Here is a 144,179-nt window from a genome sequence, read left to right as displayed (position 1 = left end):
ACATAGTACTGGAGGTCCTAGCCACGGCAATCAGACAAAACAAAGAAATACAAGGAATCCAGATTGGTAAAGAAGAAGTTAAACTGTCACTATTTGCAGATGATATGATACTGTACATAAAAAACCCTAAAGACTCCACTCCAAAACTACTAGAACTGATATTGGAATACAGCAAAGTTGCAGGATACAAAATTAACACACAGAAATCTGTAGCTTTCCTATACACTAACAATGAACCAATAGAAAGAGAAATCAGGAAAACAATTCCATTCACAATTGCATCAAAAAGAATAAAATACCTAGGAATAAACCTAACCAAAGAAGTGAAAGACCTATACCCTGAAAACTACAAGTCACTCTTAAGAGAAATTAAAGGGGACACTAACAAATGGAAACTCATCCCATGCTCATGGCTAGGAAGAATTAATATCGTCAAAATGGCCATCCTGCCCAAAGCAATATACAGATTTGATGCAATCCCTATCAAATTACCAGCAACATTCTTCAACAAACTGGAAGAAATAATTCAAAAATTCATATGGAAACACCAAAGACCCGGAATAGCCAAAGTAATCCTGAAAAAGAAGAATAAAGTAGGGGGATCTCACTCCCCAACTTCAAGCTCTACTACAAAGCCATAGTAATCAAGACAATTTGGTACTGGCACAAGACCAGTGGAACAGATTAGAGACTCCAGAAATTAACCCAAACACATATGGTCAATTAATATTTGATAAAGGAGCCATGGACATACAATGGCAAAATAACAGTCTCTTCAACAGATGGTGCTGGCAAAACTGGACAGCTACATGTAGGAGAATGAAACTGGACCATTGTCTAACCCCATATACAAAGGTAAACTCAAAATGGATCAAAGACCTGAATGTAAGTCATGAAACCATTAAACTCTTGGAAAAAAACATAGGCAAAAACCTCTTAGACATAAACATGAGTGACCTCTTCTTGAACATATCTCCCCGGGCAAGGAAAACAACAGCAAAAATGAGCAAGTGGGACTACATTAAGCTGAAAAGCTTCTGTACAGCAAAAGACACCATCAATAGAACAAAAAGGAACCCTACAGTATGGGAGAATATATTTGAAAATGACAGATCCGATAAAGGCTTGACGTCCAGAATACATAAAGAGCTCATACGCCTCAACAAACAAAAAACAAATAACCCAATTAAAAAATGGGCAGAGGAACTGAACAGACAGTTCTCTAAAAAAGAAATACAGATGGCCAAGAGACACATGAAAAGATGTTCCACATTGCTAATTATCAGAGAAATGCAAATTAAAACTACAATGAGGTATCACCTCACACCTGAAGGATAGCTACCATCCAAAAGACAAACAACAACAAATGTTGGCGAGGCTGTGGAGAAAGGGGAACCCTCCTACACTGCTGGTGGGAATGTAAATTAGTTCAAACCATTGTGGAAAGCAGTATGGAGGTTCATCAAAATGCTCAAAACAGACCTACCATTTGACCCAGGAATTCCACTCCTAGGAATTTACCCTAAGAACGCAGCAATCAAGTTTGAGAAAGACAGATGCACCCCTATGTTTATCGCAGCACTATTTACAATAGCCAAAAATTGGAAGCAACCTAAATGTCCATCAATAGATGAATGGATAAAGAAGATGTGGTACATATACACAATGGAATACTACTCAGCCATAAGAACAGGGAAAATCCTACCATTTGCAGCAACATGGATGGAGCTGGAGAGTATTATGCTCAGCGAAATAAGCCAAGCGGAGAAAGAGAAATACCAAATGATTTCACTCATCTGAGGAGTACAGGAACAAAGGAAAAACTGAAGGAACAAAACAGCAGCAGAATTACAGAATCCAAAAATGGACTAACAGGTACCAAAGGGAAAGGAACTGGGGAGGGTGGGTGGGCAGGGAGGGATAAGGGGGGGGAACAAGAAAGAGGGTATTAAGATTAGCATGCATAGGTGGGGGAGGGAGAAAGGGGAGGGAGGGCTGTACAACACAGAGAGGACAAGTAGTGATTCTACAACATTTTGCTATGCTGATGGACAGTGACTGTAATGTGGGTTTTAGGGGGGACTTGGTATAGGGGAGAGCATAGTAAACATAGTATTCTTCATGTAAGTGTAGATTAAAGATTTAAAAAAAAAAGGCGAAAAAAAGAAAGAAAGAAGGAAAAGGGGGATTACTCCTTGATAGGATAAAACTATTGTTAAATCAAAGATTAACGCATGCTTTAAATATCCTTAATTTTGATCACTTAATGGGTGTCAGATGATCGGCTATGGAGGTACTCTTTTCTGATAATATTCCTTTCTCTTAATTAAAAAAAAAAAACGCAGTTCCTGTGTGCTGACCTCCAATGAGTTCTACACAGTGGCATAGAGGGCATGTCAAAGTGTGGGCAAAGGGTCTGTTTGTTTCTATGCAGAAGATCAAGACCTAGCTTGGCTACCCAGAAAATGAACTAAGATACGATATGAGGAGGAGCTTCCGGCATCAGCACTCTAGGCATGACTCGTGCCGGGGGATGATCATCAAAAAGCCTCCACAGGGATCTGGGCGATGCTGCGGTTGTGGCTGCATCCATCCCACCATTTCCTGGACTTGGCACTGGAATGAGGAGGGAGATGTCTAGGCTGGCATGTGCATACAGTGAGACAACGAATTTGAGTGGATCTGTACTGTTGGAACTCAACCAGGAGTTGGGAGGGGTGCAAGTTGTAGCGCTCCAAAATCTTACTACTATAAACTATCTACAGTTAAAAGAACATATGGGAGGTGAACAGATCCCAGAAATGGGTTGCTTTAATTTGTCTGATTTCTCTCAGACTGTTCAAGTACAGTTGGAGAATATCCATCATATCATAGACTAATTTGCACAAATGCCTAGGGTGCCTAACTGGTTTTCTTGGCTTCACTGGAGATGGCTGGTAATTACAGATTTGCTTAGTTTATGTCACCGTATTCCTATTATGTTAATATGTGTGCACAAGTTAGTTAGTAGTTTAAAACCTATACATGCTTAAGGTACTCTACAAGAAGATATGTCAAAGAAATAATCAATCCTCCCATGTTTTCTTCCATATGCTACCTCTATAGCTTTTCTTCTTCCTTCCTAATTACAACCCTTAAATAGAATTTGTGCCTCATATCGAATTTACCAAGCATCATAATTCCTCCAGGTGGTAAAGATACCTCGAGACAAGTGCTGGGCATTGAAGCCACGGGGCATAAATCTGCAAAGAAGTAAAAAGCTAACCTTTTCAAACAATATGGCTTCTCTCTCACTTACCAACTTTACATTTCCCTGTATGGCCCCGGAAGATGACTGGTTAGCCAGAGACGGGTAAGATTCCTCAAGGGAGGAACAACCTAAGACAGGCACAGTCGCAGGGGGGCCATCAGGTGAGAAATTGGGGATCAACAGAGGTGAGGCTTAGAATCTCATCCCCCTGTTTTGAGAGAAAGCTTCTGCATCCGTGGATGTTTTAGTGCCCTTGTCTAGCTCAGATTAGCCCATAGTCTACAGGCACACACATGATCATCTACAATTGCTCTCTTACAACACTAAACTATGTTTTCTACCTTTATCTTGCATCTACCTACCACTTCAGCATTTTATTAAAAATAAAAATAATAATAATAATAAAGGGAGAAATGTGGGATCCACATATAACTCAAGTATAAAAATCAAATGAATATTCATATTTGACCTGATTGTTTATAGTTCATAATGTGTGATCAAAACCAAAAGTTTCTGTGATGAATGCCCTTGTACTGTTCACCATGTAAGAACTTATTCACTATGTAAGAATTTGTTCACCATGTAAGAGCTTGTTCGTTATGCTACAGAAGATTGGAGACTGACAAGAATTACGCTTGAGATGGATTAATGATTGTGCATTGAGCATTGACTCCCCTATATAGAATTTTATTGTTGTTAACAACCATTTGATCAATAAATATGAGAGATGCCCTCTCAAAAAAAAAAAAAAACCATAATGAGATATCACCTCACACCAGTTAGGATGGCCAGTATAGAAAAGACTAAGAACAACAAATGCTGGCGAGGATGTGGAGAAAGGGGAATCCCCCTACACTGCTGGTGGGAATGTAAGCTAGTTCAACCACTGTGGAAAGCAATATGGAGGTTCCTCAAAAAACTAAAAATAGAAATACCATTTGACTCAGGAATCCCTCTCCTTGGAATTTACTCAAAGAATATCAGTTCTCAGATTCAAAAAGACATATGCACCTCTATGTTTATCGCAGCACTATTTACAATAGCCAAGATATGGAAGCAACCTAAGTGTCCATCAGTAGTAGATGAATGGATAAAGATGTGGTACATATACACAATGGAATACTATTTAGCCATAAGAAAGAAACAAATCCTACCATTTGCAATAACATGGATGGAGCTGGAGGATATTATGCTCAGTGAAATAAGCCAGGCAGAGAAAGACAAGTGCCATATGATTTCCCTCATTTGTGAAATATAACAATGAAGCATAACTGAAGGAACAAAAGAGCAACAGACTCACAGACTCCAAGAAGGGACTAGTGGTTACCAAAGGGGAGGGGTGGGGGAGGCCGGGTAGAGAGGAAGGGAGAAGGAGATTGAGGGGTATTATGTTTAGTACACATGGTGTGGGGGGTCACCGGGAGGGCAGTGCAGCACAGAGAAGGCAAATAGTGAATTTGTGGCATGTTATTACACTGATGGACAGTGTCTGCAATGGGGTATGGGTGGGGACTTGATAATATGGGTAAATGTAGTAACCATAGTGTTTTTTTATGTGAAACCTTCACAAGAGTGAATATCAATAATACCTTAATAAACAAATTGTTTTTAAAAAGGGAATGAGAAAAAAGAAAAGAAATATGCAGGTAGTATGTTACTTGGCTCAGCAGTGACCAAGGTTGTTATAACCATAATAATGTAAATACTGACTGCAAGTTTAATAAAAAGTAATAATTAAAAAAAATAAAAATAAAAATAAAACAGCACGGGAGTAACAAGCCGAGGTCAGGGGAACAAGAGAGAAGTGGATGAAACGTTTAAAGCCTTGAAACCCAGCCCTCTGAGGAAGGGGCACAGCCGGGGCCGCGCAGGCCGCAGGTGGGGCCTGACGAGGCTGGTTCCGCCACGTGGGGGAACCTGCCCACTGCATTCAGCCGATGCTCCACAAACCCACTGCCCCTGCCGGGGTGAAGAGAGGCCCGGAGGAGGAGGGGGTCCGGAAGCTCGCAGGGAGCGCCCAAGAAGACGCAGGCCCCACCGCCTCCGCCTCCGCCTCCGCCTCCGCTCCCGGGGCACCGCCTCCTCGCGGAGTCCCGCAGGCAGCGGCGGCGCGCGCAGGCCTAGGCCTGCAGGAGCCTCACCGTCGGCCCGAGGCGTGCCAGGCGGGAGGGCCGAAGAGCTTGGCCGCTGGCCGCTGGCCACCCGTGGGCCGCTCAGCCTCCGCACACACCCTTCTGCGGGTACTGGAAGTCGGGCAACAAAAACGCAACTGACTGTGTCTACAGCGACGCGACTGTACTTTGTACAAAGGAAGCTGTTCTCGCCCTTACCTGCAAACGAGGAGATGCGCAGCCCCAGCTCTCCTCGCAGGCAGCTCCCTGCGCCCGCGGCCTGGGAACCAGGTGTGTCCCGCCGCCGCCGCGAGGCCGCCCCGCTCCCCGCACGCCGGTGCCAGAGGTGCCCAGCCGGTGCGCGAGCGGCGGCGCGCGCAGCTCTGGCGTCCCTTCACCGTGCACAGTCCCGCGCACAGCCACAGCCACCCACTCCAGGGGTTCCAGGGGTGGGGAGGCGACGCGGCCCTCGAGGTGTGCGGCGCACCGCGCCCGCAATGAGCCGCGGTCGCCGCCTGAGGGGCCTAGGTTGCCGCAGCCGCCCCCCGCGGGGAGAGGGGCCGAAGAGCTTGGGGTGCCGGCAGCCCCCAGGCCTCCCAGCCCTCGCCCGGGGGGCCCTGCATCTACCCTTAACTGTGGGAGCACAGAGGAGCCCCCTCACGGAGGCCGAGCTTGCCCTCGTCGACCCCTTCTCCAAGAAGGTGCAGGCCCCAGGCCTGCCCACATGGGTGAGCCGGCCGCAGGCAAGCAGGGAGCCTTGGGCGACAGACTGGGCAAGAGGAGGCAGAGGCAGGAGGGCCGCCCCAGCCCGTCTGAGCCGAGGTGCAGAGCTCCCCACCCAGGCCCTGCGGATGAGGAGGCCGGCGCCCACCCGCGGACGTGTGGGCCACCAAGTCCGGTGCACATGGCTGCTTCAGGGCCTCAGGGGTCCATCCCCTGCCTGCCGGGACGCGTGAAGGCAGCCGAGTACCCGAGGCGGGTAGAGGAAATCCTGCGCCTGCAGCTGTCCCAGCTCCCACTCCGAGAGGGGATGACCCTTCCCCGGGATCCAGCTCCTGCACTGCGGCCACCCGCGTCTCCTCTCCCTGACCTGGCCCTGTCCGCAAATCTTGAAACTCCAGGGCCATTTCTGTATGTAACCAGACCAAGAATGGGAAAAATAATCAATTCCAAGCTACCTTTCAAAACTCACTAATTAAAAATAAAATAATGAAAAATAGATTGATGAAACTATTTTAATTAGTGATTCTTCAAATTTGGTCACAGTGCCATCTGTATATTCTGTTCCCTACTGACTAAATTGTAAAATTAGTTTAGCCTCCAACAAAACGTGCATAAAATATTAAAGGAAAAGAAAACTGTTAATATATACACATTCATAATATATATATCACACAAATGTGTGCACAAAGGAAATATGCATAGCTGCCATAGTCTTCATTTCTGTAACTAACTGCAAAGATATATTTATAATATTCCTTCTTCCACTACCCATTTCATCTTTTCTTTGCCTTCAGAAAGAACCTCAACTTGTCACAATTCTTTACCTGGTAAGGAGACCCAAGTCCCCATACCTGTTACAGTTGTTATTGCCATAGTTTTTGGCTCCCTGCTTGTTCGATGACATTAGTGGACCAAATGGGTATTGGCACTCTCAGCTTCCAGTTCAATGAAAACAGGTGTCTGTTGGTAATTAAAACCTCCAAATCAGCAGAGCTCAAAAGAGTAAGGTGGAAAGCAAGAATTCCACAAGTAGGTATTAGTCGTAATAGTGAAAGGAGCCACTCCTGCCTGCAACTTTGGCTCTTGGACCCACACAGGTATTTCTGGTGCATAGCAGCTACGGCATCTTTAAGACAGAACCTTGTTCTGGGGGAGTCTCTTCCAACCGGCAGCCTAACGGTCTCCAGTAGGCCATGCCACTGTCTTACTAAACCAGCAGATTCTGATGATGAACTATGTGGTAAAAAACAGTGTATTCCAAGGGCACTAGCCCTCTGCTGTGAAGTGAGCTGCTTTATCAGAAGTAATATGGTAAGGAGTGAAATCACTATGGGGGTGAGTAAGGCAGAAAACATAATGTGCAAGGAAGGCAGGTCGATACTGAGGACACATACCTATTTCAAAGATGACTAATCTCTTTCCCTTCCACGCTGGAGGAGGTACAAAGTAATAGTCTTGCCACCAAGTAGCTGGCTGGCCAGCAGAGGAATAATGCACTATCGAAGGCTCTTGCCAGGTTAGGCATTCAGCTGGGTCAGCCATGGTGAGGGGAAGTCCAAATAGTTAAATCCCGAACAAAACTTCCTGATAATTGATATTTATTCTCTATTGAAAGATTAAAAATTAAATGGGTTATTTTAGATTGAACACAGAGCAAGGACTTATAGTGCTCTTCCAAAAGTAATGAGATGTTCACAGGTTCCCGTCTGCCTCCCCAGTAGCACTGGACTTGTTAAAATGCAGTTTATTAAGTGAATGCTCAGTTAGGAAATGACTCAGAGGCAGTCAGCTGTCAGGGGCATGTGAAGAAATTGCCTAGATTGCTTGGCATTAAACAGTTCTGCTGGCTACTTCAGGAAAACACAGTGGTGAATGAATGGGCAACCTGCACTTCTTCCCCTACCCATTTTCCTCATTTTTAAGGCCATGGCAAATTTTCATTTGAGGGTTAAACCTGCTCACAGGAAATTAAGCCATTCCTTGCTAAACTAAGAAATAAGAACAACAGTCACATGGTAACACCGGGACTCTGACACGGCTGATCTGTGTTACGTTGCGTGGAGGATGTGATGTGTGGTTGGCTTTACAGATAAGCATATCGTGACCCAATTTGTTTGCCAGGCAGTTGTTCCAGAGAGGTCATTTACTGACAGAAGAAAATTGAAGGCAGAGTACTGATTTCACAATCAAAGCCGAGTAGCTGCTGAACTGAATAAAATGCTGTGTAAATCCAAAAGTCACCCTGGAGGAAAGAAAATTAAATAACAAGGAGGAAGAGGGATTAACTCACAATGAAACACTAGGTGATTTATACCTGCATCTCCCGGTCCAGCAGTGACCTATTGCACTAAGCCCAGTAAATGGGTCTCCATCCGGCTCAAATCCTACTGGCAATTTTGTGAATAAGCTTTGGGTCAGCGTACATATCCTTGTCTCTTGGGAAACCTTAAGGGAGATTTTCAATTGTATTTTACATCCTTTTGTATGATCAGTGAGTAGTACATGATATTGATGTTTTCCTCTAGCACTGTTTTCTCTAATGCTGCAACATGAAATTCAGTTTAAGGCAGGTCTGTCTTGCAGGCTTGTGACTGTATTGATCCTACTGCCTGAAGAGATTTTTGAAGTTTTATAAGAACATAACACTATATATAGACTCTTTGAGTGGCCTGAGCCCTCTCAAGGTCCTGATCTTTGTCACTGCACTTTCAATGTCAGGAATAATCATTGATTTTACAGAACAAATGACAAGAAAATGGATGCCTGAAAGTGAAATGAATTTGGTCATTTGGAGCAAGTGTAAACCTTCCTGAGGAATTGAGTCATTTCTCCTTTTGAGGGGCAGAGTATTAAAATGAGTGGGAATTGCGAACTCTATGCCATGCAGTAACGTCCAGAAGATCCTTGGGAATATACCTTCCCCTGATGTAGCCAAGGAAAGAAAAGAACATGACGGTGTCCAATCAGAACTAGAGTCTTCCATTTTCACATGGCGTCTTAAAGAAGGTTAAAAGTTTGCTACATGTCTAGGGAAGCGGTGATGAATATGAAATAAAGACATCTGTAAAGCCCTTGAAGCTATAAAACGGCATAAAACTGTAATATGATGACAGCACTAAGAGAGCTGCATTCTGTCTGAGTAACCACAATGGCTTGTACAGATCTATGTGAAAGGCTGCCAGCTTTCTAGCTGGTCCTACTCCAGTATTCCCACATGACCACACCTGCTACCGAGGTGGATTCATAGGACCAGGAACACGGTCTTCCTGGAAAAACAGGAGGTGTAGCTATTTCTAAATCAATATTTTTATAGTCTTTTGTTCGGGTACCATCCGGCTTTTTACATACGAAAGACTTCCTGACGTTTGGGTAAATATTAATACATCAATCCATGATGCATATAAAGGCAACAATACGTCACCACCACCCTCTGCTTTGCACATCACAAACAGTACCTGAGACAGAGATGTTAAATAATTATCCGGAGGCCAACCAACCAGAGCTAACCAAAGGGGACTTGCTGTAGATGATTCTGCTTCCTTTAAAATCCGGGAGCTCATCACATGTATGTTTTCATTCATACACATCTGTACAGTCTACACCCTGGTTTTCAGGAAATGAATGAGTAGGGAACTTATTTTTCCTCCTAGGAATCTGGTTTTCATTAAGTATTTAGGATCCTGTTATACTTTTTATTGCATGTTGAATAATATTCTTTATCTTTTGGTACTTGGCACCAATCATGACTAGGCACCAAGCAGTATAATGAGGCATATGGTTACCCAATACCCCGGTTATGCCTATACTAGATTTATTCATGTCAAAAGTAGGTGTAAACCATCTTCAATACCGAAGACCCCCAACAAGACCCTAGAAAAAGAAGCTAGGACACAAATACTGTCCACAGCAAAACACTTGAAGCTTTGGTTAATCCTACTTCCTAGGTATTTGGCTAATCCTTTTACCTACCATCCAAGCTGTCACAGGTGCACTGCCCTGGCTCTGGCCCTGGAGAAAACACAGACCTGCTGTAATAAAATTGCTATCCTCTGCCCCTCTTTCCGAATCTGGTGATCCTGGGCCCTGCCCTGTCTAAAGAGGAATTCCTCGAATGGGCTGTTCCAGTCAGCAACTCTGTGCTTCCCCAGGGATTAACTTGCAATGGGATTAAAGGCATTGGCCCTCCCATCAAAACAGTGTGGTCCAAGGAATGCCTACCCCGGAACCCCAGGAAGGCGGCTGTTTGCTGAAATAGATTCTGAGACCCCCATTAGGTCTCCTGAATTAAAATCTCTGGTGGTGGGTTTGGGACTCTAGTGCCACTCACTTATAACAGTAAAATGGTTAAATCTAAACTGGCCGGGGTTTGAAACCACGAGGTCCTTTGAAACATAAAGGAACATTCACTGCAAGCAAAATCCAAGTCCATGTGCTGTAAGACAGCAAGAAGCTAACGGGGCACTCAGCTCAGGTCAGGCCCTGAATGCCTTTCGGCCAACCCAGATTTCTTTTTAGCCCTGAGGATTTGACGTAGGACTTGTCTTTACGGTTACACAGTACCCTGGTTATGCCTATACAGATCTATTCATATCAAAAGGAGGTGTAAACATCTTTAATACAGAACATTCATAGAACTGTTCATTGAGGGATGCCAGAGTACATTTCAAACCAGACATTGACACTGACGTCCACTCAGGAGTGCACGTCTAATGTAGATCATCACCGAGAACATCTCCGGAGACAAGGCAATGCTTGTGTTCCCAGACCAGAGGCAGGAGTCCTTAAGCCACCACACCGTTGGCTCCTGGGACAGGCGCTCATGTCTCAGATGATGAATCAGGTCAATTTGTTCTGCTTTGTAGTCCTCACTGCCCTTCTGCACCTGCGGTGTAATCGGAATAGACCGCATCCTGCATCTGCACTCAAGAAAATTAACTTCTTGGTGGAATTGAAATGTTAAGGGTCCTGAGATGTGTTCTCTTCTGGCTCAGAAAATGAGAATTGCACTGAAATGGGAGGTCAGCCTCACAACAGGAAGGCGACTCAGAAAAATATGACTCTGAGTGTTTTGAACATGCACTACTTTGGGAGGACAAAGTTCCCTATAGCTTGCCTACCTCATCTATTCCAGCTTTCCCATGGGAAAAAACAGCTTGATAACAAAGAATTGAAAGAGAGGAACAAATTAGTTTAAAAGGTAACAATGGAGCAATTACACAAGAACAAGTCAATTACCAAAAGAAAACTGTAATGATTTTATAAATACATAATTTAACACAAAAATATCACTAACTCCAAATCATGGCCAGTTTAAGTGATGACTGATCATTAGGGTGATGGCAAAATCTGTCATCCATACCGTGACAATTCTGAGGGTAAAAGGTAGTGCTGTTCATAATTTCACCAGGAGTAGACTGGAACTATCCCAGGCAAGCCAGGATTTATGGTCACCTGAGTGGTAATTCACAAACAACAGAGCCTTCAAGAAAAGTGTGGGTATTCCAAGCATCTCAATGTTGCCAAGTAAAGACTTTGCAACATTATTGGCGAAAAAATACTGAAAGCAAGGCCTTGGAACTTTCTAGCAACAGGCTGATTCTGGTGCCCAAACACTGAGTTTTGGCCGCCTTGCACCTCAGAGATTTAGGTCAACCTGACTTGGGTCCATGAGGGTCCGTATCAGCAACTGCCTCACCTCTCACATCATTTGGTTCCACTTATTTCTTAATTTGGGCTTCTAAATGTATGCCTTCTTTTAAAAATCTAAGATTTCTTTACTAATGTAATTTGGTTCCCAACATAAGGGGTGTTTAAGTTAGTCTTCTGTTCCTGATTTCTAATTTTATTGACAATTATGGTCAGAAAACACAGTCTGGATGATACTTTTGCTTTGGGAATTTATTAAGGTGTCCTACACCTCACGTACTGTATTAGTCAGTTTTCCAGAGAAACAGTACTGATAAGATGTACATAGATATTTTATTATGGGAATCGACTCACACAGTTGTGGAGGTTGAGAAGCCCGGTAATATGCTGTCTGCAATTGGAGCAACAGAAAAGCCAGTGGTATAATTCAGTGTGAGTCCAAAGGCCTGAAAACAAGGAGCTGTGATGTCCAAGGACAGGAGAAGATGGATATCACAGCAGAAAGAGCAAATTCACATTTCCTGGGCCTTTTTGTGCTATTCAGCCTCAAAGGATTAGATGCTCACATTGGAGAGGGTGATCTTCTTTACTCAGTCTACTGATTCAAATGCTAATCTCCTCCCAAGATACCTCATAGACACATCCAGAAATAATGTTTTACCAGGTGTCTGGGCATCCCTTAGCCCAGTCAAGTTGACATATAAAATTAACCTCACGTAGATGGTTTTATTATCTTTTTAATAAGTAGTTTTTACTTTAAAAGAATGTATTTTTATGTTTGGTGAGTTTACTGTCCCCATTTTTTACTTCCTCGTGGTGCCTACATTGCTACATCTGTGTCTGTGGGTGCTGGTGACCTTGGCCACCACTGTCTTTATCAGTTTCCTTAAGCCAGTATAGGTTTCCAAATGTGTAGATTTGCTGGCCCTGTGAGAGAGAGTGCTCGTGATGCGCTGTCCAGCCCTACGCTCCCGCCCCGCTTTCCCTCCTCCTCTTCCACCATCGCTCAGGGTCTGCCTTTTACCAAGGTCCTTGCTCACACAGGTGACCCTCCCTGAGCGTGCTCCCCAGGCAGCAGCCTCTCAGCCTCCAGCCAACCAGCTTCCCTAGCCTGGAAGCCTGATTTCTGTCCCTGAGGGGTCTTCTGCATACTTTGCCTCCACAAAGACGAACTCCTCCCTATAGGGGATTTGCAAAAGGAGTAAGATTGTCTTCCTAGACTACCCCAAGTGATAGTAATTCTAATACCACATTTATTAGGTAACTTTAGAACGTAGTAAATATGTCATTTGGGCATAAGAATCACTTTGAGCTGGAGGCACTTGAGTCCCTGAAATCACTTATCTGCCTAAAAAGCAGAGCCTCCCAAAAGAACTCTGTTGTCATAAGCCCCTCCCAGAGAAGGACTCTGACCTAATCACACTCAGACGCTGTCGCCAGACACACCTCCATCTAGGCTCCTACAGCCTGTTTCCCTTTCCGAAAGGTCATGTTTTCCTCTAAGTGCCTTTTCTCCCCCTTCCTTTCCCCTACTAAGGTAAATAGCCTCCAAATCTAACTTCTTTAGGGTTTTCACTTCTTTTCTGTGAGGTCTCTCATGCATATAAAATTGTTAACATCAGTAACATATGTATACTTTTTCTCCTGTTAATCTGCCTTTTGTCGATTTAATTCACAGCCCCTAGTCACTAAACTAAGAAGGTTTTCCTTCCTTACAATATCAAATCAAGTCCATAGAAATTTGTGCTATTCATCCATTAGAACATGAGAATTTTACATTTTTACATCATACCTGACCCAGCCAAAGGACTTTGAGATCCTCAATATTCCCAGGAGTTCCCGGGGAAGACATACCAATAAAGATAATAAACCTAGTGATTTTTTTAACTAAAGGCAAAGTTATCAAGTGTTGAGGACATGATTTTGAAACCCAGATCTCTTAGACTGAAATTTTTCTTCTGCAACTTACTAATGGTGAGGTTTGGCAAAGTTCCCTATTTTTGTAAGGATTAGTCATATCACCTGCAATGGAGGCAGTGACTCACAATTCTGCGGCTTTGGGGAGGATTCAGTTAGATCGTGAGCACAGTGATGCATCAACAGTGCCGCCAGCGCGCTCAGTGCTGATATGGATGGCGTCATGAAAGACAAGCTACACCTCCCCCACCAGGAGTGCTGCACACATTCTTCCCTTTTACGTTTGTTTTTTTTTTAACTTGGTTAAGGATCACTTGTGTTGGAGATGAGTGACTCATAATTAAACAGAATTAACAACAAACTTGAAGTTTTGAAGTTTTTCCTTATGAGTGATAAATGATACGAACATTGGCTTCATCATACAAATAGTAACAAGAACTTGTCACAGAGCCCTTTTTTACACAATCTGCCTCCAAGCCACAGAAAAATCGAGTGAAAAGAAGAAAAATAAGACCGACATATTAATATTAACAGTTTACACATGAGGACGCTAATTCTGAGATGCTGAATGACTTACGAAGAGATCTAAACTGCAGAAAAAGCACTTGAACCAGGTGTTCTGATTCAAAATCCCAGCCTCTTCCTACCACTCTATGCCTCATGAGTTTGTCTTAAATCCAGAGTGTAATGCTTTGAACAACCTCATAACTAGTAGGAAAAAAAAGAAAACAACTAATTCCAAAACACCCCCCAAATTGAAATCATTACAGACTATATGTTATATCGCATCTCATTAACTATCACACATCACAAACAAGCTATAACATGGACAATATTAATACAATCATTATTTAAATAACTCAGTTGGCATTTTTTGTGATATATGACAGTAGCTCAAGAATTCACATTTTGCTTCAGGTTATGCAAACCTTCTACACAAACTTTGAAATAGCTTTGATTTTGATCTTGTTGGGACAACTTGCCTTTGCTTAAGGGCAAAACGTTGGCCTCAAAAGCCTTTCAGGATGCATTCAGTGCCTATGATCAGCAAGGCATTATCCAAACCAATGGAAATTCCCCAAATGGCCAACCTGACAGCTACCTCTGCCTTTTGATTCCAACTAGTTTAGAGGCATGCAGGGGTCAAAGTTTTCATCTTAATCTCCCGTGACTCCAATTAGATTGATAAAGTTCCCAGTTTTGTGACTGTCTAAGCTTAGTGTGAATTCCTATTGAAGAAAAAGGTTATTATTCACTGAAAAATAAAGGAAAATACTTTTCTTAAAAAGTCATGGCTCACAAACTGGTCCACCTCAAAGGCAGAGTTTGTAGATCGCCTCCCCTGTCTGCACTTCTTTAAATAAGATGGTATTTCCTTGTTCCTTTACGATTAAGAAAGTAAGTGAAACATAGTTTAGACAGCCAATGTGTCTGGGAAAGAACTGGTTTAAGAAATAAAGGAACCTGCCACTGTCAAGGAAGTACTTGTTCATATGAGCTAAGTTCAACTAGGCTATAAAGAAATTCAAATCCTTTAAAGGGAACCAGGAAAAAAGAAACCAGCTCTCATAACAATAAATAAGCAAATAAATAAATGATAGGGGAAAATCTTTAAAAAAAAAAAAAAAAAGAGCAATTGATTGCCTTCTTCTTAGGCCTAAAAGTAAAAAATACTAAGGTGGGTACCAAACCTGCTTTGTTGCCAGCTACAGGTGCACAGATATTTACAGCCTAACAGGACACATTAAGTATATCAACATTTTAATGTACTAATTTGTTATTAACTTTTCTAAGGCAAAGGGCGAGACAAAAAGAGAACGTGCTCCACATTGGTGAGAGACAGATATGAAATTAATTAGCAAAGAAAAAATAACTACAGCTAAAGCTGTCATCAGATTCTGAACACCTCTAATCGGCATAGTTTCCTATGTTCATCCCAGCTAGATTTAGACTTAATCTCTCCCTGGTCTCAGAAATGCAGCTAAACCAACATACCTTAGGTTTGGCTCTAAGTAATAAACAGAACATCAAAATTACAACAGCATAAACAAGAGAGGTTATCTCTCCACCTTAGGAAGGCCTACGAATAGGCAGATGAGGGCTAGAACAAGGTGATGGGTGACCCGTGCTGTCCAGGCATTCAGCTTTTTCTGTGTTGTTCTACATAGTGAAAGGTGGCTTATTACCACCATACATTTCCGCTCCTGCGTAATTAGGGGAGGGCACGCCTCCATTTAAGGATATGACCCAGAAGTTGTACACATCATTTGCACTTATCATGTTGGCAGAACTTAATCACATAGCATCACAATCTAATGAGAGGTTGAAAAACAAATCTTAATTCTTGGGAGCCGTGTATCCACTCAAAACTTGGGTATTCTATTAAGTTGAGAGAGGGCAGAATGGATATGGGGTAAGGGAGTGGCCTAGCAGCTTCCAGGACAGTATTTGTTAAAATACTCCCCTCTGCTGTAATATCCTTTGTTGCATGTAATTTTACTTCTTACGCTGTCAGATAATCTGCCAATTAAGAATTCATTTAGGTCCTGTTACCATTCCCCAAGGCTCTCTGTCATTCATACCTTAAATGAAAAATAGAAGCAATCAGCTTCCAACAGTAGCCAACCAGGGAAATTTGAAGTTGGTTAGGAAAGAACAGGAGGTGGAAGAAACAAGTTTGGACAAATGGGACAGTTGGAGGCAGGGTTGGCAGACAGGTAGGAATTCCGGTGGGGAGCTAACAGGCTGTATGGAAAGAGTGGGTCCCTAGGAAAAGTGGTGCTGGTCAAAGAGAGCTGGGAATCTGGGAAGAGGCCAAGAACCAGCGCATGAGTATCCTTCACTGCCTCTTTGATACGTTTTCCACTCTGGCTCGGATTCTTCATCTTTTGCATAGGGGCGGTCAGAAGAGCTGGATTTGATTCCAAGTCTGGGCTGTTAACACTGCAAAAGCCACAACTCTCCCAGTGTCCAATATCCTCTGTAAAATGAGCATAGTCTTCCTATCACACTTCCCAGCACCACAGTGCAATACTAATGCAATGTGGAATGTGAAGACTTCATGGAAAGTGTAATAGTCATTTGGTATTGATGGAAGTGGCAGAGCTCCCGGCATTCTGTGTAGAGCTGACCTAGGTCTGGGCCATCCCGATGGCACTGATTTAGTTAAGAAAAACTCACAGGTCTGGACCCATGGGCATGGGGATCACCCCGATTCAAAGGTTGTGCCTTCAGCAAACAGGGTCTAGGGGAGACCACCTAGTCTGAGCAAGGGGGTTAGGCCTTTGACAGGCCCAGGACCTGGGCTTTCAGAGTAGTCACCTGCCTGGGGAGGTAGAGAAGATGGGCGTGTCTCAGGTGTAGTCAGGCACACCTGAGGCTGGGCCTCTGGCAGTGTGTGGGATCTCCAGAGCTGCCTCTGATGAGTGCAGTCCCTAAAAACGTCATAGCCCAGGTCTTTTTCCCAGGACACCCCCAAGGACTGGGATGGTCTTTGATGGCAGGAAGCTAAATAGCCATACAACTGAATCTCTCTGTGCCTTGATCTGGTTTGAGCTGGTGACTAATGTTCAAACTGTTTAGCTTTCAGCTGTGAAGATCCCCCGAGAAGACATTTTTCTCCTGTTTAGTGTGTCATTTGGGTGAGGACTCGTCCACTGTGAGAACATTACATTCACCTTTGAGCTACAAAAGGGAGATTAGCTCACAATCCCAAACAGTGCATGTGAGAGCTTGGCCTGTGTCCTTTCTGGGGGCCTAGATGACACCCCCCTTATCTTTCTGGGGAGGGTGTAGGGGACAGTGTCTCAGGATGCATTGTGTCCTTTTGTACCGCAACTCAGAGACTACATCCCTCAGTATTTACAGCTTTTATTTTAAAAGTTTGACAAACTATTATAAGAATAATCAAGATGATTCATTAATGATTTTGCCTTGGAGTAATGATCTGTTCCAAATTTGAAAAACTATGCATAATTGTTGCAATGTTCCCCTGGTGTTTTAAATCCAGACTCTAGATACCCAAAGCGAAGTGATCCAATGGTTTTAACCTCTTGTAATGGTAAAGAAACCTTTAGAGAAAAAGTACCAGGAAATTTTCTATAGCTTCTGGACTGTGGACCATGCAGCAGTGACTCAAATTTTTATTTTTGTAGTTTGACCTGTGCAAGGAGTCAGACAAAAAATAAGTCATTTGCTCCACCTCTGCTTTCCTCCGCCACCCACCTCAACTGCCACGTAAACGGCCAATCATTCTAGTGCTTCCAGTGAAGGCAGGTAATCTGAGGGAATTCCAGCCTCGTTCCCCACCTGTATTTTTTCATCTGTACTTATTTCATGATGACTTCCTCATGATCACACTGCCTCCTTTCCTCCTTGAAGGATTTCGTTTTATTTTTGTTCGCAGAGAGCACAACCACGGTGGTTGTGGCTGGTTTTTGGTCTTCCCAGGAACTCTTTCCCCTGTGGCCTTGCAGAACTTCCATAAGGGAGTATGTTCCATGCAGATTTCAAAACCCATATGCCTCCTAGGCTACGTGGCTGGAGCCATCACATTCTATCAGTCCTGCATGTTTATAAATAACCTAGTCCATGTGGTACCCTCTCTCCCCCAGCAGGTTGGTTCCCTGTAACATGCTTTCTCTGAAGTAGGTGGAAGCTTAATTGTTCTCTCAGAGTTACCTAGATGACTTGAAGGACTTGGATTTTTAGCAGCTTTCAGTAGCAACAGGGTTTTTTTTTTTTTTAAATGGGACAAATATTCCTTCCAACGAAGTCTCCCTGGCTGATGTTTGTTTACCATTAAGCAGCATATTGCTGGCCGTACTGAGGCTCATAGTCACATCATCCCAACAGGAAATTGACTCTAGAGTTGTTACTGAACTTACAAGGTTTACTTCTGGTCTGTTGTTATTTCTTTTTCCTGTGTGTGTGTCCCTCAGTGTCAATAAGGAAGGTTATAGGAAGTTTATGACCATTCTCACCCCAAAGTCAAGTTTATTTATTCCTGTTTTTGCCCCCAGCAGTTAAAATGCACCCTTATTTTCAAATGTCTGTTTCCCTCACTGTATGGATGCTCTGTGAGGTCAGGACCTTGTCTAGCTTATTCAAGCGCTCTGTCTCTCTCACAGCTAGTGAGGTGCCTGGCACATGGTATGGAATCAGCAAATGTTAAGTAAGCAAATAAGTGATTGCTTTCTGGAGGTTTTGGCTTCTTTTTGTATGTGTAGGGAAGGAAAATAATTTACTCTACCCTTTTATGTTCGGTCACTGAGAACCGTGAATTAAGTTGGAAAAAAAAAAGATTAACAGGGGAAAAAGAATGCAAATTTTATCTGATATTTCTATTTTTAGTTTTTAAGTGCACAAAGGCCTTCATAAAAATGAAGTAGAGACCCAAAAAGTAATTAAGCTTGGGGGCTTACATGCCATTTGAACAAAGCGTGATCAATTGTGGAGAAATGACAAGACAAAGGAGAAGGGGTTTGGGCTTTTAGGGCTGGTAAGTTGTGGGAAATATATGGGGAAACTACTGGAAGAGTAGGGCTATCTGGTAAGGTTGAGTTTACATAAATTCATTGTTGGATCCTCTCCATTTCTGCTGATAAAGGTTGGCCTCTTACAGGTACAAGAGAGGGTGGCACCAAGGGAAGTTTATACCCTGCTTTTAGGCAAATGGATAGAAGGGAGAGAGCTCCTTCTTGTCTGCTTTTTCTCAGTTATATTCAACTCAAAGCAATCCTTTTGCCAAAGTGGCATATTTTGGAGTGGCACGTTTTGATCCCTTCATGTGTTTGGTAGAATATGGTTGTGGTAGAGACAGCTCATTTCTCACTCCAGCATTCAGCCTGGTGGGTGGATGCCTGAAACGACATCTTCCAGTCTATTTGCTGCAAGGTGGGGCCAGGTGAAAAAATAGACTGGATTTCAAAGACTTTTGGTGCGGAACTACTAGCCCTCATCTGCCTATTCGTAGGCCTTCCTAAGGTGGAGAGATAACCTCTCTTGTTTATGCTGTTGTAATTTTGATGTTCTGTTTAGTACTTAGAGCCAAACCTAAGGTATGTTGGTTTAGCTGCATTTCTGAGACCAGGGAGAGATTAAGTCTAAATCTAGCTGGGATGTTAAATGGGAGAAACTGTTCGGTTCAGCCTCTACTTTTTATAGCCTTTGTTAGACCAGCTAATATCCTAAATAATGCCAGGGCTTTGATTGGAAGTCTGTAAACTGTTCCCCTTCTTGGAGAGAAACACTGTCCTCAGCCAACAAGAGGTAGTTTGAGACATGCCCAATTCCTCAGAGCCTACAGGTTAAAGCCAGAATTCTTGGGCTGGACAGAAATGTGTGAAGCTGTGAAAGATAATCTGAGCTGTGGAGCACCTCTGGCCAATCGGACTGCACAGCTTCCATCTGAAGAAGCTTAATTTGACATATTTAGAAGCTAACTCCAAAGTAAAACAGGCACATAAGCCAATTTTGGCCCACGGGGCACCAGGTTTTGACATCAGGTTTGGTCCAGGCCTTTTCTTGTACATAGGAGAGAGCCAGGACATAGGGAGGTCAATTAATTCTCCAAGAACCTCAGCCCATGAGAAACTGAGCTGTGCCTGAAGCACAGGTGTGCCCCTCCCAGACCTGTGCCACCCAGAGAGCCAGCTGAAGCCCCAGGACCTCTGCTCTGGCAGGCAGGTAAGGGGCTGGGCAATAAAGTACCATTTTGATTCAGATTCAAAGTTCTGTTTAAGGAAAAGCCAGTTTCTCTTTATCTCCTCTCTTCCTCAACAGCTCAGTCTGAAAGCCATGAGGTGGATGATGTCACCACAGCCATGCACGGGATATTAGAACCTGAGTTGGGTAAGGAAGACATCCATGTGGGAGGCAAGACCTGCACCCTCAGAACCAGAATGTGGTGAGCAGGATGTTCTCAGGATGGGAGGTTGGTTTACTAATAAGAAAAAGCATCAAAAGTAACAGAAAGCAGGTTTCTTACCACCGAAGACAAAAGCCACAATAACCATAAGGGAAAAAGGGTATATGAGCACTGTCATGTCGGACTCGGTGTGGAAGTTTTGATGTGAACTCATGGTTACCAACACAAGCAGACAGATTAAGAAGTAAATAAATGCAATTGTGTATATTTGTATTTCCCACCTGCCCACTGGGAGGACCTGGGAGTAGTGACATCTTCAATATCTACACCAGATTTTGGATTCTAAATATGATTCTTAGCGAAAGGAATCAGGGCTCCTTGAGAAATTGCTGATTTCAGGGCCAGGGCAGAGAAAGTACAAGAACTCTGGATGTCTTGTTCTAAAAACTAAGTCAGTATTCAAAGAAGAATGAGAACACATCAAAAGAACACAGAAACCAGCTTAAAGGGAGTCCTGCTGGCCCAATCAGGAACATCAAAATTTATTTTGAGCATCACAATAAGTACTATAATAAATGGATAACTTATGGGATAAAATAGGAAAATGTAAGAACATTCAAATATAAATAAGTGAATAAATGGAAAATTTGACGGACAAGTACCTCCCCACAAGAGATATTTAGAAAGGGGAAAAGAAATACTTTACAGCAGAGAAAGCTGGCAGACACCACCCTAGTCAGGAGATCAAAGCTCACATCCTGGGGAATGGGCACATCATGTACCGCCCGATAGGATGCAGAGAGGGTACCGCAGCATCACTGCTGTGATTGGTGTTTAAGGTGCACAACCCGATCTAATCATGGCACATCCCAAGTTGAGGGGCATTCCGTCAATCAAGTGGTCTATAATTCCAAAAGTGTCAAGGTCATAAAAGTCAAGAGAAGACTAAAGGAGACTAAGGAGGTGGGGACAACACAGCTCCTTTTGTTATAAAGGACATTACTGGGACACGCGGCCAAAGGTGGCTGGGATCTGAAAATTAGATGTTAGCAACTTACCCATAATTTCCTAATTTGGATGGCTAGATTATAGTTTGAAACGTCCTTGCTTGTGGGAAATAAACACTCAAGTAGTTGGGGTGATAAGGTGTACGGTGAACAACGTACTCTCAAATAATTAAGAAGGAAAAAGTTCTTTGTAGGGTACTTGCAATTTTTCTTTAAGTTTGTGATTATGTCAAAATAAAAAGTACACGTTTATAAAAGAGAAAATGAAGGGTCAGCAATCAGGAGAGGCAGGCAAGGAAGGAGGCATTGTAAGAACTCTGCAATTTCAGGTGATTAATGTCACTAGAGCAGTAAATCCAGAGCCAGACTGCGTGGGTTCAAATTTCAGCCCATCTTGTATCAGCTGTGTGACTTGGGGAAAGTTACTAAAACCTCTCTGTACCTCAATTTCCTCATTAATAAAATAAGGATCAAAACAGTACCTACTTCAGAGTTATTATGAGTATTAAATGGGTTTATATTCGTTAACTGCTTAGAAAAGTGCCTGGAACATAGTATCATAAAAGTGTAAGTTAAACAAATAAAATGTCCCCTGGGGTTGTTCAAAATACAGCTCACATGGTAAGCTCTGTGAGGGAAATGGATAGTGGATGGAAAATAAAACTTAATGACGTTTCCCCATTTAAAAGAAAAGACACTATTCTGCAACTACAGTCAAACATTGTTTTTTCTCTTTGACATTTTGGGTCTTATGTTTTTACCTGAGATTAATCAACTGAAGCTCAGGTGATTATGTGTAGTTATCAGATAGGAGGTAGGGAAGACACGTCATCAACGGTGCTGGGATGCAAAGCACCTCCTTAAAGTGGGGCATGGAGCTTAGCACATCTGTCTGCTGAACAGAAAACTTCCCACAGTGATCTGGGTAAGAGTCCACAACTCACTTCCCTGCCAAATTGTGGCCTATGCCCTGACCAGCAGTGCCACCTACAGGTCAACTCCATGAAGACAATTTGATAATCCCTGAATCCTGGCCTGATTTCTACAGCTCTGGAATTCCCAGGCTTGAAAAGACTTTCAATCAGCAAACGCTGAGCAGTTGTAGGATCCATGTTTCTATTTTCAGACCTCATCTACCTTGGAAAGTAAATGGCCTCTGCAATAATTTACACATAAGGAGAGGGAAATCCCATTTACGGTAACAAAATATATAGGAATAAATTAAAATATAGTTAAGAGACTACATGAATTAAACTACAGAACTTTGCCAGGAGTCATAAATATTTGAACAAATCAACATACCATATAACTAGGTCAAAAAAAAATCTGAGTACTATAAATTCTTCCCTAATTAATAAATTTAATGTGAGCCCAATAAAAATCTCAAAGAACTTCCCTTTTCAAAACCTGAAAAATGCATCTAAATTTCATTTAGGAAAATATGGAAAACATCCTAAAAATAGTCAATATTTATGGAGCTCTTATCATGTATCAGGCACTGTTACTTTTATCATTTTTCTCTTTACAATTGTGTGCAACAGACAATATCATCAGCCCATAGAAAAGAAATGTATTCTTTTAGCTGACCAGCATCGTATTTCTTTCTTATGGTAAACTCACTCTTGATTTCTCAGTCAAGAGAATTATCCTTCCTTGATTTTGGCATTAGGTCTATGAATCTTCCCAGGCGTCTTGCTCTTCCCAAGCCAATGGGCAGATAAATGACCTCACAGGCAAATGATCCATGCGAGGCCAATTTGCCTGCTGCTTCACATTTTCAAATTTAAGTGAAGAAACAAAAAAATCATTGAAGTTCCCTCATTCTAGCAGAGGTGTCTTGCCGAGATACTCAATTTTACCTACTGTCTAGTTAGACCTCCGGAAGGAAGGAGGCAAGGTGGGAAGGTGATGAGCCCAGAGAGCAACGAGACGACGCCATTCACACTTGTAGACTGAAGGGAACGGTGTTGGCAGAATCCCATGTAGCCGCAGCAGAGGAGACATTTGACAAGATCTGCGGCCATAGGAAAAAGAACAAAACCACCGACAGTCAATCAAGGGCAGGCCAGGAGTAGGGAAATGGGAACCCTGACCTCTCTGATTTTCTACTACTGGCCAAACACAATGAAAAGCCAGAACACGAGAGCCCAGGGGAAGCATCCAGAGATGTCAGCCCTGAAGGGCCAGGAGAGACCATGCTGGTGCACGAATACATGCAGAATGTCTGGCCAGAACACTTTCCAATTTTTTGCTTCAGACAATTGGTTTCTGCAGCTTGCAACAAAGCCGTCAAACTAACACACCTCACATTACAGATAAAAAGTGAAGTTCAAAGGGGTTTAGGTTATTTTCTGAAGGTCACAGAGGTCATATGTGTAGGACTCTAAAACAACTTAAATTTCATAAAAGAAGTTTTAAAAGCCACAAGACAAAAAAGGCCACAAGAGTTAAGTCAGCCCAATACATTTATATGTATACACCCATATAGGTATATACACACACCAGTCACTGATTCGGAATACACAACCTGAAAACAGACGCTGGTATCCATAAGAATTCCACATATTTTAGGAGGTTTCACTGGAGAAAGGGAAATTCATTTGTCAGATTTGGAGTGAGGGAAATCATTGAATATTTGAAGGAGAAATTAATTTAGATCAAATCATAAATATACCCAAATTCCAAATGATTTAAAGACCTAAATGTCAATACCACAAAGCATTTGTGGGCCCTTCTAATGCAAAAAAACAAAACAAAAACAGTCTCCTTACTTTAAACCCAGAACCCTTTATCCAGTCTTTCTTCAGTGGAGGGGAGAGGGGTGGAGGGTGACAAGGTTTTCCTTTAGAAGACTTTTCAAAAATGACCTCCAAAACAACCATTCTCAGGAAGTGTCTGCAGGATGAACTCCAGCAAAAGAAGAGAATTAAAGCAAACAAGAGGAATACACAGGATCTGGGAAACAAGAGCCTCTAATACAGAAGGGCTAGCGGCAAAGGGAAACCCATGGAGATACTTGTTCAATGGCCCTGGGAATAGCCAGTCAGAATGAAGCAGTAGGACAAAGGGCACTTGGAGAGTTGCCCCTAGGAAAATGAAACAAATAAAGGTAAGTTGATAACCTGAGTAACTGGCAAATATGAATAGGCATATTGACAGATAACTCAGGCATTTGGAAATAATCAGTAAGAGATTCTGTTATATGAAATGCCTAGAATAGGTAAATCCATCGAGACAGAAAGGAAATGGTGGTTGCCAGGGACTGGGGGTTAGGGAAGTGGAGAATGACTGCTTAATGCACAGAAAGGTTTCCTTTTGGGTGATAACAACGTTCAAGAACTAGATAGTGGGGATGGTTGCACAGCTTTGTGAATGTATGAAATGCCACTGAAATGTACACTTTAAAATGGTGAATTTTATGTCGTATTTTACAATAAAAAAGAAAAAAGATACAGAGCAAATTAAGCAGTAAGGGCAATTATTAACTCCAGGAAAAAATGAAAGATTAGACAAGAAAGTAGATGTGATTTTAAGGCAGGACTTGGCTTGTCTTAGCAGTCATAATTAAATGATGACTATAGATTTAATCAAAAGCTGAGATATTAACAGAATAGTTAAGGAACGGTAATAGAGGTGAGACAAAGTTTGTTTGGCGCAGCGGTAATATGAACATTAATCCTTACCTACATCAACAGACAGTATCTGAACTGATGAACTGAAAAATAACAGTATAAGCTTATAAACTATGGAGGCGAATAATAGAAATTGCAGTGAGGGTGGTTGCTCTGATGGGTGGTGCATGGGTGTTTTTCTACATACAACAATAGTAGTAGTACACACAGCAGTAATAGTAGTGTAATTTCATTCAGGTTCCCAGACTCCATTCCAGGCTGTGTGAGTATATGGGAGGGGGTCTTCCCACACATAACACCAAGGAATTCCTGAACACCAACAGGTGTCCAAGAACTCAACACAATTCCAATGTTATCTGCCTGGACACAGCACCAGATTTCCCAGGTTAAGGGCTTTGTTCTACAAGGCTGCCCCTCCACCCGACTCCACACGCAGGTCACAAGCCCCAGGCAATTACCTGTGCTTCTGACCCACCACCTACAGATTGGAGGTCCCAACAACCTCGCCCTTGGGTTCGATTAATTTGCTAGAGCGGCTCACAGAACTCAGGAAAACATTTACATTTACCAGTTTAATAAAGGTTTCCATAAAGGATACAACAGCCAGATGGAGAGATACAGAGGGCAAGGTCCCAGATAAAGGTGCTTCCACCCTTGTGGAGCTTGGGGCCTGGTTGGGTGGCATGTGGAGGTGTTGTAGTTGCCCACACATAGAAGCTCCCCTCAACAAAGAAGCAGGACACAAGAGAGAGGTATATTCTTCCCAGGGGGCTTTGCGAGGGCTTCATTGCATAGTCGATTGACTAAATTATCGACCATTGGCTGTTTCAGCCTCTAGTCCCTGCCCTTGGGTGGGTCCAAGTCTCATTAACAACACGACACCCATTTCACCTTTAAGACTGCAGTGTTTCCAGGAATGGTCAATGAAGACCAAACATACCTGGGAAATATACATATTTGGTCATATGAATCACCAAATATGTATTTCTTATGCCTCACTATATCATTGGAGGGAACCTGCAGTGGTGGAGGAGTGCACATCAGGAGGGAAAAGGAGCAGCTAGTGATATAAGCATTCTAGCCCCATTTGAATTTTTAACTGTGCACAAATACTCCTTCAAATATAACTTTAAAGAAAAAGCAGAGGCAACACTTGTAACTGAACTTCCTGAATGTAAACTGGAAAAATTGTAAAAGATTAAGTTTCGATACATGAAAAGTCCAAAACTTCAGCACACCAAAACCTATCAAATTTCTGGGATAATCTCTTCACACATCCTCTCAAAAACCTTAAAGATAAACAACATGAATAAAATCAAACATGAGCAGCTATGTGGAAGGGGTGATAAGGGAAGAGGCACAAATTGCAGAGATGGTCACCACTGCCAATATCCCCAGCAACCAGGCAGATAAAAGAAATCAGGGAAACAGATAAACAAGTGGTCAGGCAGGTGGACAGGCTGTTGAGGACCATAGGAAGCAAAGTACAGGGAGTACAGGGTACACATCTCTGCCTGGAAATACTAAGAATGGAAACACTTTACACCACTCCCAAAAAAGCAACCTTCTTCATGGGAAGGTAGGAGCAAGTCTGAAAGTGCCAGGGGAGGGCAGAAGAGCAGGGACACTGACTGCTCAGGCCCTTCAGCATTCCCAGGGACATAGAATGCCACTGAGAAGGTTCTGTGGCTACAGAGCAGATGAGGCGGCTTAGGGGAAGGACAGCGAAAGCATCCCAATTTCCTTTGAGAACGCTGCCGCATCCACGTGGTGCGCTGTCTTCCCAGGAGTGGCTGCCTCCCCAAAGGGACACTGGGAAGACCAAATCTTCCAGCCCCTCCCCATGGGACCACAAGGGTCAGGACCCTAGGATAAGCAGATGCAACACCCTCCCCAAAGACTGGCAAAGTACAGCGAGATCCTAAGAAACTCAGGGTTCACGGCAGTGGCAGATGTCAGCAGGCCCACCACAGCTCCTCATGTCCACAATGGGTGCTGCAAATGGGCAGGATGGCTACACCACCAATGCAGGCAGGGAGGCCAGCACAGGCAGGAGGGGCCCCACAAGCCTGGGAATCAGCAGTGCAGGATGCTCAGCACCTTCAAATAGACACGCCCAGTGGTAATACATACAAATGTACATTTTGACTTCTGCGGTTAAAAATAATAAGCACGGGGGCGGAGCCAAGATGGCGGCGTGAGTAGAGCAGTGGAAATCTCCTCCCAAAAACACATAGAGCTATGAAAATATAACAAAGAAAAATCTTCCTAAAATAGAGACCACAGGACACAGGACAACATCCAGACCACATCCACACCTGCAAGAACCCAGCGCCTTGTGAAGGGGGTAAGATAGAAGCCCCAGCCCGGCGGGACCCGAGCGCCCCTCCCCCCGGCTCCCGGCGGGTGGAGAGAAACCGGAGCGGTTTTTTTTTTTGGCGAGCGCTTTTTGGAAGCCTTAGAGGGACGGGCCCCCGTTGCTGGGGAGGCAGGGTGGCGGGACCGGTGAGGAGGTGCCTGGGAACGGCGCCGGAGGACAAAGAATATCCCGCGTTTCTCCCTGCGAGACCTGGGGGCGGGTGCCTGAGACCGGTGCCTGAGGACGGAGGAGGTCGCGCGTTTTTCCCCTTTTTTTTTTTTTTCTCTTTTGGGCGAGCGCTTTTTGGAAGCCTTGAAGGGACGGGGACCCCAGTGCTAGGGAGGCACGGTGGCGGGACTGGTGAGCGGGTGGCTGGGACCGGCGCCTGAGGACAAAGAATATCCCCCGTTTTTCCCTGCGGGACTGGTGGGCGGGTGCCTGAGACCGGCACTTGAGGACAGAGGAAATCGCGCGTTTCCCCCCCTTTTTTTTTCTCTTTTCTGCGAGTGCTTTTTGGAAGCCTAAAAGGGACAGGGACCCCGGTGCTAGGGAGGCAGGGTGGCGGGACTGGTGAGCGGGTGCCTGGGACCGGCACCTGAGGACAAAGAATATCCCGCATTTTTCCCTGTGGGACCAGTGGGTGGGTGCCTGAGACCAGCACCTGAGGACGGAAGAAATCGCGCGTTTTTCCCCTTTTTTTTCTCTCTTTTTGCCGAGTGCTTTTTGGAAGCCTTGAAGGGACAGGGACCCCGGTGCTAGGGAGGCAGGGCGGCGGGACTGGTGAGCGGGTGCGTGGGACCAGTGCCTGAGGACAAAGAATATTGAGCGTTCCTTCCCTGCGGGACCGGTGGGTGGGTGCTTTTTGGAAGCCTTGAAAGGACAGGGACCCTGGTGCTAGGGAGACAGGGCAGCAGGACCAGTGAGCGGGTGCCTGGGACCGGCACCTGAGGACAAAAAAAAAAAAAAAAAAAAAAAAAATCGCTTGTTTTTTCCTTTTTTTTCCTTTTTTTTGTTTCTCTTTCTTTCTGTTCCCTCTCTCATTGTTGCTGTTGTTGTTTTGGTTTGGAGAGTGCTTTTTGGAAATCTTAAAGGGGCAGGACAGGTCACTTAGACCAGAAGCAGGGAATCTGGGGATCTCTGGGCACTCTAACCCCCTGGGCAGCAGGGAGCACAGAGGCCCCTTACGGAGATAAATAGTCTCCTGGCTGCTCCCCCTCCAACGGGGCTCCACCATTTTGGAGGAACAGCCCCAGCCAGGCCAAGCCCACAGCAACAGCGGAGATAAACCCCAAAGCAACTGGGCAGGAAGCAGAAGCCCTGTCTGCGCACAGCTGCCCAGCACAAGCCACTAGAGGTCGCTATTCTCCCAGGAAAAGGCTACAAACCAACAAGAAGGGAAGCTCTTCCAGCGGTCAGTTGTACCAGCTCTGCAAACTATCTCTATCACCATGAAAAGGCAAAACTACAGGCAGACAAAGATCACAGAGACAACACCTGAGAAGGAGACAGACCTAACTAGTCCTCCTGAAAAAGAATTCAAAATAAAAATCATGAACATGCTGACAGAGATGCAGAAAAAAATGCAAGAGCAATGGGATGAGATGCAGAGAAAAATGCAAGAGCAGTGGGATGAGATGCAGAGAAAAATGCAAGAGCAGTGGGATGAAGTCCGGAAGGAGATCACAGATGTCAGGAAAGAGATCACAGAAGTGAAACAATCCCTGGAAGGATTTATAAGCAGAATGGATAAGATGCAAGAGGCCATTGAAGGAATAGAAGCCAGAGAACAGGAACGTATAGAAGCTGACAGAGAGAGAGATAAAAGGATCTCCAGGAATGAAACAACACTAAGAGAAATATGTGACCAATACAAAATGAAAAACATTCGTATTATAGGGATACCAGAAGAGGAAGAAAGAGGAAAAGGGATAGAAAGTGTCTTTGAAGAAATAATTGCTGAAAACTTCCCCAAACTGGGGGAGGAAATAATCGAACAGACCATGGAATTATACAGAACCCCCAACAGAAAGGATCCAAGGAGGACAACACCAAGACACATAATAATTAAAATGGCAAGGATCAAGGACAAGGAAAGAGTTTTAAAGGCAGCTAGAGAGAAAAAGGTCACCTATAAAGGAAAACCAATCAGGCTAACATCAGACTTCTCAACAGAAACCCTACAGGCCAGAAGAGAATGGCATGATATACTTAATGCAATGAAACAGAAGGGCCTTGAACCAAGGATACTGTATCCAGCACGACTATCATTTAAATATGATGGTGGGATCAAACAATTCCCAGACAAGCAAAAGCTGAGGGAATTTGCTTCCCACAAACCACCTCTACAGGGCATCCTACAGGGACTGCTCTAGATGGGAGCACCCCATCTAGAGCACAGAACAAAACACACAACATATGAAGAATGGAGGAGGAGGAATAAGAAGGGAGAGAAGAAAAGACTCTCCAGACAGTGTATATAACAGCTCAATAAGCGAGCTAAGTTAGGCAGTAAGATACTAAAGAAGCTAACCTTGAACCTTTGGTAACCACGAATCTAAAGCCTGCAATGGCAATAAGTACATATCTTTCAATAGTCACCCTAAATGTAAATGGACTTAATGCACCAATCAAAAGACATAGAGTAATAGAATGGATAAAAAAGCAAGACCCATCTATATGCTGCTTACAAGAAACTCACCTTAAACCCAAAGATAAGCATAGACTAAAAGTCAAGGGATGGAAAAACATATTTCAGGCAAACAACAGTGAGAAGAAAGCAGGGGTTGCAGTACTAATATCAGACAAAATAGACTTCAAAACAAAGAAAGTAACAAGAGATAAAGAAGGCCACTACATAATGATAAAGGGCTTAGTCCAACAAGAGGATATAACCATTCTAAATATATATGCACCCAATACAGGAGCACCAGCATATGTGAAGCAAATACTAACAGAACTAAAGAGGGAAATAGACTGCAATGCATTCATTGTAGGAGACTTCAACACACCACTCACCCCAAAGGATAGATCCACCGGGCAGAAAATAAGTAAAGACACACAGGCACTGAACAACACACTAGAACAGATGGACCTAATAGACATCTATAGAACTTTACATCCAAAAGCAACAGGATATACATTCTTCTCAAGTGCACATGGAACATTCTCCAGAATAGACCACATACTAGCTCACAAAAAGAGCCTCAGTAAATTCCAAAATATTGAAATTCTACCAACCAATTTTTCAGACCACAAAGGTATGAAAGTAGAAATAAATTCTACAAAGAAAACAAAAAGGCTCACAAACACATGGAGGCTTAACAACATGCTACTAAATAATCAATGGATCAATGAACAAATCAAAATAGAGATCAAGGAATATATAGAAACAAATGACAACAACAACACTAAGCCCCAACTTCTGTGGGATGCAGCGAAAGCAGTCTTAAGAGGAAAGTATATAGCAATCCAGGCACACTTGAAGAAGGAAGAACAATCCCAAATGAATAGTCTAACATCACAATTATTAAAACTGGAAAAAGAAGAACAAATGAGGCCTAAAGTCAGCAGAAGGAGGGACATAATAAAGATCAGAGAAGAAATAAACAAAATTGAGAAGAATAAAACAATAGCAAAAATCAACGAAACCAAGAGCTGGTTCTTTGAGAAAATAAACAAAATAGATAAGCCTCTAGCCCAACTTATTAAGAGAAAAAGAGAGTCAACACAAATCAACATAATCAGAAATGAGAATGGAAAAATCACGACAGACTCCACAGAAATACAAAGAATTATTAAAGACTACTATGAAAACCTATATGCCAACAAGCTGGAAAACCTAGAAGAAATGGACAACTTCCTAGAAAAATACAACCTCCCAAGACTGACCAAGGAAGAAACACAAAAGTTAAACAAACCAATTACAAGCAAAGAAATTGAAACAGTAATAAAAAAACTACCCAAGAACAAAACCCCGGGGCCGGACGGATTTACCTCGGAATTTTATCAGACACACAGAGAAGACATAATACCCATTCTCCTTAAAGTGTTCCACAAAATAGAAGAAGAGGGAATACTCCCAAACTCATTCTATGAAGCCAACATCACCCTAATACCAAAACCAGGAAAAGACCCCACCAAAAAAGAAAATTACAGACCAATATCCCTGATGAATGTAGATGCAAAAATACTCAATAAAATATTAGCAAACAGAATTCAACAGTATATCAAAAGGATCATACACCATGACCAAGTGGGGTTCATCCCAGGGATGCAAGGATGGTACAACATTCGAAAATCCATCAACATCATCCACCACATCAACAAAAAGAAAGACAAAAACCACATGATCATCTCCATAGATGCTGAAAAAGCATTTGACAAAATTCAACATCCATTCATGATAAAAACTCTCAGCAAAATGGGAATAGAGGGCAAGTACCTCAACATAATAAAGGCCATCTATGATAAACCCACAGCCAGCATTATACTGAACAGCGAGAAGCTGAAAGCATTTCCACTGAGATCGGGAACCAGACAGGGATGCCCACTCTCCCCACTGTTATTTAACATAGTACTGGAGGTCCTAGCCACGGCAATCAGACAAAACAAAGAAATACAAGGAATCCAGATTGGTAAAGAAGAAGTTAAACTGTCACTATTTGCAGATGATATGATACTGTACATAAAAAACCCTAAAGACTCCACTCCAAAACTACTAGAACTGATATCGGAATACAGCAAAGTTGCAGGATACAAAATCAACACACAGAAATCTGTAGCTTTCCTATACACTAACAACGAATCAATAGAAAGAGAAATCAGGAAAACAATTCCATTCACCATTGCATCAAAAAGAATAAAATACCTAGGAATAAACCTAACCAAGGAAGTGAAAGACTTATACTCTGAAAACTACAAGTCACTCTTAAGAGAAATTAAAGGGGACACTAATAAATGGAAACTCATCCCATGCTCATGGCTAGGAAGAATTAATGTCGTCAAAATGGCCATCCTGCCGAAAGCAATATACAAATTTGATGCAATCCCTCTCAAATTACCAGCAACATTCTTCAATGAATTGGAACAAATAATTCAAAAATTCATATGGAAACACCAAAGACCCCGAATAGCCAAAGCAATCCTGAAAAAGAAGAATAAAGTAGGGGGGATCTCACTCCCCAACTTCAAGCTCTACTACAAAGCCATAGTAATCAAGACAATTTGGTACTGGCACAAGAACAGAGCCACAGACCAGTGGAACAGATTAGAGACCCCAGAAATTAACCCAAACATATATGGTCAATTAATATTTGATAAAGGAGCCATGGACATACAATGGCAAAATGACAGTCTCTTCAACAGATGGTGCTGGCAAAACTGGACAGCTACATGTAGGAGAATGAAACTGGACCATTGTCTAACCCCATATACAAAGGTAAACTCAAAATGGATCAAAGACCTGAATGTAAGTCACGAAACCATTAAACTCTTGGAAAAAAACATAGGCAAAAACCTCTTAGACATAAACATGAGTGATCTCTTCTTGAACATATCTCCCCGGGCAAGGAAAACAACAGCAAAAATGAGCAAGTGGGACTACATTAAGCTGAAAAGCTTCTGTACAGCGAAAGACACCATCAATAGAACAAAAAGGAACCCTACAGTATGGGAGAATATATTTGAAAATGACAGATCTGATAAAGGCTTGACGTCCAGAATATATAAAGAGCTCACACGCCTCAACAAACAAAAAACAAATAACCCAATTAAAAAATGGGCAGAGGAACTGAACAGACAGTTCTCCAAAAAAGAAATACAGATGGCCAAGAGACACATGAAAAGATGCTCCACATCGCTAATTATCAGAGAAATGCAAATTAAAACTACAATGAGGTATCACCTCACACCAGTAAGGATAGCTGCCATCCAAAAGACAAACAACAACAAATGTTGGCGAGGCTGTGGAGGAAGGGGAACCCTCCTACACTGCTGGTGGGAATGTAAATTAGTTCAACCATTGTGGAAAGCAGTATGGAGGTGCATCAAAATGCTCAAAACAGACCTACCATTTGACCCAGGAATTCCACTCCTAGGAATTTACCCTAAGAACGCAGCAATCAAGTTTGAGAAAGACAGATGCACTCCTATGTTTATCGCAGCACTATTTACAATAGCCAAGAATTGGAAGCAACCTAAATGTCCATCTGTAGATGAATGGATAAAGAAGATGTGGTACATATACACAATGGAATACTACTCAGCCATAAGAAGTGGAAAAATCCAACCATTTGCAGCAACATGGATGGAGCTGGAGAGTATTATGCTCAGTGAAATAAGCCAAGCGGAGAAAGAGAAATACCAAATGATTTCACTCATCTGAGGAGTATAGGAACAAAGGAAAAACTGAAGGAACAAAACAGCAGCAGAATTACAGAACCCAAAAATGGACTAACAGGTACCAAAGGGAAGGGAAGGGGGGGGGATGGGGGGGGGGGGGGGGATAAGGGGGGAGAAGAAGAAGGGGGGTATTAAGATTAGCATGCATGGGGGGGAGGGAGAAAGGGGAGGGGGGGCTGCACAACACAGAGAGGACAAGTAGTGACTCTACCACATTTTGCTAAGCTGATGGACAGTAACCGTAATGGGGTTGTTAGGGGGGACCTGATATAGGGGAGAGCATAGTAAACATAGTATTCTTCATGTAAGGGTAGATTAAAAATTTAAAAAAAAAAAAAAAAAGAAAGAAAGAAAGAAAGAAAAGGGGATTACTCGTTAACAGGATAAAACTATTGGTAAATCAAAGATCAACGCATGCTTTAAATATCCTTAATGTTGATCACTTAAAGGGTGTCAGATGATCAGCTATGGAGGTACTCTTTTCTGATAATATTCCTTTCTCTTAATTAAAAAAAAAAAAAAAAAGCAGTTACTGTGTGCTGACCTCCAATGAGTTCTGCACAGTGGTATAGAGGGCATGTCAAAGTGTGGGCAAAGGGTCTGTTTGTTTCTACGCAGAAGATCAAGGCCTAGCTTGGATACCCAGAAAATGAAATAAGATACGATATGAGGAGGAGCTTCCGGCATCAGCACTCTCTGGAGGACTCGTGCCGGGGGATGATCATCAAAAAGCCTCCCCAGGGATCCGGACGATGCTGCGGTTGTGGCTGCATCCAGCCCACCGTCTCCTGGACTTGCCATAAGAAGGAGGAGGGAGATGTCTAGGCTGGCATGTGCATACAGTGAGACAACGAATTTGACTGGATCTGTACTGTTGGAACTCAACCAGGAGTTGGGAGGGGTGCAAGTTGTAGCACCCCAAAATCTCATGACTATAGACTATCTATGGTTAAAAGAACATATGGGATGTGAACAGATCCCAGAAATGGGCTGCTTTAATTTGTCTGATGGTTCAAGTACAGTTGGAAAATATCCATCATATTATAGATAAATTTTCAGAAATGCCTAGGGTGCCTAAATGGTTTTCTTGGCTTCACTGGAGACGGCTGGTAATTATAGATTTGCTTTGTTTATGTCACCGTATTCCTATTATGTTAATATGTGTGTGCAAATTAGTTAGTAGTTTAAAACCTATACATACTTAAGGTACTATACAAGAAGATATGTCAAAGAAATAATCAATCCTCCCATGTTTCCTTCATATGCTACATCTATAGCTTTTCTTCTTCCTTCCTAATTACAAACCTTAAATAGAATTCGTGCCTCATATCGAATTTACCGAGTATCATAATTCCTCCAGGTGGTAAAGATACCTCGAGACAAGTGCTGGGCATAGAAGCCACAGGGCATAAATCTGCAAAGAAGTAAAAAGCTAACCTTTGCAAACAATATGGCTTCTCTCTCACTTACCAACTTTACATTTCCCTGTATGGCCCCGGAAGATGACTGGTTAGCCAGAGACGGGTAAGATTCCTCAAGGGAGGAACAACCTAAGACAGGCACAGTCGCAGGGGGGCCATCAGGTGAGAATTTGGGGATCAACAGAGGTGAGGCTCAGAACCTCACCCCCCCTGCTTTGAGAGAAATCTTCTGCATCCGTGGATGTCTTGCTGCCCTTGTCTAGCCTGGATTAATACTTAGTCCATAGGCACACACCTGATCATCTGATCATCTACATTTGCCTTCTTACAGCACTAAACTATGTTTTCTACCTTTATCTTGCATCTACCTACCACTTCAGCATTTTATTAAAAATAAAAATAATAATAATAATAGGAGAAATGTGGGATCAACATATAAATCAAGTACAAAAATCAAATGAATATTCATATTTGACCTGATGGTTTATAGGTCATATTGCATGATCAAAACCGAAAGTTTCTGTGATGAATGCCCTTGTACTGTTCACCATGTAAGAATTTATTCACTCTGTAAGAATTCGTTCACCATGTAAGAACTTGTTCGTTATGCTTCAGAAGATTGGAGACTGACGAGAATTAGGCTTGAGATGGATTAATGATTGTACATTGAGCATTGACCCCCCTATACTGAATTTTATTGTTGTTAACAACCATTTGATCAATAAATATGAGAGATGCCCTCTCAAAAAAAAAAAAAAAAAAAAAAAAAAAAATAATAAGCACGTTTTATGTTACATCAGTAAAAAAGAACAAGAGGGCCAATTTAAAGGTAAAATTTTTTAATAAACATTATAACATGTCCTTGTTGCTAGAAATAAATGTAGAAAAATTAGTCGTTCCAAAGAAAGCTTTCAGAATCATTTTTAGACTTCTACACCGAGCTGCTGCCACCATAATCTAGTCTACTTTGAACTTTAAAACATGGAGGATATTTTGGCTTTCAGTGGGACCATCTCGTGACATATTTAAAGAGTCTCTGTTTCCATAATGAAGAGCATCCAAGTGCGCATGGACATGCAGGGGAACGCAGTGGAGGAAAAGGGGTCTGGAAATGCAGAATTCCAAGTACCTGATTCTCCAATATCATTTTCTCTTTTGTGGATTTTCATTTTTATTAAAGCTACACATTCTCTCAATTCACAGAGCCAAATAGTTCTCCAAGCCACACCCCTGGCCTCCCCTGGGGCAATGCTTCCTCCAGAACTTAGGTCTTCTGAAGCCTACATTATATTTCTTGATTTGAAAATTTAGATATTTCTGGTTTTCTACTGCAGAACATGAAGAACTGTCTACCTTTCTGACCTCTGACTTTCACCCCTGACTTCGTCCTGCCAACATGTTCTAGATCCTCAGCATCTGGGCTTAATATTTGGTTTGATTAATAATCCAGGGTGGCAATAGCATGTCCAGGTGAGCACTAGTCACAGCCGGGCCATGGAGCGGATGGTGAACACCTCTCCTTCCCTGTTGTAAGTGGGTAATTGCATTATTTTTCATTTGCTTGCTCCCTGGGTCATAACTCAACCCCAGACTTTCTGCCAATTGTCCAAGTCTCTCCACAGATGCTGATGAATCAGGTCATCTACAAACATCACCTCCTTCAAAGGCTTCTGTCCAGTCCACTCTAGCAGGAGCAGAGGGAGTGGAGGCTGCTACCCAGCAGGAAGTGCAGGTGGCCAGGAAGACAGGCGAACTGCCAGAGCCGAAGACAGGAAACCCCAGCAGAACAACTCCAGGGGCTCCTGGGCAGCTTCCCCCAGGAGGAAGCAGATTCTCAGCAAAGAGGAAGTGAACTTCCCCCAGTCTGCCACTAACACATGCTGAAATGCATGATTCTCCACAAACAAATCCAAGGGTGACCGCAGAAGCCTAACAGCTCAACAAAATGGTCTAAGGTTGCTTGAGAAATCTAGATGCACTTTCAACAGAATTCTCCAAGGGCAGAGTCCTCAGCAGGTACAGGTTCGAGAGCAGGAGCAAAATCTACATCCACCCTGCAAACCTCTTCTGCGGGGACACATGCCATCATGAGCACAAGAAGGCATAAGGGTGAAATACCCTCAGTCACTTTAAACAGACCAAGTCGTTCCACATGGACACTGTGCCGTGGTCCTCCACACATAAAGGATACAACTACCTTCCAACCTTTCCACTACAATCTCCAGGACGTAATGTAAATCGATACTCCCTACAGAAGTCTTTACTCACTCAGATGTTTCTGTCTCTATGCGAAGACTTCATTTTCTTCCCCATTCTGTTCTGTGGTTTTCCAAATTCCTACCATGCATGGCATGTACTATTTTGTCCAAATGATAGAAAAGTAATAAGCTTGTAAAAAATCACGAACTACTAGTACCAGAAAAATCTACCCAATCCATTGTTCACCAGATGCGCTATGTCACGACAATTTTTGTTGTTTAAAAAAATGCATCTCTCGATTTAGTCAGGCCTCCGGGGATAAGGGATTAGCTCCTTTCAGATTGAAAATGATGTATGTATTCAGGTCAAATCTTAATTTTGTCTTCTTCAGAAGAGCTGCAAGAAAGCCTAAAAGATTTGAAGTAATGTCAATTTACTATCACCTTTACTGAAACTTAATTCCTTGAGCCAGTGGAAGGTCCTTACTGTAGTTGATGGTACTGAGGGGAAAAAAAAGAACAAATTAAATGAAGGATAGTACATGCATAATATAGAATATTTTTATGCCATTCAGAAAACAAACAGATCTGTGCATATCAACAAGGTGAAAAATCCAAGTTACAAGTTGGTGAAGAAAAAAAAAATCAGGGTACAAAACAATAGTAGTATATAGATCCAGTTTTCTAAAAGAAAAAAAAAAAAGAGAAAGAAACACAAAACTCTGGAAAGACACATATCTATGTTATTCAGAGTTTCCAGGGCACAAGAATATGGGGACTATAAACTTACTTCTTTTGCTCTCTCAGAAACTTCTCCTGAGCTAGTAGGAAAACACAGATATTCTCATTTTGACAGAATATACTATAATTTAAAAATAAAAGCTTCCCTATTAATTAGTCACCTGGATTTTCCAAAGCGGAAAACTGTGCCCATTAAATGGGTTCTAAAAAGACTGTGGCAAAATGTTTGCCACCACGGTCTCAAGAGCACAAGAAAATAAAAAGTAATAACTGACTGCAAAGAATGGGAACCAGACAAGAGTTTGAGACTTAACAAGCCACAGTCACAGCCCGTCAGAAGCTCCTGCTGGGTTATCTAGGGAGCCAGTATTGGAAACCCCACGCAAGGTCAGAGTTCATGAGAACCAGTAAGCTGGCTAAGATAGGACCCTCACCCGTGTTCTTTCTACAACCTAACAACACATGGGCCTGACCCCACATACTGTTTTATTGCACTTGCATAAAACTGTTTCTACACAAGAGGGAGCAAAAACAGTAAAAGTAAAAGAAAGAACTTCTAGTGAACATACCCCAGAAGCAGGCTCCCTACCCAGCTACCCATGTGCTGGCTGAACAGTCCACATTCAAGGCTCACGCTCAATATTCTGAGAGGTGATGGTCCCAGCTTTAAGCCAAGCCCACAGGCCTCCAGCCTACTCCCTCCCCTACAGCTTCTGAGTCTGCAAGGGCGGTAAATGCATTCCAAAAGAAAACTAAACAGCTTCTTCCACTTTCTCCTGCTGGCTGACCCTGCACGTTCTGTCCCTATGCCGTCTCTAGATACGAGATGGTTTCACAGTCAAGTCCTGGGCACTGGCTGAAGCTGGACAAGAAGGGGAGAAAAATAATAGTACAAAACAGATGTTCTGGGCGGGGACACCTGGGGTACAGTAGAAAATAAAATTAAATGAAATTGCACAAAGATAGAGCAGAAAGAAGAGTGTAGGAGAACATTCCAACAGCTTTAGTCCAAACCTATCTTCCCAAAGCCTTTTCTTACCAAGTGGACCTTCTCATGTACTGTTTCCAGGCATCACTACCAGACTCCCGGCCTCCGCCAGTGTGCTTTTCTCCTCCTGGAGGAATACAAAAGAAAGCTCTCACCTCCTGAAAACTTTTTTGTTCTCTGTGGACTCCTACTCCACATCACTGCAATGATGATACCAAAGAAGCCAGAGCTACCGGACCCATTACTTCACATGGAGCCCAGAGTTATCTCCTCTGCAAACAAATAAATAAAAGGCAGAGACCAAAACAAACAGGAACAAGGAACTAAGAGGTAAAATAAAACAAAAGGAATTAAGAGGAAATAGTAATGTGTCAGGAAACAGAAGAAAACCCTAAAAATACTCTCACCATTAGACCAAGGTGTTAAGAGTGGAAACCTCTGGACTGTGGAAACATAATTGTATTTTCTCATTTATGCTTCTCTCTTTTACTACAATATACATAAACTGCTTTTATAATATTTTTAAGTATTACTAATGTCCTTACAGATTACACGAAGATAATGATTCCATAAAACAAGGAAAAGGTATGATTTAAAAGTGTGCCATCAAAGCAAAAGAAATCAGTTTCAGTGTTGTTTTTAGTAAGAGCAAAAGAAAAAAATTAATTAAAAAATTAGAGGAAAATTTGAGGAAATGTCCCATACACAAAACAAAAAGACTTAAAGAAATCAAAAATAGAGAAAAAATAACAAAATTAAACAATTCTTGAAGAGGTATCATTCAAGTAGGAGTGCTAGAAATTAAAACAGAGAAAAGTTAAGGGGAAAAACTGTCAAAGAAACACCACTAAATAAAAAAAGAAAAGTAGCAAAAATCTGCCAGCACTAGAACCTATGAGTCCTAACATTCCAAGGCCAATCACTGGCCCACTGACTGTCCAACCAAAACTTTTTATAAAGATGTCCACTGTGTTACTGTGAAATTTCAGGACAGTAGATATTTTTGGAAAGAGAAAAAAAAAGAAAGATCAGGAACCAAATTGAATTGGGCTTTTCAACCATAACCAGAAACCAGAAGACAAATTAGAAGAAAAATTATTACACATTGTGCAGAAAAGACCCTGCAGGTCTGCTAACAATGGTGCTGGCATCTGGGAACTTGGCTGCTAAACAGTTCCCAACACTGATATAAAACTTCCCCTGAATGGGAAGACAGTGTAGCACAAAGACAAGTAGTGACCCTGTGGCATCTTACTATGCTGATGGACAGTGACTGCAATGGGGTATGGAGGGGACTTGATAATATGGGTGAATGTAGTAACCACAATGTTTTTCATGTAAAACCTTCATAAGAGTGTGTATCAGTGACACCTGAATAAAAAAAAAAAGATAAAGACAAGTAGAAAAATAAATAAAAGTTCCCCTAAATAATAAAGGTATCTCACTGGGCCTGAACTGTTTTTATGCAAACAATGTGGCATATGTTAAACACCCATTTCCTTTGGGTAGTCTGGAATTTGGGTACGTGCTGGGCAAAAGGTGCCCATGTGAACAGCCCCCAGTAAAAGCCTCAAGTGCTGAGTCTCTAACAAGCTTTCCTCTTAGACAGCATTTCACATGGAAGCTGACACAATCCATTGCCAGAATAATTAAGCACATCTGTGGCTCTGCTGGAGGAGACCCTTGGCAGCTTGTACCTGATTTCTGGACCTTGCCCCCTGCAGTAACGCCATAAAGGGAAAGGAGGGAGTGTAAGGTTAATCCATTGTAACAGACGGCCAATACATCAAGCCCAAAGTTGCAGAAGAGAGAGCAGTAAAGCACACTACTTAGAAAACTATAGTAAATTAAAGGTAAATTTATGTTTTTGTCTTAGTTAGACTCTCAAAGTATTTGCCTCTGGGAAAGGAGGGGAAGAGAAAAATATGGGCAGAACAGCTTTTTCCCTTCTAAGACTTGTTTAAAAACTTTAAAGATTAACTGTGAAGGCTGAAATGAAGAACAGTCCGTTAGAGAGAAGGTGTGGCCTGGAAAAAGGGACTAAAGGTTGACAAGGAGCAGACAGCCACTCACGCATTCAGGAAATAAACAGCAGAGGGCAGGGGTGAAGGGCTGAACTGAGAGGGAGGGAACATGCCACAGTCTGGACAATGAATAGTGTAGTGTTTGGTCTAAAATATGTAAAAGAATGCCTCTAATGGTTTAAACTGTTACAGGTATTAATGCATATTGATTTTGCTTCTATTTATAACAAAAACAAGGCAATCTGTTTTTACTATACTTTGGAGCATTTTTAATAACTAAAACTTTTTATGTGATTGTTGGGAAGGGCTTTCTAAAAAAATCCATTAATACTACTGCTACTAAGTTTAAGCATTAAGAACTCAGGGCACCTGCCTCCTGAGTCCTCACATGGCCAAGAGAAAATAGAAGCAGGGCTCAGTGAAAAGAAACATCTTAGTATTTTATCTAAGATAAAGATAATATTTACTATTTACCATGCCCCTTTGCAAATAAAAAACAGAATTTTTCATGTGAGGCTTTCTGGCTATAAAGCAGGAATGTTTTATCTTTTTTGGGTCGTGGACTCTCTCCCCAGAAAACAGATGGCCTCATTTCACAGGGTCACATAACTCAGGTTAAGGGCCCCTGCTCTCATGCCATGTCACACCTGAGGATAAAGCGCAGGACCTTGGACAGTAACTCTGACTATGGAGCATAAACTCTCTCAGGCATGTTAGGCCAGATAAGATTATTATTTCAGCTTCTTGGTCACACTTTTCTAAAAGCTACTATTGCTTTTCTTTTGCCATTCGTTATGGACTGGATTGAGCTTTTCAACCACAACACTGGAAACCAGAAGACAATTGTGTCACTTCGTAAAATTCCTATGTCAAAGCCATACCTCCAAATCTTGGAATGTGCCTATATATGGCAATAGGGCCTTTAAGGAGCTAATTACAGCTAAATGAAGTCAAAAGGGTACGGCCCTAAACAAAGAGGGCTGGTGTCCTTATGAGAAGAGGAAGAGACACCAGGGATGGGAGTAGACAGAGAAAAGACCATATGAGGACTCAGGAGGCAGGTGGCAGTGTGCAGGGAAAGAGGCCTCAGGGGAAACCAAATGTGCCAACACCTTGACCTTGGACTTCTGGCCTCCAGAACTATGAGAAATGCATCTCTGCTCTTTCAGCCCCCTAGTCTGTGGTATTTTGTTATGGCAGCTCTAACAGATGAATACACTGCCTAACACAGAAAGAAGAAACAATTCTCTACATACCAAAGGCACCGCCAATCTCAGCCCCACTCGTTGGAATATTGACATTTACGATCCCACAGTCCGATCCTTTGGGTCTGTGTGTAAAAAGGGAAGCACGGTGAGTGCAATGTACAAGACAGTAAGAAACAAGAAGTTCAAACAAGACCTCGTAAGACTCTCAATGCTGAAAAAAATAGACTTTCAACTATGATGGTTTCACTTTCTTTGTTTAAAGTCCAGTCACAACACAAATCAGAGTCACGGAAGTTTGCAAAATAGACAAAAGTTATACCCAAGCCAGCGGAAGATTCTGCCCAAATCCTTTGTAAAGATGCTACTTGAAAGTCCCTGTTTTACTTCATTATTCCATGCAAAGACCTCCTCTTCATTCTAAAAGGACAGATGTTAGAAGCTATTAGATGACAGCGTGTTCAGGTCAAAGTTCACTGACAGGATATTTCATGAGATGTACCAGCACAATTTTTATGCACAAAGAAACTGAAGAGTCAACACCTTACTAATTTTATGTTTCTCTTGCAGATCTCTGTGGGGTTTTTCCCTTAACTGTACTTTGAGAAACACAGGTGAGTACATTTTCTTTTTAAGCTCCTGCATATAATAACTACTATTTATTGCGCTCTTATTATATCCAGACACTGTCCTAGGCATTTAACATGCATTTAGTTATTTAATCCTCACAGCAGGTTATATAATAGCCCCAATTTACAGATTAGGCAAAAGAGGCTAAATAATTTGCTCAAGAACTCATAGTGAAACACACACACACACACAACATGAAATTATACTCTCTTGTCACCATTACGTGAAACAATGATAAGACAATATAAAGAAAGATTCTAAAAGATGCTATTATATAAGTGCAACAGGTGCAATTCTCATTATCCCTTAACTGTTAATCATAGTGTATTCAAAGCTTGATCTGACCTCTAACTAGTCACTGGCACAGCCAGGGCATCTAGTTATCTTCTGTTAAAAGCACCACATAATTCAAGTATGAAAATCAAACGAATATTCATATTTGACCTGATTGTTTATAGTTCATAATGTGTGATCAAAACTGAAAGTTTCTGTGATGACTGCCCTTGTACTGTTCACCATGTAAGAACTTATTCACTATGTAAGAACTTGTTCACCATGTAAGAACTTGTTCGTTATGCTTCAGAAGATTGGAGACTAACGAGAATTAGGCTTGGGGTGGATTAATGATTGTACATTGAGCATTGAGTCCCCTATACAGAATTTTATTGTTGTTAACAACCATTTGATCAATAAATATGAGAGATGCCCTCTCAAAAAAAAAAAAAAAGGGCACCACAGCCTGATTTCTGATACAGGTTGCAACTGGAGGTCTTCAGATCACCCCTTGATTTGTTCACTGATACTGAGCATTCAGGCTATCAAACTATCTGGTCCCTTTATATAGAAGCTGACTTTGCGGACCATGCAGCTCGGAACCAGGTGATGACAGCTGAGGTCTGCATTCTCCATAAATTCCAACACTGGTCCTCAGCTAGATGCCTGGGCAGCTAGCTCAACATGTGAAATGAACATGAGGTTCATCTCATCATAGTTAATCCTTAAATTTTTTTCAAATTTCTACTAATCAGAGTGACTTCCCAAAACTTCCATAAAAGCTAATCCAGTCAAATTTAATATGCCTTCATTTTCTCCTAGTCTTCTCAAATGTTTCAACATTAAATGAGAAAAAAAAAGAATCTACGCATACCTTGAATTTAAAGACATAAAGAATCGGAGCAAAAGTCTCTGTGTGTGCAATGGAAGCATTGTGAGCGAGACCTGTCACAATTGTCGGTTCTACGTAATTCCCAGGGCGATCCATAACCTTCAGCAGAGAAATGAAATAAGAAGAATGAAAGCATTTTGTTTTTCTGATACTTGGGGTCAGAGGAAATGATCTTGGCCTATACTTAGAAGAAAAAAGTAAACACACAGGTGAATTATTTCCTGAAAATAACTTCCCACCATGAATAAACATTCTCTCTGCCTCCTATTAATTTTTAGTTGGTCAGAGAAAAACAGAAAAAAGGAGTCAAGGCTAGAGCACTGGGCCATGTGTGACAACCAAGTTACACTGAAACAATACAGGTGGTTATTTAAAAATGTATATAGTTTGAAAATAGGTCATCTATACCCACTGTATTACGGACTGTAGCATCCCCACCCTCAAATTCATATGCTAAAGCTTTCACTCCCCAATTGACTGAATTTGGAGACAGTACCTTTAAGGAAGTAATTTAAGTCAAATGAGGTCACGTGAGTGGGGCCCTAATGTGACAGCATGGATATTCCTGTAAGAGCAAGAGACCCTGGAGCCCTCTCTCGTGCACCCGGAAAGGCCACAGGATTCCGGGGGAAGGCAACCATACGCATTCCAGGAGCAGAGGCCTCAACAGAACCCAACCCTGCCAGCACCTTGATTTGGGGCTCAGCCTCCAGACTCTGAGGACAAGTAACTCCTGTTGTTTGAGGCACCCTGTGCTTTTGTGTTACAGCAGCCCTAGCAACTAATACGCATGGTACAAACATCAAAAGGGTACACCGGTACACTCTACTCACCAACCTCCACATAACAAAACTACTAGCTCATGTCCACTTAACTAATGCTTGCTTTTCCTTCTATGAAATATTTTGATCCCCACAAAGCTGCCCTGGTTGGTAGGCTGACTTTCCGGTGTGCCTAGGAGATTTGGCTCTCACACTGAGCTGTCGGTCACAAGGACGGTATTTACTCCCAATCCTGTGCATGGCGGCTGCATTTGTTACTGTAATGCCATATTGCATTACATAACTTAAATAAGTATTACACAAAGAAAAAAAAAGATCTGAAGTTGAATGTTTTAGAAAAAGTTATGAATGAGTAACAAAATTACAATACACATACACACCTCTGTCCAATTAGATGAGTGTCAATGGTAAGGGGTTTAAAGAGGAGTCTATTCTCAGATAGCTTTGCAAGAGACTCAGTTCTCAGAATTTTAAAGAAAGTAAAGTAAGTTATAGATAATAAATGATGTGCATAGCTTACGCAAGGATGAAGACAAATTCCTATCATACATGAAGAAAACACTTTGGCTCTCCATTGAAGGAATCAGTCAAATGTAATTGTATGTGTAAAGTTAAAATAAAATATCTTTCATAGGTTTCTCTTTTCATGTCAGTTATCTTTGCTGCAAGTATTTTTGCATCATTACCAATTGGTCACTAAGGCAATTCGGCCCTCAGAGATAAAATCACAGAAAATTAAAGAGGATATTCATTAAAAAGGGCAAAATGAAACATGAAAAATGAATAAAATTAAGAAGACTTTTTACCGTGAAATCCAAAATATCTGACTATATTCAAAATATAGAGTGTAGAGTCATGGAAATACTGAGCAAATAACGGATTTTATTTTGTGGATGCTACCTAAGCACCTGTCTTCAAACTCTTTCACTCACAGTGTGACCTATTTTTTTTTTGCTCAGCACTGCACTTTTTCTTTCTCACTAAAATTTCTTCCTTCGTTAAGGAGGTATCACTTTCTAAATATTAGGATGCATAATTATAACTGAGTTTTGTATTGTGTTGTGAAAACCTTTGACACTGTTGTTCGTTCTTAGCATATTGTCACATATCCATTGATACCCATTCCAAAGTTCTACGGGAAGTATATGGGTTCAAAACTGTGCCACTGTATAGACCATTATAAGGGCTAAGATTTATATAATTATATGATATAAATGTTATATGATTTATATAATATAAAAAGAGGAGTGCTGTACCTATGCAGTAATGAAACCAAACTATCAACCAGTTATTTCTTTATCTTCTAAACTGCCTTATGGCCAATTAGTTACACAATTAAAATGTTTTCGGTAAAAATGTTTGCAGCAAAGACGTTTACAGCAGAACTATCTAGAATCATTTTTTGATTTCCTGCCTTAACTTTCCAAAATAATCAGTAAATATGGAATCTTAAGTGCTCAGATTACAAAGTCCCCAACTGTACCATGAAAAGGTCTCCCTTCGTACAAATTCCCGGAGACTCAATTCAAAGGCAACCGTAGTTCGGAGTTTCTCGTGCGTCCTTCCAGAAATGTTTCCCGCATTTTACATTGTCACTCTTTAAAATATGTATTCCTCCCTTATAAAAGGGATGGAGAGAGAAAGATGGCAGCTGGGGACCCTTGACCAATTTGCCCAGGGCCTGCTTGTGCCTAAGGGAATGCCAGTAAAAATCTGCGATGAGCTCACCAAGTTTTCATTACCTTGCCACCATAAACCACCGTGCCACCTTCTTTCTTCGCTTCTTCCACTGCTCCAACGAACATGCTCACTGCTTGCTTGGTGTGGAGCGGCCCATAGAGAACATTAGCTGGAGAGAAAAAGGAATGCTCTTCATTTCACCCCAAGTGACATTGTTTTATTATCATAACAGCTTTCCCATCAACAGCCCAATCCCTTCTCATGTTCTTGTAGTTCAGAGCAGAAGTCAGCAACCTTTCTTTGGCAAGGGCCAGACAGTAAACATTTAACACTTTGCCTGACATCATGGTCTCACCGCATCCAGTGCTGTGTGAAGGCGGCCACAGAAGACACATAAACGGGTGTGCTGTGTCTGCACTCTATAGAAACAGGCGACAGGCCAAACCTGTCCACCGCTGGTTTAGAGGAATGGCTGTCAGCAAATCAGAGCGCAGCATTAAAAATACAGGATCCCGAGAAAGACAAATACCGTATGATTTCACTTATTTGTGGAGTATAAAAAGAAAGCAAAATGGAAGGTATAGAACAGCAGCAGACTCAGACAGTGAGAAGGGACCAGTGGCTACCAAGAGTGAGGGGTTAGAGCGGGTTGGCAGGGAGGGGGTAAGGGGCACAAGAATTCGCATCGCAACATAAGCAGGTCATGGGGACTGTAGCGCAGCACTGAGAACACAGTGATTCTGTAACATCTTTCTGCGTCGATAGACAGTGACCACACTAGAGGGGTTGAGGGTTTGATGACGTGGGTAACTGTTGAACCACTGTGTTGTACATTTGAAACCAAAATAAGACTGTATATCAATGATACTCAAATTAAAAAAAAGAAAAAAAAAAAGGATCCATTAAAGCATTGCAAGTGCTCATGCACCAAGAACTTCAGAGGCTCAGCAGTCAGTGTGCAACTTAAGGGGGAGAGACGATGCTGTGGATGGCTGCCGGAAACCAGAGCATTAACGGTGGCCCCAGGGGAGGAAGGAATATTCACATAGGCTTCGAGGAAAAGGTGGCATTTTAGCAGAGAGCCGGATGTGGGCAGAGTTGAGTGAAGAGCATCTCCAGCAGAGAGAGCAGCAGGATAGAGCCTGGACCGCTGGAAGAAGTTTGCAGAAGCTGGAGCTCAGGAAGCAGGGAGGCAGATGGTACGTGGGAGGGCAAAAGGTGGGCAGGGAAGGAGGCAGAGGTCAGGCCACGGAAGACTGTGAGGCTGCTAAAGAGGGGATCAGAAGGCATCAGGTTTTAGCTGAAGGGCAATGAGAAGCACTGGAGTGTATTAAGTAGAAGAGTAAGTTATGTAATTTGATTACCCCCCAAAAAGTCACTCCAGTTACTGTGGAAGAGGGAAAAATTAGCTGGTGATGTCTGCAGCCTTCCAGGAGAGAGGACGGTGGCGGTCTGGATGAGTGGAGGGACAAAGCTTCCTCACAAACTCACCCCGCCTGAACACTGCCTCCCGGGCTCACCCACCAGCCCACATCAGGCACTCGGGATCCCAATGCAGGAGCAGCAGCTCCACCCCAAATGCCCGATTATCTGCTTCACATGCCCATTGGACCTCACAGGGAAGGGGAAAAAACACTAGATCAGAAACACTTATCACACCAGCTTTCGAAAAGGAACATCTTTGAAATCAACCAGATACTCACAGTCCCACGGGTTCCCGACACGGACCTGTGCATAGGCCTTTTTAAGTCTAGTTACAACTTCATCGTGGATGCTTTCATGCAAAAACTAGGTGGAAAAAGAACCATGCAAGGGAATAGTCAAATAAATGTACAATTTGTTAACAATATACAAGTGTTCTCAATAGACTGACGTGTACTTAACAGTTGTTGCAATACTGTAATCTCTGAGAACAAAAGCAGACAGAAGTTATGTGTCTATTTTTTAATCATGTAATTTCTAATCTTAACTACACGGAGACAATCATTTCCTCTATTACTGGGGGTCGTGGGGGAGGGGGAGGCAGGAATGTTAGAATACTATCATAAGCCATGTCTTTATCAAGTTTCCAAGACCTACTTGGACCAGTTTCACAAATCAATTATGCCTGTTTCTAGTCCTTGGCGTTTGATGTTTTAATTAGCAGAGAACCCCAAGTACTATCTGTCCTGCGCTAACCATATGAGTCATGAGCACTTGTCACAGTGGTTTGCTCAGCCTACCTCTGCTGTGTAACCACAATGCCCTGAGTCTCAGGCCAAGTGGGTCCCCAGAGCAAGGCCTTCACCAGGTGAGGACAGCCCTTAGGCTCACTCTGGGTGGGATGTGGACTCCACGCTGTGTGCCCAGGGGTGGAAGTCAACTTGCCAGGCCATCTATTCTCTGGGTTGGCCTCCATGTGGCAAATGGACTGACATAATCTTGGAGAGGTACATTGTACTGGAAGGGATTTTTCTACATACGACTAACTGTCCCTATGGTTATCGATCTGGGCAATGACGAACAGTATCCTCTAATATTTAACATCAAATATAAATGTGTACTTGCTCCAATATACAAAGGAACAATCAAAGTTGGCTGAATAGGGCAATGCTTGACTTCTATATCATTTCATATTTTACCAGTTAATTCAATTACAGACATTGGGGAATGCTCCTATTTCCTTTTTAGCATTAATGTACTAAATGTTTAAGCCAAACAGATTTAATAAATGGCAAATACTCTATGAACGCATAAATCTTAAATTTTTTTGAGAATGTCAAGTATGGGAAAACAAAGGAAAGATTTCATTTATGGTAAAATAGAAGGGAAAAAATGACAAAGAAAAGCTATGGAAAAATGAAGACTTAATTTCACTTTATCTTTTATCTTATTCTAATGAATTTAGATTATGTCAAAGAATTTGTTCATACATGTTGTGGGTACAGAGTAGAAACCCAAAACCAATTCACCATAATTCAATTGTTAGATGGTTTTTAAATTACAGGAGGAAAATTCACCATTAGTAAAAAATGGCAAATGTAGCCGAATGCTGTACCTAATCAAAGCTGGTGGTTCTAGTACAGTTTTTCAGTACCATGAAAATCAAGGTTGTATCACACACAAAACTGAAATCCAGCTCAAATCTAAGTGTGGAGATTAAACTTCCCAAACCCACTCACATTGAAGCTAACCACATCTCTGTATGTATCTCACTTAATATTAATGCGTCCTATATATGTGTAAATACTATTCACTCAGAGAGAACATACCTACATAGTCCATTTGCTTTTCCATAAACCATGTCACATCAAGTCAAATCTAAGACTTGACTTATAGACCAAAAATTAAAATCCTTAAAATGTTTTATACGTAAAATGTTTTTATAAAAAAGCCAGGCCAATAGTTCTCAAATTTTTCAAATTTTCTGCTTGTTTTATTTCCTATGTGACACCGGACTTTATCTATAATGTTTAGGTGTAGGATTGAAAATAGGTCTCATCAACCAGTCCAGTTCCAACCAATGAGTGTGAGCCCACTTTCGGAGGGGAAAGCAGAGTCCCTGGTTGGGTAGCAACATCTGCCATGAGCACAGGACGCAATGGGAGGGCCATATATTTGCCAACCACCTCTAGAGAACACATTTCTAGCAGTACCTCTGACATTTCCCCAACAGTACGTGTTACCAAGTGGTGCTTCAAGAGCAGAACACTCTGCCCGCGCCGACTACTCACCAGGCGCCTCGCAGTGGTACACCTCTGGCCAGCTGTCCCCACAGCCGCAAAGAGAGCTGAAGGAGTGACTAAGCTGAGATCCGCATCCTCAAAAGCTTAGAGAAACACAAACACACCCGTCAGTGCTGCGAAGAGGCAGACAAGGTACCTGCTGACTGGCATAAATGTGCCCTTAGAAAATGCAGGAAGAACCTCCCAACTATCCTGTCATAAATGCAGAAGCACACTGCAGACGCGGCTTTTCTTCCAAGGATAGTTATATGAGAACAGAGTGGTGAGCTCTATGGTCCTTACCAGAGCACAGATCTCAGTGGAGCCTCCCTCTTTCATCTCTCGAAGCTTCTGATGCTAAGCCTCCTTGGCACCCTCCCTGTGATCTCTTCTCTAAGACCACCATCTGTTGTGTCAGCCTTACTGCCTCCGGTATCACCCCCAGGCCCATTTTGACGCCAGCTTCCCTGGGTCCACAGAGAGAGCGGTGGGACCCTCCTGATCATCACCATCATCAGGCCACGCTCTCTACCATCAGCACCCTCACCCGCATCGGTCCATCTCCTTAAATGCCTCCTGCCGCCCACCTACGGAAGCTTTTCCAAATCTCTGAAACCCCTCAGGTTTACTCCTGCACCACATGACCTCACCCCCTACTTTGCAGAAAATCCAAAGTGACCCTTTCCTGCTGCCTCTGTTCCTCTTTAGAGATCAAGGCAAAATCACTTTCAAATTCCTCTCTTTTGTCTATTCTTTCCCCCTCCTCTTCTGCCCACTGAAGAAAAAACTAGCAGAGTTTTTACAAGGCCAACCCTTCCACTGATATGATTTGTAATTCCTTCCTTCTTGCCTCTTCCAGAAACTCACAGTCACAATCCCCGCTTTCATCTACAGTGTTTCTCTGTCCGACTAAGAGGATTCTCAGATTAGCAGGACGGTGAGGGAGGTGTTCATGCAACCCAGCAGACCAGAGCTCGTGTGCACCTCCACCATTTTCTAGGAGTGTCAGTTTACCTTCGTAAGCCTCAGTTTTCTCATCCATAAAGTGAGATAACAATGTCTGGGTTATAACGAGTAACAGTCCAGGAGTGAAGGAAAGAGCTGTGTTTTGGGGTCTGAGCACTAGGATACAAAAGTTGGCTCTGTCACTTGCTAGCCTGTCACATCAGGCACATAATCATTTTAAGCCTCAGAGTGTCTCCCTCAAATGAGATTAATAATGACATCTACCTCCTGGATTATCACAGGGATTCAATGAAACAATGCACATGAAAAGCTGAGCACAGTACCCGGCAAATCCCAGTGCTCCCTAAATGCTAACATTTTTAAATGAACCCTCGCTTTAACCAGGTTAAAAGTACATCCAGAACAAACCATTCAGGCATTTAAACATGATGACAATGATGGTGGTATACAAGTCGGCAAAATTTTGCTTTATTATCACAAAACTCTACATTTCTATTGATTCTCAACCTACTGATGTTCACTATGTTATCAAGAAGTTATACTGGTTGACTATTTCCTTTTATGCCAAACAACAGAAAAAGAGAATGAAGCAATCTCCAAGCCTATATGGAAGTGATAAAATGCCTTAAGGAAGTGTTCCTTCCCAAAATAAACGCACTCAATATTCCACTAAAGGCAAACAGTTTTCAAAATCTAACAGAATAAACAAGTCATATAAGGATTACTTATTTATAGATAAACATGTGGCCTGTTTTCAGAAAACAAAAGAAGGAAAAATAAGAAACAATGCCACACTATAAAGTTTCATACCCAGGTGACATTTTACAGACATGAACACCATTCCTTCCTAGTTACCTCCATCTCTAAACCATTGTGTCCTGTCTCACAAGTAAAATTCCTACACATGGGAATTAGGACTTAGGTACCCATAATGTGGAAGGGATGAGTTCCTACACAAGTTCATATATGATATATATGGTTACTGAAGTTATTTTGAATGGAACACAAAGAAAGGGCAGCCTTACCAATAATGGCATTGTTTCCTCCGAGTTCTAACAAACTTCTCCCTTTAAAAATATAAACACAAATGAATGTCTTTTTCAGTATTAATGCACATTGCTAGAGGGCCTGAATCAGAGACTAACCCAGTTATGTTTTATTTTCTGATTTAAAATGTAGCATGAGCATTGCATCTGTGTCAGATTTTCTGATCTTAATAATTGCAGCAGTTGTATGACAGAATGTCTGTCCTGACGGCATGTTCTTAGGAAATACACCCAAATGCACCCATAGTGTGAGTGTGAGTGTGTGTGTGTGTGTGTGTGTGTGTGTCTTTGTGTTGCTTGAAAGGGAAAATGATCAAATAAATGGGGCAGAATGTAAGCCACTGGTGAATATCTTGTTAAAAGGTATATAGGAATACTTTGTACAGTCTGTTTTTCTTTAAGTTTGAAATTATGTCCCAAAAAACCCCACTTAGTGTAAAATGGTGCAGTCACTGTGGAAAACTATAGGACAATTCCCAAGAAATTAAACAGAGAATTGCCATAGGATCTAATGACTGTACTGTGGGGACTTTACCAAAAGCAGGGAAGACAGGGACTTGAACAGGTGTTTGTACAGCCAGGCTCATAGCAGCATTATTCACAACAGCTAAGAGGTGGAAGCAACCCAAGCATCGTCTATTGACAAATGAATGGATAAACAAAATGTGGTCTATATAAACAATGAACTATTATCCAGCCTTAAAAAGGAAGGAAATTCTGGCACATGCTGCACACGGATGAACCTAAAGGCATTATGCTAATTGAAATAAGCCAGTCACAGAATAACAAATAGTGTGTGAATTCTACTTATAGGGGCTTCTTGTAGTCAAATCCACACAGACAGAAAGTAGAATGGGGGTTGCCCAGCACCGGGAGAAGGCAGAAATGGGGAGCTAGTTTTTCATATGCATAGAGTTAAAACAAAAAAGTGCTGGAGATGGAAGACAGCAATGGTTGCAAAACAATGTAACATATTTAATGCCACAGAACTGTATACTTAACATTGTTTGAAACAGTAAAATTTGTTATGTTTAACCAAAAGAAGTCAAAAAATTCTGTGCTCATTATAGAAAACAATACAAAAAAACAAAGTATCAAGCAGGCAAAAAACTATGGTCCATGGGTTCACATGAACTCTCTCCTCCTACTTGGAATACCTTCTGACCTCTTTCCTGTGCATTTATATTTAGTTGAGATCATACTACCTAATTAACTTTGCTTTATTTTCTAAATTACATCTTATACCTTTCCCCTAAATTATTAAGAGCTGTTTAAAAAAATCACTGCAGAGTATCCTATCACAACCATACACCAAATTTTATTTAGATACTTCTCTAGTGTTGAATATATTTGTTATTATCTACCTCTTGATCATCGACTTAAATCAGGGCCAAACAGCGCCGATATTAGAGTTCCAGATATACATTGCCAACTTACAGTCCAGGAAAGCTATACAGCAAATTGCAAATGCCAATTCTTACCTTACATTCCCCAGCATAAAGATTTGAGAATTGTTTGCCTCAATTTTTAGAGCTGTGTTTACATGATCTTTTAAACACAAATTTAGTTTCCCTTAAATGCACTTTAACGTCAGCTCCTGTGCTCTCAGCTTGCACCTGGTTGGAGGCAACATGGCTAAACAGATTAAGGTCAGGATTGTCCATAAATACAGGTCCCATTATGGTGCCTCCCTCAGGAAACCGGTGAGGAAAATTGAAATAAGCCAGCATGCCAAGGACACTGGCTCCTTCTGTGACAAAACCAAGACGAAGAGATGAGCTGTGGGGGTCTGGCCCTGTGGTTCCTGCCTAAAAACAGCGGCTGGTGGTGCCTGGACTCACACCATGTCTACAGCCACAGTGAAGTCAGCCACCGGGAGACTGAAAGAACCAAAAGGCCAGGAGGAGTGCCACCGTGTAAAGCATTGCTAGACAGTAAGAAATAGGTTAACTGCATGTGACAAAAATAAATAAATAAAACTAGCGTCTATGTAAATAACAGTTTCTTATTTGTGGTACTATGAGATGGGACAAGTATGTTCTCACCTCTACTGCGCTGAAATGGTTAAACATCAAATGAACGTTAATTATATGGAGCTGGAGTCTGTTATTGTCAAAAGTCACCAAGTATCACATCTGTTCTTATCTTGGCTGCAACACTGGACTGAATGACAGCTTGCTGCCTACAGAACAGCACTCGACCGGATGCTAAGAAAAGGGAGGAACCGTAAGACTCTGAACCTAACTCCGCTCCTCCTGCCTGGCTTCAAGCGATGTGTGGCGGAGATGGGCCCTATAGCTTCTACCGCCTTCCGGTTCCCTGTGTGCTCCTAACCACACTCATCACCACCCACCCCCTCCAAGAAAAGCACCTGTGACTTAAGACAGGCACATACATTTTTAAAAATTGTATTCCCACTAATGGTGTTATTAAGAGAGAACATGAACTGCTGCTTTGAGGAAGAGAAGGGAGGAGGAAGTGAAGACAAAATCTTGTGGGTGGAGAGGAGTGAGATCAATGATCTTAAGCACCATGGCAGGTGCTTATTGGCCATTTGTACATCTTTGAAGAAACATCGATTCAAATGCTTTGCCTATTTTTTCAGTTGGGTTATTTATCTTTTATACTATTATAATATATGTATTTTATATATACTACAATTATATATATATAATGTATGTACTTTACATATATATTCTTTATACTACCTTATCAGATAAAGGATTTATAAATGTTCTCCCATTCTGTCGTTTCTTCTTTTCACGTGTTTTTTTTTTCTTTTCATATTTTTGATGGTGTCCTTTGAAACCAAAAGTTTTTAATTTTGGTGATGTCTATTTTTTTTGTTGTTGCTTATGCATTAGATATCATATCTAAGAAACCATTGTCTAATGCAAGGTCACAAAGACCTATATTTTCTCCTAAGGGGTTTTTATAGTTCTAGCTCTTGCATTTAGGTCTTAGATACATTTTGAGTTAATTTTTGTGTAAAAGATGAGGTAGGGAACAACTGTCTCTGTGTGTGTGTGTGTGTGTGTGTGTGTGTGTGTGTGTGTGTGTGTGTGTGCAGTGCCTCAGCATCATTTGTTGAAGACTATTGTTTCCATTGAAATGCCTTGGCACTCATGTCAAAAATCAATTAACCATAAGTACGTTTTATTTCTGGACTCTCAATTCTATTCCACTGATCTTTATGTCTATCATTATGCCAGTACACACAGGCTTAATTACTGTACTTTTCTAGTAAGTTTTGTAATCAGGAAGTGTGAGTCATCCAACTTTGTCCTTCTTCAGGATTTTCTCAGATATTTGGGGTCCTTAGCATTTCATGTGAATTTTATGACAAGCTTCTCAATTCCTACAAATTCTGAAGGGGCAGACATTTTGAAAGGGCCTGCAATGAATCTGTATATCCCTTGAGTATTGATCTTGAGCAGTAACATAACTAAATTTTCCAAAGAGTGAAAATGGGATGACTTTATATTTATTTAGGTCTCCTTTAAACTTGTATTTCTTTTGTTGATTTTATTTGTAAATACTTTATTCTTTTAATGCTACTACAAATGGCTTTGTTATCCAAATTTCATCTTCAAATTGTTCATTGTTAATGATTAGAAATATAATTGATTTTTTGGTATTGATCTTGTATCCTGCAACTTTGCCAACTTTATTAGCTCTGATGGATCTGTAAACCTGCTTTCTAAAAGTGACACCCTAACAGTAAAATGGTTGGCAAACTTACTAGTCAAGTCTCAACTCATGCTTCAGTTAGTCTAAATTCAGCATGGTAGCCAAAAATTGAGTTAGTATTACCCTTGAAAACCTCTTTAATGAGACATAAACTAGAACATACAAAGCTTTGTCTATACAACCTTTTTTAGTCAAATATATATGCAACATAAATAAGAGCAGATTTATATCTTTTATTCTACATTCACTCTTAGTCTTATACTCACTGGTCCTATTTAACTGTGCATTTTCTTTTCTTTAATTTGCCAAACAGGTCTGATAGAAATTCATAAATATATTTGATGATCCTACTGTAGTCATTGTAAAAATGAAATCCTTTGGGGCGGAGCCAAGATGGCGGCGTGAGTAGAGCAGTGGAAATCTCCTCCCAAAAACACATAGAGCTATGAAAATATAACAAAGAAAAATCTTCCTAAAATAGAGACCACAGGACACAGGACAACATCCAGACCACATCCACACCTGCAAGAACCCAGCGCCTTGTGAAGGGGGTAAGATACAAGCCCCGGCCCGGCGGGACCCGAGCGCCCCTCCCCCCGGCTCCCGGCGGGTGGAGAGAAACCGGAGCGGTTTTTTTTTTGGCGAGCGCTTTTTGGAAGCCTTAGAGGGACGGGCCCCCGTTGCTGGGGAGGCAGGGTGGCGGGACCGGTGAGGAGGTGCCTGGGAACGGCGCCGGAGGACAAAGAATATCCCGCGTTTCTCCCTGTGAGACCTGGGGGCGGGTGCCTGAGACCGGTGCCTGAGGACGGAGGAGGTCGCGCGTTTTTCCCCTTTTTTTTTTTTTTTTTCTCTTTTGGGCGAGCGCTTTTTGGAAGCCTTGAAGGGACGGGGACCCCAGTGCTAGGGAGGCACGGTGGCGGGACTGGTGAGCGGGTGGCTGGGACCGGCGCCTGAGGACAAAGAATATCCCCCGTTTTTCCCTGCGGGACCGGTGGGTGGGTGCCTGAGACCGGCACTTGAGGACAGAGGAAATCGCGCGTTTTTCCCCTTTTTTTTTTCTCTTTTCTGCGAGTGCTTTTTGGAAGCCTTGAAGGGACAGGGACCCTGGTGCTAGGGAGGCAGGGCGGCGGGACTGGTGAGCGGGTGCGTGGGACCAGTGCCTGAGGACAAAGAATATTGAGCATTCCTTCCCTGAGGGACCGGTGGGTGGGTGCTTTTTGGAAGCCTTGAAAGGACAGGGACCCTAGTGCTAGGGAGACAGGGCAGCAGGACCAGTGAGCGGGTGCCTGGGACCGGCACCTGAGGACAAAAAAAAAAAAAAAAAAAAAAATCGCTTGTTTTTTCCTTTTTTTTCCTTTTTTTTTTTTTCTCTTTCTTTCTGTTCCCTCTCTCATTGTTGCTGTTGTTGTTTTGGTTTGGAGAGTGCTTTTTGGAAATCTTAAAGGGGCAGGACAGGTCACTTAGACCAGAAGCAGGGAATCTGGGGATCTCTGGGCACTCTAACCCCCTGGGCAGCAGGGAGCACAGAGGCCCCTTACGGAGATAAATAGTCTCCTGGCTGCTCCCCCTCCAACGGGGCTCCACCATTTTGGAGGAACAGCCCCAGCCAGGCCAAGCCCACAGCAACAGCGGAGATAAACCCCAAAGCAACTGGGCAGGAAGCAGAAGCCCTGTCTGCACACAGCTGCAGAGCACAAGCCACTAGAGGTCGCTATTCTCCCAGGAAAAGGCTACAAACCAACAAGAAGGGAAGCTCTTCCAGCGGTCACTTGTACCAGCTCTGCAAACTATCTCTATCACCATGAAAAGGCAAAACTACAGGCAGACAAAGATCACAGAGACAACACCTGAGAAGGAGACAGACCTAACTAGTCCTCCTGAAAAAGAATTCAAAATAAAAATCATGAACATGCTGACAGAGATGCAGAAAAAAATGCAAGAGCAATGGGATGAGATGCAGAGAAAAATGCAAGAGCAGTGGGATGAGATGCAGAGAAAAATGCAAGAGCAGTGGGATGAAGTCCGGAAGGAGATCACAGATGTCAGGAAAGAGATCACAGAAGTGAAACAATCCCTGGAAGGATTTATAAGCAGAATGGATAAGATGCAAGAGGCCATTGAAGGAATAGAAGCCAGAGAACAGGAACGTATAGAAGCTGACAGAGAGAGAGATAAAAGGATCTCCAGGAATGAAACAACACTAAGAGAAATATGTGACCAATACAAAAGGAAAAACATTCGTATTATAGGGATACCAGAAGAGGAAGAAAGAGGAAAAGGGATAGAAAGTGTCTTTGAAGAAATAATTGCTGAAAACTTCCCCAAACTGGGGGAGGAAATAATCGAACAGACCATGGAATTATACAGAACCCCCAACAGAAAGGATCCAAGGAGGACAACACCAAGACACATAATAATTAAAATGGCAAGGATCAAGGACAAGGGAAGAGTTTTAAAGGCAGCTAGAGAGAAAAAGGTCACCTATAAAGGAAAACCAATCAGGCTAACATCAGACTTCTCAACAGAAACCCTACAGGCCAGAAGAGAATGGCATGATATACTTAATGCAATGAAACAGAAGGGCCTTGAACCAAGGATACTGTATCCAGCACGACTATCATTTAAATATGATGGTGGGATCAAACAATTCCCAGACAAGCAAAAGCTGAGGGAATTTGCTTCCCACAAACCACCTCTACAGGGCATCCTACAGGGACTGCTCTAGATGGGAGCACCCCTAAAAAGAGCACAGAACAAAACACACAACATATGAAGAATGGAGGAGGAGGAATAAGAAGGGAGAGAAGAAAAGACTCTCCAGACAGTGTATATAACAGCTCAATAAGCGAGCTAAGTTAGGCAGTAAGATACTAAAGAAGCTAACCTTGAACCTTTGGTAACCACGAATCTAAAGCCTGCAATGGCAATAAGTACATATCTTTCAATAGTCACCCTAAATGTAAATGGACTTAATGCACCAATCAAAAGACATAGAGTAATAGAATGGATAAAAAAGCAAGACCCATCTATATGCTGCTTACAAGAAACTCACCTTAAACCCAAAGATAAGCATAGACTAAAAGTCAAGGGATGGAAAAACATATTTCAGGCAAACAACAGTGAGAAGAAAGCAGGGGTTGCAGTACTAATATCAGACAAAATAGACTTCAAAACAAAGAAAGTAACAAGAGATAAAGAAGGCCACTACATAATGATAAAGGGCTTAGTCCAACAAGAGGATATAACCATTCTAAATATATATGCACCCAATACAGGAGCACCAGCATATGTGAAGCAAATACTAACAGAACTAAAGAGGGAAATAGACTGCAATGCATTCATTGTAGGAGACTTCAACACACCACTCACCCCAAAGGATAGATCCACCGGGCAGAAAATAAGTAAAGACACACAGGCACTGAACAACACACTAGAACAGATGGACCTAATAGACATCTATAGAACTTTACATCCAAAAGCAACAGGATATACATTCTTCTCAAGTGCACATGGAACATTCTCCAGAATAGACCACATACTAGCTCACAAAAAGAGCCTCAGTAAATTCCACAATATTGAAATTCTACCAACCAATTTTTCAGACCACAAAGGTATGAAAGTAGAAATAAATTCTACAAAGAAAACAAAAAGGCTCACAAACACATGGAGGCTTAACAACATGCTACTAAATAATCAATGGATCAATGAACAAATCAAAATAGAGATCAAGGAATATATAGAAACAAATGACAACAACAACACTAAGCCCCAACTTCTGTGGGATGCAGCGAAAGCAGTCTTAAGAGGAAAGTATATAGCAATCCAGGCACACTTGAAGAAGGAAGAACAATCCCAAATGAATAGTCTAACATCACAATTATTAAAACTGGAAAAAGAAGAACAAATGAGGCCTAAAGTCAGCAGAAGGAGGGACATAATAAAGATCAGAGAAGAAATAAACAAAATTGAGAAGAATAAAACAATAGCAAAAATCAACGAAACCAAGAGCTGGTTCTTTGAGAAAATAAACAAAATAGATAAGCCTCTAGCCCAACTTATTAAGAGAAAAAGAGAGTCAACACAAATCAACATAATCAGAAATGAGAATGGAAAAATCACGACAGACTCCACAGAAATACAAAGAATTATTAAAGACTACTATGAAAACCTATATGCCAACAAGCTGGAAAACCTAGAAGAAATGGACAACTTCCTAGAAAAATACAACCTCCCAAGACTGACCAAGGAAGAAACACAAAAGTTAAACAAACCAATTACAAGCAAAGAAATTGAAACAGTAATCAAAAAACTACCCAAGAACAAAACCCCGGGGCCGGACGGATTTACCTCGGAATTTTATCAGACACACAGAGAAGACATAATACCCATTCTCCTTAAAGTGTTCCACAAAATAGAAGAAGAGGGAATACTCCCAAACTCATTCTATGAAGCCAACATCACCCTAATACCAAAACCAGGAAAAGACCCCACCAAAAAAGAAACTTACAGACCAATATCCCTGATGAATGTAGATGCAAAAATACTCAATAAAATATTAGCAAACAGAATTCAACAGTATATCAAAAGGATCATACACCATGACCAAGTGGGGTTCATCCCAGGGATGCAAGGATGGTACAACATTCGAAAATCCATCAACATCATCCACCACATCAACAAAAAGAAAGACAAAAACCACATGATCATCTCCATAGATGCTGAAAAAGCATTTGACAAAATTCAACATCCATTCATGATAAAAACTCTCAGCAAAATGGGAATAGAGGGCAAGTACCTCAACATAATAAAGGCCATATATGATAAACCCACAGCCAGCATTATACTGAACAGCGAGAAGCTGAAAGCATTTCCACTGAGATCGGGAACCAGGCAGGGATGCCCACTCTCCCCACTGTTATTTAACATAGTACTGGAGGTCCTAGCCACGGCAATCAGACAAAACAAAGAAATACAAGGAATCCAGATTGGTAAAGAAGAAGTTAAACTGTCACTATTTGCAGATGATATGATACTGTACATAAAAAACCCTAAAGACTCCACTCCAAAACTACTAGAACTGATATCGGAATACAGCAAAGTTGCAGGATACAAAATCAACACACAGAAATCTGTAGCTTTCCTACACACTAACAACGAATCAATAGAAAGAGAAATCAGGAAAACAATTCCATTCACCATTGCATCAAAAAGAATAAAATACCTAGGAATAAACCTAACCAAGGAAGTGAAAGACTTATACTCTGAAAACTACAAGTCACTCTTAAGAGAAATTAAAGGGGACACTAATAAATGGAAACTCATCCCATGCTCATGGCTAGGAAGAATTAATGTCGTCAAAATGGCCATCCTGCCGAAAGCAATATACAAATTTGATGCAATCCCTCTCAAATTACCAGCAACATTCTTCAATGAATTGGAACAAATAATTCAAAAATTCATATGGAAACACCAAAGACCCCGAATAGCCAAAGCAATCCTGAAAAAGAAGAATAAAGTAGGGGGGATCTCACTCCCCAACTTCAAGCTCTACTACAAAGCCATAGTAATCAAGACAATTTGGTACTGGCACAAGAACAGAGCCACAGACCAGTGGAACAGATTAGAGACCCCAGAAATTAACCCAAACATATATGGTCAATTAATATTTGATAAAGGAGCCATGGACATACAATGGCAAAATGACAGTCTCTTCAACAGATGGTGCTGGCAAAACTGGACAGCTACATGTAGGAGAATGAAACTGGACCATTGTCTAACCCCATATACAAAGGTAAACTCAAAATGGATCAAAGACCTGAATGTAAGTCACGAAACCATTAAACTCTTGGAAAAAAACATAGGCAAAAACCTCTTAGACATAAACATGAGTGATCTCTTCTTGAACATATCTCCCCGGGCAAGGAAAACAACAGCAAAAATGAGCAAGTGGGACTACATTAAGCTGAAAAGCTTCTGTACAGCGAAAGACACCATCAATAGAACAAAAAGGAACCCTACAGTATGGGAGAATATATTTGAAAATGACAGATCTGATAAAGGCTTGACGTCCAGAATATATAAAGAGCTCACACGCCTCAACAAACAAAAAACAAATAACCCAATTAAAAAATGGGCAGAGGAACTGAACAGACAGTTCTCCAAAAAAGAAATACAGATGGCCAAGAGACACATGAAAAGATGCTCCACATCGCTAATTATCAGAGAAATGCAAATTAAAACTACAATGAGGTATCACCTCACACCAGTAAGGATAGCTGCCATCCAAAAGACAAACAACAACAAATGTTGGCGAGGCTGTGGAGAAAGGGGAACCCTCCTACACTGCTGGTGGGAATGTAAATTAGTTCAACCATTGTGGAAAGCAGTATGGAGGTGCATCAAAATGCTCAAAACAGACCTACCATTTGACCCAGGAATTCCACTCCTAGGAATTTACCCTAAGAACGCAGCAATCAAGTTTGAGAAAGACAGATGCACTCCTATGTTTATCGCAGCACTATTTACAATAGCCAAGAATTGGAAGCAACCTAAATGTCCATCTGTAGATGAATGGATAAAGAAGATGTGGTACATATACACAATGGAATACTACTCAGCCATAAGAAGTGGAAAAATCCAACCATTTGCAGCAACATGGATGGAGCTGGAGAGTATTATGCTCAGTGAAATAAGCCAAGCGGAGAAAGAGAAATACCAAATGATTTCACTCATCTGAGGAGTATAGGAACAAAGGAAAAACTGAAGGAACAAAGCAGCAGCAGAATTACAGAACCCAAAAATGGACTAACAGGTACCAAAGGGAAAGGAACTGGGGAGGATGGGTGGGCAGGGAGGGATAAGGGGGGGGAAGAAGAAGGGGGGTATTAAGATTAGCATGCATGGGGGGGAGGGAGCAAGGGGAGGGTGGGCTGCACAACACAGAGAGGACAAGTAGTGACTCTACCACATTTTGCTAAGCTGATGGACAGTAACCGTAATGGGGTTGTTAGGGGGGACCTGATATAGGGGAGAGCATAGTAAACATAGTATTCTTCATGTAAGGGTAGATTAAAAATTTAAAAAAAAAAGAAAAAGAAAGAAAGAAAGAAAGAAAAGGGGGATTACTCGTTAACAGGATAAAACTATTGGTAAATCAAAGATCAATGCATGCTTTAAATATCCTTAATGTTGATCACTTAAAGGGTGTCAGATGATCAGCTATGGAGGTACTCTTTTCTGATAATATTCCTTTCTCTTAATTAAAAAAAAAAAAAAAAAGCAGTTACTGTGTGCTGACCTCCAATGAGTTCTGCACAGTGGTATAGAGGGCATGTCAAAGTGTGGGCAAAGGGTCTGTTTGTTTCGATGCAGAAGATCAAGGCCTAGCTTGGATACCCAGAAAATGAAATAAGATACGATATGAGGAGGAGCTTCCGGCATCAGCACTCTCTGGAGGACTCGTGCCGGGGGATGATCATCAAAAAGCCTCCCCAGGGATCCGGACGATGCTGCGGTTGTGGCTGCATCCAGCCCACCGTCTCCTGGACTTGCCATAAGAAGGAGGAGGGAGATGTCTAGGCTGGCATGTGCATACAGTGAGACAACGAATTTGACTGGATCTGTACTGTTGGAACTCAACCAGGAGTTGGGAGGGGTGCAAGTTGTAGCACCCCAAAATCTCATGACTATAGACTATCTATGGTTAAAAGAACATATGGGATGTGAACAGATCCCAGAAATGGGCTGCTTTAATTTGTCTGATGGTTCAAGTACAGTTGGAAAATATCCATCATATCATAGATAAATTTTCACAAATGCCTAGGGTGCCTAAATGGTTTTCTTGGCTTCACTGGAGATGGCTGGTAATTATAGATTTGCTTTGTTTATGTCACCGTATTCCTATTATGTTAATATGTGTGTGCAAATTAGTTAGTAGTTTAAAACCTATACATACTTAAGGTACTATACAAGAAGATATGTCAAAGAAATAATCAATCCTCCCAAGTTTCCTTCATATGCTACATCTATAGCTTTTCTTCTTCCTTTCTAATTACAAACCTTAAATAGAATTCGTGCCTCATATCGAATTTACCGAGTATCATAATTCCTCCAGGTGGTAAAGATACCTCGAGACAAGTGCTGGGCATAGAAGCCACAGGGCATAAATCTGCAAAGAAGTAAAAAGCTAACCTTTGCAAACAATATGGCTTCTCTCTCACTTACCAACTTTACATTTCCCTGTATGGCCCCGGAAGATGACTGGTTAGCCAGAGACGGGTAAGATTCCTCAAGGGAGGAACAACCTAAGACAGGCACAGTCGCAGGGGGGCCATCAGGTGAGAATTTGGGGATCAACAGAGGTGAGGCTCAGAACCTCACCCCCCCTGCTTTGAGAGAAATCTTCTGCATCCGTGGATGTCTTGCTGCCCTTGTCTAGCCTGGATTAATACTTAGTCCATAGGCACACACCTGATCATCTGATCATCTACATTTGCCTTCTTACAGCACTAAACTATGTTTTCTACCTTTATCTTGCATCTACCTACCACTTCAGCATTTTATTAAAAATAAAAATAATAATAATAATAGGAGAAATGTGGGATCAACATATAAATCAAGTACAAAAATCAAATGAATATTCATATTTGACCTGATGGTTTATAGGTCATATTGCATGATCAAAACCGAAAGTTTCTGTGATGAATGCCCTTGTACTGTTCACCATGTAAGAATTTATTCACTCTGTAAGAATTCGTTCACCATGTAAGAACTTGTTCGTTATGCTTCAGAAGATTGGAGACTGACGAGAATTAGGCTTGAGATGGATTAATGATTGTACATTGAGCATTGACCCCCCTATACTGAATTTTATTGTTGTTAACAACCATTTGATCAATAAATATGAGAGATGCCCTCTCAAAAAAAAAAAAAAAAAAAAAAAAAAAAAATGAAATCCTTTGCCAAATTATGCTATTAAATTTGTGATCTCCCTAATATTAACCTACTAATAACTATACCTTTTCTTTTACTTGGACATTCAAATAAACACAGCTGGTGCCCCCATGGAAAGGGTCAAGGAAAAAAACCCCAGCTTTTAGCTTTCATATCCATATCTAAGGGAATTAATATCCTCAATAGAAAGCCAACACTTACCAAACCTTTCCTGTACCATAAGGGCCACCTGTTTTCCCACCTGAGTGCTCCCAGTGAAGGACAGCAGGTTCACCCGCTCGTCTTTGGCCATCGCTGTGCTGTGAGGGAACACACACAGTTACTCAAGCAGAGAAACCCAGCAATGGTGGCACCCGGCGGGACAAGGCCAGAAAGACCAACATGGGCCCTTGTTGTGGAAAGGCAGTCAGTCAAAGACACCAAGAAATCTATCCCAAGGGAACAAGGGAAGGTTGTCATGAAAATGAACCAGATTTTCACAAGCATAGCCATGCCACAGAACAAGCTAACCTGTTCTGTGAGCGCTCCATACAGAAAAATCACCTCAAGGACATTGTTAAGAAAGAAAGTCCTTCCTGTACTGAGGACTAAATGGACAATACAACCTTAGCATGTCCTTGATGAGCATCCCAGCTTTCTTGCAAACTCTTCAACTAATTCCTTAAGGATCTAAAGACTGTAGGGAACCTCAAGACTATAGAGAAACAGCTTAAGTATCCATATGAAAGCTGACTTAAAAAGGCTATGCCAGGATTTCTAGTTGCTTCTAAGGAATACAGACCAGACACTATTGCTTTGAACCTCTTTGCTCACAGTTTGGTGCTCTGAAGCACTAGGAGGGGTCCAAGCAGGGCAGCCACAGCATTAGACTAATGTAGGGCTGGAACAGCTTCACGAGACCATACATGTAGGATCCCCAGGTTCAGCCAGCAAACCCGAGGACTGATACTCAAGGCAGCTGGCGTTTAACACACTCCTGTCTACACTGCTGGAACTCTCGGAAGTTAACCTTCCAAGATTAACATGAAGGACTAGATGCCCAAAGCACAAGAACAGAGTAGGTCAAAGAGAGACTGTTTATGTTTTAAATGACATTTAGGTAGCACTTCACTTGTACTCTGTGGGAGTTGTATTTTCTTATTTACGGGAAAAAATAAAAAAGGAGTAACTTATTGCTCTTTGGCATGCCCAGTGAGGACAGCAGTATGGGAAAAGTGAAGGTCAGAGGCTAACATTTTAATCACCCCAGTGAGCTTGTAAGATCTGACTCCCCTGAAACCTCACTTAAAGTCTTAGCCAGTAATAACAGCCTGGCCTCAGCTTTCGTCATGGTTCAGAGCAATTATAGTCAGTTCCATCTTTAAAAAAGGCTGTGACATTAGACTAAAGTCAAAGAAGCCAGACACACAAAAGGCCACATCATATGGTTCCATTTATATGAAACGTCCCAAACAGGCCAGTCCACAAGGACAGGAAATAGATCAGTGGTAGTCAGGGGGAGGGGTGGGGTAGGAAGTGACTCCTAATGGATACAAGGTTCCTTTTGGGGGAAATGAAAATGTTCTAGAATAAGATAATAATGATTACCACACACCACTGAATATTCTGAAAACCACTGAATCATACATTTTTAACGAGAGCATTTTATGGATGTGAATTATAGGGCGATTTAAAAAATATAATACATTTTTGTAAAAGGTTATATTCCCAGGGTTCCCTTTACTGGTCAACTGAAGAAGCCAGACAACTGGACAGGGCCTCGGGGTGGAGGAGTGGAGTGCCAGATCAGGATGCCACAGCTTTGCATTGTAACTGGGCACTTGAACAAATCAAGTATCAGGAAGCCATGGACTGACCACATGTACAGCAGTTTGCTACTTTAGGACATGAACACCTTACAATAGCAAATCTGGGCAACTAAAAAGACAACTCTTTCTCAGACTCCAACAGAGGCTAGGCGTCTGTAAACAAAATCCACAATAATGATGACCCTAAAGCACCCATTATCACCTCCTTAGCTGTGCTGGGCTTTCATTATTCTAGTAAAGGTAATTCTAGGGGATCAACCTGGGGCCCTCTGACACAGACACTCCTGGTGTTATTAACCTACCCGATATCTGCTCCACCACAAGTCAGGGAACAAATGGCGCCCGGCAGCTTGTTGTCCTCCAGAACTTTGGCTATGATCCTAGGAAGGAAGCAGAGGTCACCAGGGGAACAATGTCATTTCTTAGGGGTCTCAGGAAAACTAGCAATAAATTCCAACCACCGGACTTCGCTTTTCTCAACTTCCTTTCCCAAGCCTCAAACACCCAGCCTTGGATTTCTCCTCACACAATCGAGACAAGGTTTTCAAACACTTACAAGCAGAATCTTAAGAAAAAAAAAAAAACATGGAAAAAAAAATAAGTAAAAGACATAAAGCATTGGGCAGGCAATTCAAGGGATTACTGTCTTTGAATATTTTCTGCCAGGGCAATTTTTTTGAAGGTCTCTCACTACAAATCCATTAAAATGATAGTAAAGAAATACAAAGCAGACAATGAGGAATAAAACCCAGAAGGATGAAGAAAAGGAAAGGTAGTGCCCATCGGCCAAACATCTCTGCAAAGAGGAGCTAGGCAGAGAAGAGGTAAAGGGTGAAATGGGATGCGCCCCAAACCTAGAGCAGGCACTGAGGACATACAGCAGAGGGAGCTGGACCTGCCTATGGCGCCCTAACAAGCTCAGGACTAGTGTCCACTGGCTTCACAGCAGACCCTTAGGTCAGGAACTATCAGTGCCCTCCAGGCTAATGCACCATGGGCCAGCACAGCGTTTAGTCTCCTACAGCTTACCCTGCAAAGAATTGAAATGATAAATATGGTTCAATGCTATTTAACTCTACCTCTGACTCTGAGTTATAATAAATGGCTCCAGGAATTCTGGTCTTTCTGAAAGAGTTCTTCCATTCATTTTGAGCTTCCTAAGGAGCAATGGAGACCCAAATACAGCAGAAGTTCTTTTCATCAATTATCCCAATTTGCTGGCTAATTTCTGATTTGTTTAATTCAAATTTCAGAAAGATCTGAATCCTATATTCACTTCCATAAAAAAAGATACTGTTGTCATACATAAGTAAATTCTCCAATTGTCCCCAGAACATCCTTTATCCATCTAATCAAGGATCACACACCATGGTTAACATGCCCGAGACACGAGGCTTCACATTGTACAATTCTTTCCAGGGACTTAGAGTGCACATACTGCCTCCAAATGTACACTGATTGCTCCTGAATGGATTTTGCTTTGCTGTCTATTAGAGGGTAAAGGTTAAGAAAACCCTTTCCCCTAATGCATGAGAATCCGACCTTGGGTTAACGCTCTAGTTTGTTCCCCAGATTACCTGCCAAATGTCAAAGTTGTCAACAAGGCTACATAGAGAACATGGCATAGAGTAAAAACAACCCCTGGCTGGTCAACTCCACCTGGACTGGGATAACTACCTAAGAGCTATGAATGGGAACCGCACGTTTTTTGATCTTCCTTACAGTGACTCTTGTAACCACACATTCCTCGCATCTCTGGTGTATAAGCTATGCCTATAGAATTACAAGATGTTTGGGCTCCTTGTGGACATTGGGCTTTTAAGCCAGTGCACTCCCACACCTGTCCAGTGTCAACCTCATGTCCCTACCGTGGCATAAACTGCTACAAAGATGCCAAAGGAAGAACAATATCTGATGCCACCAACCTGGCAAACTATGTTCCTGTCCTATGTCCTAAACAGACAGAGGTATGACACACTGCCTGTCGGCATCTTACATATCTGGGCATTTAGTTTAATTTATTTAAGAACTCCTAGTGCACAGTAAGCACATCCTTGGCTAATTCTGGAAAAATTCAGCCTCATTTTACTTACTCTCTTCCGGTACAAATCAGACAGTAGTCTCAGTTATCTAAAAGATCAGCCACATTCCCATTGAACATTTCAAACCTTTCAAACTGCTTAAAGCAAATAAATGTAAAAAAGCTCAAAGCAACAATAACTTGGAACATTTGAAACTAATAACAAAATAAGCAGTATTTTAAACCAGCGGCCTAATAACAGTTGGCAAGTCAGTTCACTGTGTCCACATGAACCATTTTTTTGTTGTTGTTTTTTTTTGTTTTAAGGTTAATTTATTTTTAAAAATTGCCTGGGGAATCTCATTGTTTTTATGTGTTTTGTGTATCAGACTTTATTTCATATTTAATTTCAACACCCCTGCTTCGAGGGTATTCTTCCTCAATATCACATATTCCTTGCAAGTAAACTCTCATACACATTCCTCTCTCCTTTTCAGTCTACTCTTTAAATGTTAAGCCAGTTTTCCTAACTCATCTTCTAACATGAAGGACCCTCTTGCATAGACTGCACCATGAGCATTCTACCGACAATTGTTAAATCAGAAAACACAGACCATGTAATCAAAAGGACGTCAAGGGTGTGTTACCACTCTACACGGGCAGGCAACTCTCTTCTGTACGTTCACTAAATTCCAGAATAATGCATCAGCAGCACTTATTTTATGACCTAATCAGAGTTGTCAAATTCTCAAATACAAATAAATAAAATTTCTGAATCTAAAGATGAAATACATTTCAGTGTTAGAAGAAGCAGTGGAATAGCAAAAAAGCCATTTCTTTCTGTTTTGTTAAGTCTAGTAAACAAAAGCAGTAAGAGAATCAGATGGGTAGAAATCTAAATCATTAACATGTTCAATAGTATAAAATATAGCCCCTCAGTTGCAAGGATATTTCCTCGCCATTGAATTTGTTATTTTGCAAGTGACAAAATGTTTGCAAGAACTCACTTCTGACCCGTGCATCAATATCTGGCATGTTTCCACACACTTAAATGCTATGCTCTGAAAGATCTGTATACTACAAAATGACAGAAAATGTTGTTACAACTGAAGGAGAAAAGGTTATTGAAATTCCATGCTTAAATATGGCACTTTCACATTAGATTCAAAATTCTGCACCTAGCCGTCACCCTTTCGAGATTATTCCATACCCAGAAAAAAATATCACACACACTTACTTTGTGACAGCTACACTAATGAGGGAAGTTGTTGGAGCTCCTTTCCTTGAGAGGGTTAAAAAAAAAAAAAAAAGAAAGCAACTTAAGTTGGTAGAAATCATAAATACCTTTTATCATCAAGCAGAAGCAAAAGTCTGTGTCAGAAAAGGTTCTGTCTCCAAGTAGACAACTGAAACGAGTAACTGAAACAGAAATCTACCTTTCAGCTTGGAGTCTCTGGGACCAAGGCAACAACAGAACTTTCCTAAATGTCAAAGTGGCACCAAGCAATTTTGGACCCACTTACTGCACTGACCACAGGAACTGTCACATTAACCTCTGCCCATCACGAGAACTGAGTGGACTGGAAATCCATCAGCATGAACTTTCCTTGGAAGGCTCAGAGCTGAGGAAAACTGTACAACTAACGCTTTTGGATTCGGATGTTGGAAAGCAAGGGCTCCTTTGGCAACATCAGATCATTACATCAGATCATTAATCCTCCCAACGATGCCTTGTTTTTAGTAGACAGTCTTACAGACATTCAACTGAACACAACCTTAAGATCAGCAAATGACTAGTGGGACAGATGCAAATGGGTAGAGACAACCCTTGATCTTCCTGTGTGAAGTTCTTACACAGACATGAAAACGAAAAGCAAGCAACTGCTAACCAAAAAAAAGCAAGCTGCACAATATGTATAAATGTGTCACGTAAATATTAAAAACATGAAAAGTAGAATTATGTATTATTTATGGACACATATACACATGTAGCAAAAATGTGGAGACATTCATGGGAATAACAAAAACCAGTATCAGGGTAATTTTACCACAAGGGGAAACAGAACAAGGAAATGGGATTGGGAATGGGGAGAGGGAGGGGACGTTTTGCCTGTATCTGTAATGATTTTTTTCTTTGGACATATCTGAAGTAAATAAAGTAAAAAAGTTATTTGTTTAAGGCAGGTTATAGGTACACAGGTAGTCATTATATTATTCTCCATACTTTCTATGTATTTGAAACATTTCATAACAAACTTTAAAAAATAAAAACAAGCAACCATTTTGTCATCTATAAAATACAGACATCTTCCCAGCTATGTTTCACTGTCGCATATTTTATAAATACGTAAAATTTAATGTACCGATGGGAACATTGCCCAGTGCCTCGGAATCACTTGGAATTCCCTATCAAATTTTTACAGAAGGAAAAAAAGTGAAATTTTAAGAAGAAGGTTGCAACTTATCACAAGTTCTGTTTTTCTTCTTGTTGTTTAGTTGGTATTCTGTTTGGAGTTTGTGGTTTAAGTATATCTGCTCTTTGTTCCCAGTTTTTGGCACAGAGCATCAAACCCCCTGGAATTTCCTGAGTGACAGAAATGTCTTTGTTATGCTACCAAGGTGACTTGGGAGGGACAGAGAGAGGGAGAGGGGAAAGAGCTGCAGGACAGGGGCTGGTCCCTGGTCACACACAAAAAAATCAACCAAGTGACTTGGAGGATTGGAACTTTCAGCCCTCCTTTCCCCTAACCTCTGGGGAGCAGGGCTGAGGCTGAGTTCAATCACATATCTGCGGATTTAATCAATCATGCCTGACTTGAAAATGAAACCCCCAAAAAACTGGGCCCAGCAGCTCAGTGGAGTCTCCTGGTTGGGAGGGTGACATACCCAAACTTCACCAGAAGGGGGCATGGAAGCTCTGCATCTGGAACCTTCCTAGACTTTGCCCTATGTCTATCTTTTATAAAAACCTGTAATCCTCAAGTATAGCACTTGAGTTCTGCAGGTCATTCCAGTAAACTGAGGACTCATGGGAACCTCCAAATCTGCAAGTGGCTGGTCAGAACTGCAGATGCCCTGGGGACCTGGGGACACCTGTGGATGGCATCTCAAGTGGGAGCCATCTTATGGAGGAAGACTGAGCCCTTGAACCTGCGGAGCTGACACTAACTCCAGGCAGTGAGGGTCAGAACTGAATTACAGTACACATGGCTGTGATAGTAACATCTGGGAGGAATAGGACAAGGCTGTTCCAAAAAAATAAGTAAAAAATATATATCTACCAATGGTAAAGCAGGTAATAATTTAAAATCAGCATTTCACAACTAGCATATATGGCTTAATATGTTAACTGAAAGAGTAGAGGAGTAGAAAACATTTCTATGGAAGTTCCTCAAAAAGGAACTGGGTCTTCCTCCTTATAAGACCCAGTAACTCCATTCCTAGGAATTTACCCAAAGAAAAAAAATTTGATTTGAAAAGACATATGCCCCCCTATGTTTATCGCCACGTTATTTATAATAGCCAAGATATGGAAGCAACCTAAGTCTCCCTCAACAGATGAACAGATGATAAGGAAATGTGGTACATATACACATGGAATATTATTCATCCATAAAAAAGAAAAATCCTGCCATTTTGACAAGGATGGACCAACAGGCTATTATGCTAAGTGAAATAAGCCAGACAAAGACAAATGCCATATAATTCCACTTATTTGTGGAATCTAAAAACAAAACAGCAGTAGATTCATAGACACTGTGAATGACTGTTGGTTACCATGGGAGAGGTTTTGGGTTGGGTGGTGGGGTGAGTGAAGGGGAAAAAAGAGGCACAAAAATCTCAATCATAATATAAGTTGGTCATGGGGATATTAGCACACCAGAGAATATAGTCAATGACCAGACAGTAGCTGCATTGGTGGAGGTGAGAATTCAATAGTATGCGTAACTGCTGAACTACTGGTGTTGTATGCTTGAAACCAATGTAACACTGTGCACCAACTACACTTCAACAAAAAAATTAAAATTAAAAATAAAATGTATCCAAATAAAAAAAAAAAGAAAACCTTTCAATACTTTTAAATACTTTTAGTAATACCTGAAAATGGCTACCTTTTTATCATACTACTGGATAAGGAAGTGAATAGAACGTCTTACCAGAGGCAGACATTCCCACAGATCATCGCAATGGCATTATTCCAGCCATACACAGCCACAGGGAAGTTAAATGCAGTGATAATTCCAACCAAACCTACAGGATTCCACTGTTCAATGAGCGCATGGCCAGGTCCTGTGAATGGGGGAAGGCGTGAACATGCTTAAGCATGCTAAGTTCATGCATGTCGAATTAATTAAGAACAAAGTCTGAAATCTTTCCATTTCAGAACAAAGGTGCCTCAGACCCAGTATGGATTCCAGACACCCTGTAGACCACTGTACATGGCTGGGAGATATTGGTGCATTAATTAGCATACAACACAAGGTGTCTTTATGACACCTCCTTATAAACCACAGTGATACCCACCCCACTATGCCTCTGGTCCTCATAGAACTCTGACAGACAGATATTTGCCTGCACATGAATAAAATCTCTAAAAAGATTTAAAAGAAACCAGCAACACTCACTCCTTCCATAGGGCCACTATGGAGTATCAAATAGGTAGAGGGGAAACTTTGCATCCTTTATCTTTTCATTCCTTTTTAATTTTGTGGTAAGAACATCTCACCTCTTCAAAATAAACATTAAAATAACTTAAAAAGTAAATACAACTTTCCCATAAAAGTGTGGGACAGGGGAAGGTAATCTTCATACACATGACTTTTAATACATGCTAATAATGAACAACTCAAATTAGCTTAATCTTTGCCATATGATTTGACCATTTGGGTCACTTATTTCCTATGGATACCATAATAAGCATCTTTACATATAAAGCTTTGTTAAAATTAGATTCTTAAAACTGGTATTAAACATTTAATGCTCTTTGGATATATTTCCAAGTGGTTTTCCAGATGGACCAATTACATTGCAAAAGTCCCCATAATAAAAGTGTTTTTCTCACCTATGGCCTTGCCAACATTGAGTTTTCTCTTTAAAAATGAAACTTTCAAAGTGTCTCAACCTGATGTTTTCACCTGTGTGAATCTGCATTTCTCAGTAGGAAGATGAAAAGGTATCTTTGTGTATTTATGTGCTACTTGACAGTCCTCTTTTGTAAACTTTCATAGCCAGAGCATTTTTTCAGAGCTCTGTATCAGAGTAGAAAACTCTTAGCTTACTGTCTTCATTGCTTACTTTCAGAAGGCAAGATGGGTCCGCCAATCATCCGCGATAAGCCAACAGCATAATCACAAATATCCACGTACTCTTGAACTTCTCCCACACCTTCCACTAAGATTTTCCCCATCTCCAAAGACACCTAAAAATACAAAAGCCAAGCGGTATTTGTCCAGCAGATTTCACATTTTAAACATCAAGTTTATGGAGAGGAAAGGCAAAATATTTTGTCTGTTTTGTGAAGATAATAAACTTCAGAAACACTTCTGATTTTTCTGAAGATTAAAACCTAAGAATTATCTTCACTCTTTCCCTGTTAATATTATTAATCTTTCCTCTAAAGAGAATATTTTTGAAATGTATAAGTTGCTTTTCTTAAAAAAATCACTACCTTATACACAGAAACGCCTGACAGCCTTATTCCCCACTCAAAGGATATGTTTACTACAAAACTACTTTACCAAGCTTCCCAGCACATGGATCTTCTCCCGCAAGGCATCGCCAATCTGTCTCACAACTTCTCCTCGCTTGGGAGCAGGAATCTAAGGAAAGGATGGGATCTTAATGTCTGCTGCAAAGTGTAAACCTGTGTCCAAACACAGACTTAGATAAAAGTGCTCTAAGAGAACAAAGTACAAGCATATCAAGGGCAACCTTTTAAGTCACATCAAGACTATGACATGATAGGCCCTAAAATCCACACCAGAGACCCAACAAACACCTAAATGATAGATTCTTAGTGAACAAGGGACTGTGCCAAGCACAGAGACTTGTTTCAAAAACTGAAACAACCTTTGGGGATAACTCCAGAAAACTTAAAATGTTTTAGATACCTCTAAGTTTTTATGATTCCCAGTGAAATTTTCTTATGGGTGAAAAAAATCTGATTGCATGCCTAAGCTTACTTACAAACTGGTATTTCATAACCAATCAAATTACACCATTCACTTGCCAGATATTATCTTAGCACCTAGTACATGACTACCATGCTAGGCCCTGGAGCTAAAATAAGTGAGGCATTCATGGAGCTAGTATTACAAAAAAAAAAAAAGGCAACAAATCAGTCCACAAGGGCTGAAAAGACCAAAAAAATAAATAGACTTGTAAAATAAATGGGTGAATTAAATTATCTAAAAAATTATCAGGCAAAATCTCCAAGTAGGGGAGAATGAAGCTGAAACCCAAGTTTGGTTGATATGGCTGGCAAAAGATAACCCTAGGAACATTCTTCCCAAGGAAAAGAAAAAATAATTCAGTGACCTGTGGAAAACAAAAGCTTGTATTTCAGGGACTGACTGGGAAGGCCGCATGCCTGAAGCTGGAAGCTTTTAAGGGGTCCAAATCCTACTCCAGGTGCACTGGAAGTCCTTCACAGTGTTTAAGGAGCAGAGTAAGTTATCTGCTTTGCCTTTTAACATCGCTGTTGGATGAGTGGACAATAAATTGGAGGGGAAAAGAGTAGAAGCAGGGAAACTAATTAAGAATGTATTCTAGTAGCCTAGGCAAGAGAGCATGGTGACTGAATCTTAAGATTGAACCAAGGGACTGATTAGGAGGAACCAAGATGGCAGCATGAGTAGGACAGCAGAAATCTCCTCCCAAAAACATAGATATTTTTGAAAATACAACAAATACAACTGTCAGTCCGGGGAAAGGAAATACCGGGGCAAAATACCCCTAAAAAACAAAATCAGTCAAAGGGAGAAATAAAGTTTAAAACCGGTTTATTGCTCACAAACTGCAGTCCCAGGCCGTCTTTCTTCTCTGCTCAAGCAGCAACTGCACCGGCCCTCCCCCTCACCTCTCAGGTACAGGTAAGCCCTCGGTTACCCAGGTAATTACCCAATGATATGGAGATGAACTTCTCCACCCAAGGAAACATGCAAATGCACTAAAGCCATACTTCTCTCCAACTCTGAAAGCCTGTTGATCAGAGCCAGGTGAGATATTCTGGAAATACTACAATTTCACCCACAACAACTATTCCTAAAAGAGACACCAGAAGACACAGGACAACAGCCAGGCTACACCAACACCTGCAAGAACCCAGCGCCTCATGAAGGGGGTAAGATACAAGCCACAGCCCGGCGGGACCCAAGCGCCACCCCTACCCCAGCTCCTCGTTGGGAGTAGAGAGTGGGGAACTCCAGGCACCATAACCCCCTGGGCAGCAGCGCAGCTCTGAGGCCCCTCACAGTCATAAACAGCCTCCCGCCCATTGCCCCTCCCGCACGGCCCCGCCATAGCAGATCAGCAGCCTGAGACCGGCAACGCCCACAGCAGCCGTGCAGAGCTTCCTCCACAGCCGCCGGGGCAAGAATCAGAGACCCCATCTGTGCGCAGCTGCCCGGCACAAGCCACTAGGGGTCACCATTCTCCCAGGAGAAGGTGAGGAGCAAGCGGGAAGGGACTTTGTTCTCCCAGCTGACACACATGCCAAATGCCCACAACAACCTCTATTGCCATGAAAAGGCAGAAGAATTTGATCCAGACCAGAATCACACAGACATCCTCCCCTGAGAGAGAACCTGGGGAGACAGACTTAACCAATCTTCCTGAAAAAGATTTCAAAATAAAGGTCTTAACCATGCTGATGGACTTGCAGAGAAATATGCAAGAGCTAAGGAGGGAGAATACAGAAATAAAACAATCTCTGGAAGGACTTAAAAGCAGAATGGACGAAATGCAAGAGGCCACTGATGGACTAGAAACCAGAGAACAGGAACGCAGAGAAGCTGATGCAGAGAGAGATAAAAGGATTTCCAGGAATGAAACAATATTAAGAGAACTGTGTGACCAATCCAAATGGAACAATATTTGCATTAGAGGGGTACCAGAAGAACAGAGAGAAAAAGGGATAGAAAGTATCTTTGAAGAAATAATTGCTGAAAACTTACCCAAACTGGGGGAGGAAATAGCCCCTCAGACCACGGAAGCACACAGAATTCCCAACACAAGGGAACCAAGGAGGACAACACCAAGACACATAATAATAAAAATGGCAAAGATCAAAGACAAGGACAGAGTATTAAAGGCAGCCAGAAAGAGAAAAAAGCTCACCTACAAAGGAAAACCCATCAGGCTATCATCAGACTTCTCAACGGAAACCTTATAGGCCAGAAGAGAATGGAATGATATATTTAATGCAATGAAACAGAAGAGCCTTGAACCAAGAATACTGTATCCAGCACGATTATCATTTAAATATGAAGGAGGGATTAAACAATTTCCAGAGAAGCAAAAGTTGAGGTAATTTGCCTCCCACAAACCACCTCTACAGGATATATTAAAGGGACTGCTCTAGATGGAAGCACTCCTAAGGCAAAATAGATGTCACCAGAAAAAATAAAATCACAGCAAAGAAAGCAGAACAATCAAATATTAAATAAAGGCAAAACATTAAATCAACTACCCACAAAAACAGTCAAAGGAAACACAAAGAGCACAAAATAAAACACCTAACATATAAAGAATGGAGGAGGAGGAATAAGAAGGGAGAGAAATAAAGAATCATCAGACTGTGTTTATGATAACTCAATAAGCGAGTTAAGTCAGACAGTAAGACAGTAAAGAAGCTAACCTTGAACCTTTGGTAACCAAAAACCTAAAGCCTGCAATGGCAATAAGTACATATCTTTCAATAATCGACCTAAATGTAAATGGACTGAATGCACCAATCAAAAGACAGAGTAACAGAATGGATAAAAAAGCAAGACCCATCTATATGCTTCTTTCAAGAGACTCACCTCAAACCCAAAGACATGCACAGACTATAAGTCAAGGGATGGAAAAGATATTTCATGCAAACAATAGGGAGAAAAAAGCAGGTGTTGCAGTACTAGTATCAGACAAAATAGACTTCAAAACAAAGAAAGTCACAAGAGATAAAGAAGGACATTATACAAAGATAAAGGATTCAATCCAACAAGAAGATATAACCATTATAAACATATATGAACCCAATACAGGAGCGCCAACATATGTGTAACAAATACTAACAAAATTAAAGAAGGAAATAGAATGCAATGCATTTATTTTAGGAGACTTCAACACCCCACTCACTCCAAAGGACAGATCCACCAGATAGAAAATAAGTAAGGAAACAGAGGCACTGAACAACACACTAGAACAGATGGACCTAATAGACATCTATAGAACTCTACACCCAAAAGCAATAGGATACACATTCTTCTCATGTGCACATGGAACATTGTGCAGAATAGACTACATACTAGGCCACAAAAAGAGCCTCAGTAAATTCCAAAAGATTGAAATTCTACCAACCAACTTTTCAGACCACAAAGGTATAAAACTAGAAATAAATTGTACAAAGAAAGCAAAAAGGCTCACAAACACATGGAGGCTTAACAACATGCTCCTAAATAATCAATGGATCAATGACCAAATCAAAAAAGAGATCAAGCAATATATGGAAACAGATGACAACACAAAGCAACAACTTCTGTTGGACGCAGTAGAAGCAGTTCTAAGAGGGAAAGTATATAGCAATCCAGGCATATTTAAAGAAGGAAGAACAATCCCAAATAAACAGGCTAAAGACATAATTCTCGAAATAGGAAAAAGAAGAACAAATGAGGCCTAAAGTCAGCAGAAGGGACATAATAAAGATCAGAGAAGTAATAAATAAAACTGAGAAGAATAAAACAATAGAAAAAAAATCAAAGAAACCAAGAGCTGGTTCTTCGAGAAAATAAACAAAATAGATAAGCCCCTAGCCAGACTTATAAAAACAAAAAGAGAATCTACACACATCAACAGAATCAGAAATGAGAAAGGAAAAATCACAACGGACCCCACAGAAATACCAAGAATTATTAGAGAATACTACAAAAAACTATATGCTAACAAGCTGGAAAACCTAGAAGACATGGACAACTTCCTAGAAAAATACAACCTTCCAAGAATGACCAAGGAAGAAACAGAAAATCTAAACAGACCAATTACAGCAACAAAACTGAATTGGTAATCAAAAAACTACCCAAGAGCAAAACTCCTGGGCCAGATGGATTTACCACGGAGTTTTATCAGACATACAGAGAAGACATAATCCCATGCTCCTTAAAGTTTTCCAAAAAATAGAAGAGGGAATACTTCCAGACTCATTCTGAAGCCAGCATCATCCTAATACCAAAACCAGGCACAGACCCCACCAAAAAAGAAAAGTACAGACCAATATCCCTGATAAACATAGATGCAAAAATACTCAACAAAATATTAGCAAACCGAATTCAAAAGTACATCAAGAGGATCATACACCATGATCAAGTGGGATGCATCCCAGGGATGCAAGGATGGTACAACATTCGAAAGTCCATCAACATCATCCACCACGTAAACAAAAAGGACAAAAACCACATGATCATCTCCATAGACGCTGAAAAGGAATTCGACAAAATTCAACATCCATTCATGATAAAAACCCTCAGCAAAATGGGTATAGAGGGCAAGTACCCCAACATAATAAAGACCATATATGAAAAACCCACAGCCAACATCATACTAAACAGCCCATACTGAGAAGCTGAAAGCATTTCCTCTAAGATCGGGAACAAGACAGGGATACCCACTCTCTCCACTGTTATTCAACATAGAACTGGAGGTCATAGCCACAGCAATTAGCCAAAACAAAGAAATACAAGGAATCCAGATTGGTAAAGAAGTCAAACTGTCACTATTTGCAGATGATATGATATTGTGCATAAAAAACCCTAAAGACTCCACTCCAAAACTACTAGAACTGATATCGGAATACAGCAAAGTTGCATGAAACAAAATTAATACACAGAAATCTAAGGCTTTCCTATACACTAACAATGAACTAATAGAAAGAGAAACCAGGAAAACAATTCCATTCACAATTGCATCAAAAAGAATAAAATACCTTGGAATAAACCTAACCAAGGAAGTGAAAGACCTATACCCTGGAAACTACAAGACACTCTTAAGAGAAATTAAAGAGGACACTAACAAATGGAAACTCATCCCATGCTCTTGGCTAGGAAGAATTAATATTGTCAAAATAGCCATCTTGCCCAAAGCAATCTATAGATTGAATGCAATTCCTATCAAAATACCAACAGCATTCTTCAATGAACTAGAGAAAACTGTTCTAAAATTCATATGGAACCACAAAAGACCTCGAATAGCCAAAGCAATTCTGAGAAGGAAGAATAAAGCTGGGGGTATTATGCTCCCCAACTTCAAGCTCTACTACAAAGCCATAGTAATCAAGACAATTTGGTACTGGCATAAGAACAGAGCCACAGACCAGTGGAACAGAAGAGAGACTCCAGACATTAACCCAAACGTATATGGTCAATTAATATACAATAAAGGAGCCATGGACATACAATGGGGAAATGACAGTCTCTTCAACAGATGGTGCTGGCAAAACTGGACAGCTACGTGTAAGAGAATGAAACTAGATCACTGTCTAACCCCAAACACAAAAGTAAATTTGAAATCGATCAAAGACCTGAATGTAAGCCATGAAACCATAAAACTCTTAGACAAAAACATAGGCAAAAATCTCTTGGACATAAACATGAGCTACTTCTTCATGAACATATCTCCCGGGGCAAGGGAAACAAAAGCAAAAATGAACAAGTGGGACTATATCAAGCTGAAAAGCTTCTGTACAGCAAAGGACACCATCAATAGAACAAAAAGGCATCCTACAGTATGGGAGAATATATTCATAAATTACAGATCCGATAAAGAGTTGATATCCAAAATATATAAAGAGCTCATGCACCTCAACAAACAAAACGCAAACAATCCAATTAAAAAATAGGCAGAGGAGCTGAACAGACAGTTCTCCAAAGAAGAAATTCAGATGGCCAACAGACACATGAAAAGATGCTCCACATCAGTCATCAGAGAAATGCAAATTAAAACCACAATGAGATATCACCTCACACCAGTAAGGATCGCCACCATCCAAAAGACAAACAACAACAAATATTGGTGAGGTTGTGGAGAAAGGGGAACCCTCATACACTGCTGGTGGGAATGTAAATTAGTTCAACCATTGTGGGAAGCAGTATGGAGGTTCCTCAAAATGCTCAAAATAGAAATACCATTTGACCCAGGAATCCCACTTCTAGGAATTTACCCTAAGAATGCAGCACTCCAGTTTGAAAAAGACAGATACACCCCTATGTTTATCGCTGCACTATTTACAATTGCCAAGAAATGGAAGCAACCTAAGTGTCCATCAGTAGATGAATGGATAAAGAAGATGTGGTACATATATACAATGGAATATTATTCAGCCATAAGAAAACAAATCCTACCATTTGCTGCAATAACATGGATGGAGCTAGAGGGTATTATGCTCAGTGATATAAGCCAAGCGGAGAAAGACAAGCACCAAATGATTTCACTCATATGTGGAGTATAAGAACAAAGGAAAACTGAAGGAACAAAACAGCAGCAGAATCACAGAACCCAAGAAAGGACTAACAGTTCCCAAAGGGAAAGGGACTGGGGAGGATGGGTGGGAAGGGAGGGAGAAGTGGGGTATAGAATTAAGGGGGCCTTCCAATTAGCATGTATAATGTGGTGGGGGGCACAGGGAGGGCTGTGCAACACAGAGAAGACAAGTAGTGATTTTACAGCATCTTACTACACTGATGAACAGTGACTAATGGGGATGAACAATGACTAATGGGGTATCTGGGGGGTACCTGGTGAAGGAGGGAGTCTAGTAAGCATAATGTTCCTCATGTAATTGTAGATTAATGATAACAAAATTGGAAAAAAGATTGAAGCAAGGGAGACAAAAAGTGGATTCAGGATTATTTTGAAAGTAGAATGGACAGGACACAGAGGTGGGCATGAAATGAAGGGAATGAGAGAAGGATGACTCCCACGTCTGTGGTTTGAACACCTAGACAGATGGAAGGATAATTACTGGAATGAAGAAGGCTTGAGAGAAGCAGCAGGTTTGGGGGAGGTGAAGGGTACAGGTTGGGCCATATTAAGTTCAAGGTGTGATTCATGAATAAAGTCAGTTTCCCCAGCTGTGATCATCACTCTCTTTTTTCCCCTCCAGCCCTTCCCAACTAAGTCTACCTATTCCTTCAAAAGGCAACTGAAAGGGCCATTGTCCTCCCTGGAACCTTCCCTCCCCCCCAGGCTGGAACCAGACACCACACACCCCCTCCTGCAGAGGGCCATCAAAGCACTATTCAGTCCACCCCCCAGAGCTTGCCTGTGAGCTCAGGGCTCTGCTGATTCCCACCAACCATTTCACTGCGGTCTTCCTATAGCGCTTCTGGGGGGTAACTTGGCATTCTATTACCATTTAATAAAAATATCCCTACCTTTTGACTAGGCAATTCCATTCTGGAAATTAGGCATATACGTAAGTGTATAAAAGTGCAGGTACAAAAACATTCATTGCGGTGCTATTTCTAGTACAAAAAAACAGAAACCTTCTCCATGTGCATAGACACATGTCTAGTTAATTATGGAACAGTCATAAAATGGACTACTTCACCCTCTCTACAGAGACTACGGTATTTTTATAAGGAAAAACACTTAAGAGCTAGAACAGAGTAATAGAAAATAGCAAAATGATGCATATAGTAAGTTAATTTTTGCTTACATTTGAAAGAATATACAGCAAAATGGTAACAGTGGTAATTTCTAGGGAATGGAATTATAATAGACTTTCATTCCCCATTTTTATATCTGAAACGTTTGCCATTTTTATGTTAAATGCACTCTTTCACAGAAAGGAAACAGTTATGTTAAATGTATCAGCACAGACATGACACATTTCCTAGAGCATGGCATGGGTTTAATAATGTTTTGATTGCATTTTAGCCTCATACATTTATAAGGTTAGCACATGGGTTAATTTCAACTTAAAATGGCCAATACACATGGCCTTTTACCTCCCCTTCTGTACATATTTATTTAGTCTTTCAACCAATAATTATTGCACACCCTGTATGCGCCAAATATTGTGCTATTCCCCGGGGATACAAGGAAAACAAGCTCCAAGTCATGATCACTAAAGCTGACAGTGCAGTGAGGGTGGGAGGGACAAGCAACAGGCAGGCGATTACAATCTCTAGTAAGTAAGTGGCCTGACAGAGGGCCACCTGGGAGTGTTAATTTAGGGTTACATGAGGTAAGGGAGTGGGGAGAAGGGAGGCTTTTTAAGGAAGTTCAGAGTTGCAGCCTAAGACCCAAAACAGGATTGGTGCTCACCAGGTGAAGAGGCAGAGAAAGTGGAGGCAGATAAAGAGGCAGGACGGGAAAGTTGGGACCACACTGCCAAGGGCTACATGCAGAACCCAAAGGGCAGGGGGGACATCACCATGCATTTTCAAACAGCACTCTAGCTGTGGTGCTGAAAAATGAATAGGAGGGAAGCAAGACTCAGGCAGATTAGGCCAGACCAGAGATGGTGACCACCCAGGCTACAAAAACAGCAATGGAGATCAATGTAACAGTAAACATTCAAGACTTTGTGACTGACTGAGTCTCAATCCCGACTATACATTAGAATCACCATCTAAGGAGCTTTTAAATTAGATTCTATTCCAGACCACTCAAACCTGACATCTTTTTCTCCAGCTTCCCAGATGGTTTGTAGGAGCAGCAAGAGTTAAGAAAGCCAGGATTGGGTCTGGGGAAAGGGAAATTCAGGGGGCGTAGGCAATGAGAAAGACAGCCACCTCTCCTGGAGCTTGATGGATGCTAGCATGACAGGGCGCCAATAGCCTCAGACCCTCCGGAAGGACAACATGCGTTCCCAGCCCTGAATACTTCATGTGTCACATGTAGGAGCATCCAAGACAGCCCTGAGGAAGGAACAATGAGCATGGAAGGAAGGATCTTCTGAGCCTTTGGGGAAACAATATAAATATCTGTGTTAAAGCCCAGCCAGGTATCCCTTATTCCTTTACACCTGTTAACCATTCCCTGTCCTCAAGTGAGGAATGGACTCTGGCTTTTCCTCCCCAGAGATGGAGGGAAAAATGAGGACACTTAGGTAACAGAGAGGCAGGAACAGGTGGCATTTTGGGCTGAAGCCAGTTCGTGAAGGAAAGCAGCAGTGCCAGTATTCCCGACCAGGTTCTCTGTGGTTAGTTCTCATTAGGAAGACGTCAGTTTTTTATCAACTACCTCTCCATACATTTATACTTTATTTTCCTTTTCCCTCAAAGAAACATGTTCCCTTTGAAAAATTCCAGGCTCAACACAAATGAACTAAATTTAACAGTGGTTCATTCCTCACACCCGCAAGGCCAGCCACAGGGCCCCGGCCAAGCAGAAGCTGCCCCACACCAGTGAGGATCCAAGAGGAGAAAGTGCGTGGACCAGCGGGGCCCCAGGCATCGGTCAGTTCTCATCTGGGGCACCAGCAGCCCCAAGCCCCCACTGGTAGGAGCTCCCAAGGCAGTTAGGACAGGCTCTGCCTCCCCCAAAGTTTGTACTCAATTGCATCACTCCAATTCTAACTAGTGGGATCCCCAACTGACTCTACTACCACTGTGGAAGTTTCCACTTCAGCACTGCCACCCTACTGGGAGGCCTCAGAAGTACCAGAAGTATGAGAAAGGGTATTAGGTGCAGAGGCTGGCTTGCTGGGTAAGAGCAGACTGCCAAGTGAGATCCTGAATGCAAACACATGCAACAACACAGTACAGCCCCATGTTAAAGAAAGACACAACAATGTCAGCTACCACCCCTGGGGCCAGGCAGCTCATTTAAAAGCCAGTTTGAGAAAAGACCTGAGTTCACACACTCTTTTTTTCAAACATGATCATATTTACCTTCTGTAAATACATACATATGATAGATGTCCCTGGCCAAGTTTCACTGTATTCAAAACAGCTTATGCCAAGAGTGAATCCTAAAGGATATTATGTTGCTAACAAATCGCCAATTGTAATAAAGGTGTGATAAATGCAAGAGGTTAGTAGTAAGGTACACTGGCCAAGAGTGATGAGTGGGTAGAGGAACTCTCTACTTCTTACTCATCTTTCTATTGAGGGAGATTCAGAAAAAGTCATCCCAGAATATGCCACTCTGGCATCTGAATTATTTTGAGCTCAAGGCAATCAGGAGCTCAGCCAATGTAAGAAAAAGTAATTCCCTCCCCCATTAACTGCCTAAAACTCATAAAGGGGCCTATAACAGGAAGACAGGTAACTTCATATTGGAAAGGCTTAACTGCATGGCAGGTCAAACATTTGTTTACCAAACACTTGCTCTTCTCATCTCTCTATTAACTGCCACCCTCCCCCTGGAAGCCCCAGGCACCTATCCCTGTCCTTAGCACAGGATGGTACACAAGCCTCAATTGCCTAGCCACTTTTGGGTCTTATCTTTGTCCCCACACTAACCCCCATGTGAAACTAAATTTTGCTTTTCTCCTGTTAATCTTTCTTATGTCAATTTAATTATTAGACCAGCCACAGAACCCAGAAGGGCAGAATGGAAAATTTTTCCTCCCCAACACTACTCTAAAAAATGAAGTTCATTAATTCTCTAAAAAACACTATTACATACAGGAAAACAATGATTTAAAAAATTATGCAGAAACTTTAGGCTGCTATACAATGCAATCACAGGTCACAAAATTTTACACAGGCTGTATGTGTACATGTATGTATAATAATCACAGCTATGAAATAGACACATAAAAGACTGGAAGGAAATGCATCAAAAATATTAACTCCAATAACCATTCTGTATGGAAGGTGAGAAAAGGGTATTAAATTCGATTACCTTATTTGCTGTAATAGCCAATTTTCTTTTTTAGTAAGCAGTACATATTACTTTTATGATTAGAAAATAAAAGTCGTTTTTAAAACAATAAATGACACTGCTTTGGACACTATTCTCCAGGTAGGGTAAACTTTACTTAGAATACTGTTTACTTTTGGAAGTGTTTTCCTGCTCAGGCAAGTTTTGATTGCATATAATGGACCCCTGAGCCTAACTTAAAGCCAGAATTAGTTAAAGCAGAGGAAAAATGTTGCTCGTGCTTTGCACAGGGGTGGTCTCTTGGCAGACAACAAAGCTGGGTCCAACCCAACTGGAGGGTCTGTCCCTTCCCAAGTGCCCCTAGCAATCACTGATTCACAGAAACGCTGCAGCTCAGCCAGCTAGTGGTTTTGTAACTCAGGTACTGAGGCTTACCCCAGCCAGGCTCTCTCCATCAGCACTTTAAATGATTAACCTGTGTAACCCTCAAGGTAGCCTCCAAAGGTAGGCATTATCAGGTCTCCCATTTTTACAGAACAAAGCAAGTTATTTACCCAGGCCTCGAGTCTTTGGTAGTAGACTAAAAGGGTTATTCAGAGTCGGGGGAGGTAAAGGAGAATTGGGAAATCCAGGCTATCACTGTTGACTCACCTCCTCCAGAGCCTGACTTCACCTAGTGACAGCCCAGTGTGGCCCACCCCAGCTCCTACACTTGCTCAAATAACCCCTAGTGGAGAGAGTCAAAGGCCAAAGCCTCATCAGACTGTTGATGAACTCAAGCCCCTGCCCTTAAAACAAGGCATATCAACCTATTGATGAGTTACTCCCTCCCCACCCCCCTAAAGCTGCCAGGAAAAATGAAAAAGAGCAATTGGATATTTTTAGCATAAATATTCCTTACTTTTTGGTCAATTTTAAGTTCAAGTAACTTCAGTTGGAGAATAAAGAAAGGGTACCCATTTGTGGGTAAAATTGTAACATTTCCATAATATCCCCCCTGGCTTTAGTACATCTGCATATCAATAGGCATTCAGAGGGGGAAAGAAGTATGGCTTTAGTGCATTTGCACCATTCCTCAAAGGGTAATTACTTGGGCAACAGAGGGCTTATCTGTACCAGAAAGGTGAGGGGGAGGGCCTGTTTTGCTTCTGCTGGTGCATAAAGAGAGAAGGACTCAGACTGCAGTTCGTAAGCAATAAACGGGTTTTAAACTTTATTTCTCCCTTTGACTGATTTCGGTTTTTAGAGGTATTTTGCCCTGGAATTTCCTTTCCCCAGACTTACACCATTGCTCAAGTTTCTGCTACATCAGTAGTTTCACGCCATTTAAAATTACCCATTTACTGAAGGCCAGACATGGAAAAGGCACTATCCTAGGCCTACTGCAGAGACTGTCACAGTCCCCAAAGAACTCCCATTTCAGGGAACACTGACCTGCTCAACAGATGTTTCTTTTCTTATTGCAGTTACAATAGCTAAACATGTTGCAGCCACCATACTTACTTCCGCCCAGATTCTCCATGCTTCCCTTGCTTTATTTACAGTTTCTTCATAGTCAGCCACACTGGCCTAAATTAAGAATTGGTGGGGTGGGAGGGGGCAAAGAAAAAAGGAAATGGAAGTGATAATCTCCTTCTAAAAACACACAGATCATTCTTGAAAATCTCTGGGTGACCCTAAGATTTGTGGTTCAGAATGATTTTCACAGCCTACACTTCCAAACTCCATAAGACTAGTGAGAATCTAGCTGTGCTTTTTTAAAACCTCACCTTTCTCAAAGCAATGTCCATCAGCCTCATCTGGGAGGAATATCTGAGGTCTATCAGAAATTCCGAGCCTCAGACTGCAAGCCAGATTTAAGAGGACAGACGCTTCATTCTAACATTCTCACGTGATTAAGAATTAAATGGACCACCCCCCTTCTCTTTGGTTCACCTTTTCTAGGGTACACACCCCCAACCAAAGAACGGAGAGTCTCTCTCAGGCATTCTTAAATGTCAAATGAAAATGAAACACATTAGTCTTTGACTTTGTCATTCGGTATTGCTCTCTATCATTTGCACAAACTCCTGGGGGCAAGCTGCATTAAAACACAAAGCAAAACCCCTTACCTGCCGGACTCTTGCTATTGGCTCATTGTTAGCAGGGCAATAGGTCGTGATAACCTTAAAACAAAAAGATTACCATCATACACAGCAAATGTAATCTCTGCCCAATTGCGGACACAGGAAAAAAAAAAGAAATGGACTGATACAATATCCAAAATCTGGGCCTTTACTTTCAGTTACAAATAAGCCACCCTACAGCGCTCTCACTCATTTTTGACCTAAAAATTCTGAACCACCTTTCTGCAAATCTCACCTTTGCTATTTAAGTATTAAGTATATAAACAAAAGCCGAAATGTAACTGGCTGTTTCACCTCTTTTTCCATGAACAAGACCAAACTGATGAGTTTTACTTACTCCTTCTTTTCCTTACCCGGCCGGTAACCCGCTGGTCAGGTCAAATAGCCAAGGCCTGACAACTAATGGAAAGGCCTGTTCCCCCCACACACACTGGAGGTCAGTTAGAAAGGAAAAAATCAAGGCGTGGCTTAAAAATAAAAAGGCCTTCAAGAGAGGGTATTTTATCCAAGATCCTAATGATGGATGCCACAGGAAAAGGAGAATGCAACTACCTAGTGGCAGGGGGGTGATAATTAAAACGAGTTGCATCTCCCTACCGTCACAGGTAAGCAAAAGATGTTTCCTCTAACAAAGCAGGTTCATTACATATAACATATTCTTATAAAAACTTTCTTTTGTATACGGCTTTCAAAAACTCTGGGGAGTAATAACTTTACCTTTACAAGGTATTCTATAGAACACTTCAAGGAGGATTAAATGGGTGCCAGGCATGACATTAGGCTGCGGAAAACAGGCTGGAACCCGGTCCTCAAGGAGCCTCAGAGCCCAAGAAAAACACGTCAGGATTTCACCAAGTCTGAGCTTGCAAACTCCAAAGGATTTCAGAAAAGATACAACTCTACCGAAGAACATTCCCTGTTGCGCAAGTCACGTCTGAGAAGCCACAGCGAGGCACGATTTTAAGTTAACTTCCACCGCTAAAGCGCGTGGCATTTCTCACTACCGATCGCAGAAATCTGCCACAAAGTTAAGGACGCGTGGGAAGTTTAACCCCTACTAGTTCCAAAATGACATCGACTGCCCGTTGCACAAACAGCTAAAAATCTAAAGGTATTTTTAAGGCACCGAAAAGTTTCACTGGGGGGCTTCAAAGCGTCCATCTAGTACATCCTCTACAGGTGCAGCAGGGAATCGGGTTAGGCAGTGCCCGCCCGGCCTCCCGGAGCGAACTGAGGCCGCCGAGATTCCCCGGACGCCCGCATACCTCTCCCCGGCCTCCCCAGCTTCCATTATACACGCCCTCGTTCTCCTCGCGGAGCCCCAGCTCCTTCAGCCACGCATACTGGGGCTGATGGACGAGCAGCGTGGACATGAAGGCAGCAGGCTTCCTCCAAGGTCCTGAGAGCTCGCTCCCCCTTGCAACGTGTACACACAGCCGGCGGGACACGCGCCACATACTGCGCCTGGGAGAGGACTCGTCCGTCGCCCGGGGAGCGGCTGAAGAAGAGCCCCGCCTCCAGCTCGGCGGCGCCCATTGGGCAGGCCCGGCTCCGCCCCGGGACACGCCCCCGTCCCGCCCCGCCAGCGGGGTCTTCCGGAGCAGCCCGGCCTGGAACAATGGGGTGGGGGTGGGGGTGGGGGTGGGGGTGGGGGTGGGGGGTGGGGGTGGGGGTGGGGGGCGCCACCGGGGGGAAGTGAGGGGGCTACTGCCATCTGGTGAAAGACGCCGGGAGCGAAACGCCGTGCTGGCTGGAACGTCCTTTTCAGCAAAGCACTGGCTCTTAAAGCGCAGTGCTTAGGCGGTGACGTGCAGGCGTCGCCTAGCCATCGTGCTAAAGGCACGTTCTGATTCGGCGGGTCTGGACTGGGCTCTGCGGGCCCGCATTTCTGTCCCGCTCCCAAGTGATGGTGACGGCTGCTGTTCCACGGAGTAGCCGAAGGAGGTGTTTTCGTTTCTAGTTTTGTTTTGTTTTGTTTTGTTTTTTGCTGGAGGGAGGGGAAAGGATTGCTTTCATTACTTTGTTAAATTACAAATTAGAGTTTTCTAATTAATGAAAGATGTTATGTTATGGTACTTAGAAATATCCTTCCTGGGTATCTTCTTGCTTTTGAAGAACAAAGGCAGTTATGACCAGTCGCCTTCATTCATGTTTCTTCTATCTTCCTGCAATAAATACCCTTTCCACTGTCCCCTCCTAACATCCAGTCTCATTCCAGGATAACTGGGCCTACCAAGTCTATATAAGGGAAGTACGAACATCTGATTGGGACATGAGTGAAAACATACATGTACTCTCAAATCAATTGAAAATAGGTATCTCAGTGATTTCCAACCTATTTTTTCAAAACATCACTCCTCACTACTCACCTTGTGGCCTTCCATATTGCAGCCAAAGTCACTTTATGTTTCTGTACAAAGCCTGTGTTTTCCTCCCACTGCATCCTTGTCCTTGCTGTTGTCTCCACCTGTAGAGCCCTTCCCTCCTGTGCATTCATTCATGCTGGAGCTTTACCTGTCCCACCCTTATGGCACAAATGATTTTAACAAAATACTCAGCCTATATCAAGCACCTGCTAGAAACTGTAGTAAGTGCTGGAGATACATGAAAGATGCGTCCCTTTTGTAAATGTCATGTTTTTCCCTGTTGAGGCAACGGCCATCTCTTGCATGGCTCTGCAATTCTCAGGTTCACTTCCATACCACTCACATCCACTTACATGAATGAACAAATGGCTTCATGAACACACCTCCGGAGCAGTAAGCATGGATACCCTGGTGAGTATTGGTAATCTCTCAACAACCCAGCTGATGAGGCACTAGAGACATGACAATTTAATTCTCATTCTTTTATCTGAAAATTTAATTCTCCTCACTTTCTGGCTGCCAGCAAGATTCTTTGTACATCTTTCCCAACACCACACTCTTTCCTCTCCTCCTTCCATTTGATTCAAAAAATGAAAAGACATTTACAGTGCACTAAATTTTAGTATCAACACAAAATGCAAATGTTACCTTCTTTTTCTTCACTAAACGAGAGAGGTTCCAATCTGTTTCTCTAAACCAGTTTCTGAGAAGATAGACACCAGCAACTGCCTACATTGAAAATAGGGATTACATCTCTCTTCCACCTCATTTTTTCAAAACTCACTTAGCCCCGCCCCACAGGAAGTCAGGAAAAATAATGAATTTTGACGGTGCAGAGCAGGGACAGAACTAAGTGAATCACATTTCTTATATGAAAGAAAGAAGCAAATTAATCATATTTGAAAGCATATATAAAAACTGCAAAGCCCTATAGAAATGTGAAGTGTTGATTGAACTCAGGACATTTTGAACCAATGCTGTAATAAAAGTGGCAGTTTGCAAATGGTGAATTCCACTTTTCAAATGACTTATCAAAGGCAACATAGGGTGGTGATTAAAGTCAAGGACACAGAAGTCACGTCATGGGTGCTTCGGATAGCCTCAATGAATGTTAGCTCTCTTTTTTTTCTCCAAAGATAGCTGGCCAATATGGAAAGGGATATGAACCCAACATGCATTCTTGCCCCAAGGCAAGGTAAATTGGAGAAATCACCACCACCCAGGATAGAATTTCATTATCACAAACTCAGAACCTGATTTGTCAGAGCGTAGGTGAGTAACAAACACTATCGTTCTGGGCAGACTCATATGAATTGAATCACAAAAAAAGATGCTACAACTAGAATGTTAGCTCATTATTTTATAGGGAAAATTATCTTCAGAAACGACCACCATTCACATCCTCTAGTCACTGCACTCTCTCCAGAATATAAACTACCTATCTGGTTGTTTAATGAGCCCAGAATCAGAAGAGTTGTTGATTAACAACACACGATTCCAGCATTTACTGGCATCAGGCTAATATAGTCTCCCCAACATTTGAATTAATCTGCAGATTCAATGCAATGTCAATCAAAAGAGCAGAGTTGGCAAGCAGATCCTAAAGCTTAAATGGAAATGCAAAGGATCTAGAATAGCCAAAACAATTTGGGGAAAAAAAAGATTTTTTTCTTAATACCTAATTTTAACAATTATTAGACAGATGTACAATTATTGTCAAGCTACAGTAATCAAGAAAGTGTCACACTGGTATAAAGATAGCTATGAAGACCCATGGAATAGAACAGAAAACCCAGATAGACTCACACATATGCAGTCAATTTTCAATGAAGATGTCAAGGAAATTCAAGGGGAAATGGATCATCTTTTCAACTAATGGTACTATGTTAACTGAATATTCCTGTGGGGGCAAAAAAAATGAACCTGATGTTTACTTCACACTATATAGAGTAATTAACTCAAAGTGGACCATAGACCTAAACGTAAGAACTATAACTCTAAAACTTGTAGAGGAAAACACTGGAGAAAATCTTTACTGTGGAGGAAAATCTATGCATTTTACATTTAGCTGCATCCCCTACCACATAGTAAAATGTTAATTATAGCATGAAATTTGGCTCCTACCTAGCACCATACCCAAAAATCAACTCCAACAGGATTGTACTTCTACGAAGGGAAGGTGAAACAATGAAGTTGTCTAAGAGGAGACCTGGAATTAAGCCTCAGTTCTTCAGTAGTTCAGGTGTGTAACCTCTCTTTATTTGTCAAAATAAGGGATTAGACCAGGTGATTTCTAAATTCCTTTATAGGTCTTAAATTCACAATTCCAAAATCTGCATTCATCCTTCTTCACACAGTCTAGAAATGTATCCTATAGAATAATAGAAGTTCATAAATATACACGTCAATTGCAAAATTGACAGCCTAAATGTACACCATCAGAGACTAAATGAATGATTGAACGTCCAAGCAATGGAATACTAGGGAATCATGAAAAAAAGCTAGATCTTTATATTTTGATACAGAAGGTGTACAGGATAAATTACTGTTTCTTTTTTAAAAGCAGATTACAGAATAGTAAAAGATGGAAATATTATGATCTCCTTTATGTAAAAAATATCAATAAATACTTCTTGATTACCTATTATATAGAAGTCACTGGGCTGGACACAGGGAAACAACAGTGAGTAAGACAGGCATTTTAGTGGTAAATTCAGACCAAAAAAAATTACACATGACTATTGATGCCATGAAGAAAGAAGAGGGTGGGAGAGTGACCGCAGAGGGTCTTGTTTCAGTTAGGGTGGTCGAAGGACGTCTCTCTGAAAAGGTAGCATTCAATCAGAAGCCTGAATCATGTCAGAGAACAGTCTGTGCAAAGAACGAGGTGTCAAGCGCACCAGGCAGGGGAAACAGCCAATTCAAAGGCCTTTAGCCCGGAAAAGGTACCCGAGGAACAATGTGAGCAGCGCCAGCGCCGCTGCAGAGGGGTTCGAACGGGGGCCAGCGGCCGTTTGCAGAGCTGAGAACTCAGGCCTTCCCGTGCCGAGGCAAACCCTGGAAGGTCTGAGCAGGGCACTGACCCCACGGGCGATCTGAAAGGCTCCCCAGGATGCTACAGGCGGAGCGGATTTTGCAGGAGCTAGAATGGAAGCCAGAAGGTCGGCCCTGAGAGGACACACGGCCGAGGGTGGAATCCCCGAAGGCCGCTGTCCGTGCACAAATTTAGATTGCTTGCGGAGTTTCAAAGGAAGCGCGCCACAGTGCTGGGGAAAAGGGGATTCGTGTTCCCGGAGTAGGTCAAATGAGTCGTTTGCAGCGGTGACGCAGACTGGTCGGCCAGGACGCCAACGCCCCGGCGGGGCCCTCCGAAGCCGCAGGCGAGGCCTCCTCGCGGGGGCGCCCTAGTCGCCCCCGCCAGCCGCACCTCCCCGCCGCGCCGCCGGAAGTGCTCTCCCGACCCGCCGCGCCACTCCGCGGGAAGATGGCGCAGGAGGCCGGCGACATGGAAGACGGGCAGCTCTCCGACTCGGATTCCGACATGACGGTGGCACCCAGCGACAGGCCGCTGCAGCTGCCGGTGAGTGTGCAGAGGGCGGGTGGTTCTGGGCCGGGCGCGCGGAGCCCGGGTTGCGAGGGGCGGGCGGCGGCGAGGCCGAAGGTGGGCTTGCGCCCCGGCCTGGCGCGCCGAGCCCGTGAACGGTGCGGGGCGGCGGGCCCTACGAGCCCGGCCCGGCTTCTCGCCGCGAGGCGGGCCTGCGAGGCTTCCGGGCCCTTGGGGGCGGGCGCGCGGCCGCCCCTTCTCCGCCCGCGCCGCGCTTCGTGTTCCAAACTTAACCGAGGTCCCCGCTGCAGCGCCTCGCAGGTGTCCTGGGAGAGATTTGGCCGAGTATGTAGAACCTGGGGACATCGGCCTGAAACAGCCTGTGGTGCTCATTTTCGCCCTGAGCACCGTGGGACACTGAGGACCGGGAATGAAGTTCATCACTTGCTCAGGGGCCTGGTCTTCCATATTCCCACCAAACCTAGTTTCGTCGTGCGATAATGTGCCACCAGGTTTTGCATTCGTTTCCCAGTATTATAAATGGGAGTTTGTCTTCACTGCCGTGCTGTGTAGCATGCACTTTGAGAGGACCTTTCTGCCAGACTGCCTGCGTTCCAATCTTGGAGCTGCTCTGTGTGACCTGGGGCAGGCTCTTCAGCCTACACCCCATCTGTAGAATAGAACAATAATAGTGCAACACTGCTAAGGTGGGGTAAGGATTCAGTGGAGCGTACAGTTCACAGTAAAGCCTAACAAATGTTAGCTGCCATTATTATTTGAAGATAAGAGAACGACTATCTTAATTTAAATGACCTACACCCCCATTGCCAGCACATTAATAGAAGCTCAGCAAATACTTGGTTTAGCTGTTTAGTACAAAAAGTCAACGGGTGATTCCTTTTGCATGTAAATATATTGGGGAATTGGCACCAAGATATTTTGTTTTACAAGCTCTTCCAGGTTGTTTTACATAGATTAACCCGTGACTTAGTATTCTGCAGTTTTAAAAATAGTAGGTCACCTCATTTGTGGAGTGTAACAATGAAGCAAAACTGAAGGAACAAAATGACAGCAGAATCAGAGACTCCAAGAATGAACTAATGGTTACCAAAGGGAAGGGGTGTGGGAGGGCAGGTGAGGAGGAAGAGAGAAGGGGACTGAGGGGTATTATGTTTAGTACACATGGTGTGGGGGATCACGGGGAGAACAGTGTAGCACAAAGAAGGCACATAGTGGATCTGTGGCATCTTACTACACTGATGGACAATAACTGCATTGGGGTATGGATGGAGACTTGATAATACGGGTAAATGTAGTAACCACATTGTTTTTTCATGTGAAACCTTCATTAGAGTGTATATCAATCGTACCTTAATAAAAATTAAAAAAAAAATAGTAGGTCAGTGATTCCCATCCGTAGTTTACTATCTCATCTAAAAGGAGTATAGTCACAAAACCAACAAGGATGTTGATGTGTCCAAATGCAAAGATAACCATCCTTGGAAAGAAAGAAAACATTGTTTTAACTACTAGTAACAATCATTTTCAAACATTCTGACAGTAACTGGAAAGATTGAAAGTCTTCTAAAGTTGAAAATTAAGAGCTTTGGTAATTTTCTAGAAGGAGGCCTAAAATTAAATGCTGCCTTAGCTATAGAAATAATTTTTGACTTTAAAAACGGCAAATTCCACATGGAACCTTAGAAAAGTAGAGACTAGATGGGTTTCAGATATTGTCCTGAACGTCAGTTCTGCTTCAAAATGGTTCAGCTGATTCCTCAAATAAATTTTTAAATAGAAAATGGTGGGTGGAGTTAATGAGTTCTGTGGCACTGATTTTGCATTTCCTTTCACTTGCAGAAAGCCCTGGGTGGGGACAGCGCAGTGAGGCCCTTCCAGGGTACTGCAACTGCATGTGCCCCAGTGTCCCATTATCGGGCTGTTCAAAGTGTGGATTCAAGTGAAGAGAGCTTTTCCGATTCGGATGATGACAGCTCTCTTTGGAAACGCAAGAGGCAGAAATGTTTTAATGCTCCCCCCAAAGCAGAGTCTTTTCCCTTTGGCCAGAGCAGCCAGAAACCACCGGCAGTTGTAGGAAAGAAGGTCAACAACATCTGGGGTGCTGTGCTTCAAGAGCAGAACCAAGATGCGGTGGCCACTGAACTTGGAATCTTGGGAATGGAGGGCACCATTGACAAAAGCAGACAGTCAGAGACCTACAATTACTTGCTTGCTAAAAAACTTAAGAGGGAGTCTCAAGAAAATACAAAAGAATTAGACAAAGAGCTAGATGAATATATGCACAGTGGCAAAAAAACGGGATCCAGAGAAGAGGAAAACGGGCAAGGTCCCCTCAAACGGAAACGACCTGTCAAGGACAGACTAGGGGACAGACTAGAAATGAACTATAAAGGCCGCTATGAGATCACAGAAGACGATTCTCAAGAGAAGGTGGCTGATGAAATTTCTTTCAGGTGAGCATTTAAATTTGTCCTACAAATGAACAGTTGCCCGACTATCTTCCCTTTATAAGAAAGAAAATAGGCTCCAAATACATTAATGATGTTCCTTTTTGAGTTTTTTTTTTTTTTTTTTTTTTTTTTAAGATAAAGAATGAACTCTGGGCTTCCTTGGTTATGTGGTTATCTTTGGGTTTTCTTAAATTTGGGCAGGCCTGATAGAATAATTTTCAGATCTTTATGAACTTTGAAGCGACTATTCCATCTAGTGTTTTAGAGCTTTTTAGATGAAAACCTATCTTTTTAAGTCATGGGTTTTTTTAGTGTGTTCAAGTATTCATAGCTTTTTTTCTCCTCAACTTTATTAAAGCATACTGTACATATGAGTTCATTTCATAGAGTTGACTTTTTAGTAAATTTTTCAGTTCTACAACCATCACCATAAACCATCTTAAAAACATTGCCATCCCCCAGTAAGGTCCTTCACACCTATATACCCATTTGAAGTTAATCCGTTTTCGTCATACTGATACCTGCTAGTCTACTTTCTGTCGGCATAGATTTGCATTATGTAAACATTTCATATTAATAGAATCGTACAATGTGTGTCCCTTGTGCCTGGCTTCTTTCACTTGGTGTAATGTTTTTGGGATAAATTCATATTATAAAAGAAATCAATACTTTATTATTTATGCACACACACCCTCATATTGAATTGCTCTTCCATTTTTTGGCTGTGCTGAATAATGCTGTTATCAACTTTCACATGCAGGTCTTTGGACGTGTATTTTATTTTCTCTTGGATAAATACCTACGAGTTGAATTGCTTGATGTATGGTAAATTTATTTCATGTATTTTTAACAAGTTCAAATTTTGTTTAATTTTTCATTAGCTCTAAGTCACTAATGAACAGCATTACAAATTTGAAAACAGCTATGATTCAAGAGTAATAGAGCTGGTAGGAAAAGCAGTATTTACTCTCCAGGCAAGCCTGTCAGTACTAGTACCAGGTTTTAAAAATACTCGTTTGGAACTTGAGTGCTAGGAAGGAGCTCAGATTTTACAAGCCAAAGCCTCCACTTTACATATAAGAAAAATGAGGCCCAAGGTCACAAATACAAGTGTCAGACCTGAAACTAAACTCTGGTGCCTTTGTTCCTCGTGTAGTGCTTTTTCCACACTAATGCACTCCTGTAGAGAAGACACAAAGGAAGCCAGGTCCGATTAGGGAACCCGTGAGAGTTCCACAGTATTAACTCTCTTCGATCTCTATGTGGGGTCTGATGGTAATAGTGTTACTTAGGTTCCCTGTGTTTTTACTTCTCAATGGTAAAAATGAAAGCAATGGTTCCTACTTCTTAAGGTTGAGAGAATTCACTGAGCTAATGCATGTGAAGTTCTTGAGATGGTGCGAATCCCACAGTAAGCCATCAGTAAATATCAGCTGTACCCTCTATTGTGAGGTTGGAAGCCTGCGAGGAAGGAACCTATGCAAGTTAAGGCTTCTGGACACCTCTGGAGTTAGAGGACTGACTTTTACACATATTAATTGAAGCACAGTATGTTTGTGCTTGTTTCGACAGGAGTGGACTGGGTCTTATCTTCAGGTTTCAGCCTTGTGTTCCTCTTGCTATAAGTGCACATTTACTCTGATGTCTGCTGTCAGTAAGCAAAGGGAAGAAGCTAGCTGGGACTTGGGATGGTACCTTGAGGTCGCTGTCTCCTTGAAGGACCAAGATAAGATGTCACCCATGTCATTGATTCCAAGGTTGAATATTGAAGATTTCCAAAAGCAGAGTTGTTGGAATAGGATATTGATTGTAGTTGGGGACAAGACTGGAAACTAAGGTAGGTTTTTTTTTTCAATTTTATATGACAAAGAGGTTAATAGTATTTTATTTGTTTCTTACCAGGTTACAGGAACCAAAGAAAGACCTAATAGCCCGAGTAGTGGGGATAATTGGGAACAAAAAGGCAATTGAACTTTTGATGGAAACTGCTGAAGTAGAGCAAAATGGTGGCCTTTTTATAATGGTAAGACTAACTGCTCAGTTGTTTGTGGTTTTGTATTGTTTCATATGATTTTTTACAAAATTGCCTTTGTTGGATCTCTTGTTTATCATTAATTATTACAGTCTTTCAGGTTTTTAAAAACTTCACTAACAATGATGACAGAATTAAAAAATGCAGTATATCTTGGTGTTGCAGTTAATACTTTCCTTACAAAACCACGCATAGATTACAGCCTGTTAGTGTGCGGTCAGCAGCACATCTCTTACAGGATTCGGTAAATGTAGAGGCTGAAATTTTAGGAAGAGTGTGGGGGAAACTGGAAGCTCAGATTTTGAGAATATTGGTTTTAGAGTTAGGGTGCCTTGTTTTGAGTCCTGGGTCTTTAACTTAGTAGATGTGAGATGGTCTAAATTATTAGACTTCTCTGAGCCTCATTTTCCCAGCTCTAAAATGGGGATTAATCTGACTTTGTGAGGATTAGACAGGATGAGGAACATAATGTACTCATCACAGTTCCCAGCACTTAGCAGTGGTGAACCAAAGTGTTCCTTTTGGTTCATTTAATTCATTCATTCTTGAAAATTAGTTCTTGGGTGGTGGGGGGCAGAACTGTATAAAGCACAAATAGACAGCCTATCTCTTGAGTGTTAAAATTTCACAGGTGGCAGAGGTGAACAGAGGGGGAAATGTCTAAAAAGGCTCCTGGAGTGGGGGAGGCTGTACTTTTTTAAAAGCTGAGAAAGCCCTCGCTGTGGGAGCGTGGCTTGTCCCGCCAGCAGCTCTGGGGATTTCATTTCATGCTGCTGGCACCTTAGGATGAGGATGAATTTTGAATGGCTTCTTTATTGGCTTCTCATGAATCCGAATGGGAACATCACCAGAGAATAAATTAGTGTTATGCTGTGAAAATGGAGAGAAAAGATAACAGAATTTAAAAGCACTCATGGAAGAAACAGCCTGTGAACATACAGAAGTCAAAGTGGATGTTAACGCAAAACAAATGAGAATAACTACTCTGAGTTTTGTTTAGTTGGACACAAAGTTAGAGATTTATCAATATTTTATTACTGTAGGAGTGAAACTTTGTATTCCAGTGAGCTAATGCCAATCTGCTGAATGTTGAAAAGATACAAATCCAAATTCACTGTCTTCTGATGCATTCTTTCCTTATGTATTTATTGCTCTGTACCAGGCACCGTTCTATATACAGGAAACTTACATTGTAGTTGAGGGTGGGAGGGTGATTCTATAAAGAATAAAACCAATAATCTTCATATGTTAGAAAGTGATAAATCCTATGGGAAAAGACATACAAATGGAGGTGAGAGAAGGACAGTAAAATCAGAGTGGTCAGGGTGGACCTTATTACCTCTTTACGTTCATCTCTGTTTAAGATGCCTTGGCTATTCATGGGAAGCATCTGTAATTTTTCTGTTCCTTCTTGTAGAATGGTAGTCGAAGAAGAACACCAGGTGGAGTATTCCTGAATCTCCTGAAAAACACTCCTAGTATTAGTGAGGAACAAATTAAGGTAAAAGAGTTGTCTTTGACTTTTAAAATCTCTCATGATTTAACTTGCACTCATCTCTATCTACTTCGTGGTCTAGTAGTCTCCATCACCTTCTCTGCCTTACATTGACCAATTGTATTACTGTCTCATTTTAGGTAAAACTTGTGCCTTTTGTAAAGCTCCGCCTCTGCTTTTTCTTCCCTTTCAAAGCCAAGATCAGGGTTTCTTTCATGGCAAATTTTGTAGTCTCTTAGCACATAATTATTTTTCCTACCCTCCTACAACTTTTTATTTTTTTAAAAATTTCAAATAGAGGTGAGTTTTAGAACCTCATCCCCCCTGTTTTGAGAGAAATCTTCTGCATCATTGGATGTTTTGTTGCCCTTGTCTAGCTTGGATTAATACTTAGTCTATAGGCACAGACCTGATCATATACATTTGCCCTCTTACAGCACTAAATTATGTTTTCTACCTTTATCTTGCATCTGCATACCACTTCAGCATTTTATTAAAAAAATAATAATAATAATGGAGAAATGTGGGATTCACATATAAATCAAATATAAAGATCAAATGAATAATCATATCTGACTTGATTGTTCATAGTTCATGATGCATGATCAAAACCAAAAGTTTCTGTGATATGACTGCCCTTGCACTGTTCACCATGTAAGAACTTATTCACTATGTAAGAACTTGTTCGTTATGCTTCAGAAGATTGGAGACTGTTGAGAATTAGGCTTGGGGTTGATTAATAATTGTGCATTGAGTCCCTTATACAGAATTTTATTATTGTTAACAACCATTTGATCAATAAATATGAGAGATGCCCTCTCAAAAAAAAAAAATTTCTAACATGCAAAATAGATAAAAGAATAATTGGATGAATGCCTATATATCCCACACCTAGATTCAAGGGTTGTTAATATTTTGACATTCTTACTTTACCTGTGTAGTTTTTATTTTCTGTACCATTTGGAAGTAAGTAGCAAATTTCATGACATTCAGCTCTAATTATTTCAGTCTCCCAATAATCGGGACAATATCCTACAAAGACTCCCCTAAGGAAAAAAAAAAAAAAACAATTTCATAGTATCATCCAATATCTAGACTTTATTCTAATGTCCCTAATTGTCCCAAGATTGTATTTTCTACCTTTTCCCCTTCCTCAAACCAGGATCCTATCTAGATTTCTGCATTCCATTTGTGATATCTCCTTTGATCTTTTTAATCCCATATTTTCCTTCATGATTTAGACCTTTTAAAGATCAAAAATTGTTATAGAATGTACTATGACTGTCTCCTCATGGACTGATTTTGTTCATTCCTCTATCTCCAATATTTCTTACAAACTAGAAGCTAGGCACTTCATTCTTAATCATTTTTCTGTTATTAGAATGCCATATGGGAATTCTATAGTATGAGTTTTTCACAGCTCAAAATTTGTTCTAATTTGTTAATTAAGGAACATGATTTGCACTTAGGAGATATGATCAAGATTGAGAACTAGCTTCTTGCACAGGAAGGAGGTGGTATACATGTAACAGCTATATTTGAGAAGCTTTATATTCTCATTGTAACAGTGGGTGATAAAAGGTAATAGGAATGTGTTTTAGCTTTACTAATTGTAATGCTAATAATGACATGTAAAAGCCATTTCTTTTGAGCTGATGCTCCAAGTGAGCATATTTTACATCTGCTCAATGACATTTCCTTTTCCTCGAGTTTTCTGGTTATTCGCTTGCAGTCATTTTTTAAAATCTGTTACTGGAATTCCTACAGGAAATGTTACTATGATTGCACATTTGAAATCTCTAATCCATAACTGCTTTTTTCCTCACTAAAAATTGTTTTGATAACAAATTTGTAACACTAAATTTTCTTAGGAACATAACTGTTGCATGGTGGAACGAAACTTATGTCTTAACATTTCCCTCCTCTCCCAATACTAAATCACTGACAAAAAATGTGTACTTGGAACATTCTCCTTGGGTTTTTGTTTAATAGCAAAACATCACCCTTTTTCAGAGAAATAACATGATGTGATGAAAAGAATCTTCTAAAATTCAAAATCTGGGTTTTAATCTTAATTTTGCCATTTAGTGCTTTTATGTGAGCAAGCAGATCTTCCCCTCAGTTTTCTTATCTGTTCAGTGAGGGCTTTAATGTACATCCTACTCATTTAATAGAGCTGTACAAGGATTAAGTAAAATGATGCCTAGGAAAGTTTTTGTAAGTAACTAAACCTTGGACAAACCATTTCCAGAAACAGGAGAGAAGAAAATAACATTTATTCACTGTGTGCCTGCCACTGGGCCAGATATTCGTGACTTAATCTTCACTGCGTTAGGCCAAGTGGGTGTTAACTTATGCAAAAGAAGAGTAACAGAAATGGTGTGCCTAGGGTTACATACCTGACTTCAAGCCCATATGTTCACTGAATCACATGTCTTCAGAGTTCAGGTCCTACAACTCATTGTGGAGATTTTAATGTTTGTAGACTTTAATGTTTAACTACCAAGTATGTTGCATTATAATAGAAACACTTGGAATATCTAATTTTAGGGGAATATTGATTTAGCAATTCTTAAAAGGATTATCCTGGAATCTCTGTTTTTGTGAAGGAGTTTTAAGAAAATGAGAAACTTCAATAACACTGAAAACTTTGCAGTTTTCACATGTGCCAAGAACACATTTAGAAGGAAAAAGAGGCAGGGCAGTAGATGGGCGTGTAAACACCAAAATGGTTCCGATGATTTGGTCTGTTGTGAGAGATTATAAATGCTCTGGCTTTTAAGATTTTTCTGTGTTCCCAAGTTCTCTGCATGTACATGGATTGGGTACCTTTGTTATTAGAGTGAAAAACTTGAAGGCAGATAGAATTTTATTATAGGTAATTTCTTAGGCCATCCAGCTGAAGATGTTAACAATTATTCTTTCAATCACTGTATTGCTAACAATTACAGCCTGAACTCTGGAGCCAGAACTAAACTGAGTGAGCTTGTTTTCCTTTTTTTTCATTTGATGTTGTTTGTTATGTGACTTTGTAATTAAGTTTTGCTTAAGAAAATACAGAGTTTGTGAAGGAAAAAAAGTAAGAATAGTCAAAAGTTTATTTGCTGTGTTTTTCAAAAGCTCAGCCATGATGGTCTCCCATTGTGAATAATTATACAGTTCAGTTTCCTAACTTGTAGAGTTACTTATCTATAGATGTGGTTGGGAGAAAAAAATCGCTCTCAGATTATCTGTTGTCTGCATTGTTTGTCATTTATTTGTTGTCTGCATACATTTCTTTGTGCTGTTCCTCTGTTTGTTTTATTAAATTCATAACCCATGGGAATGCTGGTCCTCTTTAATAAGGCTTGTCACATTTGGAAGGAATGGGGGAACTTCATAATTTTACTTAGAGTTGCCAAGTATTGTACCACTTAGAATTGTTTTTGTCAAGATGCTTGTATGTGCTTCCACATCAAACGAAAATACTTCTTGCAACAGCTTCTTATCTCTCCAGTTGAAGGTAAGTAGGCCCTTGAAGAAATGGTGAATTATCACACTTTTGTAAAGGTAACATAATCAGGTACCGCTTTGGAGAAATCATACATGTACTTATACTTAGACCTCTCCATGTGGGCCCTGTGATCTTGGGCTTCACTCTCCTCATCTGGAAAAAAGCAAGGATAATACCCACCGCATAAAATTCTCATGAGAATGGAAAGTTCTCAGCATAATGCCAGGCTCATAAAAATGCTCATTCAGTAAATGATATCTCATCTCATTTTCCTCTGAATCACCTTGTTTGCCTTCCGTGCACTTTTTTCTCATTTATGTACCTTCCTCCTCTACCCCCAGTCCCTCATTTCTTTAGCATTTTTTATTCCTTCTCTTCATCAAAGCATTCATCTTCTGAAGCTTCCCTTGTCCCCTTAATTTCAGGGTTCCTTTCTCCTCCTCCTGCTAATTCTGTATGCTGCTCACAACCATTTAGCATAAATTTTAGAAGGAATGGGCCCCCTTTATCTCAACGTCTTCTGTAGTGCTTTTTACAAATAAGAAGGGATTTGTGCACTTGAAGCATATATCTATATCAAGGTCCCTGGGTGTTATTTTATGTTTTCTGTATAATATCTCCTACTTGAACACTTCTTGTCTGCTGGTGATTTTGCCTCTCAGAGGACAGTGGCAGTGTCTGGAGATATTGTCACCATTTGGGGGTAAGGTGCGTGCACGCTAGTGGAAAGAGGCCAGGTCTGCACCTCCACCTGCACGGTGCACGTGGCAAGCGCCACATCAGAGCAGCATCTGGCTCAGAAATTTCAGTAGGTCCAAGGTTGAGAAGCCATGTCCTAGAAGAATCTCATATTTTTATGCTATAAAATCCCTTCCCTGGCAATTGGAATATCTCACCCAGTGCAATTATATTATTTTTATGCCTTGATAAATTTTTGATAAAGATCTACATTCTCACATGTGGATTAGAATCATTTTTTAATGGAATTTTTTTTCACATTGTGTAGGTTACATGATCATAGTCACACAGTTTAGGCATGGCTTGAGTTATTAGCATGTGTAATCACATATGGTTATCATGACATTTCAAAGTTAATAAATCTTTATTCTAAATACTTCTGTCCTGCTGTGATAAATCAGGTTTTATTTAAATCCTAAGCAGCATGATTTAACGACTGTATCTTTCCATTTAGAAAACCTTTAACTGTGGAGGGATGGTGTCATGGTAGAATATGGGCCCGAGACCGAACACTGGGTGGAGTTTCACTCATACCTTCATCCACTGTTTGCTGTGGAGACTTACTTAATATCTTGGATTCTGTGTATAATTGGGAGTCTAGTAACATTTGCTTTTGTGTGTGTGAGAGAAATGAAAAGAATGAATGTAGAGGGTCTGCCTTTTAACAAATTTTTTAATAAATGGTAGTTCTTACTCACTCAAGTCACTCTTTCATTGTAGGACATTTTCTACATTGAAAATCAAAAGGAATATGAAAATAAAAAAGCTGCTAGGAAGAGGAGGACACAAGTGTTGGGGAAAAAGATGAAACAAGCTATTAAAAGTCTAAATTTTCAAGAAGATGATGACACATCACGAGAAACTTTTGCAAGTGACACAAATGAGGCCCTGGCCTCTCTCGATGAAGCACAGGAAGGGCATGGAGAGACCAAGCTGGATGCAGAGGAAGCCATCGAGGTTGACCACTCTCATGACTTGGACATCTTTTAGTACATTTTAAGGAATGAGCCTTTCTAAAATAATGTTGTAAAAACCATTTCTACTGAGATTGCTTTGTTTTACTTTGCACTGGTAAACATGAAAATCTGGAAAGAGCTTTTCTTGTTTTAAGTAAAATTGAGCATATGGGGAGATGAATATACAGTAGCAACATTAAAAATTTTCTGATGACTGACAAAATACCTGAAACTGGATAGCAGAGGATTTAATTTATCAGTGTGTTGCATGTACAAGTTATTACTAGTTGATAATCAGTTTTGTCCACTATAACATGCCACCCAGAAATGTGTTTTCTTTTTCCGGTTTATCTTTGCAGTGACTTATGATGGGCTTCAAAACATTCCATTAAAAGATCTTAATAAGACATAAATTGTTAAGGTATTACAGATGCATTCAAATTATTTCTGTGTTCTAAGAACATTGAGGCAATTTTAAGGATAGATACTAAAACTAATATAAGTTTATACTGATAGCTCTTCCCACTTCTTTGTCTGGAAGTAAGTAAACATCAGAAGCTTTTCAAAGAGGTGTTGTCCTTAACTTGAGTTTTTGACTTTTTATTAAAGACTAACTTGATTGTATGCTAAGTACTGAATGTGGTCCATACCTGTATGATTACCATGGACATTTAAATAATTCTCAGTGGTGGTCTGCCTAAGACAGTTACATTACATTAAGGAAGTGAGGTATTAAAAATGTCACATCTTCAATGAAGTTTCAAGTTACTCATTTTTTATTGAAGGAAATAAAGGTAGTTTACTTAAGATGTTCTGAGAATTGACCATAGTTTATAAAAAAAATATGTAGGAAGCAGTTATAAACTATTCTTTAACACAACATGCTTGAAGTATTTCAGGACTAGTCATTGAAGTTGTATCTAAGGTTCCAAGTAGGAAAATGGTTATTCATTGCTTTTAATTTGTAAAGAATGCAAAAATAAAATTAGATTTTTGGCAGTCCTTAATGAGCTTCAAGTGACTTTATTTTTTAATCTCAAGTATTTCAGAAAATTGCTATAACCAAGGAAAGAAAAATAGTTAAGTAACTGAATATTGTCCCTGAGTATTTGAGAGGTGATCTTAAAGGTATAGTACATTGGGAAAGGTAACTAGCATTCAGAACTTAAATGCTATGTATTCATGTAAATACTGCTAATCTTCCTAGTGAAAGTTACAGTTTTTGAAGGGCATTAACCCCTCAGCTGCTTCCCCTTCATGAAGTGAATTGCTTCTCCCCCTACCTTCCTAGTTCACCAGTTGTTGTTTCCTTACCCTTTGGAAGCCACACAGATTTCTGGCTTGTATTGTATCCTAATGTTACAGAGAACAACACTTCCAATTTTTAAGATTCTTTAAATTTGTATCTATTAAAATTACTCTTTTCTAAAACTTTATGGCTATCCAAATGTAGAATGTCTATCTAAACAACTGCCAGGTATGTATGAAGTTAATACTCTAAAACCAGTGTGTAATGCTTCCTGCTCAGCGTAACTTTCCCTACTTGGCTGGCTAGTAGTATTGACACTAATACCCTCCACCTCTCGTAATTTCAGTGCTCATTCTCACTTATAACTTTTATTAAACTGAGTTTTTACAATCTAAAATATTCTATAACTCAAATCTTAGAGAATGAAATGGGTCAGATTCATTTGGGTTCAAGCAAATTTGATTTCCGTCATTACAGTGTGTGTCTAGTGGTAAAACAAATGGATCACGTATCAACCATGTGCAGTATATAAACAGGAAAATAAGCTAAGGACACAATGTTAAATGAAGTGATTATTTGTGAATAATGATTGTTGAGTCCAGTATATTTTCTAGTATGTTTGTGTCAAGTTTGTAATATGTCTGCAAACATCCTCATTTTTTAGTTCATGATAAGCATAATGATGTTTTATGCAAGCAAGGGTATAAAATAACACCAAAATATATGCTTTGCACTCTTATAATCAACTGGTAATGTAACAGTTATGGGTTGCTATGACATTAACAAAAAAACATTGTTACATTTGAGCCAGCAGCATCATCAGAATTAGACTAGTGAGTTGGTGGAGTTCTAGATGAGAATTCTGCCATTACTGGCAGTGATGGCTGCAGGAAAAGAAGCTTGTTATCGCTTACCTCAACTTGCTAACAACTGTCCTGGTGAATGTTCATCTGAACCTGCTAATAAGTGAGGACTTACCGGTTCTGGGTCTGGGAGGGACAACAGTTCTGTGCTTTCCTTGGTGTCTATCTAGAAAGCTTTCGGTTCCATAAGAGCAAACCGCAAGTGCAGGGAAAGCAAGTCTGACTTGAGTGCAAAGCATGTACCAAATTCATAAGCTACTTTTCATGACTGGCCAGAATTTCCTGAGGCAAATCATGGTGCTTTGCCTTCTCCCTTCAGTTCAGGTTAAAATGAAATATGAGCAAATTGTACAGGACAGACCACATGCAGGTGGAGGTACAGATACCCAGCCCAGACTCTTAGTCTCGGTGGCAGGTGGGGATTTAATGGGCCCATTATATGCTAGGTAACCCTCAAATAATGGCACAGTTCTCTGTTCTGGTGCTGCAGGAGTCTGAACATCATGGACACAACTGACTCCATTCCATAGAAGGATGCTAAAATGATTGTTTTTATTTATCTTATCACAAGATAACTTTCCTTCTTGCTTTCCTAATATTCAGATGTAATGAGGTTCATTTGCCATGGTTTTCAGTAAACCATGGGATGATCCCCAGATGGTTTGTCATGCCTTAGAAAAAACATGAAATTCAGGAATGTGAATTTGAAGGTATTTTCCTATAAATATGCATATTTAAAAATTCCTAATGAAATAGCATACTTTCATATATCTGAATAGATAACATGTAACTATACAAAAAAAAGTTTTTATTTTTTCCAGCTTTATCGAGGATTAATAGACAAATGTAATTGTATGTTTAAAGTGGACAATGTGATGATTTGATTGATGACCAAGGTCAAAATAATGAACACATCTATCACTTCACATTGTTAACTCTATCTTGTGAGATTGCTCAAGATCTCCTTTCAGCAGCTTTCAAGTACACAAACCATATTATTTATTCGCTATAGTCACCATGCTGAACATTAGATTCTCAAAACTTGTTCTTTTAACTAAAGTGTGTGCCCTTTGACAAATAGGTCATTTCTTTCTCCCTACAGGCCCTGGCAACTACCATTCTATTCTGACAAAAACTATTTGATGCATTTTCACACAAACTTGCAAGCCAGAGTTAAATAGCAGTATCTATTCAAGTAACCCAATACAAATTTAAAATAGATACAGTGAAAGATTTCAGAACTATATGTCCACCTTTTTCTCCACATAATGCCAACTCAAAGTCATTAAGCTCATCAGAAGCAGGTGCCATTAATATTAATAGGGCAGTGGTTCAGGACATGCACTTTTTAAGTTGTCCTGCATGTTTGGGCTGAGAGCTATGGGAACAGTTTGGTTAAATTTACAGATAAGACTTGCCCATTTGGTGTTCCCGTTCAGTCAGTGCTTTCAAAACATTCTAAATTCAGACTGACCATTTGTGAAAAGGTGCATTGTTTCTTTAAAGGAGAATAGAATATATTGTAATAGACTACAAGAGGAGATTTCAAGTTGGGATTCCTAGAAAGAAATGTGTTTGTTATAAAATACTTAATTTGCAAATGTCTAATGGATAAACTATTGTATAAGAGGATACTTTAGCAAGGCAGAGATATTACAAAATATAAATAGTATGTATTAAATACATCAATAATATGGCTTAATTTTTCTCTTATAAGATAAACACATGTGATTTAATAAATGAAGACACCATTTGCCCTGAGATGATTATTTTATCTGGTATTTTGAAAACAGGTAAATTGGAGGGAATCAAGACTCAAATAACAGACTTAAAGGTATATGGTGTTCAAGACTTTCTGCAATCTTAATATTGGGCTGTATTTCATGTGGTTTAGTGACACATCAAGTCGTTTTCAGCATCAATAGCTTTAGCGTGGTGACAATGTTAGCACTGACTATCTTTTTCATTTAGCAGAACTAACTACAGGGTGTAAACTTTGAGCTAAAGTCAATAATGAAAACCTGTTTTGAATGCATCGAAACACTCCTGACCTTACTTTTTGGAGCTAAGAGTAAGTGCTTTTCAGCATAGATTTTTTTTTTTTTTTTGGAATAGCTGTTTCACTTTTGCAGTTTACTTGACAGTGTTCCTAACAATTTATAAAATATACTTAGTGGTGCATTGAACATTCTACCTTATAGAGTAAAAATGAAAATTAAGTAAAGTGAAAGTACACTGAGCAAATGCTAGCTATGCTTTCCTTCTGTTTACTTCCAGTATTTTTCCTGTAAAAGACAATAGAACTACTTAATAACATAAAAATGAAGAGGACAGCAAGCAGATACTGGGCTCCACCCCAAGACTTGGCTAGAAAGCTATTCCACAATATTGAAGATTGAGAGGTGGATGGACACTTTATATCCATTTAATACTTGGTAGTTGGCAACATTTTTTTCACTCAGTGCTTTACAAAGAATCCTTTAATAAATCTCATTTTATACTTGAGAAAACAGTCTCACAGTGGGATAAATCACTCATACAAGGTCATATGTGAGTCAGTGAACCTCAAGGTCACTTATGTTGTAAAGTTGAAAGATATATAATGCAAGTGATAATCACAGGAAAGATGAAGTGACTGTACTAATAGTATAGTAGTGAAGCTACAGTTCAGTGACCTGACTCCAAGTTTATATATAGTCTGTAGTTCACACCACTCTTCCTGGTAGTCAGGAGACACCAGCAAGAATGCATTTGCATTTTAAAAAGGTATGTTGCAAATAGCAATGACTCATAGACACTGAGACGTGACTGGTGGTTACCATGGAGGAGGGAGATAAAGGGGCACAAAAATTCTCAAGTTGGTCACAGGGATGGTAGTGCAGCATGGAGAATGTAGCCAATGATTCTGTAACATCTTCCTATGTTGACAGATAATTTAACCCCACTAGTTACGAGGATTTGATAATATGGGTAACTGTTGAATCACTGTGATGTATACTTGAAACCAATATAAGATTATGTATCAACTATACTTCAGTAAAAAGAAAAGGGTGGGGGATGTTGCTGTGTCCACTAGACCTTCCTTCTTGAAAGGGACAGTTAGAAAAATTGTTGGACAAGTTCCATCTTAATCTAATAAAGTGCTGTTTGGTGTGATAAATGCCAGACTTTTTCTCTCTTAGCATGCAGATGCATGTGGGATCCATGCTGGCCCTTTAGAAGACTCTCTAAAATAAAATTTCTGTTACTGGGATAGACATCATGAGATAGACATCATTTTTGAGTCACAGAGAGAGGCTGTGCCATGGGGAAGATCTTGAACAAAGGCCCACCAGAAAATTGCAGATATGCCTCTGTATTCACCACTTTCCCCATACCAAAGCACTGTGATTTCCCAAGGCTTCAGGAGGCAACTGGTCTGATGAAAGAAGAATAAAGTGACTAAGTATGTCAGTTTCTCTGTCTCCCATTAACGTCCTTTGTGCCTTGGTTTTTCCCCTATGGGTTCAATTTGTTTAAAGGCTATATGTCAATTGCCTACTTTAAAAACTTTAGAAAGGAAATAAGCTCTGAGGACATCTGAGATTAAGTGGGAAGCAAGCAACACCGTGTCACTGTAATTCACTTTCACGTCGAAGAGTTAACAGCAGACTGTTCACACTCAACCGTTATTACTCCTTCCTCCAGAAGCCAGTGTCAGGCTGTCAGGCAGTCCAGTCCAGGGAGATCTCCATGTGCTAGTGAGACCTCAGTGTGAGAAAGGGTTCTTGACTCTGACTGAGAAAGAATTCGCAAACAAGTGGGATCAGTGTAGGTAACAAAGGAATTCATTAAGGCTAGTAGTAGCGGATGGCAGCAGCCACACAGGCAGGAGAGAGGGAGGGAAGGAAAGGCTATTTAACTCCCGCTCAGCATAGGGAAAAATTCCTTGCCAACTCCTAAAGCCAGGGTCATGTGGCTCCTAATGTCTGCTTGAATCTGCACCGCATGGGAACTAAGCCTGTACCATGCACAATTTGGAGAAGCTGCAGAGCACGGAATGGAATGAGATTATGTTCTGAGAACTTCCCAAAGCAAAGTAGGGAGGTCTGGGGGGCAGGCCACTAAAGAGCATGATCATAAGCTACCATCCTGTCTGGGTCACCCAAGCAATGGGAACTTGCAAGCCCAAATCAGAGAGGTCAGTAACCCTTTCCTACTTGTCTGAAGTAGAACACAGAGAGAAGACTTGCACTGAAAACTAGAAAACTGAATGAAATAGCAAAGTGATAAAGACATTTACCACTAGAGGTGGAAGTTGGTGAGTTCTTTATCATGAAAAAGAGTTCAGAGACAAGTGCAATAGGTTTACACAACAAGAAAGTTTATTCAATAAGACAGTAAATACTCAGAAGGGAGTGCAGGAGACCTCAGGTTTAAAGGTTTAGGATTTGGGTTTTTAAGAATTCAAGAATGGGAAAAAGGGGAGCATAGGCAGACGTGTGGTCTCATGATGTCTGTCTCCAGTAACAGAAATTTTATTACCATCCATAGTCAGTCCTCTAGACATTCTGTAAGATAAATAATACAAGGAATTTATTGTTCCTGTTCTTCTCCAAAATATTAGTTACCCTCAAGCAATGGAAACATCATTTAGGACTGCTCTCACTGCCTTTAGGTAGGGTCAGTTGTTGGGTAATCATCATAAAATATGTTAGGAATCTTATCTCCTAACTCCCTGGTTTTTAAAAAATGGAATCTTAGCCTTAAGATGGAGTCCCTCCTGGTATTATGTTTAGTACACATGGGGTGAAGGGTCATGGGGAAAACAGTGTAGCACAGAGAAGGCAAACAGTGGATCTGTGGCATCTTACTACACTGATGGACAGTGACTGCAATGGGGTATGGGTGGGGAATTGATAATATGGGTAAATGTAGTAACCACATTGTTTATTCATGTGAAACCTTCATGCAAGTGTATATCAATAATACCTTAGTAAAAAATACAAAACAATAAAAAAAGATGGAGTCCCTCCTGCTCTTACTATTTATACGTTGGCATTTTTACTCGTAGGCAAAGTTAATCATGATGCTTGTCCCCTGTCCCTGCGACTCAACCTGAAAGAGTTGCAGGATGTGTTACTATTTTTGCCACTTGTCTGACTGCCTCAACAGCATTCTTCCTGCCCCACCCCACTCCAGACACTGGTAACTAATCAACTTGGTAACTGGAGGTGTTTAGCAGACAACTTCATGGTCTATCATACAATTTTACCTGAGATTTACTTTCTGTATTGGTTTAATGTATCCAAGTATCAATTACCTATAGGAAGGAATTCACGTAATTTAATAACATAAAAATAAGAATGCACAAAATGGTGCACCATTGTGGAAGACAGTGCGGTGGTTTCTCAGTTAAAACAGAATTACCTTATGATCCAGCAAATCCACTTCCAGATATACGCCCAAAAGAACCAAAAGCAGAAATTCAACCAGATAGTCGTACACCAGTGTTCATAGCAGCAGTATTCACAACAACAAAAAAGGTGGAAACAACTCAAATGTCCATCAACAGATAAGTGGATAAATAAATGTGTTTTATGGATGCAATGGAATATTATTCATCCTTAAAATATAATGAAGTTCTGAAACATGCTACAACATGGAGGAATCTTGAAGACATGCGAAGTGAATAAACCAGGCACGAAAGGACAAATGTTGTGTGATTCCACTTACATGAGATACCCAGAACAGTCAAACTCCTGGAGAAAGAAAGGAGAATAGTAGTTAACAAGGGTGGCATGGCAGGGAGTAGTGGAGAGCTATGGTTCAATGGGTACAGAGTTTCAGTTTGACATGAAATAGCTCTAGAGATGGATGGCTGCACAGAAGGTGAGCACTTAACGCCACTGCACTGTATGCACAAAAAGGGTTCAAATGTGACATTTTATGTTATGTATATTTTATCACAATTTTTTTAAAATACCGTAGTGTGTCTAAGCTATGCTTCATCAAGCCAAGTGTTCAAATCTGATACCAGCACTAAGGAAATATATTTAAGAAGATACAGATGTCTGTCTAACATTAACTTAGAGATCAGGAAATAAAGTACACGGAGTGTTAAAAAATGATTAAGAATGATTAAGACAATTTAGGTGATACAAACTTTAACACTATTAAGTGAAAAGTCTCCATTTGGGGAACTCCAAAATGAGGCAGAAGGTAAGAAGATTTTAGAGGATAAAGAATAAGAAACAAGAAAGTAACTATAGAGCCCAGAGTTGGCTTGGTGTTTGAGGATTAGCTGCCTGGATATATTATATTGTATTGCTGATAAAACAGCATTTATAGGGAGAGGAAGGTTATTGGAGTTTTGGTTTACTAATGTAGCACCCAGAGGACGGATGGCTCCAACTTGGGCCTTGAAATTTATTTCAACACTAGGATTCTGTTATAAAAATAAGGTATTAAAGCGGAGCAAGGATGGCGGCGTGAGTAGAGCAGCGGAAATCTCCTCCCAAAACCACATATATCTATAAAAATATAACAAACACAACTCTTCCTAAAATAGAGACCAGAGGACACAGGACAACATCCAGACCACATCCACACCTGCGAGAACCTAGCGCCTCACCAAGGGGGTAAGATACAAGCCCCGGCCCGGCGGGACCCGAGCGCCCCTGCCCCCGGCTCCCAGCGGTGAAGAGGAATCAGCAAGGAGAGTTAGGGAGCCCAAGACTGCTGAACACCCAGGCCCAGCAGTCCGGACCAGAGCGCAGACACAGTACATGCATGGGGTCCTGGATATTAGGGAAACAGGGCGGCAGGACCGGTGAGTGGGTGCCTGAGGCTGACACTGGAAAACAAAGAAATGAAAGCGGTTTTTTTCTTTTTTTTGGTGACTGCTTTTTGGAAGCCTTAAAGGGACAGGGACCCCAATACTAGGGAAACAGGGCAGCAAGACCGGTGAGCGGGTGCCTGAGACCAGCACCTGAGGACAAACAAAATCACATGTTCCTCCCCTTTTTTTAAAAAAATTATTTATTTAATTTTTTTTTCTTTCGTTGTTCTGTTCTTGTTTTAGTTTGGAGAGCGCTTTTTGGAAATCTTGAAGGGGCAGGGCAGGATAATTAGCCCAGAGGCAGGGAATGTGGGGATCCCTCAGCACTCTAACCCACTGGGCAGCAGGGAGCAGAGACGCCCATTATGGAGATAAATAGCCTCCTGGCCACTCCTCCTCCAACGGGGCTCCACCATTTTGGAGGAGCAGCCACAGCCAGGCCACGCCAACGGGAACAGCAGAGATAAACTCCATAGCAACTGGGCAAAAAGCAGAAGGCCTGTCTGCACACAGCTGCCAAGCATAAGCCACTAGAGGTCGCTATTCTCCCAGGAGAAGAGGGCCACAAACCAACAAGAAGGAAAGCTCTTTCAGCGGTCAGTCATACCAGCTCTGCAAACTATCTCTATTACCATGAAAAGGCAAAACTACAGGCAGACAAAGATCACAGAGACAACACCTGAGAAGGAGACAGACCTAATCAGTCCTCCTGAAAAAGAATTCAAAATAAAAATCATGAACGTGCTGACAGAGATGCAGAGAAAAATGCAAGAGCAATGGGATGAGATGCAGAGAAAAATGCAAGAGCACTGGGATGAAGTCTGGAGGGAGATCACAGATGTCAGGAAGGAGATCACAGAAGTGAAAATCCCTGGAAGGATTTATAAGCAGAATGGGTAAGATGCAGGTGCCACTGAAAGAATAGAAACCAGAGAACAGGAACATATAGAAGCTGACATAGAAAGAGATAAAAGGATCTCCAGGAATGAAACAACACTAAGAGAACTATGTCACCAATCCAAAAGAAATAATATTCGTATTATAGGGGTACCAGAAGAAGAAGAAAGAGGAAAAGGGATAGAAAGTCTCTTTGAAGAAATAATTGCTGAAAACTTCCCCAAACTGGGGGAGGAAATAATCGAACAGAACACGGAAATACACAGAACCCCCAACAGAAAGGATTCAAGGAGGACAACACCAAGACACATAATAATTAAAATGGCAAGGATCAAGGAAAAGGAAAGAATTTTAAAGGCAGCTAGAGAGAAAAAGGTCACCTATAAAGGAAAACCCATCAGGCTAACATCAGACTTCTCGACAGAAACCCTACAGGCCAGAAGAGAATGGCATGATATATTCAATGCAATGAAATAGACGGGCCTTGAACCAAGGATACTGTATCCAGCACGACTATCATTTAAATATGATGGCGGGATTAAACAATTCCCAGACAAGCAAAAGCTGAGGGAATTTGCTTCCCACAAACCACCTCTACAGGGCATCTTACAGGGATTGCTCTAGATGGGAGCACTCCTAAAAAGAGCTAAGAACACAACACACAATATATGAAGAATGGAGGAGGAGGAATAAGAAGGGAGAGAAGAAAAGAATCTCCAGACAGTGTATATAACAGCTCAATAAGCAAGTTAAGTTAGGCAGTAAGATACTAAAGAAGCTAACCTTGAACCTTTGGTAACCACGAACCTAAAGCCTGCAATGGCAATAAGTACATATCTCTCAATAGTCACCCTAAATGTAAATGGACTTAATGCACCAATCAAATGACACAGAGTAATAAAATGGTTAAAAAAGCAAGACCCATCTATATGCTGCTTACAAGAAACTCACATCAAACTCAAAGACATGCACAGACTAAAAGTCAAGGGATGGAAAAACATATTTCAGGCAAACAACAGTGAGAAGAAAGCAGGGGTTGCAGTACAAATATCAGACAAAATAGACTTCAAAACAAAGTAACAAGAGATAAAGAAGGACACTACATAATGATAAAGGGCTCAGTCCAACAAGAGGATATAACCATTCTAAATATATATGCAACCAACACAGGAGCACCAGCATTTGTGAAACAAATACTAACAGAACTAAAGGGGGAAATAGACTGCAATGCATTCATTTTAGGAGACTTCAACACACCACTCACCCCAAAGGATAGATCCACCGGGCAGAAAATAAGTAAGGACACACAGGCACTGAACAACACACTAGAACAGATGGACCTAATAGACATCTATAGAACTCTACATCCAAAAGCAACAGGATATACATTCTTCTCAAGTGCACATGGAACATTCTCCAGAATAGACCACATACTAGCTCACAAAAAGAGCCTCAGTAAATTCCAAAATATTGAAATTCTACCAACCAATTTTTCAGACCACAAAAATATAAAACTAGAAATAAATTCTACAAAGAAAACAAAAAGGCTCACAAATATGTGGAGGCTTAACAACATGCTTCTAAAAAATCAATGGATCAAGGAACAAATCAAAATAGAGATCAAGGAATATATAGAAACAAATGACAACAACAACACAAACTCCCAACTTCTGTGGGATGCAGTGAAAGCAGTCCTAAGAGGAAACTATATAGCGATCCAGGCACACTTGAAGAAGGAAGAATAATCCCAAATGAATAGTCTAACATCACAATTATCGAAACTGGAAAAAGAAGAACAAATGAGGCCTAAAGTCAGCAGAAGGAGGGACATAATAAAGATCAGAGAAGAAATAAACAAAATTGAGGAGAATAAAACAATAGCAAAAATCAACGAAACCAAGAACTGGTTCTTTGAGAAAATAAACAAAATAGATAAGCCTCTAGCCAAACTTATTAGGAGAAAAAGAGAATCAACACAAAACAACAGCATCAGAAATGAGAACGGAATAATCATGACAGACTCCACAGAAATACAAAGAATTATTAAAGACTACTATGAAAACCTACATGCCAACAAGCTGGAAAACCTAGAAGAAATGGGCAACTTCCTAGAAAAATACAACCTCCCAAGACTGATCAATGAAGAAACACAAAAGTTAAACAAACCAATTATGAGCAAAGAAATTGAAACGGTAATCAAAAAACTACCCAAGAACAAAACCCCGGGGCCAGACGGATTTACCTCAGAATTTTATCAGACACACAGAGAAGACATAATACCCATTCTCCTTAAAGTGTTCCACAAAATAGAAGAAGAGGGAATACTCCCAAACTCATTCTATGAAGCCAACATCACCCTAATACCAAAACCAGGCAAAGACCCCACCAAAAAAGAAAATTACAGACCAATATCCCTGATGAATGTAGATGCAAAAATACTCAATAAAATATTAGCAAACAGAATTCAACAGTATATCAAAAGGATCATACACCATGACCAAGTGGGATTCATCCCAGGGATGCAAGGATGGTACAACATTCGAAAATCCATCAACATCATCCACCACATCAACAAAAAGAAAGACAAAATCCACATGATCATCTCCATAGATGCTGAAAAAGCATTTGACAAAATTCAACATCCATTCATCATAAAAACTCTCAGCAAAATGGGCATAGAGGGCGAGTACCTCAACATAATAAAGACCATATATGATAAACCCACAGCCAGCATTATACTGAACAGCGAGAAGCTGAAAGCTTTTCCTCTGAGATCGGGAACCAGACAGGGATGCCCACTCTCCCCACTGTTATTTAACATAGTACTGGAGGTCCTAGCCACAGCAATCAGACAAAACAAAGAAATACAAGGAATCCAGATTGGTAAAGAAGTTAAACTGTCACTATTTGCAGATGATATGATACTGTACATAAAAAACCCTAAAGACTCCACTCCAAAACTACTAGAACTGATATCGGAAAACAGCAAAGTTGCAGGACACAAAATTAACACACAGAAATCTGTAGCTTTCCTATACACTAACAATGAACCAATAGAAAGAGAAATCAGGAAAACAATTCCATTCACAATTGCATCAAAAAGAATAAAATACCTAGGAATAAACCTAACCAAAGAAGTGAAAGACCTATACCCTGAAAATTACAAGTCACTCTTAAGAGAAATTAAAAGGGACACTAACAAATGGAAACTCATCCCATGCTCATGGCTAGGAAGAATTAATATCGTCAAAATGGCCATCCTGCCCAAAGCAATATACAGATTTGATGTAATCCCTCTCAAATTACCAGCAACATTCTTCAACGAACTGGAAGAAATAATTCAAAAATTCATATGTAAACACCAAAGACCCCGAATAGCCAAAGCAATCCTGATAAAGAAGAATAAAGTAGGGGGGATCTCACTCCCCAACTTCAAGCTCTACTACAAAGCCATAGTAATCAAGACAATTTGGTACTGGCACAAGAACAGAGCCACAGACCCATGGAACAGATTAGAGACTCCAGAAATTAACCCAAACACATATGGTCAATTAATATTTGATAAAGGAGCCATGGACATACAATGGCAAAATGACAGTCTCTTCAACAGATGGTGCCTGCAAAACTGGACAGCTACATGTAGGAGAATGAAACTGGACCATTGTCTCACCCCATATACAAAGGTAAACTCAAAATGGATCAAAGACCTGAATGTAAGTCATGAAACCATTAAACTCTTGGAAAAAAACATAGGCAAAAACCTCTTAGACATAAACATGAGTGACCTCTTCTTGAACATATCTCCCCGGGCAAGGAAAACAACAGCAAAAATGAGCAAGTGGGACTACATTAAGCTGAAAAACTTCTGTACAGCAAAAGACACCATCAATAGAACAAAAAGGAACCCTACAGTATGGGAGAATATATTTGAAAATGACACATCCAATAAAGGCTTGACGTCCAGAATATATAAAGAGCCCATATGCCTCAACAAACAAAAAACAAATAATCCAATTAAAAAATGGGCAGAGGAACTGAACAGACAGTTCTCTAAAAAAGAAATACAGATGGCCAACAGACACATGAAAAGATGCTCCACATCGCAAATTATCAGAGAAATGCAAATTAAAACTACAATGAGTTATCACCTAACACCAGTAAGGATGGCTGCCATCCAAAAGACAAGCAACAACAAATGTTGGTGAGGCTGTGGAGAAAGGGGAACCCTCCTACACTGCTGGTGGGATTGTAAATTAGTTCAACCATTGTGGAAAGCAGTATGGAGGTTCATCAAAATGCTCAAAACAGACCTAACATTTGACCCAGGAATTCCACTCCTAGGAATTTACCCTAAGAATGCAGCAATCAAGTTTGAGAAAGACAGATGCACCCCTTTGTTTATCGCAGCACTATTTACAATAGCCAAGAATTGGAAGCAACCTAAATGTCCATCGATAGATGAATGGATAAAGAAGATGTGGTACATATACACAATGGAATACTACTCAGTCATAAGAACAGGGAAAATCCTACCATTTGCAGCAACATGGATGGAGCTGGAGAGTATTATGCTCAGCGAAATAAGCCAAGCGGAGAAAGAGAAATACCAACTGATTTCACTCATCTGACGAGTATAAGAACAAAGGAAAAACTGAAGGAACAAAACAGCAGCGGAATTACAGAACCCAAAAATGGACTAACAGGTACCAAAGGGAAAGGAACTGGGGAGGATTGGTGGGCAGGGAGGGATAAGGGGGGGGGAGAAGAAGGGTGGTATTAAGATTAGCACTTATGGTGGGGGAGGGAGAAAGGGGAGGGAGGGCTGTACAACACAGAGAGGACAAGTAGTGATTCTACAACATTTTGCTATGCTGATGGACAGTGAGTGTAATATGGTTTTTAGGGGGGACCTGGTATAGGGGAGAGCATAGTAAACATAGTATTCTTCATGTAAGTGTAGATTAAAGATTAAAAAAAAAAAAAGAAAGAAAGAAAGAAAAGGGGGATTACTCCTTGATAGGATAAAACTATTGGTAAATCAAAGATTAACACATGCTTTAAATATCCTTAATTTTGATCACACAAAGGGTGTCAGATGATCGGCTATGGAGGTACTCTTTTCTGATAATATTCCTTTTTCTTAATAAAAAAAAAAAAAAAAGCAGTTCCTGTGTGGTGACCTCCAATAAGTTCTACACTGTGGTACAGAGGGCATGTCAAAGTGTGGGCAAAGGGTCTCTTTGTTTTTATGCATAAGATCAAGGCCTAGCTTGACTACCCAGAAAATGAACTAAGATACCATATGGGGAGGAGCTTCCGGCATCAGCAATCTCCGGAAGACTGGTGCCGGGGGATGATCATCAAAAAAGCCTCCACAGGGATCTTGGAGATGCTGCGGTTGTGGCTTCGTCCATCCCACCGTTTCCAGGACTTGCCATTGGATTGAGGAGGGAGATGTCTAGGCTGGCCTGTGCATACAGGGATACAACGAATTTGACTGGATCTGTACAGTTGGATCTGAACCAGGAGTTGGGAGAGGTGCAAATTGTAGTGCTCCAAAACCTTACGACTATAGACTATCTACAGTTTAAAGAACATATGGGATGTGAACAGATCCCAGTAATGGGTTGCTTTAATTTGTCTGATTTCTCTCAGACTGTTCAAGTACAGTTGGACAATATCCATCATATCATAGACTATTTTGTACAAATGCCTAGGGTGCCTAACTGGTTTTCTTGGCTTCACTGGAGATGACTGGTAATTATAGATTTGCTTAGTTTATGTCACCGTATTCCTATTATGTTAATATGTGTGCGCAATTTAGTTATTAGTTTAAAACCTATACATGCTTACTCTACAAGAAGATTTGTCAAAGAAATAATCAATCCTCCCATGTTTTCTTCCATATGCTCCCTCTATAGCTTTTCTTCTTCCTTCCTAATTACAACCCTTAAATAGAATTCGTGTCTCATATCAAATTTACCGAGTATCATAATTCCTCCAGGTGGTAAAGATACCTCGTGACAAATGCTGGGCATAGAAGCCACAGGGCATAAATCTGCAAAGAAGTAAAAAGCTAACCTTTTCAAACAATATGGCTTCTCTCTCACTTACCAACTTTACATTTCCCTGTATGGCCCCGGAAGATGACTGGTTAGCCAGAGACGGGTAAGATTCCTCAAGGGAGGAACAACCTAAGACAGGCACAGTCCCAGGGGGACCATCAGGTGAGAAATTGGGGAACAACAGTGGTGAAGCTTAGAACATCACCCCCCCTGTTTTGAGAGAAAGCTTCTGCATCCGTGGATGTTTTATTGCCCTTGTCTAGCTCGAATTAGTACATAGTCTACAGGCACACATCTGATCATCTGCAATTGCTCTCTTACAACACTGAACTATGTTTTCTACCTTTATCTTGCATCTACCTACCACTTTAGCATTTTATTAAAAATAATAATAATAATAATAAAGGGAGAAATGTGGGATCCACATATAAATCAAGTATAAAAATCAAACGAATATTCATATTTGACCTGATTGTTTATAGTTCATAATGCGTGATCAAAACCTTGCACTGTTCACCATGTAAGAACTTATTCACTATGTAAGAATTCATTCACCATGTAAGAACTTGTTCGTTATGCTTCAGAAGATTGGAGACTGATGAGAATTAGGCTTGAAATGGATTAATGATTGTGCATTGAGTCCCCTATACAGAATTTTATTGTTGTTAACAACCATTTGATCAATAAACATGAGAGATGCTCTCTCAAAAAAAATAAATAAATAAGTATTAAAGTCACCAGCTATTATTGTTGAATTGTCTATTTCTCCCTTCATTTCTGTCATTATTGTATGTCTTTTGGTGTTTCTCTTATTAGATGCATGACAATTATACTTCCTGATGGATTGGCTCTTTTCTCACTGTAAAATGTTTCTTTTCTCTCTAGTAACATTTTTGTTTTAAAATGTTGGTGGCAATGAGTTTGTTTTCAGTTCTTGTCCCCCCACCACAACAAAGAATTGAAGGGCAGAGACACAGTAGTGAAGCAGAGTGAAAGCTTTATTTAATTACCCTCTGAGGGAGGAACGGGCGAGAGTCAAGGTAGATAACAGCAGGTTTACTTGCTTATCTGGAGTAGGACAGAGTGAGTGAAGACTTAGGCTTCAAGTCTGGAAAATGGAATGGAATAGCAAAGTGACAAAGACACCTGTAAGTCGGGGGAGAGGAAATTCCGGGGCAAAATTCCTCTAAAAACTGGAATCAGTGAAAGGGAGAAATAAAGTTTAAAACTCGTTTATTGCTTGCAAACTGCAGTCTGGCCCATCTTTCTCTCCTGCTTCAGCAGCAGCAAAAGTAGCCCTCCCCTCCCCTCTCAGGTACAGATAAGCCCTCCTTGCCTGGGTAATTACCCATTGATATGGAGATGAACTTCTCCACCCCTGAGGAATGATGCAAATGCACTAAAGCCATACTTCTTTCCACCTCTGAATGCCTATTGATATGCAGATGTACTAAAACCATCTGAGATATTCTGGAAATGTAACAATTTTACCCACACCACCCCTGGGAGAGCATGGAGACAAAGCGTAGTAAATTGAGCAGTAAGAAGTCTTTTGAAAATACACACTCCAAGAAAGAGGACTGCAGGCAACTTAAGAGAGGAGGAGGTGCTCCCAAAGGCTTGGATCCTGTCTTTTAAGGCTTTCAAGAATGGGCTAAAGGTAAAGGGTTGGGGGTGTTGTCAGGCGTTGTCATCTCATAATTCTATCTCTGGCGAGAGACAATACATCACTGCCTATAGCCAGTCCTCTAGATAATTCTGTAGGACAAACCTTGTGTTTCTCTCTAAAATAGTGGTCACTCCCAAGTATTGGGAACACATCAGTTAAGACTGAAGAGTCCCCACCAGTAAGACGGCAAACTTCCGGCTTCTCTTTGGGGTCCTCGGTTCCCGCCGGCGCCACCTGAAGCCCAATCACCTCTCGCTCCCCTCCCAATCCCAGCACCTAGCCAACAGCCACCAGCCACGTAGAAGTGATACCTCAATCAATTCATGCCCCTTCCTATATAACCCAGAACCTTTCCCTAATAAAACGGAACTCTCCGGTGAATTGCTGCTATGTGTCGCTCCTTTCCTTTCATTGGTGCCGAAACCCGGGAGACGGGACACCACAACTGGGCCCCGTCTTCCCCCCGACACCAGCAGCAGCTTACCCTCGTCCTCTTTTTCCGGCGCTGGCTGCTCACACTCACCACTCCTCTCTGGCCTATAGGTAAGTTTTCCCCCCGGAGTGGGCCACTGTTCCCCAAGCTATCGCAGTGCCATTGACCGTGATCGTCCGGCAAGGCCCTGACGCTCGGGGATGAGGAGGGAACTCTCCCCACCTCAGGCCTTCACGGCTGCGGCGGACCCTCAGGCCCCCCCCTCCAATAGCCATAAACGAGGTGACTCCTTTGTGGATGAGAACGCTCCCTTCCCCCCCACCTTCTGCTCCGTCCGCCGAAATCTGTTCTGTCTGCCGAAAACGCCTAGCGCTAGGTACCTCGTGACTCCAGCACTCTGCCTTCTTAGGGAAGTCTGGGTGACGACCCACACTTCCTAAGAAATTCCGACTCGTATACGAGTTTCAGCAGACCACCAAGGATCATCGGGGATGCCCTTTGTCTCCTTGCGGTCTGCTTCCAGTCCGAGGATCTCCATTCATCTTCCCCTGTTTGTCTCCTTCTCTGTCCTTCAGCCATGGGAGCCTCCTCATCCTTCCCTGAAAGTTCACCTCCTGAATGCCTGCTTAAGCATCTGGCTACCCTCTCCCTGACGCCTGATATAAAATCAAAACTTCTCCGTAAATATTGCTCCCAAGATTGGCCAACATACCCCCTAGACAATAACAACCAATGGACCGCAGGGGGAACTCTTGATCCTAACATCACTCGCGATCTTTTTAACTACTGCCAGTGCCTGAAAAAATGGAAGGAGATTCCCTATATCGAAGCTTTCCGCCTCCTCCTCCCCCCACCCCCTCCCAAGTTCTCCTAGCCTGCAAGCCGCTGCCCCTGCAGAAGCCTCCCGTTCACTCCCTTCCCCTTCTTCTCCTACAACAGCCCTTCTCCCTTCCTTCCCCACCATCTACTCCCCCATCTCACCTCCTCCGCCTTCGTCCCCCGCAGATTAAGCCTGAGCCTTTCAGCCCCCCCCCTTTAACTAAGTCCTGGGGGCCTCCTCCATCTTTGCCCTCATCACCTATTTCTCCCCTGTTAGGGACCGCCTTTGTCTTCTCACAAGTTTGTAGGGAGATTGGGAAAGCACCTTCCCCCATGTCTGAACGCAGCATAGGAAAGCACAAGCTAGAGAACAACCGAGTCTTTGGAAGTTATCTGTCCACAAAAACATATCTTGTCCTCGAAGATGAGCCAAGACTCCTCACTCTGAAAATAGGGAGACCTTTAAGATGTGTAGAAACACCGCCCCTGCTTCTAGCTATGCCCTTCCCCCACTTGCCGATGTGGCAGGAATGGAGAACAAAGAACATTCTGTTTTATGCATTCCATAAGCAATTAACTGGAGCCCTGCTGTAGCTCAGTTAGTAGAGCATGAGACTCTTAATCTCAGAGTCATGAGTTCAAACCCAACTAGAGCGGCAGAAGTAAGCAGCTGGGCTGGTAGCTGGCGACACGTGGGTCCGATTCTATGTTTATTTTCTTTGCCCCCCTTCTGCACTTCAGGACCTGCTGACTAGGCACGGCTAGACCACGTCACTCCCCCACAGACTGAGCCAGAACTCTTCAGTCCCCCTCAGACTCGGTCCCGAGGGCCTCCCAAAATTATCGCCCCCCTCTGGGGGGTAGTAGGATCCGAAGGCATCATGCGCGTTCATGTCCCTTTCTCCTTAGGAGATTTAGCCCAACTAGAGAAACGCCTAAGTTCCTTTTCCACTGATCCCATGACATACATCAGGGAGTTTCAATGGACCCTCCAGTCTTACAGCCTCACACATCATGACATTTTCATGCTCCTGGTCAAAACTCTCCTCCCTGAAGAGCATAGACGAGTTTGGGACTTCGCCCAAACGCAGGCTACCGAAACCCACAGGACTGACCCCACCTATCCCCCTGCCCCCACTGCTGTCCCCGAACAAGACCCACACTGAGATTATAACACCACCATGAGTCTCTGCTCTCGAAATATTTTTGCCTCCTGCTTAATGGCAGGTCTGAAAAAGGCAGCTCGTAAAGTAGTCAATTTTCAAAAGCTCCAAGACATAATTCAAAAGAGAGATGAAACCCCCTCCGAGTTCTTAGACAGACTCACTCAAGCCCTATTACAGTATACCAGCCTAGACCCAGAAACACCTGAAGGAAAACATGTCCTTATGACATACTTCCTAGCTCAAAGCTACCCAGACATTAAAGCTAAACTCAAAAAGTTAGAACAGGGCCCCGCTACCCCACAGACTGAGATCCTAACAGTAGCCTTTAAAGTCTTCCATAACTGGGAGGAGAAAGAACGCGGTAAACAAAAGTCTGATCAGGCCAATTTCCAGATGTTGGCCCAGCTGATAAAACCACAACCTGGGCGCCCCTCTACAAACAAGCCCCCCACTCAGGAGCTTGTTTCAAGTGCAGAAAAGAGAGACATTGGTCAAGGGCATGCCCCTCCCCCAGATCTCCTACCACTCCATGCCCCAGATGCCACAAAAAGGGCCACTGGGGGTCTGATGGCCCAACCACCCGAAGGGGAGGCTGGACGAACAACCCCCATCCTAAGCCCGCCGTAGTGGGGCTGGCAGAAGAAGATTGACGGGGCCCGGGGGCTTCTCGCCTGACCATTTCCATCACCAAACAGGAGCCCAGGGTTACTTTAACAGTAGACGGTCGCCCCATCTCCTTCCTCCTAGACACAGGAGCCACCTTCTCAGTCTTGCGAGAATACCGGGGCCCTACCATGCCTGCATTACTCCTATAGTCAGGGTAAGAGGTAAACAGATTTTCCCATTAAACCCCCCCCCCTTTTATGCACAATCCAAGACAATCCCATACCTTTCTCCCAATCCTTCCTGGTTATGCCTCTGTCCCATCCCTTTACTAGGATGAGACATCCTTTCCCTCCTCCACATTTCCATAACTATATCCACTCCCACAGCCCCCCGTACTCCCTTTCTGATGGCCCTCATAGCCGACGACCCCCCTCTACCCAATGAAAGCTCCGGTTTGCCCTCATACACCCTGTAAATCCCAAAGTTTGGGACATTACAAGCCCCTCTGTGGCTCTATGTCCTCCTGCCTCTATCAAATTACGTGACTCCTCTCAGTATATCTGTCAGGCCCAATACCCCCTAACCACTTCAGCCCTCATAGGCCTCCAACCCATCATTCAAGATCTCTTAAACAAAAATTACCTCAGACCCATTCACTCCCCGTTTAATACCCCCATATTAGCTGTTAAAAAACCCACGGATCTTTCTGCCTCGTCCAAGACCTTTGCCACATCAACATATCCGTTGTCCCTATCCATCCCTTAGTTCCAAATCCATACAGCCTTTTATCGCAGATCCCTGCCTCCGCATCCCCCTTCTCAGTCCTAGATCTCAAGGACCCATTTTTCTATCCCTCTACACCCCTGCTCCCAAGATTTTTTCATCTTCACCTGGACGGCCCCATACACAAGACATTCTGAACAACTCACTTGGACAGTTTTGCCACAAGGATTCCAAGATAGTCCCCATATTTTTGGACAGGTCCTAGCTCACGACCTCAAACAGTTTCATCATGATCACCCCGAGTCCACCTTATTACAATACACAGACTTCTACTCTGCAGTCCCTCGTGAGAACAGTCTCAACTTGACACTGCCTCCCTACTTAACCTTCTAGCTTCCAGAAGTTACCGAATATCCCCCGTCAAAGCTAAAATCTCTTCCCCTTCTGTTACTTACCTCAGATTCCTTCTATATCAACAAAGAAAGTCCATTACCTTAGACAGAAAATAGCTCCTCTCTGACCTGCCCATTCCCAAAACCAAGACAGAAATCCTTTCCTTTCTAAGCCTAGCTAGATATTTTAGAGCATAGATCCCTAACTTCTCCCTGCTCCCTGTTGGCAAGACCCCTATATGACCTCAGCAAGAGCCCCCCTAAAAAACCATTATCCTCCTCACCCCGGCACTCCTTCATTAAGCTCCGTCAAGCCCTTGTAGAAGCCCCAGCTCTCCATCTTCCTGATTTGTCAAAGCCCTTCCCATTATACATTCATGAGAAGTCCAGTCAAGCTCTAGGAGTCCTAAGCCAAAATTATGGCCCATCCTTTGCCCCAGTAGCTTATCTCTCCAAGCAATTAGACCCCACAGTTCAGGGATGGGCCCCCTGCCTACGAGCATTAGCCGCTAGACAGCTCTTGCAGAAGGCAGCTCATAAACCGACATTCAGGGCGCCCCTTACATTCTGTCCCCACATCACCTAAAAGATCTCTTAACCTACAAAAGTTTACAGACTCTCCCTCCCTCCAGACTCCTGTCCTTACTGTCCTCTTTCCTCCAAAATCTGGTTCACCCCCTTTGCCATCCATACCCGAATCATGACTTTTTCCTCCTTTACTTTGCTCTCGCTTTTTTTCCCCTCATTCCTATTGTCTTCCCCACCACCCCAGCCTCCTTTGTATGGCGATTCAAAGTCAGACAGACTTACACACAGCATCAAACAAAAGTTACTGCCCTCATTGCCACACCAGACTGCCCTCTGAAAAGCTGCTCTGAGCCTTTATACTTCCACTTTCCTCCCTCCACCGAAGTGTTCACTAGCAGCTACCCTTATTCTCCTTACCTCTGCTTCCTCTATGACCAAAAACAAGCCTATTGCAGGCGATGGCCAGACACCTACAGGAGATGTCCCTACTGGTCTTGCGCCATTCACTACATGAGTAACTTCCAGTACCCACAGTATTACTCCTCCAACCATTTCATGAAATATCCCAACGGCTCATTCTCCTTATCAATCCCAGATCCCTGGGGCTCTTGATGGGCTGCCAGAGTCACAGCCTCAGTTTACTACAGGGGGTCCTCGACCCCCCACGGTACCCTTCATATCTCTCAAAAGTATGTTCCCTCTCATTCCCAGATCTCTCAAGTTGCATCAGATAGCAGACATTCCGAAAAAGTCATTATCCAAACTCTTGACGGCGCCTCTTCATTTTCTTATCCCCACCCCTCTTCCCATTTCTCCTACTCTTCATTACAGCTCATTCAGGACACCACCATCTTTCTCAACCACACCCTTAACACAGCCAATTGTTTCTTGTGTGCATCACTACAGCGCCCACTGCTGGCCGCCATGCCCCTTAATATTTCCAACTACTCCTTCCATTGAGAAAGACAACCCCTCTGCCCCCTGGCAGACATACCCCTATGGGAACCAGAATACGCAGATAATCTCACCATCCACCACTGTGTAGGCCCAACTCCACCACCCTCCAGCGCACTTCACTGCCTCTCTATCTACACCCCTACCTCTGGCTCTAAGCCTTTTACGCAACCAGGACACTTCTTTTGGTGTAATGGCAGTCTTTTCAACTCAGTGCCTCTCAACTGCGATACACCCTGCATTCTCGTCACCCTAATCCCACAGTTTACACTTTACAGCGTGGCAGAATTTCTTGAGCTCCAACCTCCCTTGCCCTCGCGCACAAAAAGAGCTGCTTTCCTTCCCATCATGGTCAGTAGCTCTTTGATCACCTCAGGCATTGGGGCAGGGTTTTCGGGAGAAGCCTTGGGTCACTCTCTATGGGCAGTTAGAGATCTCAACGCCAAACTTGAGGGAGCCCTGACATCCACTGCCTATTCCCTAGCCTCTCTCCAAAGGCAGGTCACTTCGCTAGCTAAGGTCACCCTTCAAAACCGGTGGGCCCTAGATCTGCTTACAGCGAGAAGGGCGGCACCTGCGTCTTCCTCTGGGAAGAGTGCTGCTATTACATCAACGAATCTGGCATTGTAGAAACTGACATCACCAAACTCACTGACCTTGCCTCCAGCCTCCACTCTGCTTCCAATTCCAACCCATTCTCTTCAATACTAACAAACCCCCTCCTCACCTGGCTCTGGCCCATTGCAGGCCCCATAATAATCATTCTTCTCGCCTGTCTCTTCTTAGCCTGTATAATAAAGTTCATCAAATCCCAAGTCAGAAAAATCTCTAATCAAGGTTTCAACCAGCTTTTACTCAGGAACTACCAGCTTCTAGCCACAGAAGATCCCTCACCCTCACGTGACCTCCTCATCACACGCTGAGATGGACCCCTCTCTCCACTGGAAACTGTTCCTGGAAACAATGGCCACAGACGCCTGGCTCCTGACACCCGTATCCTCTTGGCACCATTGGAATCAACAGGTCCTCAACCTATGGTTACAGGGAACCTTCATTGATTTCCAAACCTGAAGAAGTCCACATCTACTCGTCCTTACTGCGGGGAGTCCTATCAACCCTTTCCTCCCAATCCTCAAGCCCTCACTCCCTTCTCCGCCCCTGTTCAGCAGGAAGCAGCCAGAGAGAAAGCAACGTCCACAAACCCATAGAGGAGAAAGGGGGGAATGAAGGGTCCCCACCAGTAAGATGGCAAACTTCCGGCTTCTCTTCGGGGTCCTCAGTTCCCGCCGGCGCCACCTGAAGCCCAATCACCTCTCGCTCCCCTCCCAATCCCAGCACCTAGCCAACAGCCACCAGCCCCGTAGAAGTGACACCTCAATCAATTCATGCCCCTTCCTATATAACCCAGCACCTTTCCCTAATAAAGCGGAACTCTCCGGTGAATTGCTGCTATGTGTCGCTCCTTTCCTTTCAAAGACTGCTTACCTTGCCTTAAGATAAGTCATTGACTGATTACTAAAGAAGGTTAGTCTAACTTTACCAATTCTCTTCAAAAGTAAAATCTTTGCCTTAAGATAAGTCCCTCTTGTTCTTACTAGGCGAATCTTGGCATTTTTAGGAAAAGTTAATCATGATGTCTGTCCCATGTCTCTGCCCTACCTCACCTGCATGAACCAGAGCAGGTCTCAAGGTCAGTCCAGATTCAGAGCATGTGGGTTGAACTTGAATTGCAAAAAGCGTTGAGTCCTTTCTGGCCCTCTGGCTTAATCTGATTAACTCCCTGAGTTCTTGGAGGGGCCAACCCTCTTTTCATCCCACTCATATTGGTCGTTCTGCCTAACAAGCCTGTTTTGTCCGATATTAGTCTAGCTGATTGATCTTTGTAGGTTGTCACCTGTAGGATATATCTCTTTACACCTTTTTACTTTCAATCTATTTGTATCTTTAAATATAAAATATGTCTCCTGTAGAGAGCATATCTGTGGATGTGGTTTTTTTCTCCTGCCTGATAATCTCTGCCTCTGGTTTGGACTGTTTAATCCATTTATTTGTAATGTTATTGGCCATATAGTTGGATTTATGTCTGCCATAATTCCTGCTGATCTTTTTTCAAATTCACGTTTCTCTTTTGCCACTTTAAATATACTGTCGAGCACCCTAGTGAATTTTCCACTTCAGTTATTCTTTTCAACTCCAGAATTTACACTTTTTAATCATTTCTATCTTTCATTGATAGTTTCCATTTGAAACAGTATTGTCATCATACCTTAGTTTACTTCTTTATTTATCTGTTTAGAGACCTCTCCCCAATTCTGCAGCAGAGTTATGCCTCTGGTATTATTCATCAGGGCCTTAGCCTGGGGTTGCCCAGGCACCCTCTCATGACAGTAGTTTGGGTAGGGCTTTGACGGCCTTCTTTCCTTGACTGTCTTCTTCACTGACCACACCCAGCTGTTAAACACTACTAATTGCAGGCTGATTGCTCTATTATTTTCAGCAGTGCCCTAGGAAATGAATTTTTCCAAAGACTAATCCCATCAAATTTGGGCTCTTGAGAAGACACAACTCCTAAGATCAGTGTGATTTGTTCTGACCCCAGGAGTGTTCCTCCCAGTGGTCTGGTTCCCTGATTCTCTCAGGTAACTATCCATCCTACCACTTAGCCTGTATTTCTGATGAGTCTACCCATCTCCTCCCAGTCGCTGTTAGCCACAACCTCCCTTGTCTTTGAGAGTAACTTGAGGCTTGAACTTGTCTGTACAGTTTGCAAATGAAGTCCTTTTTTCTGAGTGGAAATTAGGAGCTATCTGATTTATGGCCTGCTTTTCTTCCAGGAAAAATCTCTCATCATGGCTCTGGAACTGAGAGTGAGGACAATGATAGTCTTTCCAAGTGTCCCTGGACTCTAGAAGCTTGAGCACTCAGTAGAGGAGGACAATAGCCTCAGGTCCTTTCAGCTTGCCTCTCCAAGCATGAAACCACACCTCATGATCTGGGGCAAGGCAGTGGGGGCCCCCCCTCTTCTCAGTGGCTCTTTGCCCTAGGAAGAGCTCCCATCCCATGCATTGGAGTGAGCAGAAGGGAGCTCCCACCTCTTGGCCACATTTTCCTGGAATTTAGCCCCAGAAACAGATAACTGGGGGCAGGATGAGAATGTTGATGTCATATCTGTAGGGAAAATGGAAGTTCCATGGCCAGGATCCTTACCTGATCCTAATCTATTCACCCACTGTGCATGTGCAATGATGTAATACTCCACCTACCACATAGGCCTGTGCTTGCACATAATTGCCTGTGTTGCTGAGGTAGGGAAGCATCAGGGAATAACCTCTGCCCAGTTAGAGTACAGTGTGGGCCCTGAAAAAGAACAAAGTCTTACTGAGGCTTCAGGAATGTAGAGGAATAACAGGGTGCTTAAGGTTGAAACAATGTAACAATGTACTCCCCACCAGGACCCAGTGATATGGAACAGTTACTGACCATAGTCAAGCAGGCACATTAGTTTACAATAGGGTAACTGGGTAACTGGGTAACCTTTAAGGAGATAGGTTAAAACGTAACTAGCATTCTGGCTGAACCTGTAGGAAACTAACAGCTCCACTGCAACAGGCATAAAATCCTAGATGCTGAGACCCCAAGCAGCAGCCTTGACCCTCCCTGTACCTGTGGAGAGTTCCACACTTTCTCTTATCCTGAACAAAACTTTCTCTCTAAATCTCCTACCTTGCTCTTTCACGAAGTTCATTCTTTGACTCCGAGAACAAGAACCCCAGCATCATTTTTATATAAAGAGCTCCACCCAGTGCTTGGTGCAGAGCCTGGAGCAGAGACAGAGACAGGAACAGACTTGCTAGATGCAGACATGATTCTAGCACCTGACCTGCCACCATGAGAATAAAGCTTGGTGTAAAACCTTTTACCCCCAAACATTCTGTTGTTGTTATTTGATCTTAGAGAATCCAGAGTGAACTTGCCCAGAGCTGGGAATCCCCTCTGGCCTGGAATTACTCTGTCCCTTCTGGGAAGAAAGCTCTCCAACTGGGAATGTGGGGAGAAGAACCCTGTTCTTGGCTGTACCAGTCTGAAGTAGTTCCATTCCACCCATGAAGGAGTGGGTCCTGATTCAGTCACTGCAGTGTTTACCGAGTCTTAGTAGATTTTCTTAAATAAATATTTCTTTTTCTTCATTTGCTGTATGTTCCCAGGGGCCACTTCTACGGACTTTCAATGGTTGTCTCCTCATCTGACAAGTACTGTAGGGTAATGAAGGTAAGTGAGGAAGAGAAACAGAAATACAATTTATATAATTATGTCGTTGTACCCCCATCCCCAATTCAGCTCAAACTTGAGAAATAGCTGGAAGTATCCCAAGAAGAAGTTATTTTACACATGTTATACATCTAACTTAAGAAATAAAAAGTAGGTAGTTCTGAATTTCTGCAAGTTGTATAGGATGAAGAGGAGATTTTTATGTCCTATAAGCCCTTAACCCTTAAGACTACCTCTAAAATAGACTGGAGCTAAGTAATCCATTTATCCTCAAGAAAAAGCATAGACAGGACTCTGCTCCTGGTAAGTATTTATCCATTATTTTCTCTTCCATTGAAAACAAAGGCACATTTGGCTGGTAACAGCAAGGTCTTCAAGTGGACCTTTGAGACATGTCTTTGTGTATACACCACTCAATGAGAATTTAAAATGCCAGATGACACATGAGGCCCAACTTCACAGAAGTGAGGAGTTGGAAGTGGAATGCTGTAGGCATCCCAAAGAGGCTTTAACTCTCGCTGAAGGGCTGGCTTGAACTCCAGATGCTCCTTTGAATAGTCTCTTTATAAATCTCTAGGAAGAGACTGAAAAACAGCCTAAAACAGAAGAGTTGACTTGAACAATGTACAGTGCTTGCCCTTGCCCCCTGAAAACAATCAGAATAGATTGTTCACATAGGACGGTGCCAACCCATCCACGCTTCTGTGAGGTCTGACCCAGAGACAGTCTCATTGTCCTGTCCTATCAATTATTCTGTCCTTCTACTTAATTTTCTTTACATTTCTGTGACCCTCCCCCATGTTACTGCCCAGTGATTCTCTTTAAGCCTGTTCCTCATCTAACTGCACATTCCCAAATGTAAACTTGAATTAATTTGTAACTTTCACTTCCTTCTTACAAAGCCCCCCTACTTCACCAGGGTTAGTTTGAGACTGTAAATTTCCTGGCAAGAAAACAAAATCTTGTGCTACATTTAGGCCCAGGTGGGTTAGCCACAGTGATTGGGAAATCTCTGGGATGTCTAAGGTCAAAAATGCAAATGAATATATTTTTTCATATACTGAGAGTATTGGTGATCATATTTGACCATTACTAATTAGCTTCCTGGCAGGCTGAGGGGCTATGGAAAGCAGGTGTGTAGATGTACCGCACGCAGGAGAATCTGGCAGAGAAAGGAAGCAGTGATTGGAAGTAACCAGCATTCCACTCACCAAGCTGAGTGCATCTCAGTGCAGTAAGTGGGGCTGACAATATGGGGACTGGTATGAAAGTACCAACGTAAAAATTCTAAAAGGGTCTAAATTAAGTGACATACGGGCTAGCGAATGACAGAGAGAAACAGGGAAGGTCATCAGTTAGTAGCCATGGGCCATAGCCAACCAGAAACTCCATGTTCCTGGGTGAAGTCATTTCGACAAGCATCTAGACAGTCACCTGAACCACTTTCTCCCCTTGAGACCCCTCATCAGTGTGCCCTGTATCTTGAGTCTGGCGACAGGATGTTTCTGTGAACTGGCCTTGGGCTGGTAAAGCAGAACCTTCCTGTCCCACAACTCAGTCCTTATCTGGCTGCATCTGTAAAGGCTTGATAAACCCTTTTATTTTAGGGATCTCTTGGTCTCCAGAGTTGTTGATTTGTCAAAAGCAGCCACTGAAACTTTTATGTGATTTACCAACAGAATCCTGCCTATCAGAAAATACCCTTTTCTTTTAAGATAAAAAGTCAGAATTTACTCAGTTTTGTGGATAAAAAAAGAATGCATATAACCAGAAAATAATGCTGGAAGTCAGTGCATCAAAATGCTTATAGGATTATTTCTGGACAGTGGAGTTATGAATGATTCTTATTCACATTGTGTGCCTTTATAAATTATCTACAGCAAACATCTTATCATCAGAAAACAAAGAACACTTCTGTTCTTGCGCATGCTGCTTCCCATGTGTGGAATGCGTTCCTATCTCTGTTCTGCTTGTCAGGGTTCCAAATCCACACAGATGTCACTGCTCCAGGAAACCTACTTGATGTTCTATTTTCTCTTTTACCATTTCTCTCCACCTTAATTTTCTCCAGGTGGGTTGGTGCTCTGCCTAAGACTTCTGCTTCTTGACCAGAAGAAGTCTCTATTGTATCGCCAAAGAAAAAACAAAACTCTGAAAATGTTTTGTCTGCTCTTTTTTTATTAAGGGAAAGCTTTGTCTTTGCCTATTAGAGATATTGTGGTATTATAGAAATTAGAGGTAAAAATTCTTCTATGCCTCTGTAACTAACACATTTTCACATAGAGTATATTATCAACAAAGGGGAGTTGGAACCCTTTGGACTTACCTTCATTAGTGCCTAACACTATACTGAGCCACGGAAGAATATTGTCTGATACATAAAAATTTGGAAGCAAAACAAAAAGAGAAAACTAGCCAGGCGGAGAAAGACAAGTACCAAATGATCTCACTGTGGAGTATAAGAACAAAGAAAAAACTGAAGGAAAAAAACAGCAGCAGACTCACAGAACCCAAGAAGGGACTAACAGTTACCAAAGGAAAGGGATTGGGGAGGATGGGTGGGAAGGGAGGGATAAGGGGGAAAATGGGACATTATGATTAGCACACATAATGCAGGGGGGGAGGCACAGGAAAGGAAGTATAACAGAGAAAACAAGTATAACACAGAGAAGACACATAGAGACAAATATGACTCTATAGCATCTTACTACGCTGATGGACAGTGACTGTAATGGGGTATGTGGGAGGTACTTGATGATGGGGGGAGTCAAGTAACCATAATGTTGCTCATGTAATTGTACATTAATGATACCAAAATAAATAAATAAAAAGAAAAACAGGGAGAACACATTTAAACAGGAAAATACATCTTTCCTAGGGACAAATTAAAAACCATTAGTAAAGTGCTTCAGAAGGCAAGGACTTAGGAGCTGAGCTGACCAGGTTCAAATTCTCACTCCACTACATACTGGGCAGCTCTGAGCAAGCTCGGTATATTATCTGTCAGTTTCTGTCTGGAAAATGGGGCTGGTGGTAGCAAATTCTTAGAGTTGTTTTCATTAACCTATTTGACATCATGTAGAGTGCTGAGCATGACACTAAATACAATGTGTCTATTATGATTAGGCCTGTGGACAGGCAAATGAATTGGCTTGAAGGTTAAATTTTAGTCATACCATGGCTGCCTTAGTTGCAAAGGAGCTTTTCCCAAGAGGAAGAATATAGTGAATGCAGGAAATAGGAAATCCTCCAAAATGGGAGGAAAAAAATGTTTTCATTGTTTTTGGCTTCCAATACCAAAGAATTCCCATCTCTAATCTCTTGTATGGGCTAGGCTCGAATTTCTACTCCAAGCTACATGTTTCAAATAACTGTCTCACTGACAGTCTCCAGTTCATCGGATGAGCCGGTCTTCCCCACTCTTTTCTCTTTACTTACCTATTCCTAAAAGTTATTTAATGTTGATAAATACCTCCAACTAATAATGCCCCCATGTTTTCAGTTCTCTGGGTCTCAGAAATTGCTTCAGAATCCTGCTTTGCCCTCCATCTCCCGCCCAAAGCCATTCTGATCCTTGTAGGGGGTGGTGGGGTCCTTAATTTCTCCTCCTGCTTTCATCGTTCCTGAAGAAGCTACTCTCCTCCTTGCACCAAGTTTCTGAAAATAACCTCCTGACTTACCCCCCACCCCACCCCGGCCCTCATCTCTTGCCCTTCTTATCTATAAACACGCGGCAACAGCGCTGTCAGTGGGGCACACTGCTGGCCGCCAGGTGATCTTGCTCAAGCCCCATGTGAGCCCTTCATCCTCAGGCTCAGAAACCATTCATGAAAAGTTCAGGACATTCGGGGGTTGGGGATATGGCTGCCCAGCAAGGGGAAGGTACTTAGTGCCATTGAACTGGACACTTACAAAGGGGTAAAATGGCAAATTTTATGTGCATGTTCTACAACACACACACGCACGCACGCACACAAACTCGTTAACGACCCAAACACCCCGAGCACAGTGCGATAGAAGGACCGTGCCATCCAACCAACCCGCCTTCACCAGCACAGCACCGGTCACACTGGACGGAGCAGGGGCGGACACACGGTGGTCTTGCTGCCAGGACACCACCCACATGCTTGCCCTCACGCTCCTTTCTCTGACGTGGCTTTCCTCCAAAGTTGCTAGGCATGGCCTAGGCCTCGTCCAGGATTTAGCCTTCATTCCCCCCACACCCCGTCTACTATAAACCAATATGGACCTACCTGTTCAAAATTCGGCTCAACTCTATTTTGTCCACGAAGCCTTCACTCCTGTGTCTCTACTGTTGGAAATAATACCCCTTTCTTGGGGCTTCAGTGGCACTTCATAGCGCTATTCTGCTTGTACAAATCGTCTGGACGACTGAGACCTTCCTTAGTGCCCCTGGCACTTCCCCTTGCTTGTACCTCAGTGGGTTGCATGAAGCCCACCTGTGGTGAACGTTTACTGAATGGCCCAAGTGGAAAACGTAAGAGGAGCTGGAATGCGTGGGAATTCTCGGCGAGGTTTGCAGCAGCCTGCCGCTAGCCGCCCAACTCCCAACTTGCTAACACAAATGTTCATGGGGCTTTATTGGCTTTGAGAAACACATTTTATTTTGCTGTTTTAGGGACATATTAGTTTTCCTCCTTTCTTTATTTCATTAGCCACTAAACACCAAATTATGGAATTTTGTGTTAATTATGGGACCAAAATGTAGTGGATTAATAGTCAATCTTCCTTAGATTCCCATAACAACCTTCAGGAGAGGAAATTTCTGTATCTCTAATTCCACTTATTTACTAGGTGTCCTGGTATCTTTTTGCTATTGGGTGTTCTAAGGAAAAGTAAAAAATAATGAATGAATCTTGATAAAAGTATACATGCTTATGCACTGGTATCTTCTGAATGAACTGTTGCACAATATTTTATCTTCCATGAAAATAACCTTCAAAAAATGTGTTGTTGCCTGTGATATAACTTTGCCTCCAGCATTACCAGAAGTTAATATTATGTCAGTGTTTCTATTATTAAGATATAACTTCAATGTAAATTATATGTCTGCGTTAACAGCAGACTCTGGACTTCTCAGCCGGAGGGGAAAAGAAAGCCGTTTTTATGTTGGAGAAAAATTTACCTCTTAGACAACAAGAAAACGAAACCACAAAACAAAGAGTTTTGACCACCCCTCCACCCCCCACCCCCTTCAGGACTAGGCTCCCTGCCTAATATAAATGTAAATTCTGTTTCAGGAAACAAAAATCTTCCCACAAAGACTAAAATATTCCAACCAATTATCATACTTTAAGTCTGTGGCTCATTCAAAAAAAGAAAAGAGAAGAAAAAGGATTAATTACAAGAGCAGAGGACTTACTTTTTCCATAGACCTTTGCTTTAAGTTTTAAAGCCTGGTGAATGTGGGGCACATGTTAGAAGCTAGACTTCAAGCTTCTAGAGGTTGCCATTGTGGGAAGGCAACTGTATGGAGAGACTAATGGCAGACAAGGGTTAGTTCAAGCAAGATCTGTTATGTAGATTCCTCTGGGCTGATAAGAGTCTAGAGTTGTCTCTGGTGACTAAGTTCTGGCCTCCCTGGTAGAGAGGGGAGATAGGAACCCCTTTTAAATGTATATCCTGCTTCTAGGAAAGTAGTGGGAAGGCAGAATATATATAAATAGCAGTAAGACTTCATGCTCCCACATTTGTTTATGCACTCTTGCTCTTGTTCATCAAACATTTACTGAGCATACATTGGGTGCCAGATGTTTAATTTGGGGGTGTCTAATGTTTTATGTTTATTTTATTAGATATTTTGTTCTGCAGTGGTTCTCAAAATTTAGTGTACAGGAGAATCACCTGGAAAATTTATGAAAACACAAGATTTATGGCCCCACCATCAGAGATTCTGACTCATTAGGTCTGGGATGGGGCCTTAAGGATTTGCATTTTTAATAAGTTTCCAGGTGAGGCTTATGTGTGGACCACACCTCTAAATAGTTAGCATGTAAGTAGGAAGTGCTGCTGGGCAAGAAGCAGCTCCATACGGTACTTCCTTAAACATAAAATTTGTCCAAAGGAAAGCCACAGCCCACATAGCCGACACAAATGTAGAGCATTTGGTTCCCAGGTAGATGGTTTTCACTCCCTGTAATCAGCGTTGACGATGCGTTCAGGTGCTCACCATCAGTGTCTATTCTGATTGATGGGAGTCAATGCTATGCAGTGTATTTATTATTGCGTTTACCATCCCTTCCTAAAAGCTTTCATATCTATCTTTTGAAGACAGAATGGACTAGAAAACTGAGAAAACATTCTCCACCACCAAATACAGAGTGCTCAGTCTTCAGGGATAGATTACAGGTTGATCTTGGAGTGTAAATTCTGGGGCAAAGAGAAACAAACTCTGATATAGAAAAATTGAAGTCAGCCAAGATTGCTTAAACTGGATGCAAATGCATTAACCATAAAGAAAAGCTTGAAAGGTTGGACTTCATTGAAATTCAAAGCTTATTTTCATCATAAGGCTCTATTAAGAGAGCGGGCAAGATAGAAGATAACATGAAATACAAAAAGACTTCCCTTCAGAATATACAAAGAATTCCTTCAAACCAATAAGAAAATGATGAGTGAAAGGAAAGGAGCGACACACAGCAGCAATTCACCGGAGAGTTCTGCTTTATTAGGGAAAGGTGCTGGGTTATATAGGAGGGGGCATGAATTGATTGAGGTGTCACTTCTACGGGGCTGGTGGCTGTTGGCTAGGTGCTGAGGATTGGGAGGGGAGCGAGAGGTGATTGGGCTTCAGGTGGCGCCGGCGGGAACCGAGGACCCCGAAGAGAAGCCGGAAGTTTGCCATCTTACTGGTGGGGACCCTTCATTCCCCCCTTTCTCCTCTATGGGTTTGTGGACGTTGCTTTCTCTCTGGCTGCTTCCTGCTGAACAGGGGCGGAGAAGGGAGTGAGGGCTTGAGGATTGGGAGGAAAGGGTTGATAGGATTCCCCACAGTAAGGATGAGTAGATGTGGACTTCTTCAGGTTTGGAAATCAATGAAGGTTCCCTGTAACCATAGGTCGAGGACCTGTTGATTCCAATGGTGCCAAGAGGATATGGGTGTCAGGAGCCAGGCGTCTGAACAGTTTCCAGTGGAGAGAGGGGTCTATCTCAGCGTGTGGTGAGGAGGTCACGTGAGGGTGAGGGATCTTCTGTGGCTAGAAGCTGGTAGTTCCTGAGTAAAAGCTGGTTGAAAGCTTGATTAGAGATTTTTCTGACTTGGGATTTGATGAACTTTATTATACAGGCTAAGAAGAGACAGGCGAGAGAATGATTATTATGGGGCCTGCAATGGGCCAGAGCCAGGTGAGGAGGGAGTTTGTTAGTATTGAAGAGAATGGGTTGGAATTGGAAGCAGAGTGGAGGCTGGAGGCAAGGTCAGTGAGTTTGGTGATGTCAGTTTCTACAATGCCAGATTCGTTGATGTAATAGCAGCACTCTTCCCAGAGGAAGACGCAGGTGCCGCCCTTCTCGCTGTAAGCAGATCTAGGGCCCGCTGGTTTTGAAGGGTGACCTTAGCTAGGGAAGTGACCTTTCTTTGGAGAAAGGCTAGGGAATAGGCAGTGGATGTCAGGGCTCCCTCAAGTTTGGCGTTGAGATCTCTAACTGCCCATAGAGAGTGACCCAAGGCTTCTCCCGAAAACCCTGCCCCAATGCCTGAGGTGATCAAAGAGCTACTGACGATGATGGGAAGGAAAGCAGCTCTTTTTGTGCGCGAGGGCAAGGGAGGTTGGAGCTCAAGAAATTCTGCGATGCTGTAAAGTGTAAACTGTGGGGTTAGGGTGACGAGAATGCAGGGTGTATCACAGTTGTGAGGCACTGAGTTGAAAAGACTGCCATTACACCAAAAGAAGTGTCCTGGTTGCGTAAAAGTCTTAGAGCTGGAGGTAGGGGTGTAGATAGAGAGGCAGTGAAGTGCGCTGGAGGGTGGTGGAGTTGGGCCTACACAGTGGTGGATGGTGAGATTATCTGCGTATTCTGGTTCCCATAGGGGTATGTCTGCCAGGGGGCAGAGGGGTTGTCTTTCTCAATGGAAGGAGTAGTTGGAAATATTAAGGGGCATGGCGGCCAGCAGTGGGCGCTGTAGTGATGCACACAAGAAACAATTGGCTGTGTTAAGGGTGTGGTTGAGAAAGATGGTAGTGTCCTGAATGAGCTGTAATGAAGAGTAGGAGAAATGGGAAGAGGGGTGGGGATAAGAAGATGAAGAGGCGCTGTCAAGAGTTTGGATAATGACTTTTTCGGAATGTCTGCTATCTGATGCAACTTGAGAGATCTGGGAATGAGAGGGAACATACTTTCGAGAGATATGAAGGGTACCATGGGGGGTCGAGGACCCCCTGTAGTAAACTGAGGCTGTGACTCTGGCAGCCCATCAAGAGCCCCAGGGATCTGGGATTGATAAGGAGAATGAGCCGTTGGGATATTTCATGAAATGGTTGGAGGAGTAATACTGTGGGTACTGGAAGTTACTCATGTAGTGAATGGCGCAAGACCAGTAGGGACATCTCCTGTAGGTGTCTGGCCATCGCCTGCAATAGGCTTGTTTTTGGTCATAGAGGAAGCAGAGGTAAGGAGAATAAGGGTAGCTGCTAGTGAACACTTCGGTGGAGGGAGGAAAGTGGAGGTATAAAGGCTCAGAGCAGCTTTTCAGAGGGCAGTCTGGTGTGGCAATGAGGGCAGTAACTTTTGTTTGATGCTGTGTGTAAGTCTGTCTGACTTTGAATCGCCATACAAAGGAGGCTGGGGTGGTGGGGAAGACAATAGGAATGAGGGGGAAAAAAGCGAGAGCAAAGTAAAGGAGGAAAAAGTCATGATTCGGGTATGGATGGCAAAGGGGGTGAACCAGATTTTGGAGGAAAGAGGACAGTAAGGTCAGGAGTCTGGAGGGAGGGAGAGTCTGTAAACTTTTGTAGGTTAAGAGATCTTTTAGGTAATGTGGGGACAGAATGGTAAGGGGCGCCCTGAGTGTCAGTTTATGAGCTTCTTTCTGCAAGAGCTGTCTAGCGGCTAATGCTCATAGGCAGGGGGCTCATCCCTGAACTGTGGGGTCTAATTGCTTGGAGAGATAAGCTACTGGGGCAAAGGATGGGCCATAATATTGGCCTGGGACTATTAGAGCTTGACTGGACCTCTCATGAATGTATAATGAGAAGGGCTTCGACAAATCAGGAAGATGGAGAGCTGGGGCTTCTACAAAGGCTTGACGGAGCTTAATGAAGGAGTGTCGGGGTGAGGAGGATAATGGTTTTTTAGGGGGGCTCTTTCTGAGGTCGTATAGGGGTCTTGCCAACAGGGAGCAGGGAGAAGTTAGGGATCTACGTTCTAAAATATCTAGCCAGGCTTAGAAAGGAAAGGATTTCTGTCTTGGTTTTGGGAATGGGCAGGTCAGAGAGGAGCTATTTTCTGTCTAAGGTAATGGACTTTCTTTGTTGAGACAGAAGGAATCTGAGGTAAGTGACAGAAGGGGAAGAGATTTTAGCTTTGACGGGGGATACTCGGTAACTTCTGGAAGCTAGAAGGTTAAGAAGGGAGGCAGTGTCAAGTTGAGACTGTTCTCACGAGGGACTGCAGAGTAGAAGATTGTCCATGTATTGTAATAAGGTGGACTTGGAGTGATCATGATGAAACTATTTGAGGTCCTGAGCTCGGACCTGTCTAAAAATATGGGGACTATCTCGGAAGCTTTGTGGCAAAACTGTCCAAGTGAGTTGTTCAGAATGTCTTGTGTATGGGTCTGTCCAGGTGCAGGGGTCTAGAGGGATAGAAAAATGGGTCCTTGAGATCTAGGACTGAGAAGTGGAATGCTGAGGCAGGGATCTGCAATAAAAGACTGTATAGATTTGGAACTAAGGGATGGATAGGGACAATGGCTATGTTGATGAGGCGAAGGTCTTGGACAAGGCAGAAAGATCCGTTGGTTTTTTTAACAGCTAATATGGGGCTATTAAATGGGGAGTGAGTGGGTCTGAGGTAATTTATGTTTAAGAGATCTTGAATGATGGGTTGGAGGCCTATGAGGGCTGAAGTGGTTAGGGGGTATTGGGCCTGACAGATATACTGAGAGGAGTCACGTAATTTGATAGAGGCAGGAGGACATAGAGCCACAGAGGGGCTTGTAATGTCCCAAACTTTGGGATTTACAGGGTGTATGAGGGCAAACCAGAGTTTTCATTGGGTAGAGGGGGGTCGTCGGCTATGAGGGCCATCAGAAAGGGAGTACTGGGTGCTGTGAGAGTGGATATAGTTATGGAAACGTGAATGAGGGAAAGGATATCTCGTCTTAGTAAAGGGATGGGACACTGGGGCATAACCAGGAAGGATTGGGAGAAAGGTATGGGATTGTCTTGGATTGTGCATAAAAGGTGGGGGGGGTAATGGGGATATCTGTTTACCTTCTACCCCGACTATAGTAGTAATGGCTGGCGTGGTAGGGCCCCGGTATTCTCGCAAGACTGAGAAGGTGGCTCCTGTATCTAGGAGGAAGGAGATGGGGCGACCGTCTACTGTTAAAGTAACCCTGGGCTCCTGTTTGGTGATGGAAATGGTCGGGCGAGAAGCCCCCGGGCCCCGTTAATCTTCTTCTGCCAGCCCCACTAAGGTGGGCTTAGAATGGGGGTTATTCGTCCAGCCTCCCCTTCGGGTGGTTGGGCAATCAGACCCCCAGTGGCCCTTTTTGTGGCATCTGGGGCATGAGGTGGTAGGAGATCGGGGGGAGGGGCATGCCCTTGACCAATGTCTCTCTTTTCCGCACTTGAAACAAGCTCCTGGGGGGGCTTGTTTGTAGAGGGGCGCCCAGGTTGTGATTTTATCAGCTGGGCCAACATCTGGAAATTGGCCTGATCAGCCTTTTGTTTACGGCGTTCTTTCTCCTCCTCCCCATTATGGAAGACTTTAAAGACTTTAGGATCTCAGTCTGTGGGGTAGCAGGGCCCTGTTCCAACTTTTTTAATTTAGCTTTAATGTCGGGGTAGCTTTGAGCTAGGAAGTATGTCATAAGGACATGTCTTCTTTCAGGTGTTTCTGGGTCCAGGCTGGTATAGTGTAATCGGGCTTGAGTGAGTCTGTCTAAGAACTCGGAGGGGGTTTCATCTCTCTTTTGAATTATGTCTTGGAGCTTTTGAAAATTGACTACTTTACGAGCTGCCTTTTTCAGACCTGCTATTAAGCAGGAGGCAAAAATATCTCCAGAGCGGAGACCCATGGCGGTGTTATAATCTCAGTGTAGATCTTGTTCCGGGACAGCAGTGGGGCCAGGGGGATAGGTGGGGTCAGTCCTGTGGGTTTCGGTAGCGTGCATTTGGGCAAAGTCCCAAACTCGTCTACGGACTTCAGGGAGGAGAGTATTGGCCAGGAACATGAAAATGTCATGATGTGTGAGGCTGTAAGACTGGAGGGTCCATTGAAACTCCCTGATGTATGTCATGGGATCAGTGGAAAAGGAACTTAGGCGTTTCTCTATTTGGGCTAAATCTCCTAAGGAGAA

At 42.0% G+C, this 144,179-nt stretch overlaps 3 protein-coding genes and 1 pseudogene across 4 annotated transcripts; 3 read left to right on the top strand and 1 right to left on the bottom strand.

The window, feature by feature from the left end:
- Positions 1-36,155: 36,155 nt before the first annotated feature.
- On the bottom strand, positions 36,156-89,590 carry ALDH7A1 (aldehyde dehydrogenase 7 family member A1). Of its 2 annotated transcripts, XM_017668138.3 has the most exons (18): positions 89,352-89,589; positions 88,072-88,125; positions 87,464-87,529; positions 74,671-74,751; positions 74,228-74,351; positions 73,090-73,222; positions 70,170-70,214; positions 67,215-67,292; positions 65,306-65,403; positions 52,442-52,483; positions 50,460-50,554; positions 48,450-48,534; positions 46,809-46,915; positions 44,267-44,383; positions 42,812-42,909; positions 42,541-42,614; positions 39,312-39,387; positions 36,156-38,032 (listed from the first exon to the last, which is right to left on the bottom strand). In XM_017668138.3, exons 1-18 carry the CDS (start codon positions 89,541-89,543, stop codon positions 37,978-37,980), a joined length of 1,620 nt encoding a protein of 539 aa, XP_017523627.3. In that variant the 5' UTR covers positions 89,544-89,589; the 3' UTR covers positions 36,156-37,977. The 2 variants fall into 2 exon arrangements, with proteins under 2 accessions (XP_017523627.3, XP_073078252.1); XM_073222151.1 differs by lacking the exon at positions 70,170-70,214 and having other exon boundaries at positions 89,352-89,590.
- LOC118969992 (large ribosomal subunit protein eL43-like) lies at positions 54,094-54,393 on the top strand (annotated as a pseudogene).
- A 3,739-nt stretch (positions 89,591-93,329) lies between the features above and the next one.
- Positions 93,330-106,188, top strand: PHAX (phosphorylated adaptor for RNA export). Its single transcript, XM_017668139.3, has 5 exons — positions 93,330-94,032; positions 95,857-96,470; positions 98,370-98,490; positions 99,917-100,000; positions 104,946-106,188. Exons 1-5 carry the CDS (start codon positions 93,937-93,939, stop codon positions 105,213-105,215), a joined length of 1,185 nt encoding a protein of 394 aa, XP_017523628.1. The 5' UTR covers positions 93,330-93,936; the 3' UTR covers positions 105,216-106,188.
- Positions 106,189-106,330: 142 nt separating this feature from the next.
- On the top strand, positions 106,331-110,715 carry SPMIP10 (sperm microtubule inner protein 10). Its single transcript, XM_073221140.1, is given in 6 exon segments — positions 106,331-107,396; positions 107,897-107,965; positions 107,967-108,003; positions 110,476-110,522; positions 110,569-110,624; positions 110,627-110,715. Coding segments are annotated over 6 exon segments (411 nt in total). The 5' UTR covers positions 106,331-107,283.
- Positions 110,716-144,179: the final 33,464 nt, after the last annotated feature.

This window comes from Manis javanica, chromosome 14 (assembly GCF_040802235.1).
Source record: "Manis javanica isolate MJ-LG chromosome 14, MJ_LKY, whole genome shotgun sequence".
Classification (NCBI taxonomy): Eukaryota; Metazoa; Chordata; class Mammalia; order Pholidota; family Manidae; genus Manis; species Manis javanica.
The sequence above is the reverse complement of the archived record's forward strand: the minus strand, read 5'-3'. Positions and strand labels throughout refer to the sequence as shown.

Bases quoted from the DNA above. Each gene is read 5' to 3' on its own strand.
- ALDH7A1 (XM_017668138.3), bottom strand. From the start codon at position 89,543: ATGTGGCGCGTGTCCCGCCGGCTGTGTGTACACGTTGCAAGGGGGAGC. The intron at 74,752-87,463 runs GTAAGTATGGTG...TCCTTTCCTTAG, and splicing joins CATGGAGAATCTGGGCGGAA to ATTCCTGCTCCCAAGCGAGG. The intron at 48,535-50,459 runs GTGAGTAGTCGG...TTTTCCACCTAG, and splicing joins GTACCACTGCGAGGCGCCTG to TTTTTGCATGAAAGCATCCA.
- PHAX (XM_017668139.3), top strand. From the start codon at position 93,937: ATGGCGCAGGAGGCCGGCGACATGGAAGACGGGCAGCTCTCCGACTCG. The intron at 96,471-98,369 runs GTGAGCATTTAA...GTTTCTTACCAG, and splicing joins GCTGATGAAATTTCTTTCAG to GTTACAGGAACCAAAGAAAG. The intron at 100,001-104,945 runs GTAAAAGAGTTG...CTTTCATTGTAG, and splicing joins TTAGTGAGGAACAAATTAAG to GACATTTTCTACATTGAAAA.